This window comes from Leptodactylus fuscus, chromosome 1 (genome assembly GCF_031893055.1).
Source record: "Leptodactylus fuscus isolate aLepFus1 chromosome 1, aLepFus1.hap2, whole genome shotgun sequence".
Taxonomy (NCBI): domain Eukaryota; kingdom Metazoa; phylum Chordata; class Amphibia; order Anura; family Leptodactylidae; genus Leptodactylus; species Leptodactylus fuscus.
The window spans coordinates 216,232,839-216,365,666 of record NC_134265.1 but is presented as its reverse complement, the minus strand read 5'-3'; the positions used below and the strand labels follow the sequence as shown (position 1 = coordinate 216,365,666).

The following is a 132,828-nucleotide window of genomic DNA, read 5'->3' as shown; positions in this document are numbered from 1 at the left end:
TAGAACTTGAAGAGTGTTTGCTGGATGCCCCACTCCTAAGTATTCTTCGCCCTAAGGATCTTGGCCCTTCTACGGTGCAGCCACCCTTACTTAGTATTAAAGGGGTTGTCCCATCACAAGGATCCTATCTATACTGCTTGTTAATGTGGATTTAAGACTTTTCCTAAATACACTGCATCAACAAAGCTGCTTTGTTTGTCCACTATATTACTTTATTCAATTCATTGTTGACACAGCCCTTGACTTATCTGCTCAAAAGTCAAGTGATGTATCTGCCTGCTCTCAGGGGGGAGGGAGGAGGGGCTAAGTGCACAGGAGCCAGCCTGTGTATTTAGCTATTCCTGTGTCTACACCACGTGACCTATCTCCCTGTTAGCAGATAGAGGAGAGGAGCTGCTTTCATTTCTTCTGTTCTCCCAGTTATCAGGCTAGCTAATTCAATTGAGTTCATTATGGCAGAGACAGGCAGTGTCTGTATGTAAGGGGGCATTCACATGCCCCCTAGTGTCCGCTCAAAATCTGGCACGGACATTAGGAGCGGACACTACATGTCGGGTTTTTCTGTCCGCTTGAGAAGTCGGACATCTTCACTTGCGGACAGGGAAGGACAGGCACGAAGTGCAAAAGAATGCACCCGATGCCCATTTAAGTGAATGACAGGTGTCACGGACACAGCTAGTGTCCGCTCCTAATGTCCGTGCCAGATTTTGAGCGGACACTACCTGTTGGACACCGACGGTAGTGTGAACGCCCCCTAACACAGAATGGAGTTGCTGCTGCCTGTACTTCATAGTCCAATATGGGTGAGCGGAGCTACATGCGAATTTGGGGGCGGAGCTAAACGGCAGGTTGCATGTGAAACACCGCCCACCAAATGATGCAAGAAACCAGGAAGAAAGATTTTACAGCAGTAAAGACTGATGAGTATGTGATGTGGGAATACGCCTTTAAGGCCTCTACGGTGGCGTGGCGTTACTTCCTGGCTTATACCTCTAGGGAGGATCTAGCCCCTTTGAGTAAGTTACCACTCCTCTATGCGACCGCCTTCCTCCCCCAGCTGAGACTTCAAAGTTGGTCATCTAAGGGCATCCGTAAAATCGGCCACTTGTATTCTGAATTGGGTAGTAAGTCTTTTTCCATGTTGCAGGAGGAATTTAGCCTTCCTAAAAAATATTTCTTTAAATATTTGCAATTGCAGCACCTTTTGCAAACCCGGGAACCCTCTACTCTTATCTTTCGTAGAGTAGCCCTGAGATTGTGGAATCGGACTTCCCCTATTAAAGGTGGAATCTCAGTTTTCTACAACTTCCTCTCTGCCCCTGTTGGACAGGTCAAGCCTTTTCATCTACTTCGCTGGGAGGCTGATCTCTCTAGGTCCATCTCCTTGATGGAATGGCATGAAGCTCACAGGTTTGTCAAACTTGTCTCCAGGGGAGCGCTGCATTGGGAAACGGCCCTAAAGATAACACTGCACTGGTACAAGACTCCTAGTCAACTGGCACATGTAGATCCCTCTTTCTCTAGGCTCTGCTGGAGAGGGTGCGGTTGTGTGGGCTCGTTCAGGCACTTGTGGTGGGACTGCTCTCCGGTCTTAGCGTTCTGGGTGGCGGTGTTTAATTTTATGTCCTCTTTAGTTGGCCTTGTGATACATCCCATGCCCTTTGCTTTCTAGATACTGTTCTTTTTCCTTCGGGCGCACAGGTAGTATTGGGACAAGTAGTGCTAGCAGCCCGGTCTATGATTGCCCGTCAGTGGAAGACCGCACCGTGCTTGACTATTAACGAATTGATCCATCATGTTGATCTGGCCTTCACTCTAGAGCGCATGCTGGCTAGCAAAAATCATACCATTCTCAATTACCACTCCAAGTGGTCCCTCTAGCCCTCTCATATGGAGGCCAGGAGGATTTTTCCTCCCGCTCTGTCCCAGACCCCTCCTACCTTAGCTCCTTGACTGTCTGATAGTATTGGCTGATACCTCTTATTTGCCTATTTGGCGGTGGCCCTGACACATTTAGTTACAGTTTTTCTTTTTTGTTTTGTGCTTTTGAACTCTTTCCAAGTTTGGTGTTTCGGTTGTGTTCTCTTGTTTTTGTTTATATATTTATTTGTCCTATCCCTGTTTTTTTTTTTTTCCCTTCTTACCCCCCCCCCCCCCGTTCTTTACTTTCGTCTTTCTTTTTCTCAACTCTGTCTTCTATGCTCGTGTCAATATGCAAATTGTTTATCTTATATGGGTTTTATTGCTGACCATGCGTCGTGATGTGGGGAGCTGTTTCTCTGGCTCCCTTATCTTTGCTTAATGTGTTATTGGTACCCTTTACCTTTCTGAACATATTGTAAAATCTTTTTTTTTTTCGCAATAAAAATCAAATTTAAAATAAATATATCTCTTCAGTCTCCAAAGGCCCTTTATGACAGCCTTGAGAGGATGAGCCCTCGGGACAGTCGATTCCATTGCAATATCCTGGCAGAGGGGGTGTTCCTCCAAGACTGTCCAAAAAGGCCTTTTCAGCTCATAGTTTCTTTCTGAGATATGTGAATGGGACTGATAGCTGATCATTGTGGGCACAGAAGGGGAAATACAACAGTGCAACCAAATTCAGCACACTCTTGGTTTTCATTCAGGTATAATATACTGTGCCCCTAGTGAAGAGCTATCGCTCACATTTTGACCTATATTATCTTCAAGTGTTTTCACACATCTTTTGCTCTTTTCTGTGCCACCATCATTTCAAATGATGGGCATGGGTAGCTTCCAGCAGTTTATCAAACTCCCATGATCCCCCTATTATCTCACAAGCCATACCTGTTTACATAGCTACACCGTGGCCTACTTGCACTATAGTTTGTCATAGCAGTCCAAAGTGTAGCTTTGAAAACAGAGGGTGTAGAGAGAACATGGGGATCATGCAATTTTGACACTGATGTAAGCTAACTAGCAACAATAGATTATTTTTAAATAAAACACTGACATAAACATTTGAAATAAAGTTCATTTTACTATTTTTTAAAGCCCCATTGAAAAAGGGACAAAGAAGAATTGAAACTTCAAGCTAAAAATAATTTACAACAAAAAAAAAGCCATTGTTGAGAACACCACGATGAGGAAGGTCTTCAGTCCTGGACCGGCTGCTCATCCCTGAGGCGAGAAAACTGCCAAGGCACGGCAACTTTGGGACTCATGAAGTAGTCCGTGAAGGCATCTCTCACCTGCACAGCTGAGTTGGCTGACCGACCCCAGCTACCACTGGGGCCTATTGGGTCACCAAAGTCTGCCTGTGGCTCCACTTCACTGTTGGGGCTGTCACTGTCCCGAACAAAGTTGTGAAGCACACAGGCAGCTTTGATGACCAGGTCTACCTTTTCGGGAGCCAACTGCAGTGCACAGGTGAAGACCCTCCACTTACTAGCCATGATCCCAAAGGTGCACTCCACGAAGCGTCGAGCTCGCTCAGCCTCATGTTGAAGACCCTCTTCCGGGCATCTAGTCTTCTCCGTGGGTATGGGCGCAGCAGGTTTTCTTGCAGTGGAAATGCCTCATCCCCTACCATGATGAAGGGGAATGGATGCGTAGAACCCGGAAGTGGACTTGGTGGAGGTACAGTCACCTGATCTAGCAGTACTCGCCGCCCCAAAAATCGATGTCAGTAGCGCCCGGGAGTCCCCAGTACTACCATAGGCACCGACGTCGATAGCAAGAAATCGGTACGTGGCATCAGCCACCGCCATCAGGAGCACTGAAAAGTACTTCTTGTAGTTGAAGTACAGTGATCCTGAGTGCGGTGGCTTCCGCACACGTACATGCTTACAGTCAACAGCACCTATGCAGTTGGGGAAATTGGTCACAGACTGAAAGCCTGCTGCTGCCTGCAACCAAATCTCCTAGGTCAGACTGGGCATCGCTATGGGTTGCAAGTGCTGCCAGATCACATGGCATGTGCTTCTCACAATTCTGGATATGGTGGATTTGCCAACCTGGAATTGTTGCCAGAAGCTTAGGGAAAAAAAATGAATACACTATATAATCTGTAGTGACACATCCCAGCTATATAATCTGTACTGACACATTCTCATCATGTGTTTAACACATTGAGCATTTGACAAATTTTGAAAACAATTCATAAAAAAAGGCACTGTCATAAACTTTCAACATAGAAAAAAATTACCGCAAACTGATGAGCAGGGAGTAGGACTGATGGCCTTCCTCATGATGGTGTCCTGACGGCGAAGATGTTTGCCCAAAATCAGCAGGAGCTTGTCAAAGGTTTGCATTGACATCCGCACAAATGAAATAAACTTCCCAGGAAACACTCACGCGTTTTCTGGTCCGGATTTGACAAACTTACCCTTAGAGTTATCCTAATATAGAAGAAACACGCTTTAGAATAATGAGCAACACCCGCTCTCATGAACATAAATGAGTGACAGACACACGTCTGGGTTATCCATGGGGTTATCCATGTGAGATCTATGGTGGGTCTGCCTGCTATCTCTTCTCTGTCATCCTGGACAAGATGTCGTGACCATCCCAGAGCCCATTAACCAAATGATCAAGCTGGAACTCTACAGTCATGGCCAAAAGTTTTGAGAATGACACAGCATTGTCAGAACACACATGAAGGTGTTTAAACAGTGATCGATGCGTACGGAAATGTTGCATACAGTTTTCACATCTGTTAAGGATTAAAGAGGAAATAAGGTTAATTGAAAATTTATACAAGTTTTTACACTTATTAAAGTTTGTGTCACCAAAGCGCAAACAAGATCTAAAATGGTGTTTGGGGATTTTTACACAAAGTTTTCTGCAGGCGGAATCCACAACAAAAACTTGTCTGACTTCCATTCATTTCAATGGAAGTCAGCAACAGTTTTTTTTCCTCTAGCTGAACCCCCCCCCCCCAAAAAAAAAAAACAAAACAAAAAAAACAAAACACGACATGACCCATTTTCAGGCAGATTTCACCTTGAAAAACAGATTGAAGTCAAAAGGTAGGAGGAAAACAACATGACGGTTTTTGATGTGTTTTTCTTTTTTTTGCAAAAACTGCGACTGAGTTTTTTGAAGCAGATTTTCTAGACCCATCCCCAAAGGGGTTTAAACTTCCTCCAGGAGCCATGTTCTAGAAAAATACGGTCCAGCTTTTTTCAGGAACCATTGCAGCACCTGCTTCCAGCATCTCTCGGCATATAAGTAATGCATCTACAGTCATGGCCAAAAGTTTTGAGAATGACACAAATATTATATTTTCACATGATCTGCTGCCCTCTGGTTTTTATGTGCGTTTGTCAGATGTTTTTATCACATACAGAAATATAATTGCAATCATATTATGAGTAACAAAAGCTTATATTGACAGTTAGTTGAATATTGACTAAACATTAACTCATTCTAAGTCAATATTTGAAGTGTTAACCCTTCTTCTTCAGGACCTCTGCAATTCTCCCTGGCATGCTCTCAATCAACTTCTGGACCAAATCCTGACTGATAGCAGTCCATTCTTGCACAATCAATGCTTGCATTTTGTCAGAATTTGTAGGTTTTTGTTTTTCCACCCGTTTCTTGATGATTGACCACAAGTTCTCAATAGGATTAAGATCTGGGGAGTTTTCAGGCCATGGACCCAAAATCTCTATGTTTTGTTCCCTGAGCCATTTAGTTATCACCTTTGCTTTATGGCAAGGTGCTCCATCATGCTGGAAAAGGCATTGTTGATCGCCAAACTGCTCTTAGACGGTTGGGAGAAGTTGATCTTGGAGGACATTCTAGTACCATTCTTCATTCATAGCTGTGTTTTTAGGCAAGACTGTGAGAGAGCCGATGCCTTTGGCTGAGAAGCAACCCCACACATGAATGGTTTCAGGATGCTTTATAGTTGGCATGAGACAAGACTGGTGGTAGCGCTCACCTCGTCTTCTCCGAATAAGCTGTTTTCCAGATGTCCCAAACAATCGAAAAGGGGATTCATCAGAGAAAATGATTTTACCCCAGTCCTCAGCAGTCCACTCCCTGTACCTTTTGCAGAATATCAGTCTGTCCCTGATGTTTTTTTCTGGAGAGAAGTGGCTTTTTTGCTGCCCTCCTTGAGACCAGGCCTTGCTCCAAGAGTCTCCGCCTCACAGTGCGTGCAGACAGTCCTTTAAACAGCGATTAGCTCTGAATCTGTCACACCTGCCTGCTGCCATTCCTGAGCAAGTTCTGCACTGCTGGTAGCCCGATCCCGCAGCTGAAACACTTTTAAGAGACGGTCCTGGCGCTTGCTGGTCTTTCTTGGGCGCCCTGGAGCCTTTTTACCAACAATGGAACCTCTCTCCTTGAACTTCTTGATGATGCGATAGATTGTTGATTGAGGTGCAATCTTTCTAGCTGCGATACTCTTCCCTGTTAGGCCATGTTTGTGCAGTGCAATGATGACTGCACGTGTTTCTTTAGAGATAACCATGGTTAACAGAAGAGAAACAATGATGCCAAGCACCAGCCTCCTTTTAAAGTGTCCAGTGGTGTCATTCTTACTTAATCATGACAGATTGATCTCCAGCCCTGTCCTCATCAACACTCACACCTGTGTTAATGGAGCAATCACTGAAATGGTGTTAGCTGGTCCTTTTAAGGCAGGGCTGCAATGATGTTGAAATGTGTTTTGGGGGATAAAGTTCATTTTCTAGGCAAATATTGACTTTGCAAGTAATTGATCACTCTTTATAACATTCTGGAGTATATGCAAATTGCCATTAGAAAAACTGAAGCAGTAGACTTTGTAAAAATTAATATTTGTATCATTCTCAAAATTTTTGGCCATGACTGTACAGGATATCCAGATGAAGAAACCTAAGTATGAGCTTCTCTGATGATGTAAGCTAATGAGACATTGACTGATATTTCTGTGATTCTGAAAGTTTTCCCTGAATCCATTTTTCCTTGAAGATTTTAATAAATCTCCATGTTTTTTATATAAAAAGCTGAGTCCTCTCTCTTAAAGCCTTTCAACATTAGACATTTGAAAGACAAAGCATTTCATCATTAGATACATCCTCAGCTAGAAAAGTGCCACCTTGTGAAAACTTATAGATACGTGGACATCAGGGAAAGGGTTAACAGAGTAAACTATTTGAAATTCTGTTAAAATTTGGTTCCGTTTTGCTGGTTTAGCTGGAGGACATGTGACCACATCAGTGACGTTTCGTTTAAGGCCTCCAAGTTCGTGGGGAGCATGTGACCTTTTCTAAACAACCCTTGCTTCTCTTCTCCTCCTCCCCTCAGCTAGAGACAGAGCGGAGAGAGGAAGTAATATACCTACTGCCCATAGCATCTCCCCACTTGTTGCGGCCAAGCACTTATACCTCATACAGGCAGTATGTGTATATACACTGCCTCATACGCCTCCCTCTTCTGTCAAGAGGGAATCCCCGTGTTGTCGGTGAAGAGGTGAACAGTGGTTCAATGGAGCAGTGGTACCACATACCATTGGGGTCATGGACCTTACGTGAGCTTCACTAGCATAACAGTAAAAAGCTATTTTATGCAGAAACGGCTGCATGCATAAGAAAAACAAACGTACAATGCTATGTTAGGGTACTGCCAGGGGGGTATTCCTCACAGCCCAATGATGAAGCTAGGTTGTAAGGCCCGCTCTTCTGAAGGGGAAGATATCAGTGACAAAATTAACCACATCGATATCTCCACCACCAGGGCACATAATGAGAAAACCCAACAGTGTGTTAAATTCAGCGCACTGTCAGCTTTCTATTGGTATGTAAAACTGCACCTGTAAATATAAACTTATATGTGTGGTATTTATGAATTCCTCACATCTTGCAGTTTTTTTTGGAAAGTACATTTTCTTTGCAGAAAAGGATAGCTTGAGACTGCACTTTAGTGGCAAATTTAAATTTCTGTGCAAATTTCTCCGCAAAGATGCATGAAATATTGTTATTTTTTGATATACCGATATACAAAATATTGCTTGAATTCTGTATCAGTGTTTGTGAGAGTATGAGTTCTTGTTGTAGCTGATGGTTGTGATATAAAATAATATATCAAGGTGTACACATTTTATATATATATATATATATATATATATATATTATATATATATATATATGTGGTTTGGGTGTGAACATACAATTGAATATGAACTTTAGGTGCAAATACATGTTTTAGTGCATTCTTTCAAAAAATTGTGTCACAAAGTTACATGAAGGTGGACATGGTAATTGATAACCCATTGAGACACGTAATCTTCAGGTTGTCTACTTTCAAGAAATACATAGGGTTTAGGGGTTCACTAGCTTTTCACAATGTGTAATTAGAGATGAGCAAAAGCCATTCGATCGAATAGGTATTCGATCGAATATCATGGCGTTCGATGTATTCGTTCACAATCGAATACAAGGCCGCATATGCAGTAAAAATTGGCAAAAATACGACAACGGAGGCAGTGAAAAAAATTTAAAAAACTCATTGGCTGCCGAAAACATACCTTCCATTCATAAGAATGGCCGCTGCCATATTCGTGTCATTTCAGTTTTGGAGTGATAGGGAGAGCTTGTTCTGAGGGCGATAAAGTGCATTTAGATACAGTGCTTTCTAGCTTTGGTTAGGCAGGAAATAACAGCTCTTTTTAGAGCTTAATACATCATGCAGTGTAGCAGCAGGGGACGTGGGCGAGGACATTCCGCTGGGTATCCAGTCCACAATCCAGGTACTGGAGAGGGACTGCCAACATTGCCTCTCGTCAGTAACAGCAGGGGACGTGCGCGAGGACTTGGACGTGCATACCCAGCTGTATATCCACTCCACAGTCCAGCTACTGGAGAGGGGCTGCCAGCAGTGCCCTTCGTCAGTAGCAGCAGGGGATGTGGGCGAGGACGTGCATACCCAGCTGTATATCCACTCCACAGTCCAGCTACTGGAGAGGGGCTGCCAGCAGTGCCCTTCGTCAGTAGCAGCAGGGGATGTGGGCGAGGACCTGGATATTCCGCTGGGTATCCAGTCCACAGTCCAGGTACTGGAGAGGTGCTGCCAGCATTGCCTCTCGTCAGTAGCAGCAGGGTATGTGCACGAGGACGTGGACGTGCATACCCAGCTGTATATCCACTCCACAGTCCAAGTACTGGAGAGGGGCTGCCAGCAGTGTCCCTCGTCAGTAGCAGCAGGGGACATGGGCGAGGACGTGGATATCCAGCTGGGTGTCTAGTCCACAGTCCAGAAACAGGAGGAACTGGAGAGGGGCTGCCAGCAGTGTCCTTCATCATTATGAGCAGGGTATGTGGGCTAGGATGTGGATACCCAGCTGTATATCCACTCCACAGTCCAGGGCCTGAAAATTAATGTTTTAGGGCTCACCCCAAGGGCCTGAAAATTAATGTTTTAGGGCTCACCCCAAGGGCCCAAAAAATAAAACACTGCTGCTGCATGGCTCTAGTCACCCCAAAGGCTAAAAAATAAAACACTACTGCTACATGGCTCTAGTCACCAAAAGGGCATAAAACACTGCTGCTGCAAGGCTGTACTCACTCCTAGGGCCAAAAGCACTATATTTTAAAGGCTCTACTCACTCCAAGGGCCAAAAACACTGCTGGTGCAAGGCTCTACTCACTCCAAGGCCCAAAAACACTGCTGGTGCAAGGCTCTACTCACTCCAAGGGCCAAAAGCACTGTATTTTAAAGGCTCTACTCATGCCAAGGGCCAAAAGCACTGTTGGTGCGAGGCTCTACTCGCTCCAAGGGCCCAAAACACTGCTTTTTAAAGTATCTACTCACTCCTAGGGCCAAAAGCACTGTATTTTAAAGGCTGTACTCACGCCAAGGGCCAAAAACTAAATCTCTGCTGTTTAAAGGCTCTACTCACCCAAAGAATCAACAAATCTCTGCTGTCGAAAGGCTGAACTAAGTTAAAGGGCCTAAAACTCTGCAGGTAAAAGGCTGAAGTCACCTAAAGGGCCTCAATCTCTGCTGGTAGCTCAGCTTAAGGGCCTGTAACTTAATTTGGAAGGGTTCCTGTTAAGGGCTAGAAAAGTGAATTTTGGAAGGTCTTACCACATCACACACACACACACACAAAATGACAGTTAAGGGCTCATTCACACTACGTATGCGGCAGCTTATTCTGAACGTAAAACACGTTCAGAATAAGCGGCGTATAAAGCAGTTCCATTCATTTCTACGGGAGCCGGCATACGAGCGCTCCCCATAGAAATGAATGGGCTGCTTTTTTCACTACGAGCAGTCCCATTGAAGTGAATGGGAAGTGCCCGCATGTACGGCTCGCTCTACTCATGCATACCGAAGAAAACCCGGATTTCTACCGAACGGCAACACGGAGAAGACAGCTAGACGTTGGCTATTCCTACATGTTAATGAAAAAAAGTTGCATTTTAATGATAGAATCCCTTTAATGTATATAGGAAGCTCTTAGGGCTATTTCACACAGAGTTTTTTGGCAGCAGATTTTAACGCAGAATCCGCCTCAAAATCCACTGTCAAAAACGGCTCCCATTGACTTCAATGGCCGCCGCTTGCTTCTTTTTTTTCCGCTAGCTAGTAGTGTCCGCGGCATGAGACTCCCTACCAATTAGGCCCATTCATTCGGGCCTAATCCGGAGCGGCATGCTGATGCTCTGCATCAGTATTCCTTCCCAGCTAGCCGTGTGGTATGTTCACATGCGGAATCCATTTTCCACTGTGTGAACATACCCTTAGGGTCCATTCACACGGAGTAAACGCACGCTCATTTTGGCAAAATACACGTGTTAAAAATAAGACTCCCATTGACTTCAATTACATTTTTTAAAAATACACGTCAAAATACACATGTAAAATGTCATTGAAATCAATGGGAGTCTTTTACATGTGTATTTTGCCAAAATGAGCGCGCGCTTACTTCATGTGAATGGACCCTTATACTTCGACCTTCTTCTAAATCCACTCCTAGCTTTGGCTAAAAAAAAAAACAAAAAAACATCAAAATCTGCAATGTGGGGATTTAGCTTATGATATGATGCACATAGCTTCATTTTGTTTTTTTAATTTTTAGAGGGAAGGTTGCTGCCTGCTAACATGGAGGCTTTGTTACATGTGCAGTCAGAACTAATTACCTCACGGAAGCATGTGGCGGCCATAGACATCACTGCGCGGCGAGGCTGTGTATTGTAGAAGGCTCCTGTGGAGAATATGTTCATTTATTCAGCTAGGAAACCACAGTTGCCTATACCATCTGTGGCACATAAATGCCATTTATTGGAAATATTTCTTTTGGTTAACCCGGGGTTTTTAGATTATTTTAGATTTAAATTGTATAAAACAATTTATATTGTTCGCAGTAATGTCTATGGCCGCCACATGCTTCCGTGAGGTAATTAGTTCTGACTGCACACGTAACAAAGCCTCCATCCCCCGCCTTAGCAGGCAGCAACCTTCCTTCATTCGCATAATCTCGCGTTATCAGAACACCCAAAATGGCTACAATGTAAAACGGCTGTGAGAAGCGTCCACCCACCCAGATAACCAACCTGCATGGCGTCACCCGCTCAAGCAATGGTAGGTGACAACTAGAGATCACCTGTATGCTAAGGCTTCCCGCGTTATACTTGCAGTCAATTGGTGATACCTTTACATTTCTATACCCCCGTGTATATGGCGGCTTTCTGCACGTAGCTCTAAGTCACTGTATACAGCGCGGTGAGGAAGGGGTTAAGTATCGCGTCAGCGCCTATGAGCCGGCTGGCCTGTGTCTTGGCGTTGTGAAGTGGGTGTGGCTCCGGCGCTTGCAGCCATTACTAGCTATGTGAAGGAGGCTTGAGTTTAGAAATGATATGGCAGTCAGGAGATTATTAGCTGTGGTTTATTTCCTCAGTCCCTGTTCCTTAGCTCATCGCTTAGTACAAAGCCGTGACTTAGTTCAGGATGCTGCTCTCTTTCCCCGGGTACAGTACAGCTTTGTCATCTAGATTGGTTGTTGTGTATAAACACGTCAGTCACAGGCTTACTTACCAGGAAGTCAGTGTATTGCAATAGGATTTCCTGAAGGGCGAAGACAAAATGATTATAAAGTTCAGACTACTTAAATGACACTACCCAAACCGAGTCTAAGTAGTGTATCAGACACCCAAACAAACATGGTGAGGTGATTTCTTTAACCCTTTCACTGCCAAGGGTCTCTGGAAATTTTGCACCTCCAGTAGCCAGAGCAAGTTTCACAGTTTTGAGATGGACAAATCAAACCTAAATTGCAACATTAACCCCTTCCCGCTGATGGCATTTTTTGATTTTCGTTTTTGACTCCCCTCCTTCTAAACCCCATAACTTTTTTATTTCTCCGCTCCCAGAGCCATATGAGGTCTTAATTTTTGCGGGACAAATTTTTCTTCATGATGCTACCATTAATTATTCTATATAATGTACTGGGAAGCAAGAAAAAAAATCAGAATGGGGTGGATTTGAAGAAAAAATGCATTTCTGCGACATTCTTACGGGCTTTGGTTTTACGGCGTTCACTGTGCAGCCAAAATGACATGTCCCCTGTATTCTGTGTTTCGGTACGGTTCCAGGGATACCAAATTTATATGGTTTTATTTACATTTTGACCCCTAAAAAAAATTCCAAAACTGTGTTAAAAATTTTTTTTTCTAAAAGTCGCCATATTCCGACGGCCGTAACTTTTTTTATACGTAAGTGTACGGGGATGCATAGGGCGTCTTTTTTTTTGCGGGGCCGGGTGTACTTTTTAGTTCTGCGATTTTCGGGAAATGTTATTGCTTTGATCACTTTTTATTCAAATTTTTATCAGAATCAAAACAGTGAAAAAACAGCGGTTTGGCACTTTCGACTATTTTTCCCGCTACGGCGTTTACCGAACAGGAAAAATATTTTTATAGATTTGTAGAGCGGGTGATTTCGTACGCGGGGATACCTAACATGTATATGTTTCACAGTTTTTAACTACTTTTATATGTGTTCTAGGGAAACACATATAAATGGCGGCGCCCATGCGCCACCGGGAAAATGGCGCCTCCGGCGCCTTTGACCGCAGCGCCAGAGGGGTTAATGCCTCCGATCGGTCCGGGGACCGATCGGAGGCATGAGAGCCGGTTGTCTACTGCTTAAAGCAGTAGACACCCGGCGGCTATGGCGGCCGCCCGGCTCCCGGGCGGTCGCCATAGTTACAGACCCGACATGCGCCGTACTATTACGGCGCGTGTCGGGAAGGGGTTAAAAAAAGCATCCAACCCAATATGTTCTTAAAGTAGACACCTGCAGCATTGTCAGAACGTCACTTGGTACTGTATATGAACAGGCATCTTCATGCAATTTTGATTTAAAGTGAATGTTTTATGAAAAAATGCAAATAAATGTATATTAGTTGCTAAAAGTGGAAACCAAACAAAAAAATTAAATGCACCAAACCTCAAAAAAAATAAGAGTTCAGCATGTCCAGAGTTCATTCATATCACTATGGCCTACACCCGCATGCACGTGTCTTCAGAAAATCACCAGAACCGGAAGGAACAAAAATCTGCTTTGAAGCTGGAAATGTTAAAAAAAAGTATCATCCTATACAATGTAGGGATTACACACCATGAAAAGTAAGTGAACCACTAAACCCTATATATATATATATTTTTTTTATTTTTTTTTAAAGTAGACAACCTGAAGATTACAAATGTCTTAATCGATCATCAATAGCCACATCCACCTTCATGCAACTTTGTGACAAACGCAAATAATTTTTTGAAAAAATGCGCTAAAACACATATTTGCACCTAAAACTGATGTTCAATCTCACTTTCATGTACAAAATACATTTAAAATAATAGCTTAAGGTGTAGACATAGTAAGTGTATGTGTGTGTGTATATATATATATATATATATATATATATATATATGTATGTATGTATATATACTATATGTACTGCAAACATCAACTACAACAAGAGTTCAGACTCCCAAAAACACTAATACAGAAGATAGGCAGGATTTTGCTGTTATTCACTAATATGTTATAAAGCTATACTGCACCTACCAAACTGTGACTGTGATACCAAAATCTATCTTTTTCCAGTTTACACAGCGTACCGTATATAAAACACAATTTAATAGTTCATATATACAACCAGCTTCATGCAACATTGCGGCAAACAGAGATTGCAAGCAAAAATTGCACAAAAATTCAAATTTGCCACTAAAGTGCAGCTCAAGCAATCCCTTTCTGCAAACAAAATGTACTGTCCAAAAAACTGCAAGATATGAGGAGTTCATACATACCACACATGTATATATTTACAGGGGCGGGTGGTAAACGCCAAAATCGCAGAAATGCGCCATCCCATTTTGTGCATGCAAATTAAATAAGACTTTACATAAAAATGTTATTTTCTATCCCCCTATAAAAATTTTAGCAATCTATACATTCAACTCTAGTGATAATCGTTATTACTAGAGATGAGCGAGTACTGTTCGGATCAGCCGATCTGAACAGCACGCTCCATAGAAATGAATGGATGCACCTGGTACTTCCGGTTTGACGGCGGCTGGCCGCTTAACCCACCGCGTGCCGGCTACGTCCATTCATTTCTATGCTGTTCGGATCGGCTGATCCGAACAGTACTCGCTCATCTCTAGTTATTACTATTATTTTGGCATGTAACACATCACTAGAGACTTATTTTACTGTAGAAAGCTCAGGTATGGACTGGACAGGGATTGGGTGAAATGTAAACTTTATTCATGACTTTGTGTATATGTTGTGTAAGTGTTTGGTGTGACTTTATTTTGGCGCTGCGACCTGGACAATGGTAAACGTCTGGGTCACAGCGCCAAGAAACTTCCTGGTTATGTATAGAGGATGTTACAGAAGAATACCCCACTAGTAAAGCTCAGGGGGAATTATATTACACCTGTATGTGACAATCAGAGGGCAAAAGTAGAGTATGCGCTCTGATTGGCAGGAGAAGGGTTAATAAGGACAGAAGAGTCCCTGCCTCCCCCCTCCTGGTGTCACATACAAGTTATGCAGTGTCAGATTGTTTCTCTGTCTCTGTTCATGCTGCTGGGCTGCTGATGCCCCCCTCCCTTTCCTGTTACAGTTCGCAAATTGCTTGCTTAGACAGGAGGGGGGGACACTTTAGAGCTCTATATCTTTGGACTGCATCAACATATCTTGAATCTCATCTTTAAAATGATACCAAGAACTTGATGATACAACTTATAGTTTTGGAGCTGTATAATCTGCAGTTAGATCTCAATGCCTAATAGCGTTTTCGACAGTGAATCACTCCAAAACTAAGTTGTATCATCAAGTTCTTGGTATCATTTTAAAGATGAGATTCTCCTCTTTATGCAAGATATGTTGATGCAGACCAGAGATATCGGCATTAGTAGGGAGGACATAGTAGCTACGTCCTATGCTACTGATGTGACACCTTAGGCGGACATAGAGCTACGTGCTTGGCAGTGAAAGGGTTAAGGGATTTTCAAAAGGTCTCCAAAAGGATTAAAAAATAAACAAAGCACTTTCCCTGATGCATGCTGAGTCCCTGCTTGTCTCTATGTTATTGACCCATCTCAAAACACAGGAAGTACCCTCTTACTCCATTGAAGACTTGAGGACAAACACTTCTTTTGTGTTAAAGAGGACCTTTCATGTCCTCGAGCACCCATGATTTTATATATCGCTAGAAAGCCGACAGTGTGCTGAATTCAGAAGAGAAGAGATATTGGTGTAGTTACCGATATCTGTTCACTATCAGAAGGGCATTTCTGGCAGTCTAGGTGGGCTGTGAGGAATGCTCCCCCTCACAGTACTGTACGCAGCTCTGTACTGTCAGAGGGCGCTTTCCTTACCGCCCTTTGTTGATGGTAAACGGTGAGGAACGGGGGGGGGGGGGGGGGCGTTTCTCACCGCTCATCGTCATGGCTGGGCGGTAAGGAAGCCCCCTTTTATCAGCAAACTGCAATTAGCTGAACTGATTGTCCTGCCGACACCGAATAAGTGACTTCATTTGTCCTGTCTCACAGGTCTGTGGTTATAGCAACGCTGTGTAAACAATAGGAGGAATAAGGTCAGATAGCAGCCAAATAAAGCAGCATTTCTAATTCAATATATTTAGGAAAATTTACATAAGCTAACAGTATAGATAGGATCCTTGAGATGGGACAACCTCTTTAACAGCACTGATATCCCCAGAATCGGGGCACGAGTTGGGAAAATCCAACAGTGCTCTGAATTAAGCACACTGTCACCTTTCCAGTGGCATATAATACCGAGAGGTCCTTTTTAAAAGAATAGCCATGACTCCCTATTTAAACTTCTGCTGCTCCAGTCCCCACCAGTCTCATTTTAGATTTAGACAGCTGATCACACAATTTTAATGCTCTCAGTTAACACAGATGTTTTAGTTATTTCATTTTCTTTCCTTGTTTTTATTTTTTAAGATCTAATAAAATGGTCCTACATATTTATGTATTCTTTTAGGAAAAACAAGAGGAGTCTTCTTCAGAAGCCCAAAGTGCGGATACAGTTCCTTCTACCCCCCAGTCTGTAAGAGGAGTCAAAGTTGAAGCCAAGAGACCAAGAGAAGGAGGCAGAAAAAGGAACCTTTTGCCTTCAAGTATGTATAGTGAAATGTAGAAAAGACTGATAATTTAAACAGAGCATGCAAGATTTACAAAAATTCCAATGCATTTGGAATTTTTTTTTCTCTATCCTCATCATTCCTGGGCAATTATTTTTGATAATTGGTGATATTCTGATATTTTTGGTGTCTAATATGCTATATAGGCTCTAGACTGTCTGAAGGGCTGTGTCGGACAGCAAAGAGTACATGAATGAGTGTTCCTGCCTAACAGTTAGGGTGAGTTCACACAGAGTAAAGTGCCGCCGCAAATTCACAGCCGCAAAAACGCGGCACGTTACTGCATGTGAACTTACCCTTAGGTTCACACCACCGTACGGCATTACAGCACCATACTATTACAGTGCTGAGCTTTAACTGTACACTCAGTGCGATGTAATAGTACAGCACTGAGCCTTAACGACATCTACTGACAAGTGATGTACTGTAATACACCTTTGAAGGGAAACTGGGACTAAAATTATCCATATGACTAGCACACAACGGTATTTGAGATAGAGATATATATATATATATATATATATATATATATATATATATATATATATATATAATTTCTTTCTTTTTTTTTTTTTCTTTTCCTGCAAGCCATAATACATAATTTGTCAAAAACAGGTTTGGTCTGATAAGTGACTTAATTTTGGATGTGAGCCTGCTAGGTGGGCATTACTGATATAGTCTGTATAAAAAGTTTAGGAAGGCTCTGTACATATTTACATCTGAGGCTCTGTTTAACCCCTTAAGGACCAGGCCATTTTTTGGTTTCGCATTTTCGTTTTTCCCTCCTCACATTTCAAGAGCCATAACTTTTTCATTTTTCAGTTCACAGAGTCACATTATAGCTTATTGTTTGCAGGACAAATTGTACTTTGTAATGGCACCATTCAATATGCTGTGCAATGTACTGGGAAGCTGGAAAAAAATTCAGAATGAGGCGCAATTGGAGAAAAAATGCATTTGCGCCATTTTCTTATGGGTTTAATTTTTACAGCATTCACTGTTTGGTACAAATGACATGTTACCTGTGTTCTACGTGTCAGTACAAATGCGGTGATACCAAATTTATATAGTATTTGAAATTTTTTGATACTTTTAAAAAAATGATAAACTTTGCAAAATAGAAAAAAAAATTTGTGTCATCATGTTCTAACACCTGTAACTTTTTCATATTTCCATGTATGGAGCTGGTTGTGGTGTCTTTTTATGCGGAACAAGATGACGTTTCTATTGATACCATTTGGGGAAAGATCCGATGGTTTGATCACTTTTTATTCAATTTTTTATAGGAGGCAAAGTGTTGAAAAAAACGCTTTTTGGCTGTTTTTATTTTTTTTGCCGCTACGCCGTTCGCAGTACGGGATAAATGTTTTAATATTCTAATAGTTCAGGCATTTTGGAGCGCAGGGATACCTAATATGTTTATGTTTAATGTTCTTTAATTACTTTTATAGCTGATCTAGGGAAAGGGGGGTGATTTGAACTTTTATATTTTTTTTATTTTTTTAATACTTTTAAAAACTTTTTTTTTTCTTCTGTTACATTTATGATCAGACCCCTTAGGTACCTTGAAACCTAGGGAGTCTGATCGCTCATACTATTCACTGCAATACTACAGTATTGCAGTGAATAGGAAAATCGCAGCACTTCTATTAGACGATGCCTCTGGCATCGTCTAATAGATCTAGTGCAGAGACAAGCCTGGAAGCCTTCAATAGGCTTCCGGCTGTCATAGCAACCGATCACCGCCCTCATGTGACGTTCAGGAGGGCGGCGATCGGCAAAACATGGCGGCGCCCATGCCGCCGGCGCCGTTTACACACTGCGGTCACGTTTGACCGCAGTGTGTAAAGGGTTAACAGCAGCGATCGGCTGAGTTCAGCGCACTGTCTGCTTTCCCGATCTGTGCCCGGTGTGAAGAGCTTACGGTCTGGTATCGTAGCTCTTCTATGGTCAGAAGGGCGTTTCTGACAGTTAGCCAGAGACGTCCTTCTTCACAGCACAGCCAATCGCGCTGTGCTGTGAGAGCCGGGAGGAACGCCCCCTCCCTCTGCTCGCAGTACTCGTCCATAGATGAGCATTATCAGGGAGGGAGGGGGGAGTTCCTCCCGGCTCTCACAGCACAGCGCGATTGGCTGTGCTGTGAAGAAGGACGTCTCTGGCTGTCAGAAACGCCCTTCTGACCATAGAAGAGCTACGGTACCGGACTGTAAGCTCTTCACACCGGGCACAGATCGGGAAAGCCGACAGTGTGCTGAACTCAGCGCACTGTCAGCTTTCCGGCAGTATATAGAACTGCCTGTGTGCAAAATGGTGAAAGGTCCTCTTTTTAATGTTTAATCCGTTCCTCTGTTCCTACAATGGAACAGAAAAATGGACTAAATAATTCAGATGTGGAAACACCCTTCCTGCAGCACCTGCATCCTACCAGGATCAAAGTAGGGCCTTCCCTGTACTTCCTTTAGGTATCAAAACTGAGCCATTACTTTTTGACCTAATGGTGACAGGAGGACCACATTTTGTATCGTCCACAACAGAAAGCAGCTGAAGTCATCTGCTTTTCGCCTTTTGTTTACAAAGGTTGAAAATTGAGGCAAACCCACTGCAAGAAATTGATCTGTTGCAGGTTGGAAACCTGCAGTCCAAGAATCTGTGCTGTGGGCTTTTTCAAATTGTTTAAATCGCATTCATTACACTGGTGCTGTACATCGCATCAGGTTAGCTTTCTGCGGTTTCTGCTGACAGCTAACTGCTATAACTCTCACATGTGACCACAGTCTAAATATGACTTTAGCTGTATATGATTTTGGTTTTTTTTGTTTTTTTTAATTAACTCTTGATTTATTATCTTGCACAGGAAAGGGTCACAGATGTTCTACGTATGGCTGTAACCGTACATTCCTCAGCATGCAGGATCTTATCCATCATGTGTCTATCCATTATAAACCTACTCAGTCCTTGCAAGGTAAGATGTAACTTTTGCTCTAACCACAAGGAAAGGTGGAGTCACACTTGGAGTGACTGATTCACAAAGTCCTTAGTATACTCCCTGACCTTAAATCTCATTGTTAGTGTGTCCAAAAATTGTAATCATTGCAGGGCATTTGGTCATGCTACGTTATACAAGCCTATAAGGATATAAAGATCTCAGTTATTCCCAAGGACTGTTTTTGTGCCAGCACTAATGCACTTCATTCTGCAATATGTTTGTAGGAAATATCATTTTCTGAAGCTGTTAAGGCTTGCAATAAAATGCACCAAGTAATCCCATCTAAAATCGGTACACAGCAATTTCCATTCTGGTCCGATTTTAGACTTCGCCTCCTCTGGCAGAACTAGTGTTGATTGGCCAAATGCTGTACACTGGCCAATCAACGCTGGTCAATGCATTCCTATGGGAAAAAGTCAGCTCGCGCATATCACAAGCTGACAGGGATCCCGACCAGATAGAGCCCCAAAGAGCTGGGTGAGTAACATTCCCCCCCTAAATAAAGGTAATCCCTAGCTAACCCTGCCTGTAGATCTGTCCCTGTCTCACGGTCACATAGTTCACAGTCCCAAATTAATCGAATTTTAAATCCACCGTTCGTCTAAATTGGAGGTCACCTGATTTCGGCAGCCAATGGGTTTTTTAAAAATTTTTTAACTGCCTCTGTTGTCGTAGTTCCTGTCCCACCTCCCCTGCGCAGTTATTGGTGCAAAAAACGCACCAGGGAAGGTGGGAGGGGATACGAATTTTTACTGCGTTTGCCTCGTGGTATTCGATTGTAATCGAATACCTCGAACGGCCTGATATTCGATCGAACGGTGTTCGCTCATCTCTAGTAACTATAAATAGCCAGTTGTTTATAGATACGGTACCTATGGGTACCTATAAATAGTTTAAAGGTACGGACGGTACCTAAAAATAGCCAGTTGTTCATAGGTATGACCTAAAAATAGCCAGTAGTTCATAGGTACGGTACCTATAAATAGCCAGTTGTTTATAGGTACGGTACCTATAAATAGTCACATCCTTTTATTAATTCCATTAAAAATGCAAATATAATGAATAAATACAAAGACAAAAAGTAGATGAAGGGGAAAACAAAACTAATCCTCACCCAATGGCCAGGGGTATATGGTAATGTCAATCTACATAAACAGTCCCAAAATCTGCTACAAATATAGGCAAACCAGTAGGTAAGTATGATTTACAAGCATGTGGTAAACTAACAGCGCAATGCTAAGATGACCATAGTAAAGTACATCAACCCACTACATAGCCAGAATGAGGAATGCAAGAAAGGACCTTACAAAAGCAGGAAATATACCCATACCAAGACCATAGGGAGCCGGAACGCCCGAGTTTTGCCCGCTGACGGGCTTTGTTTTATCATTACTGGAGCTGGATATGTTCTTCTAGTTTTTTGTGGTAAAATTAGGGGCCTCTGCTTATATTCAGGTCGGCTTATACTCGAGTATGTACGGTACTTATTTCTCTGTATAAATTTATTTACATTTTGCACAATGTGATTTTCTGGATTTTATTTTATTTTTTAAATGTAGATTGTGATCCCCAGTTAGGGATCACAATGTACTTTTTTTTTTTTTCATTTAAGTATGTCTTTGTAGAATGGGAGGAAATCCACGGGGATAACATACAAACTCCTTGCAGATGTTCCTGGCGGGATTCGAACTCAGGACTCCAGCGCTGCAAGGCTGCAGTGCTAACCACTGAGCCACCGTGTTGCCCCCAATTTTATTTTTGATACCCTATTTCTCACTGTAAAAATTAGCCTACCCTTAAAATTATAGACAGTTAATGTCAGTGGGCAAACTTACAAAATCAGCAAGGGATCAAATAATTGTAGCAGGAATCTGAGGCATGTAAAATAATGCAGGGGATACCAGCAGCTCCCAGAGATGCCCAGAAATCACTCAAAACACGGCTAAAGGTATATGTGTGCATTTATTAACCCATTAATAACTGGAACAGACTTTTTTTTAAAAAAAAAAAAAGCAAAACATTTTTTTGCCGGAAAACCCCTTTAAGCCATAGTTCACATGAGGATTCAGTGTGTGCACTTTCTGTCGTGGCTTTCTGCTCCAGATTAGGCCCAAATGAATGGGCCTAGTCCGGAGGGTGCTGTCGCGAGGTGGCCACCGTGGCTGGATCAGCCACGGAATCCGCCTGAAGAAAGGGCAGCTCGCTTCTTTTTTCTGTTAGTGGGAACAAACCACTAGCGGAAAAAAACCCACTAACGGTATGCATAGACCTCTATTGTGAGGGATCGGCGGATTTTGAGGAGGATTCAGCGCCAAAATCTGCTCCCTCTTGCCCTATGTGAACTAGCCCTAACTCTGCATTCCTCATATTCCAAACATTATCCATCATTTGTCTATCCACTGTAAACCTATTGAGTCCGTATGTATTAGTAATATATATCCTATAGCAAAACAAGCTTGACTATTTTAACTTTTGTCTCCCTAAGTTATCTCTATCAGTTGTCAGAAAAGCGTGCTGTTCCTCTCCTCCACAACTGTATCTTGACTATTATGTTAATAGAATAATATTTTGACACTTTTTTTGTTTGTTTGTTTTTGTTTTTGGGGTCCTCCTCACAGATAAAAAGTTCATATGCTCTATTAGTGGATGTGGTGAAATGCTAGAGAGCATGCAAGACCTCATGAACCATCTGAAAGTCCATTACAAGCCTAACCGCTACTTTAAGTAAGTTCAGTGATACTTTTTTTTTTTTTTTTTATTTTCCCCTATCCAGAATAGCTACGCAAGCAAAACATTTTAGATATGTCTTTTGTGATTATTAATAATCTGTTACCTTGTGTAAAGCATGCACATTATTTAAAGGGATCCTATCATTGGATACCCTTTTTTTTCTCACTAATACGTAGGAATAACCTTAAAGAAGGCTATTGTTCTCCTACCTTTAGATGTCTTCTACGCACCGCCGTTCGGTAACATTGTAAGCTGTGTAAGCGGCCATTTTCTTGTGGCCCGGGTATGCGCAGACGGCTCTGCCCGAGGCCTAGAACAAGACGCACTGAGAGGCGGGTTCCTGAAGGCACCGCTAAAGTTATATTAAACTACCCCCCAATGAAACCCTAAAACAGAATATGATCAACTTACCTATCGTGCACGGTGGGCGGGCATTCAGGATCCGCCGTCTTCTTCAGCCACGCCTCTTCTTCCAGCGATGTCCTCGGGTCCCGTCTAACTAGCTAACTGACATTGTTAAAAAATAAAAAGATCCATAAATAATAAAAAATAAAGATCCATAGTAACATTACCTATACCAACATTCAGACTTGTATCCTGACCCAACGCGCGTTTCGCCCGACCAGGGCTTTGTCAAAAATCATATAATGTTTGGTGGAAGCCTGGTCTTTAGCTCCTTTCCCAACATCCACCATAAAAATATGGAAGGTTGCGGGTCTTTAACCGGTTAAGGACCAGGCCCAAACGTATGTTAAAGACCAGGCCTTTTTTTTCAAAACTGACGTGTCACTTTAAATGGCAATAACTTTGAGACGGTTTAACTTACACAAATGATTTTGAGATTGTTTTTTTCGTAACACATTATACTTCATGTTAGTGGTAAATATTAATCAATATTTTTGTATTTATTTATAAAAAAACTAGGAAATTTGATGGAAATTTGGAAAAAATTGCAATTTTCAAAATGTGAAATTCTCTGCTTTTCAGGCAGATAGTCATACCACCCAAATACATGAATAAATATTATCTCCCATATCTCTGCTTTATATCGGCATCATCTTTTGATTGTCTTTTAATTTATTTTGGACGTTACAAGGCTTACAAGTGTAACAGCGATTTTCTAGATTTGCAAGAAAATTCTCCAAACCAATTTTTTAGGGACCGCTTCAGTTCTGTAAGGAATTATAAAGGCCTATATAATATAAACCCCCATAAATCACCCCATTTTCAAAACTACACCCCTCAAATTATTCAAAACAGCATTTGGGATGTTTGTTAACCCTTTAAGTTTTTCATAAGAATAAACATAATATGGAAGTGAAATTTAGACATTTCATTTTTTTTCATTAATACATTCATTTAGACCTAAAATTAACACATTCACAAAGGGTTAAAGGAGAAAATGCATCTCACATTTTGTTATGCAATTTCTCCCGTACACAGAAATACCCCACATGTGGGCGTAAACTGATTTTTGGGTACACAGCAGTGCATGGAAGGGAAGGAGCGACACTGGGTGTGTGAACAGCAGATTTTGCTGGAATAATTTTCAGGCACCATGCCTCATTTGCAGAGCCCCTAGAGTACCAAAACAATGGAAACCCTCCAAAAGTGACCCCATTTTAGAATCTACACCCCTCACAGAATTCATCAAGGGGTATAGTCAGCATTTTGACCCTACAGTTGTTCCACAGATTTTACTAACATTGGGATGTGTAAATGAAAAATTACTAAAATGTCACTTTATCCCCAAAGTTTTAATTTTCACAAGGGGATAAAGGAGTAAAAGCCCCCCACAGTTTGTTAAACAATTTCTCCTGAACACGGCAATACCCCATGTGTGGCCATATTCTGCTGTATGGGAACATGGCGGGGCTCAGAATGCAAGGAGCGCTATTTGGCTTTTGGATGGCAGATTTTGCTGGAATAATTTTAGGTGCCATGTCGCATTAGCAGAGCCCCTAGAGTACCAATACAGTGGAAACCCCCTAAAAGTGACCCCATTTTGGAAACTACACCCCCCACAGAACATATGAAAGGGTATAGTGAGCATTTTGACCCTACAGCTGTTTCACAGATTTTATTAACATTGGGGCATGAAAATGAAAAATTACTTTTTTTCCAATAAACTGTCAATTTAGCCCCAAATTTTTCATTTTCACAAGAGGATAAAGGGGAAAAAGCTCCATAAAGTTCGTTAAACAATTTCTCCTGAACACGGAAATGCCCCATATGTGGTAATAATCTGCTGTATGGGAACATGGCGGGGCTCAGAATGGAAAGAGCGCTATTTGGCTTTTGAAGGACAGATTTTGCTGGAATATTTTTCAAGTCCCATGTCGCATTTGCAGAGCCCCTAAAATATCAATATAGTGGAAACCCCCTAAAAGTGACCCCATTTTGGAAACTAAACCCCTCATAGAATTTATCTAGGGGTTTGGTGAGCATTTTGGCCTCACAGCTGTTTCACAGATTTTATTAACATTGGGACGTAAAAATGAAAAATTACTTTTTTTTCACAATGTATCGTCCATTTAGCGCCATATTTTTAATTTTGCAAGTAGTTAAAGAATTAAAAGCCCCCCACAGTTTGTTACAAATTTTCTCCTGAACACGGCAATACCCCATATGTGGCCATAATCTGCTGTATGGGTACATGGTGAGGCTCAGACTGGAAAGAGAGGTATTTGGATTTTGGAGGGCAGATGTGGCTGGAATAGTTTTGAGGGGCCATGTCGCATTTGCTGAGCCCCTAAAGTACCAATACAATGGAAACCCCTCAAAAGTGACCCCATTTTATAAACTACACCTGTCATGGAATGAATCAAGGGGTATTATCATTTTGTGCCTAAAATGCTTCCAAAAAATGAATGTCCAAAATGAAAATTGAAATTTTGAAAGAAATATGCCATTTCGGTGCCCAATACGTTGCACCCACTTTGTGTTGTCAGAGACCTGCACTCCTAAAACTATTAAGGGGCCATCCCGAGGGGCAAAAAAATATATATGTGGGTGTAAACTGCTGCTTGGGTACACAGCAGGGCTCAGAAGGGAAGGAGCACTGCGCTTTTTAGCTTTTGGGGTACAGATTTAGAGGGACTTTCTGGGGGCCATGTTCCTTTTGGAGAGACCTGGAGGTAACTGTAAACCCCATTTTGTAGGGGCAAGTTTAGCGTCTCTGCAAAAGTGTCATGGCATCCAAAAACCAAACCATCTGTGCTCCAAAAACCCAATAACCCTTCTGTGTCCGTCTGTGCCCTAATATCAGTTTATAACCACTTATGACATTACGTACGTTATCCCGGGTACACCAGTGTCATACATGTGCCCTAATATCAGTTTATACCCACATATGACATTACGTCCGTTATCCCGGGTACACCAGTGTCATACATGTGTCATAAACTGTAGTTTGGGCACACAGCAGGGCGCAGAAGGGAAGGAGCGCTATTTTGGTTTCTGGAGCACAGTTTGGTTTTTGGACGTCACTTTTGCAAAGCCCCTGAATTGTCAATAAAGTGGAATCCGCAGACATGTCACCCCATTTTGGACACTAGCCCACTGATGGGATTTATCAAATGGAGTAGCGAGAATTTTTAAACCTTGAGTGTTGCATTTATTTAGTTTCCAGAAATGAAATCGCAACTGATAATGAGAAGTTAAAAATGAAAAATTTCCAGAGATTCGCCATTTCAGTACCCGATATGTTGTGCCCAACTTATGTCAGCAGAGATACACACTCCAAAAACTGTTAAGTGGGTATCCCGGGCATAACAGCTTTCAGAGCGTTCATCTCTGATACAAGTCGGACACAACATATTACGCACTGAAATGACGGGTTCCTGGAAAAATGGTCATTTTCACCTCTCACAATCAGCTTCGTATTCATTTATGGATAATAAGTTATAGCAAAACTTGGGGGTTAAAAATGCTGTCTGTACCCCTGGATAAATCCTTCAGGGGTGTAGTTTCCAAAATAGGGTCTCATATCAGGGGATTCCACTTTACTGGCGTTTCAGCTGTGCAAAAGTGTCATGGCATCCAAAAACCAAACCGTCTGCGCTCCAAAAACCCAATAACCCTTCTGTGTCTGGCTGTGCCCTAATATCAGTTTATTACCACATATGACATTACGTCCGTTATCCGGGGTACACCAGTGTCATACATGTGGCATACATGTGGCATAAACTGCAGTTTGGGCGCACAGCAGGGCGCAGAAGGGAAGGAGCGCGATGAGGCTTTTGGAGTACAGATTCAGATGTTTGGTATCTGGACGCCATGTCATGTTTGTAGAGCCTGTAAGGTACCAGAAAAGTGGATTCCCCAAAGGAGTGACCCCATTTTGAAAACTGCACCCCTCAAAGAATTTCTCAGGGGGTGTAGTGAGTATTAGTATCCGGACGTGACTGCACGGCGGATGGCGAAGAGGGAATATATAAGCGGTGCGGAAAACATTGCAGACACCAAATTCCCTACTATGTCCCAGTAGCTCCTATGATTGGGGGAGTCACTCTGGGGGTCACTTCTGGTGTCTGTTCCCTCATAAGCTGTAAATCTGGGGTGTCCCCTGATATACAATCGCACTGCTTATACATTCCCTTCCTGACGCCGCCAGTTGTATTCTAATAATTTGGCGATTTTGGGGTTTTTTGTCTTCACATTGGTAGATGCTATATTTTCTTTATTCTTTTGGTGACGTGGCCATATAAGGGCTTGTTGTTTGCGGGATGTGATGTATTTTGTAATGACACCATTTTTGGGTGCCTACAACATACTGAATACATTTTATTAACTCTTTCTTGCTGGATTTAAAAAAAAAAATCAATCCTGGCATTGAGTTGTACCCTTTAAATTTTGCGCCATGCAGCGTACAGTATAAGTAACATGTAGCCTTTATTCTGCGGGTCAGTACGGTTACGGCGATACCTCATTTATAGTATTTTTTTATGCGATACTAATTCTGCAGAACAAAAACACATTTGGGGACATAAATCAGTGATTTTTGCATCGCCATCTTCTGAGAGGCGTAACATTTTTATTTTTCGGTTGACAGTGTTGGTTGAGGGCTTATTTTTTGCGGGACAACCTGCGCTTTTTATTGGTACTGTTGTGGGGTGCATATGATTTTTTGATCACTTTTTATAGCATATTTTGTAAGGTGATATGGTGAAAAATCATTACTTCCGGCGGGTTTTTTCCGTTTTTTTTTTTCAGATGTACACCGTATACATTAAATATTATTTCAGTTTTATTGTACAGGTTGTTACGGACGCGGCGATACCAAATATGCATTGTTTTTATTAATTTTTAGTACCTTTTTTTTATATAATTCATTTTGTATAGAGAAAAAGGGATTTTTGGGCTTTATAACTATTACTTTTTTCATACACTTTATTTTTTTTTTTTTTTTTTTTTTTTTTTAACTTTTTCATGTGTCCATTTAGGACACTTGAATCAGTTGATGCTTTGATGAAAGCACCAACTGATTCTGTATAGTAGCTTGCAAGACACGAGCAGGACATGAGCCTGCTCGTGTCCTGCAAGCAGCAGAGGAAGTGAGACACATCGCTCACTTCCTCCATCGGTCGGCAGGATCAACCAGGTATGTGGGGGCTCCGGTAGTCTGGGGTCACTGGCCAGACCCCAGACTACCTTCTACTGACATCGGCACCCCCCGATCTCGCCGCGGGGGGTGCCGATCAGCTTCAATCTGCGGCGGATCCCTTTCGATCGCGCCGTGATGTTTCACGGCAGGATCGAAAGGGTTAAAGCGTTCAGTCGGAACTGAGTCCGACTGAACGTTGTTGAGGGGGTGGTTAGGTGTCAGTAACACCTAACTCCTGCCCTCCCCCCGCCCCACCCCCTGCCTAGTGAGTCTCTGAAGACCGGCCGTAAATTTACTATCGGCTGGTCTGAGACCAGGACTGCTGGCCGTAAATTTACGGCCAGCGGTCCTTAACCGGTTAAACATGGCGCCGGCTAAATTTTGCCACCCAGGAATATAAAAAAAATTTTTGTATTTGGTGTTAAAATATATAATTTGGTATCCCAAAGTTGTACTGACCCATAGAATAGGTGGCATTTTAAGCAAATTGCTGCCCGTCTAAATGTTTTATTGCTCAGGTATGACCGCTGGTACCCTTACCAGTCAAACTTTTGAAGGAGTAACAGAAGGCTCAGGTCCTCTATTCTAGTGATAAAACATTTATCACATTCATTGTCACACAACCATTTTAAGCTTAAAAGGGATCTCTTTCTATCGCCAACAACTCCAGGTCTTTGCATCCTGTAGTAAGTACCATTCTACTGATTCTGGCACAGTTGGAATTTTTTTCTGTAGTCCATATCATTCCTGAGCAGATCATGCTGTAAGTTTCAAGTCACATTAGGTTAACGGCAGGTTCACACCTGCGCCTGGTCTCCAATTTAGCCAAGCCAGCGCTTAAGCCAATCCTGAGAAACTGGACAGGGGACGGAAACCCGGCGGTTAGTTTTTAGGCTCGTTCACCCGGGTAGCAGAAGGGCGGAATTTGGCACCGAGAGTGACGCGGGGAGCCGCGCCATAATCTGCCCCCTCTGTGCCCGTGTGAACTAACCCTTAAACCCATTCTGGGCTGTTTTTTTTTTTTTTTTTTTTTGTAACCAGAGACAAAGTCAGACATGCGGGACTTTGTGTCCGGATAAAAAAAAAAAAAAAAGCCGGGTTTCCGTCCCCTGTCCAGTCTCTCGGGGCAGAAGACGGAAACCCGCCAGTTTGGCTAAAGTGGAGACTGGGCGCAGGTGTGAACCCGCCCTAACTAGGTTTGTATTGTTAAGTGAGCAGTCCTGGGATAGAGCAGACTGCAAAGGACTGCCCATATAGGATGCAGAAATGCACAGCACTGATTTCTGAGGAATGGTAGGGGCTACAGAAACAATTCCAGCTTTGTTGGGGGTCAGTAGAACGATGCAAAGAGTTTGGAATTAGGTGTGGTGATGAAAGGTCCTCTTTAAATGGGATATCGTGGATACTGTCTGGTTAATAGAGGTATGTTCACATGGAGTATTTTGCAGGCAGAAAAAAAAATCTTCATGAATTCGGAATTGGTTTTTGACATGACGTGAGTTTTTTTTTTTTTTTTTTTGGGGGGGGGGGTGTTTCCCTGCATTTTTTGGCACTTTTTTTTTTCTACAGCCCATGAGGTGTACCCAGCCCAGTGGGTATGGCCTTTGCAATTTTTTTTTCTGGACGCCATTAACCTCATAGAACAGCTCTACTGAGATTATACTTTTTTAAAAATGGACCAAAGTGAGCGTTCTTCCTTCTCAACAGCCCCAGCGAACAATGAAGAGGGCAGAATAATGGTGTGCAAACAGGAGATGATGTCAGCATCGTTCGCCGACGTAGATTGCAGCTGGAGGTAAGCATTGAAATACATTTATAACGAAACAACTTTTAAATATATCAAACAGCAGTGTGACTTCAAATTATTCTATATTCTTTTGTTTTCACAGGAGCAAGATAGACACTATTGGATTCATCCCATTAAATCAAATTTATGGTAAGCTTAGACAGGAAGTGTGCCCATACCCATTACAGACAACCTCCCCCCCCTAAAAACTGCTGCAAGGCAGTCATGTGGGTTATGTTTTAGCCTCATTATGTTTCATGACGCCGACATGACCACTGAGGACCAATCACAAGCTTCGCTAGTCTCTGATGTCATTTACAATGTCTCTAAGATCACACTTTTTGATATGTTTAATCAGTGCCCCCTGCTCCTTATACACTGAGGTTTGAAGAGAAATCATAATATAATAATGGCTCATTAGTGGTAAACCCCAAAAACTTTGGGTTGAACTGATTGCAAAATAAATAAATAAAAATCATAAAAACCGTGTGGAGAAGCCACTGTGGGATATTATTTTTGTGGAGGGGCCTCTGTGGCACATTATACTGTTTGAAGTGGCTACTATGGGACATTATAGGACATTATTTTTAAAGGGACTGTCCAGGAACTGGACAAACTCCATAGGGGCCAAGGCAGGTGTAACATGACCGGTCATGTCACTCACCCTCTCCCGTGACTGCTGAGACCACTAATTGCCTCAGAGCTTCTGGGGACCTAGGCACTCAATCAAGTGGGCAGCAACATTAGCCACTGGAGTGCTGGGGGCAGGTGATAATTTTTATATTCTAAAGGGGCTCTATCATTGAGAAAAGTTATTTTTAACTAAGCACATACTTGCATAGCCTTTATAAAGGCTATGCCACACGTACCTTTTGTATGTAAAGCGTCTCAGTGATTTTTGAATGAGCCCATTTTTATTAAAATTTTCCAGTAGCTGCTGCATTTCTCCCCCCCCCCTTGGCTTATACTCGAGGCAATAAGTTTTCCCAGTTTTTGTGGTAAAATTAGGGGCCTCGGCTTATGTTCGGGTCGGCTCGTACTCGAGTATATACAGGGGTTTTTTTTGGGTGGGGGTTATAGCCTTTTTGATCATCTTTACTAATTTACTAGTATTTTTTTTTTTCATAATTGGTGGTTATGTTCAATAACAGGAGATTTGGTTGCAGGCACAGCAGGCTTTCAGTCTGTGGCCAATTTCCAACTGCATAGGTGTCACTGACTGTAAGTATGTATGTGTGCAGCAGCCACCACATTTAGGATCACAGTGCTTCAACTACAAGAAGTACTTTTTGGTGGTCCTGATGGCAGTGGCTGATGCCATGTATAGATTTATTGCTATTGACGTCAGTGCCTATGTTAATACTGTGGACTCCTGGGAGTTACTGACATCGGTGGTGGAGTGGCGATTACTGGTAGATCAGGTGACTTTCCTTTCATCAAGACGCTTCCAGATGCCAGGCATCCTTCACCATGGTATGAGATGAGGCATTTCCACTGAAGACAAACGTGCATCATCCATACCCATGGAGGGGACTAGAAGTCCATAAGAGGGTCTTTAACATGAGATTGAAACAGCAACAACGATGCTTCATTGAGTTCACCTTTGGAAATCATGGTTAGTAAGTGGTGGATCTTCGCCTGTGTACTACAGTTGGAACCTGATAGATGTCGTCATCGAAGCTGCCTGTGTGCTTAACAACTATGTTCAGGACTATGACAGCCCTGATATGGGAGTGGAGCCAGTGGCAGCTTTTGGTGAGCTATCAGTCAGCTGAGCCTATGGTCAGGTATCCAACTCAGCTGTACAAGTGAAAGATAGCTTTGTGGAGTCTTTCATGAATCCTGAAGTTGCTGTGCTTTACTAGCCTCTGTGGTGAGCAGCCTAACCAGGACGGATGGGATTCAGAAAATCCGGCATGCTTCCTTTTCAGATGTTGGTTCCTTGATAGACTAAGCTTTATGGACACGTTATTATCTTCAAATAAATTCATTTGAATTTTCTTATTAAATTGAAATTTCTATAGTAAAATAATCTGTGTGTGTCTTGTATTTTTTTTTTTTTTTTTTTAAAAGTTCATGCAAAACGCAGAGCCCCACAAAAAAATATGGAGGGCCAGTATGGGATGTTATACTGCGTGGGGAGTCGTCAGGTTGGTGAGAAGAGGGAGGAATGGCAGACTATAAATATATGATTGATAGGAGGCTGACACCTGGCCCCGATCGTCTGTACAGAGCTGCTTCTGGCGCCCATCCATTACACAATAAGCAGAAGGCTCTGTCCGTTGTCCATCAACCCTATCCCTTCACTGCAGCTCTGGTCCCACTGAATTTAGTCAGACAAAAGACAAGCTGAAGTGAAGGTGCTGGGCTTTCTAATTCTGGCCCTGTATTATTTACACAGCGGGCACCAAACGTGGCTCTGTACAGCTGTCAGTCCCCAATTAACCATGTATCCGTTCAGGATACCCAATCGATATTAGTTCTATGGGAGTCTGACATCTGGAACCCCACAGATCTCCCACTAAGGCGGCGCAACTCTTGCTGTGATGTTTATTGCCTGTACATACTGAAGGTAGTTCAGCACTGTCCCATAAACTTCAATAGAACAGTGCTGCGGTACCTACACTAAGCAATACAGTTTATAAAGTTGATCCCTGCCTGATTGCTCACTGGTCACATGTAGGGCAGAACTTCCAACAAGGCTATTAAACGATTGAACAGACCCTATGGGGTCCTGCTATTTTTTTTTTGCATTAAAAACAAAATAAATAAAATTGAAATGCTATATATAATACTTACATTATTTGATCATTTTCCAATTAATGCTGTAACTAGGCAGGTATACCAGAAACTTAAATATATGCACTTTTATTTCATGTACTATACTCACATAATAGAATGCTGGTAGCAGATGCAGAACACTTTTGCAAATTTGTGAGATTGTGTATTTCTGTTAAAAAAGAAAAAAAACATTTTAAACATAAAATATGTATAAAAAATTTGACCATTACAGTCATGGCCAAAAGGTTTGAGAATGATACAAATATTAATTTTTACAAAGTCTACTGCTTCAGTTTTTGTAATGGCAATTTGCATATACTCCAGAATGTTATAAAGAGTGATCAGCTTAACAGCAATTACTTGCAAAGTCAATATTTGCCTAGAAAATGAACTTTATCCCCCAAAACACATTTCAACATCATTGCAGCCCTGCCTTAAAAGGACCAGCTAACACCATTTCAGTGATTGCTCCATTAACACAGGTGTGGGTGTTGATGAGGACAGGGCTGGAGATCAATCTGTCATGATTAAGTAAGAATGACACCACTGGACACTTTAAAAGGAGGCTGGTGCTTGGCATCATTGTTTCTCTTCTGTTAACCATGGTTATCTCTAAAGAAACATGTGCAGTCATCATTGCACTGCACAAAAATGGCCTAACAGGGGAGAGTATCGCAGCTAGAAAGATTGCACCTCAGTCAACAATCTATCGCATCATCAAGAACTTCAAGGAGAGAGGTTCCATTGTTGGCAAAAAGGCTCCAGGGCGCCCAAGAAAGACCAGCAAGCGCCAGGACCGTCTCTTAAAAGTGTTTCAGCTGCGGGATCGGGCTACCAGCAGTGCAGAGCTTGCTCAGGAATGGCAGCAGGCAGGTGTGAGTGCATCTGCACGCACTGTGAGGCAGAGACTCTTGGAGCAAGGCCTGGTCTCAAGGAGAGCAGCAAAGAAGCCACTTCTCTCCAGAAAAAACATCAGGGACAGACTGATATTCTGCTAAAGGTACAGGGAGTGGACTGCTGAGGACTGGGCTAAAGTCATTTTCTCTGATGAATCCCCTTTTCGATTGTTTGGGACATCTGGAAAACAGCTTATTCGGAGAAGACGAGGTGAGCGCTACCACCAGTCTTGTCTCATGCCAACTGTAAAGCATCCTGAAACCATTCATGTGTGGGGTTGCTTCTCAGCCAAGGGAATCGGCTCTCTCACAGTCTTGCCTAAAAACACAGCCATGAATAAAGAATGGTACCAGAATGTCCTCCAAGATCAACTTCTCCCAACTGTCCAAGAGCAGTTTGGCGATCAACAATGCCTTTTCCAGCATGATGGAGCACCTTGCCATAAAGCAAAGGTGATAACTAAACGGCTCAGGCAACAAAACATAGAGATTTTGAGTCCATGGCCTGGAAACTCCCCAGATCTTAATCCCATTGAGAACTTGTGGTCAATCCTCAAGAGACGGGTGGACAAACAAAAACCTACAAATTCTGACAAAATGCAAGCATTGATTGTGCAATAATGGACTGCTATCAGTCAGGATTTGGTCCAGAAGTTGATTGAGAGCATGCCAGGGAGAATTGCAGAGGTCCTGAAGAAGAAGGGTCAACACTGCAAATATTGATTTGCTGCATTAACTCATTCTAACTGTCAATATAAGCTTTTGTTACTCATAATATGATTGCAATTATATTTCTGTATGTGATAAAAACATCTGACAAACACACATAAAAACCAGAGGGCAGCAGATCATGTGAAAATATAATATTTGTGTCATTCTCAAAACTTTTGGCCATGACTGTAGATGCATTACTTATATGCCGAGAGATGCTGGAAGCAGGTGCTGCAATGGTTCCTGAAAAAAGCTGGACCGTATTTTTCTAGAACATGGCTCCTGGAGGAAGTTTAAACCCCTTTGAGGATGGGTCTAGAAAATCTGCTTCAAAAAACTCAGTCGCAGTTTTTGCAAAAAAAAGAAAAACACATCAAAAACCGTCATGTTGTTTTCCTCCTACCTTTTGACTTCAATCTGTTTTTCAAGGTGAAATCTGCCTGAAAATGGGTCATGTCGTGTTTTGTTTTTTTTTGTTTTTTTTTTGGGGGGGGGGGTTCAGCTAGAGGAAAAAAAACTGTTGCTGACTTCCATTGAAATGAATGGAAGTCAGACAAGTTTTTGTTGTAGATTCCGCCTGCAGAAAACTTTGTGTAAAAATCCCCAAACACCATTTTAGATCTTGTTTTCGCTTTGGTGACACAAACTTTAATAAGTGTAAAAACTTGTATAAATTTTCAATTAACCTTATTTCCTCTTTAATCCTTAACAGATGTGAAAACTGTATGCAACATTTCCGTACGCATCGATCACTGTTTAAACACCTTCATGTGTGTTCTGACAATGCTGCGCACACAGGATCTCAAAATACCACATCTATGCCTGCTTTTTCTGATTCAGCAGTGCCATCAGGACCAATGAGTCGCCAAACAAGTGTCATACAGTGTATCAAAAAGGACACTTCTCTCTCACCGGCTAATGATATTCCTACAACATCTATGGCAGCAGTGGCTTCAACTTCAACTCTTCCTGGGGGGCACCAACCCTCAATGAGCAACTTGGTGTCTCAGACATCTAACTCATTTCCTGCTTTTGGCCCCAACTTATTTCCAGGAAGGGTGCCAGGCCCATCTCAAACCAGTGCGTCTAGTTCCTGTCTTCCCTACATGAATCCATCAACTTACAACTTGCCGCAGGCCTCCATTTCTCAAAGACTTAAGCCATTCTTGGGCAGCCAAAGCCTACCTGCTTCTAATGCCATGTGGAAAAAGAACCAAGGTCAGGCAGAAAGTTTATGATGGTTGTTATGTATTGAAAACTAAATATGTGGGGGTTTTGTTATGTTCTCCTTAAAGGAAATGTGATGGTAGAAGTTGTGTAGTAGCAAGGTTACACTGATTGACTTCTACATTTACTCGTGTTGCCATTAAAGATTGTCTAGTGGGCAAACGAGAAATATTCAAAGTGAGGTGTCATTTCCTTTGTGGATATTAGCTAAAAAGTAATGGAAACACCTATGAGACAAATGCATAAAATATATCATATTTTACAGTGTTGGCCAACTCTACTGTGTTTTAGAGGGTATATTTTTTTTAGTTTTTAATTGTGATGTTAATGTTAGTTCTGAAGGCAAATGTGGACAGTCTGTGGGAGAATTAGTTAAAAAAAAAAAAATCTAAGCTTTACTGTGTTGCTGTGAACGTTACTGTGAACCAGATACTTTTGCCTGCAGAGTCATGTTTTCTAGGGTTTATATGTTTTTATTATGTCTGACGATGAAAAAAAAAAAAAACATTATTTCAAAGGAGCAATGGATTGCAACATCTGGTTTATATTTTGTGCATTAATCAGAATATAAGTTGTATGTTTTTCTCACTACATTACAGGCAGCTCTCCTGCCTGACCCAGCTATGGCCCCTGAATTCTAGGCCAAACCTCCAGAACAGTATGCTTTTACATGTGTAGAAAAAAAATAGTAATGTAAGAAATGATTTTAGTGGAAGTACCCAAATGGTTGGTGAGTTCATTCATGCAGTTTGATAACATTAAATCACAGTTTGCAAGAAGTGCCTCAGCACTAGAATACGCTTCAAATTCTAATCTTGTATCCGTACAGCTGAGCACATCAGCGCCCTCCACACTTTTTGACCACTTTAAAGTATAATCCCACCAGTATCAGGCATATAGTATTCAAAAAATTGCCACAACATTGGATCAGTATCAGGCGCTTTGGTCATACAATGGTTACAGTCTAGTTGCTGAGAAAGGTCACATTGTGTGGAGGAAATTGTTAGGAGTATTTAGGTTCTTTAATTTCTATTTTTCTTACCTGGGGAGTTTTTGGCTGCGCAGTGTCTGGGGTGGCATCCTGGTGCTGCGGGGTTGTCCTGTCGTGAGTATTGGTGCACACCTTCTGACTTGCACGTGCGCACTGATGGTAGGCAGCTTTATCTCCTGGTTGATTAGTCTGTCCTCCCATTTGCACCTGGGAGGAGTGGTCTCTACTCTGTATTTAAACCCATGCCTCCCATGGTTCTGTGCTGAGTGTCGCTTTTACAGAGCTAGGCATTAGCAGGAGGAGTAGGTGGTGTTCTGGGATAGAGGAAGTTCCGTGGTTGATTTTTGGGAGGTTTGGGTGAACGAGTTGGTTTGTGTGTTTTCCCTTCTGTGTTCACCAATCCTACCTCTGTGTATAATTGACTGTGTGAGTGAATTGCCTTATCCTTTGATTTCTACTCAGTTTCCCTGTGTTTGTTTCCTAGTGTATGGTTCCTTCCCATATTGGTTTGGGGGAATCCTTTCCCACATTTTTCCTGTGTGCTGCTTGTGTTGTTAGTCAGCGCACACCCTTGTCAGTCCCTGTCAGTAGCAGCTTCACTTGTTCGTTAGGGGTGACCCCCTTTAGTCTCCAGTCCCTAGAGGTCTTATAGGGCATTCCTTCTCCCACTTCCCTCTAGGCCTACGGTATCAGTGAGAGAGGAGCTGTCGGGGTCAGGCTTAGCCTGAGTACAGCCGACCCACACCCGTGAGGCAGGGACCGGGATAGCTAGTGGGAGTAGTGCAGGGCGAGATTCCCTACTGCTATCCCTTAGCCCCGTTGCAGCTACCTGGACTGACATAACAGAAATAGAACAAACTTGCCACAAATGTAATAATTGTATTTGTCTCCTTACTGAATAAACAGTCTCTAACTTGAAAAGGCAATTAAAAACTTATTAAATCCCATATTAAAATATAATTTTATTCAAGCCCTAACCAGGTTAATCGGGCATCTAGTACCAGCTAATACTGATATTTTCAGAATATCACTTCACCTATACATAAACTATTTAATTTTTCCCCACGTATATGTACTGTGCAATTATTCTAAATAAAAGGGTCATCAGGGGCTATATATTATGTCCAGGCTCTAGTTTGGCCCATTAAACAAACTACTGCCATTGTGGTTTGTGGTGGCAAGCTCGCCATAATCTCCACTGCTGCTACAAGTCCAGGTACATATCCCAGTTGCCCCTCCCATTACAGATTGGTCATAAGAAAGTGGCCAATGATACAAATGAAGGTATTTAATGACTACATTTAACAGCCCCCAATCTCTTTGTGGCCAGTAGGAGAGTGGCGATCCAAGACACCGCTCAACACAGGTACCCATCTGCTGGCAACAATCGAGGCAGTGGCAATCTTGAATAGAGCTCAGGATTATTACGTTATAGTAAAATGTATACAGTCAGCCTCCCGATTGTGCAAGTAGGTATCAGTATAGTAAAGATCTTACCGCCATCCTAAAAGTTTGTTTAAACCCTAAGGGACAGCCTAAAAGTACCTTAAAGGGGTTTTCCTGGCAAAAAAATGAAAGGTCTGTTAGTATTATTAATAGGCTAATAAGTGCAGCCAAACACCTATAGCAGTGTTTTCAGTGATTTTCGGGGGTTCTGTGTGAGCGCCTGGCATCTTCTGTATTTGTTTACATGGATATCTTCGTATTCTGTTTTCCTACAATTACCATGATTTATTATGTTTTACTCAGAGCTGGCTCACACCACTTCCCTCTGACACACTCCTCCTCCCTGTTTCCCTAGCTAGCCTGCCCACTGCACCTTCAGCAGCCATCTTCAGACTCCTAGTTCTCACTGACTCAAAAACCTTCTCCTTTGGCTGTAATATTATAGTCACCCCTGTATGACAATCACACAGAGAAAGCTTCAGAACAAAAATACCAAATGCCAAAAAAACATTAAGAAAACAACCTCATGGTTAGTGGTTGGGTGCAGCCATTTTTTGTCATACTTATGTACTTTTTCTTTTTAAATCAGGGTTCACATACCCTGGTGATTTTGACCTGAACACGACCAGAAGTTGACACCGTTGTCCACAGATTTACGGGAAAAGGTAGTTGAACTGTATAAAACAGGAATTGATACAAAAAGATATCCAAGGAATTGATAATGCCAGTTACACTAGGTTCACACTAGCGTTCGGCAGTCCGTTCTGTGGTTTCCATCTCCTTCATGCAGAAGACGGAAACCTGTTATGCTGAGTCCGGCCGTGAGCGCCGGTGAGCGTTTTATGCTCTCCGCCGTGAAACCGTTTTTTAAAAATCGGACACAGAGTACTGCATGTCCGACCCTGTGTCCGATTTAAAAAAAAAAAAACGCTCCCGCCGCTCACGGCCGGACATCTTTCAAACCCATTCAAATGAATGGGTTTGAAAGAGTCCTGCAGGTTTCCATCTCCTGCCTCTGTTTTGTGCAGGAAACGGAAACCTGTATGAACGGAGACCGGGCGCAGATGTGAACGTGCCCTTAGTAGTGTTCAAGCTGTGATCAACAAATGTAAACTCAGGGACTCAACCAAACCACGGTCAGGTAGACCAACCAAAATTTGGGCCACAACTGCCCGGAATGCAAAGAAAAACCCACACATAACATCAGCTGAAATACAGGACTTTTTGAAAACTATCAGTGTGGCTGTTTCAAGATGCACAATAAGAAGACACTTGAAGAAAAATGGGCTGCATGGTTGAGTTGCCAAAACAAAGCCATTACTGCACATATGCCACAAATAATGTCGCCTTCAATACAAGACAAGCCTCAAAACTTCTGGAACAAGGTAATTTGGAGTGATGACTCAAAAATCAAACTTCTTGGCCACAACCATAAATGTTACATTAAGAGAGGTGTCAACAAGGCCTATGATGAAAGGAACACTATTCCTGCTGTAAAGCACGGAGGTGGATCACTGATGATGTGGGGATGTGTGAGCTTCAAAGTAACAGTAAATTTGGTCAAAGTTAAAGGAAAGATGGATGCAGCACGTTATCAGCAAATACTGGATGCAAATTTGTACTCATCAGGCAGGAAGTTGGACGTTCCAACATGAAAATGATCCAAAACACAAGGCCAAGTCGACCTGTCATTGGCTACAGCAGAAGAAAGTGAAGGTTCTGGAGTGGCCATCTCAGTCTCCGGACCTCAATATCATTGAGCCACTCTGGGGAGATCTCAAGTGCGCAGTACATGCAAGACAACCCAGGAATCTACAGGAACTGGAGACTTTTGGGTGCAGTAGATGCTGAGGAAGGGGAGGGGGTGTTTTGGTTGTCTGTCTGCCCCTTCCCTGAGCTTGAGGACTGGGTTCTTTTCCCCCACTTGGAATTCAACCTTGCTGAATATAGCGTATCTGCAGTGCTCCTATTAACCCCTTCCCGACTGAATATGAGCAGTGCAGATACCCTATACTTAGCCTGGATGTAGTCAGGCTGAATTCCAAGTGGGGAGGGGGGGAACTCAGTCTCGGAGAAGGGGCAGTTAGACAACTTTTTTTTCCCGCTACGGCATTTACTGTACAGGAAAAATATATTTATAGATTTATAGAGCGGGCGTTTTTGGACACAGGGATAACTAACGTGTATGTGCTTCACAGTATTAGTTTTATACAGTCCTATGAAAAAGTTTGGGCACCCCTATTAATCTTCATTTTTTGTTCTAAATATTTTGGTGTTTGCAACAGCCATTTCAGTTTGATATATCTAATAACTGATGGACACAGTAATATTTCAGGATTGAAATGAGGTTTATTGTACTAACAGAAAATGTGCAATATGCATTAAACCAAAATTTGACCGGTAGCAAAAGTATGGGCACCCTTATCATTTTATTGATTTGAATTCCCCTAACTACTTTTTACTGACTTACTGAAGCACAAAATTGGTTTTGTAACCTCAGTGAGCTTTGAACTTCATAGCCAGATGTATCCAATCATAAGAAAAGGTATTTAAGGTGGCCAATTGCAAGTTGATCTCCTATTTGAATCTCCTCTGAAGAGTGGCATCATGGGCTACTCAAAACAACTATCAAATGATCTGAAAACAAAGATTGTTCAACATAGTTGTTCAGGGGAAGGATACAAAAAGTTGTCTCAGAGATTTAACCTGTCAGTTTCCACTGTGAGGAACATAGTAAGGAAATGGAAGACCACAGGGACAGTTCTTGTTAAGCCCAGAAGTGGCAGGCCAAGAAAAATATCAGAGAGGCAGAGAAGAAGAATGGTGAGAACAGTCAAGGACAATCCACAGACCACCTCCAAAGAGCTGCAGCATCATCTTGCTGCAGATGGTGTCACTGTGCATCGGTCAACTATACAGCGCACTTTGCACAAATAGAAGCTGTATGGGAGAGTGATGAGAAAGAAGCCGTTTCTGCACGTACGCCACAAATAGAGTTGCCTGAGGTATGAAAAAGCACATTTGGACAAGGCAGCTTCATTTTGGAAACAAAAATTGAGTTGTTTGGTTATAAAAAAAAAAAAAAAAAGGCGTTATGCATGGCGTCCAAAAAGAAACAGCATTCCAAGAAAAACACATGCTACCCACTGTAAAATTTGGTGGAGGTTCCATCATGCTTTGGGGCTGTGTGGCCAATGCCGGCATCGGGAATCTTGTTAAAGTTGAGGGTCGCATGGATTCCACTCAGTATCAGCAGATTCCTGAGAATAATGTTCAAGAATCAGTGACGAAGTTGAAGTTACGCCGGGGATGGATATTTCAGCAAGACAATGATCCAAAACACCGCTCCAAATCCTCAGGCATTCATGCAGAGGAACAATTATAATGTTCTGGAATGGCCATCCCAGTCCCCAGACCTGAATATCATTGAACATCTGTGGGATGATTTGAAGCGGGCTGTCCATGCTCGGCGACCATCTAACTTAACTGAACTTGAATTGTTTGTCCAAAATACCTTTATCCAGGATCCAGGAACTGATTAAAAGCTACAGGAAGCGACTAGAGGCTGTTATCTTTGCAAAAGGAGGATCTACTAAATATTAATGTCACTTTTCTGTTGAGGTGCCCATACTTTTGCACCGGTCAAATTTTGGTTTAATGCATATTGCACATTTTCTGTTAGTACAATAAACCTCATTTCAATCCTGAAATATTACTGTGTCCATCAGTTATTAGATATATCAAACTGAAATGGCTGTTATAAACACCAAAATATTTAGAACTAAAAATGATTAAGATTAATAGGGGTGCCCAAACTTTTTCATAGGACTGTATGTGTTCTAGGGATGCTAATGCCCGCTCCCTCCTCCCTCCAGCAGCATGGCGGCACCTGCTCGGACCCCTCGTACTGGGACATCGTAGAGCATCTCCGCTGTAACACTTACAGCGGAGATGTCCTAGCTCCCCATGCCTGCGATCTCTGATTGCAGGCATGATTGCAGGGAGCTCTGACATTACCACTGTAAACAGTTACAGCGGAGGTGCCGGTTGGTATGGTGACCGCTCTGAAACAGAGCGGCGCCATTATAGCTAAAGACCCGGCATCCAGACCCAGCATCCAGACACTGTGGCGGGTGCCGGGCCGCAGCATCACCACACTAATAGCAGGAACGTAGCGATGCTGTTAGTTTCAAACTGCAGAAGTACTTACGGTACTTACGGAACGCAGATACACGCCAGGTGCGGGCCTGAGCTTACATGGCCACATCACCCGGCATGTGATGGAGAGGGGGTGGGCGGGGTCTGTATTCTGGGCCTGTTAGCAGAAGTACCGTAAGTACTTCTGCAGTTTGAAATGAGCAGCATCGCTACCCTCCTGCTATGAGCGTGGCGATGCTGCAGCCCGGGCACCCGTCCCGGTGTCTGTATGCCAGGTCCGGATGCCGGGTCTGTAACTATGATATTGCTGAATTACCGTAATGACCCGAGTATAAGCCGAGGCGGACTTTTTCATCACAAAAACTGTGCTGAAAAACTCAGCTTATACTATACGGTATATATAATCAACTGATTCTAACTAAAAAACCTTTGTCAAAAAATTAAGGCACAGATATGATCCATAACATATATATCTAAAACCCCCTATGTACTTGAGAAGATTGGCTGCTGTCATGGAGCGCAGTAATCCTCTCAAGATCCCACTGTCACATGGAGACCCCTTAACGCCAGGACGCACTATTATGTCCATTTGCATTAAGTACCATGCAGCCAGGATGTAATAGTACATCTGTGGTCACTAAGGGGTTAAGAACGCAGAGTAGTTGTACATTAATGCTTGCTGAATTTTTTCACATTTTCCTTCCTCTGCCTTACAAAATTTGTAATTTTCTTTTTGTTTTTGTTTTTTTTTTTTCTCCGTCAACATGGGAAGGAGAAAGCCAAAAGGAGGTGGAGGAGGAAACACTACTAAATAGTACTACTAACAGTAAAAATGTGGATGATACTATCTGAGAATAAAAACTTTTTTGAAAGCAGTGAACCACAAATATTCAGTAACGATTCAGCGTGCTCCTCCTCAACATGTAATTTACCATGCTGTCTTTCTTTACTGTCAATCATGTTTTCTCCTTTATAGTCACTGACACAGACCCCATGTGGCTTCTGCTAAGTGCGAAATTTCTCATAGCCCAATATTTCCTCTTCTTCCTCCTCCTCCTCCTCTACTTTATGTGTTAGATGAGAACTACAGCTTTTTTTTTTTTTCTTTTTTTTTTTGCTGTAGAGGTGGAAGGCATGAGTGGTGAAAGTAGTTGCAGGGGATATGCTACTAGTGGTAGTGCTGGTAGGGGCAATTGGTAAAAATCTGTTACGAATGGAGAGGACATACGAGAATTTCATTGGTGGTACGGAACTAGATGATGATTCTATTACAGATGAGACCTGGCAACTGGTTCAGGGTGACACAGGTAGAGGGTGCTAGCACTTGCAATAGTTTCACCCGATGTGCAGCACTGATATCCAAAAGACCTGCCTGGGGTAGATCTAATGCAAGCTCAGGTGGTAGTGGCACTGGCAGACACGTCACTGGTTTTCGCAGCAGCAGCTACATGCAGTCATCTCCTGTATGGGAGGGGGTTTTGTAGATTACCAAATGACAAACTGATGGCAAGATCTGTAAACAGGTTATAGTTATAGTCGTGAATATGAAAAGATGTCACAAGCATATTAGGCAGCTGAAGTCAAATTAGCAGGGGCAAGACCATTCAATACCTTCTCTCCATGATCATCTTTTGTTCACAGACCACTTCTAGAACGTCACATTATCCTCCACCTTCTGCTTCTCCTTTTCCACACAATGTGCACCCAGCTAGCCTGCCAGTTTAACTCCCACATGGCCAAGTTACTGGCAGTGTAGTGTAGCGTTGTCATGCCATTTAGTGGAATCCACTTCACTTTACCAGCTGATGGCAGTGCACAGTCTCCATGGAGAATACCTAGTCGCCATTATTTCTCAAGGAAAGTTGTCCTTGCTTGATGGCCACATGGTTTTCTTCTTGTAAATGTTCATGTGTGAAAAGTTGCATGATATACTCAATACGGGATCATAAATTATAGGCAGAGGACAACACATTAGCTGTCATGGCCCACTGGATCAATGTTTTGAGCATCAAAAGCCACAGTGTAGAAATGCAGCAATGCCCGGTGCTTTCTAGTACTGACATCACATCACATGTACAGGGCAGGCACAGTTTTAACACTAGGCAGGAACCATCAACCTCCTCTAGTTCCTACACTCTAGACCAGACCTGGACAATGTGCGGCCCGCGGGCCACATCCGGCCCTCTGACTGCTTTTATCCGGCCCGCATAGCTAGTTGAAGTTTTTTCAAGGACCTGTGATGATGAGGCAGATGGAGGGTGACATTAAACTGGGGCAGCTGGAGGAGGATATTAAACCATGGGGGGGTAGCTGGAGGGGGACATGTCTGCCTCTAGTTGCCCCCAGTTTAATGTCCCCCTCTAGCTGCCCCATTTTAATGTCCCCTCTAGTTTCTGCTAGTTTATACTGGGGCACCAGGAGAGGGACTTAATACTGTGGGACATTTGCAGGGAAACGTTATAATTAGAGATGAGCGAACACTGTACGGAACAGCCGTTCCGAACAGCACGCTCCCATAGAAATGAATGGACGTAGCCGGCACGCGGGGGGTTAGGCAACCAGCCGCCGGCAAAGTGTATGTGCCAGCTGCTTCCATTCATTTCTATGGGAGCGTGCTGTTCGGAACGGCTGATCCGAACAGTGTTCGCTCATCTCTAGTTATAATGTGGGGGGGGTATAATGTTAGGGTGACTGTAGGAGGATTTTACTTTGTGGGGCATATGGAAAAATGATTGAGAATGGGCGGAGTCAGCGGAGAAGTGGGTGGAGCTAAATTTGCCGCAACATGCATGGCCCTCTAGAACCGTTACAATTTCTCATGTGGCCCCATGGGAAAATTAGTTGCCCACCCCTGCTCTAGACCATTTCCACCTCAACTTCACCAGGGCAAGCCATTAGTTCCATTCCACATCCCTCGTTTCATGGTTGTACGGTGAAGTGCACATTGAGTGACACTTTTGCATTTTATTAGTGTGCCCCAAATTTTTCTTGTCACTGAGTCACACTACACTCATTGATGCTGCACAGGTACCCATAGTATCAGCAAACCACAGACACAATGATAATTTTTGGAGGATAGTCTAGCTATTTCAGCTGGCAGCCAGGCAAGCACAGCCCAAGTTTTTCTAGAAATTTTGCCAACACGATATTTATGTGGCATTTTCTCCTGTACAAGGATAGTCGCCAGAATAATCAATGTTATTTTCTGCCTGCCAAGTATTGTTCTCAGGGTCATAGAATATTTTCCATTTCAGAAAATAATTTAGTTTTTTCAGCTGCCAGAAAAAGGCACATCTCCCTTTATCATCATCTTCCATTTACGGTACTGCTGCTGATGCTAGCTGCTACTCCTAAATAGCAACCACCATTGAAACCACTCAGACGATATGTCCTGCAACCTGATCCATCTTATTATCCCCTGCTGCACTGCCACACATGTTGCCATAGATTACTATTCATTGTTCCATAAACGTACATGTAATGTTCACTTTGACATAACTAAAGCTGTGCTTGCCTTAAAGAGCTAGAAATTGGATGGATGGATAGACAGACAGACAGACAGACAGACAGACAGATAGATAGATAGATAGATAGATAGATAGATAGATAGATAGATAGATAGATAGATATCTAATAGACCCTGATATATCCATTTTAGTCTCAGGCCATACTATAACTCCTAGGCAGCAGGCCCGCTGCCTCGGGGTCATGTTTGACGCAGACCTTTCCTTCACCCCTCATATCCTCTGTCCCCGCTCCCACATTTCCCCACATGATATGATGCCATTTCAGGCCAACTTTTTAGGTCCAAGCTCCATCCACATGTTAAAGGACATGTCTGGTGACGGCTCATAAAGTTTTATGTTTGTGTAATGACAGTAACCTCTATTACAAAAGTGTCTGACCTCTGCATAAGCAATGCCGCCCCTGCTACCTCTTGTGTCACCCCCTCTCTACCTCATAGATTGTAAGCTCTTGCGAGCAGGGCCCTCAGTCCCATTGTGTGAAATGACTTTCTTTGTAATGTATCTTTCTGTCTGTATTTGAAACCTACAAATTATACAGCGCTGTGGAATATGTTGGCGCTATATAAATAAAATTTATTATTATTTATTATAGATAGATAGAAAGTGTGCTTAGTACCGAACTTGTTTGACTCGAGGACCTGAGCCACCCGAAAAGAAACTAGTCTTGAGGTGGTCGCCCATCTCTATTAAAAGTGTGACTAACCTTTCAAACTACTTTTCCGGCCCCCATTTATTTCATTAATAATTTTTTAAACGTATTTTAACAACGGATTTTAGTTTCTTTCTGTGAAATCCTGCATTGATTTATTCTTTCCTTAGCTTCTTTATTGAGAGCTGTACCTGTCTTCTCACTGTGCATGGTGCACAGGCTCCTGTGTGCAAAGGAGAGAAAATAAGGGTGGGGGTTAATTCAGTTATATCTTGGGCATTATGAAACATTTGTTATCTGAAGTATGTGTTATTTTTAGATAGTATGTTTGTCATCTATTGTCTTTACATCATTACGGGGGCTGCCATCTTTGCCTGACAGCTATCTACTGCCCGTACTGTTCAGAGCATGTCTACAAAACTTTCCCATAGACCTCAATAAGTCAGCTCCTGGCTATGGTTATGACTATTCTGTGGGGTATATCACTAAATACTGTTAACAGAAATCTCTTCTGTTAACAGCATTTAGTGATATACCCCACAGAATAGTCATAACCATAGCCAGGAGCTGACTTATTGAGGTCTATGGGAAAGTTTTGTAGACATGCTCTGAACAGTACGGGCAGTAGATAGCTGTGACATCATCTGTTGTCAATAGTGGAAGTAATAATGGGGATAATCTGTAGAGGTGTGAACGTCTATTGTGATCCTGTCTTGTCTGTTATATGTATGATATGATTGCTGCAATGAAAATCTTTAAAGAATTGGCAAGTGTCCAGGGGTCACACTATATTTTTTTCTAGAGGAGTAAAAAATACTCCTCTTTACATTTTTAGCTTAGAAGTATGACCTTATCAGTAATGCAAATAAATAATATGTAAGCATAGATAATGTAAATATTATGCTATTTATGCAGGAAATCATTAGGACTAGTTCACCTGGAGTCTTTTGCAGGCGGATTTTGGTGTGGAATCCGCATTCATTTCAATAGGAGCCACTTTTAAAAAGAAGCGACATGCCCTATCTTCCCACAGATGCCACAGCTGACTCAGCTGCAGTATCCGCGGTGCGAGATTCACTCCTGATTAGGCCCATACACTCGGGCCTAATCAGGAGCGGGATGCCGCAACGGGAAGCCGATGCATCAGCATTCCGTTGCGGCTAGCTGCACAGGGAAATCACAAGGTGGAAAAGGTTTCTGCCATGTGAACTTGCCCTTCCTCTGCTTCTTTTACATGCATACACAGTACATATCAAAGTAATGAAGGGATTTTGAGTACTTCATTATTTATGGGTTAAAACGATCATCATAAAAATCTATTATTTTGCCTGTGGAATTGTTGCTGATTAGATTAATTTAATGAGGCTAATCAGTGTTGGTTCAAGCAGCGACTCATTCACACTAAAACCATGGCAAGATGAGGGAGGTAATTTGGTGCATGTGTGCTGCAAGTGCACAAATGATTATATTTGACCATTTCCCAGCATCCGCCGTAATAGACCTGGTGCTAATGCCCAAAATCAGAGTTCACTCTGATCCCAGGGATTGAAGGCAATCCCCCACCCCACCAAAGTTTAAAAAATAGCCTCCGAGGCCAGACGCCATCGGACCCGTACCTTTAACATTGCAGGCCAGCTGCCACATGGCAAGATTGCAGAAGCCGACCTGTTCAGCTGACAGCCGGGAGCCTTCTGAAGGCAATATAACTGTTGTGGCTGGTATATGACCTGCCTCAATAGTAACACTGCAAATCTCCCATAGGCTGCAATACAGTTGTATTTCAGTCTATGGGACTTGCAATCAAATGATTGCAGGTTCAAGCCCCCTATTGGTGGGGGTCAGGGCTAATAAAATAGTAAAAAAATAAATAAAATATTTTTCCCACATGGTGAATTTGAAAAAAATTCAAAAGTGCTAAACCGACGTTTTTTCACTGTTTCACCTCTGATAAAAATTTGAATGAAAAGTGATCAAAGCAATAGACATTTCCTAAAATGATATAACTAAAAAGTACACCTAGCCCTGCAAAAAAGATGTCCTATGCTTCATCATACACGGAAATGTCAAAAAGTTACAGGTGTCTGAATATGGCGATTTTTGTAAAAAAAAAAAAAAAAAAAAAAATGTATTAACCACTTCCGGACCGCCCATAGACTATAAACGTCTGGGAAGTGGTTGCCTTGTTCTGACAGGACGTACTGGTACATCCAGTCAGAACACAGCAACTGCACGGAGATCGTGCAGCTACTGAAGCTGGGAGCCGGCTGTAACTTCAGCCGGAGCTCCCAGAGAGATGGCAGGGAAGGTTTATTCCCTTCCCTGCCATCTCGATCGCTGGGTATACAGCGCTCAATGAGCGCTGTATACACGGCTATGGACATCGCCATGATGTAAAAAATGTAAATATAATAATAAAAAAAATAATAATACTCTAATAAAACGCCGTTATTAAAGGTTATAGCCCCACCCCCGACGACACCATACAAAATAAAAATTACCATAACGGAGAGGAAAAACTATATTATAAAGTTTTTCAGTGGCACTTTGTGTTATTAAATAAAAAAAAAGTTTAAATTGAAAACCAGACACATTTCCCTCCTATTATGTTTATATTTTCCCGGATATAAAAAAAATTTAAACACATTCGAAAATAAAAACAACATAAAAATAAAACCCTATGTGTCCCCGAAACAAGACGCAAAAGTTGACTGAGACATACGGGAAAAATGTTACAGCCCTCAAAACCGCACATACAAAATAAACCTAAAATGTGTCTGGTCCTGGACCAAAAATTGGCCCGGTACTGAAGTGGTTAAGCAGAGTTTTAGATTTTTGTTAAAATGTAAATAAAAACATATAAAGTTGGTATCCATGGAATCGTACCGAAATGTTGAACACAGGTGACAAGTCATTTAAGCTGCAGAGTAAAAGACATAAAATGAAATATAAGAAATATAAGAGAGTTGCAAAATGCACTTTTTCTTCAAATCCATCCCATTCTGAATTTCTTTCCAGCTTCACAGTACATTATACATAATAGTAAATGGTAGCATCATGAATAACAATTTATCTGCAAACATTAAGCTCTCACATGACTCTGAGAATGGGAAAAAAAAATTATAAGGTTTGGACAGTGGGGAGTCAAAAACAAAAATCAAAAGATGTCACCAGTAGGAAGGGGTCAAAGACTGATGATTACCCCAGTAATCAAGAGCACTGGGAACTGAAAAGTAAAATAAAAAAAAGGGACTATATGTTTTCTGGTTTCACTTGATTGATGTCCTTTATGGATAGGCTATCATTGTCAGATTGGTGTTAGTCCAACTCTTGATACCCCTGTTTGAAGGATCTACAGTGCTTATGTGAGAGCTGCGTCCTGTTTATTATGTACAATGTATGTCGTCTACAAAGTAGTGGCAGTGCAAGGCATTTCAGCTTTGCCCTACTCATGGGATACTTTATTAAGCATTAGATTTTTGTGCAATATCGCTGGCATTAAACGGATTTTTAAGAGATCAGTAGTTCATCTACTTACAAACACTATAATATGATCTACTGTCACATATATGCAGTATATTCTAACTTAGACTAACATGAACTTTGAAATTTAAAGTACAAGAGTTAGTTGGCACGATCTGTGCCAAATTTATTAAACAGCACATACCTCTTTATAAATTTGGTGTGTTTTGAACTAAGTGAGAAAATCGGAAATAGCTCACACCAGGACAAGTGTAGAATGGCAACAATTTGTGCACCATGTTTAGGATTCTTAATGATATTGACTAAAACTATGGCCACTTTTCGCATTACATTTAAGATTTGAAAAAATATATAAATCCCTTAGAAAATGTGGGCCAATGACTTCGATCTGTCTTCAGCTCTGCTTTTGTTTTCGTTCCTATATATGCCATTGCCAATGAAAATCAGTGGAAAAATAACCCAGCAATTGGATTTGCTATGGTTTGACAGTACCAGAAATTTTGCCACTGACGCTAGGTTCACACCGGCGTTCTGGTTTTCATTCTGTGCTTTCCGTCTTCTGCATGCAAGAAGATGGAAAGCACAGACCGGGTCCGGCCATGAGCGGCGGTGAGCGTTTTATGCTCTCCACCGCGAAACCGCTTTTTGTAATCCGGACACAGAGTACTGCATGTCCGGATTAAAAAACCCGGTTTTGCGGCGGAGAGCATAAAACGCTCACCACCGCTCACGGCCAGACAGCTTTCTCACCCATTCAAATGAATGGGTGAGAAAGACTCCTGCAAGTTTCCGTCTCCTGCTCTGTTTTATGCAGGAAATGGAAACCTGCATAACGGAATTCCAGGCACAGATGTGAACGAGCCCTGAGCCAAGTAGCACAATAACAATATGTATTGTGATATCCAGCATGATATTAAAGGCAGCATGAAACAAAAACAATAGTAAAGAGTTGCAAATTGTATGTATTAGCAGACACCTATTAAGATTTATACAAACAATGTCTGTGTAATGTACAAGTCTAGTCCAAGTCTTATCTTTTCCATTAATGTCTATTGTTTCAGCTATAGTGCCTTGCGAAAGTATTCAGCCCTCTTGAACTTTTCAACCTTTTGCCACAATTCAGGCTTCAAACATAAAGATATAAAATTTTAATTTTGGAGGGAAGAATCAACAACAAGTGGGACACAATTGTGAAGTGGAACGAAATTTATTCGATATTTTAAACTTTTTTAACAAAGAAAAAACTGAAAAGTGGGGTGTGCAGAAAAATCACTTTGTGCAGCAAACTCACTCCATTCAGTTCAGTGAGGATCTCTGAATGATCCAATGTTGTCCTAAATGACTGGTGATGATAAATAGAATCCACCTGTGTGTAATCAAGTCTCTGTATAAATGCACCTGCTCTGTGATAGTCTCAGGGTTCTGTTTAAAGCGCAGAGAGTATCATGAAGACCAAGGGATACACCAGGCAGGTCTGAGATACTGTCGTGGAGAAGTTTAAAGCCGGATTTGGATACAGAAAGATTTCCCAAGTTTTAAACATCCCAAGGAGCACTGAGCAAGCAATATATTGAAATGGAAGGAGTATCAGACAACTGCAAATCTACCAAGACCCGACCGTCACTCTAAACTTTCATCTCAAACAAGGAGAAGACTGATCAAAGATGAAGCCAAGAGGCCCATGATCACTCTGGATGAACTGCAGAGATCTACAGCTGAGGTGGGAGAGTCTGTCCATAGGACAACAATCAGTCGTACACTGCACAAATCTGGCCTTTATGGAAGAGTGGCAAGAAGAAAGCCATTTCTCAAAGATATCCATAAAAAGTCTTGTTTAAAGTTTGCCACAAGCCACCTGGGAGACAGCAAACATGTGGAAGAAGGTGCTCTGGTCAAATGAAACCAAAATCCAACTTTTTTGCCACAATGCAAAACGATATGTTTGGTGTAAAGGCAACACCAAACATCACCCTGAACACACCATCACCACTGTCAAACATGGTGGTGGCAGCATCATGGTTTGGTCCTGCGTTTCTTCAGCAGGGACAGGGAAGATGGTTAAAATTGATGGGAAGATGGATGGAGCCCAATACAGGACCATTCTGGAAGAAAACCTGTGGGAGTCTGCAGACCTGAGACTTGGACGTAGATTTATCTTCCAACAAGACAATGATCCAAAATATAAAGCAAAATCTACAATGGAATAGTTCACAAATAAAGGTATCCAGATGTTAGAATGGCCAAGTCAAAGTCCAGACCTGAATCCAATCGAGAATCTGTGGAAAGAGCTAAAAAACTGCTGTTCACAAACGCTCTCCATCCAACCTCACTGAGCTCCAGCTGTTTTGCAAGGAAGAATGCGCAAGAATTTCAGTCTCTCAAAGTGCAAAACTGATAAAGACATACCCCAAGAGACTTGCAGCTGTAATCGCAGCAAAAGGTGGCACTACAAAGTTTTAACGCAAGGGGGCCAAATAATTTTTCACGCTCAATTTTTTCTTTGTTAAAAATGGTTAAAATATCCAATAAATTTCATTCCACTTCACAATTGTGTACCACTTGTTGATTCTTCCCCCAAAAATTAAAATTTGATACCTTTATGTTTGAAGCCTGAAATGTGGCAAAAGGTTGAAAATTTCAAGGGGGCCAAATACTTTCACAAGGCACTGTATCATTTCTAAAGAATTTCTATTTTACTTTAAGATTTATTTATTTTTTAATTTGGATTTGTTAGATTTCTAGAGATTATTTCCAGAGCTGGTGAATGATCAGCAATTGTGTATAAAGTGCACAAATATTTTTATGATAGCAAGTCTACTATTGAGCAAGAAACATTCTAAGGCCTCATACACGTGACCATGTGCAATATATGGTAAAAACGGCCCAGATTACACATGGATTGGTATCCATGTATCATCTATGATTTTTCACTGACCCATACATTAAAATGAATGGATTGAGCTGTGAATACAGACAGAAATAGGATCTGCTATATATTTTGTGGCTCTTCACTACAGCCCAGACATACAGCCGAAAAAAACTATGTCTATAGACCTATAGAAATGAATGGGTCCATACTTTAATCTGCAACATACACAGTGGATAATGAGTGTAAAAGGAAAATGGGCAATATATTGTATTGTACATTAAACAACGTGATTTACATATTTTTTTGTTTACTTCTAGGTCATACAACCAACAGTCGTATCATTTGGGAGCATACACGAGACAACTACAGATGTATGCAGTGTAACTTTTCAACTGCAACTAGAGACCAAATGGATAAACACATTGAATTATTACATAAGAATCCTCCATCAGCCAGACTGGCTGAAATAGGTTTGTAGCTGCTCTGAATATTTTCCTGTTTCCACTGTTTATTATTAGTACAGAAGACACTGCAGATAGATATACAAAGAATAGAGATGAGCGAACAGTAAAATATTTGATATTCGTTATTCGTTTTGAATAACCGCTCAATATTCGACTATTCGATCGACTATCAAACCCTATTATAGTCTATGGGGAAAAATGCTTCGTTTCAGGGGAACCCACCATTCGACTCAGGAGGGTCACCAAGTCCACTATGACACCCCAGGAAATGATGCCAACACCTCTGCAATGCAACTGGGACAGCAGGGGAAGCATGCCTGGGGGGCATCTAACAAGCCCAAGTCACAGTTTTACCCCCACCATCACAGCCCATCAACTACACACTTTCTACACTCAAAAAACCTCTATCAAAGTGGGAAAATACCTGGAAACCTTCTTTCTTCCCCAATTGGATGGAAAGAAACCCAAATTCAAGCTAAAGAAACATTAACTAGCACCCCTTTAAATCACATTGCCCATGACAACCACAGATGGAATAGGCAATGGGAAATCCAACAGTACCCACCCTTCACTGTCATTGTGGATGTGTGTATGTGATGTGATGTGGTAAGACCTTCCAAAATTAACTTTTCTGGCCCTTAACGTGAGCCCTTCCAAATTAAGGTAGAGGCCCTTAAGGTGAGCTACCAGCAGAGATTGAGGCCATTTAGGTGACTTCAGCCTCTTACCAGCAGAGTTTTAGGTCCTTAGATTGAGTAGAGCCTTGCACCATCAGAGTTTTGGGCCCTTGGAGTGAGTAGAGCCTTTAAAAAGCAGTGTTTTTGGCACTTGCAATGAGTAGAGCCTTGCACCGGCAGTGTTTTTGGCCCTTGGAGTGAGTTGAGCCTCTAACCAGCAGAGTTGGGGGGAATCAGGGTGGATTGAGCCTCTAACCAGCAGAGTTTGGGGGAATCAGGGTGGATTGAGACTCTAACCAGCAGAGTTGGGGGGAATCAGGGTGGATTGAGACTCTAACCAGCAGAGTTGGGGGGGATTAGGGTGGATTGAGCCTAGTAGGAGCAGAATTGTGCAACGCTGATGGTGCAGGAGAAATTGTAGAGGTTGAGCACACACATGAAACTTCACACTTGCTTGACACTGGTGGGCATGAAAATGATGGGTCTATCCAGTGGCTGTTCATTTTGATCAGCGTCAGACACACAGACACAAACCAGAGTAATCACAAAGAGACCATTAACAAACCATTGTATGGATATAAAAATAGTCAGTAGAGATGAGCGAATGCCGTTCGATCGAATAGGTATTCAATCGAATATCAGGCTGTTCGAGTTATTCGATTCCAATCGAATACTATGCTGCAAACACAGTAAAAATTCGTATCCCCTCTTACCTTCCCTGGTAACTGTGCAGGGGAGGTGGGACAGGAACTACGACAACGGAGGGATTGAAAAAAATTTAAAAGACCCATTGTCTGCCGAAAACATGTGACCTCCGATTTATAAGAGTAGTCAGCACCATCTTCGTCACATTTGCAGTGAGAGATAGGGAGAGAAAGAGATCTGCTGAGGGCTAGATAGGTATTAGGTCTGTATTTGAACCCTACAAATTGTACAGCGCTGCGGAATATGTTGGCGCTATATAAATAAAAAATTTTATTATTATTATAGATTCTAGTAGGCAGGGAAAAATGGAAGAAAAACATATATACTATATATATATACTGCAGGGAGAGGAGTTGAGCTTTCCACAGGGTGTCCCCCTAAAACAGGGATACAGAGCAATTAGGTTCGGCTATATACCCTCAACCCAGCTTTCCAGGCAGTGTCCCCCCAAACACCTAACAGGGATACAGAGCATTAAAGAGGACCTTTCATCAGATTGGGCACCGGCAGTTTTATATACTGCTGGAAAGCTGTGCCGATCTGTGCCCGGTGTAAAGCGCTATCGGTCCCGATACCGTAGCGCTGTAGTGTCAGAAGGGCGTTTCTGACAGTTAGCCAGGGACGCCCTTCTGCCCAGCAGCGCCTATCGCGCTGTACCGTGGAGCGGGGAGGAACGCCCCCTCCCTCTGCTCACACAGCTTGTCCATAGACGAGTGTTATCAGGAGGGAAGGGGTTGTTCCTCCCCAGTCTTAGAGCACAGCACGATAGGTGCTGCTGGGCAGAAGGGCGTCCCTGGCTAACTGTCAGAAACGCCCTTCTGACTGTAAAGCGCTACTTTACCGGGACCGATAGCGCTTTACACAGGGCACAGATCGGGAAAGCTGACAGTTTGCTGAATTCAGCGCACTGTCAGCTTTCCAGCAGTATATAGAACTGCATGTGCCCGATCTGATGAAAGGTCCTCTTTAAGTCCGGCTATATACGCTCAACCCAGCTTTGCAGACGGTGTCCCCCCAAAACAGGGATACACAGCAATTAGGTCCGGCTATATATGCTCAACCCAGCTTTACAGGCGGTGTCCCCCCATATACCTAACAGGGATACAGAGCATTAAGTCCGGCTACATACGCTCAACCCAGCTTTGCAGGCAGTGTCCTCCCCAAAAGAGGGATACAGAGCAATTAGGTCCAGCTATATACGCTCAACCCAGCTTTGCAGGCGGTGTCCCCCCAAAACAGGAATACACAGCAATTAGGTCCGGCTATATACGCTCAACCCAGCTTTACAGGCAGTGTCCCCCATATACCTAACAGGGATACAGAGCATTAAGTCCAGCTACATACGTTTTAGCTTTCCACTGTGTGTCCCCCCAAAACAGGGATACACAGCAATTAGGTCTGGCTATATACGCTCAACCCAGCCTTGTAGACGGTGTCCCCCAAAACAGGGATACAGAACAATTGGGTCAGGCTATATATGCTCAACCGAGCTTTGTAGGCGGTGTCCCCCCAAAATAGGGATACACAGCAATTGGGTCCGGCTATATACGCTCAACCCAGCTTTACAGGGGGTGTCCCCCCATATACCTAACATGGATACAGAGCATTAAGTCCAGCTACATACGCTTAACCCAGCTTTCCATTGTGTGTCCCCCAAAACACTTAACAGGGATACAGAGCAATTCAGTCCGGCTATATACAATCAACCCAACTTTACAGGCAGTGTCCCCCCATATACCTAACAGGGATATAGAGCATTAAGTCCGGCTATATATGCTCAACCCATCTTTGCAGGCGGTGTCCCCCCAAAACAGGGATACAGAGCAATTAGGTCCAGCTACAGTACGCTCAACCCAGCTTTACAGGTGGTGTCCCCCCATATACCTAACAGGGCAGTGACATAACTAGGAATGGCGGGGCCCCGTAGCGAACTTTTGACATGGGGCCCTTTCCCAACGACCGACACCGAAGACCTCGACCGAACCCCTCCTACACATTCCTGCGCGCTCTATTATGCCCCATAGTGGCCCCTGCACACAGTATTATACCCCATAGTGGCCCCTCCACACAGTATTATCCCCCATAGTGGCCCCTGCACACGGTATTGTACCCCATAGTGGCCCCTGCACACAGTATTATAATAATAAGAAGAAGAATAAATTTTATTTCTATAGCGCCAACATATTCCGCAGCGCTGTACAATTTGTAGGGTTCAAATACAGACAGAACGATACATTACAAAGAAAATCATTTCACACAATGGGACTGAGGGCCCTGCTCGCAAGAGCTTACAATCTATGAGGTAGAGGGGATGACACGAGGTAGCAGGGGCGGTATTGCTTATACAGAGGTCAGACACTTTTGTAATAGAGGTGACTGTCATTGCATAAACGTAAGACTTTATGAGCCGTCGACAGTCGTGTCCTTTAACATGTGGATGGAGCTTGGACCTATGCAGTTAGCATGAGATGACATCATATCATGTGGGGAAATGTGGGAGCGGAGACAGAGGAGGGTTAAGGATTTACGTTAGACATTGTGATAGGCCTGTCTGAACAGATGCGTCTTTAGTTTGCGTTTGAAACTGTAGAAATTGGGAGTTAATCTGATTGTCCGGGGGAGAGCATTCCAGAGAAGTGGTGCAACTCGGGAGAAGTCTTGTATACGAGCGTGGGAGGTTCTGATAATAGAGGATAAAAGTGTTAGGTCATTGAGTGAGCGGAGAGCACGGGTTGGGCGATAGACAGAGATGAGGGAGGAAATATAGGGAGGTGCGGCATTATGGAGAGCCTTGTGGATGAGAGTGATAACTTTATATTTTATTCTATAATGAATAGGCAGCCAGTGTAGTGACCGGCACAGACCAGAGGCATCGCTATAGCGTCTAGACTGATAGATGAGCCTGGCCGCTGCATTCAGAATAGATTGTAGAGGGGACAGTTTAGTGAGGGGAAGACCGATTAGTAAGGAGTTACAGTAGTCAAGGCGAGAATGAATCAGAGAGACAATAAGTGTCTTTAGTGTATCTCTGGTAAGGAAAGGGCGTATTCTGGAGATGTGTTTGAGGTGGAGGTGACATGAACGTGCGAGTGATTCAATATGAGGGGTGAAGGAAAGGTCTGCATCAAACGTGACCCCGAGGCAGCGGGCCTGCTGCCTAGGAGTTATAGTAAGGCCTGAGACTGCAATGGATATATCAGGGACAGATCTATTAGATCAGACCTGGGCAAAGTCCGGCCCGCGGGCCATATCCGGCCCTCTGACTGATTCAGTCCGGCCCGCACAGCTCTGACTAGGGAGGCGTGTCTAGGGGGCGTGTCTTAGTGCCGGCCGAAGATGGAGATGTGGAGCGTGTCATAAAGTACTGAGAGATGTAAGGTGAGCTGCAGGGTGGAGAAAGAGAGAGAGTGAGTGTGTGTGTGTCTATATGTGTGTGTATCTATATGTGTGTGTGTATATGTGTGTCTATATGTGTGTGTATCTATATGTGTGTGTGTGTGTATCTATATGTGTGTCTGTCTATATGTGTGTCTGTCTATGTGTGTCTATATGTGTATCTGTCTGTGTGTGTCTATATGTGTGTGTGTCTATATGTGTGTGTGTCTGTCTATATGTGTGTCTGTCTATATGTGTGTCTGTCTATATGTGTCTATATGTGTGTGTGTCTATATGTGTGTGTGTCTATATGTGTGTCTGTCTATATGTGTGTCTGTCTATATGTGTATGTGTGTGTGTCTATATGTGTGTCTGTCTGTGTGTGTCTATATGTGTGTGTGTCTATATGTGTGTCTGTCTATATGTGTCTGTATGTGTGTCTGTCTATGTGTGTCTATATGTGTGTCTATATGTGTGTATGTCTATTTGTGTGTGTGTCTGTCTATATGTGTCTGTATGTGTGTCTGTCTATATGTGTGCCTGTCTATATGTGTGCCTGTCTATATGTGTGTCTGTCTATATGTGTGTCTGTCTGTCTGTCTATATATGTGTGTGTGTGTGTGTCTCAGTAACCTAGGGGCAGAGATGGAAGGGGAATGTTATACTAGGGCAGAGATGGCAGATGGAGGGGGGGACATGAAATGGGGAAAATAAAGGGGGATATGAAACTGAGGGAGAAATGGAGGGGGGGACATGAAACTGGGGGTAGATGAAGAGGGCACTTAGACTGGGGGGACATTAAACCGTGGAGGAAGCTGTAGGGGGACCTGTCTGCCTCTAGTTGCCCCCAGTTTAATGTCACCCTCCAGCTACCCCTACAGTTTAATGTCTGCTTCCAGCTTCCTGATTTTAATGTACCCCTCTAGTTGCCCCCAGTTTCATGTCCCGCTCCAGCTGTCAATTTATTGCCGCCCTCCAACTACCCCCACTGTTTAATGTCCCCTCTAGTTTCCACAGTTTATACTGGGGCACCAGGTGAGGGACTTAATACTGTGGGGCAGTTGGAAGGGAACATTATAATGTGGGGGCATATAATGTACGGGTGACTGTAGGAGGATTATACTGTGTGGGGGCACATGGAAAGATTATTGGGAATGGGCGGAGTCAACGTAGAAGTGGGTGGAGCTAAATTTGTAGTGGCGTGGCCCTCTAGCATAGTTTCAATTTCTTATACGGCCCCATGGGAAAATTAATTGCCCACCCCTGTATTAGATGGTGGAAACAGTAGTAGTTCAGTCTTGGAGAGATTTAGTTTCAGATAGAGCGAGGACATGATATTTGAGACAGCAGAGAGACAGTCACTGGTGTTCTGTATGAGTGCAGGGGTGATGTCACGGGAAGATGTGTATAATTGGGTGTCATCAGCATAAAGATGGTACCTGAAGCCAAATCTGGTGATGGTTTGTCCAATGAGGGCTGTGTAGAGAGAAAAGAGCAAGGGGCCTAGGACTGAGCCCTGAGGAACCCCAACAGCAAGGCAAAGCGGGGAGGAAATAGAGCCCGCAAATGATACACTGAAAGTGCAGTCTGAGAGATAAGAGGAGAACCAGGAGAGCGCAGTGTCCTTGAGGCCGACTGAGCGGAGCATAGTGAGGAGGAGTTGATGGTCAACAGTGTCAAAAGCTGCAGAGAGGTCTAGAAGAATAAGGAGAGAGAAGTCACCATTGGATTTAGCCATTAGGAGATCATTGGAGACTTTTGTGAGAGCCGTTTCAGTAGAGTGCAGAGCGCGGAAACCAGATTGTAAGGGGTCAAGCAGAGAGTTAGCAGAGAGATAGCGGATTAAACGAGAATAGACCAGGCGTTCCAAGAGTTTAGAGATGAAGGGGAGGTTAGAGGCGGGTCGATAGTTAGCAGCATAGGATGAGTCCAGGGAGGGTTTTTTCAATAGCGGAGTTATAACAGCATGCTTGAAGGAGGATGGGAAGATTCCAGAAGAGAGAGAGAGGTTAAATATTTTAGTAAGGTAAGTTGTGACAGCAGGGGACAGAGATTGGAGAAGGTGTGAGGGGAAGGGGTCACTACTGCAGGTTGTAGGGCGAGATGAAGAAAGTAGTTGGGAGACTTCCTCTTCTGTAACAGGTTCAAAAGATGAGAATGGACAGGCTGAAGTGCGGTTGGTGAGGAGATCAATGCCACCTGGGGCTTGGGCAGTAATTTCCTGACGTATCTTATCAATTTTATCATGGAAATACGTGGCCAGGTCATCGGCACTAAGGTCCGTGAATGGCGTTTGCACCTTTGGTGTGAGTAAGGAGTGAAAAGTTTCAAAAAGCCTTTTAGGGTTGCTGGAGAGAGAAGAGATGAGGGCAGTGAAATAGTCTTGTTTGGCAAGGTAAAGAGCAGAACTATATGTTTTAAGCATAAATTTGAAGTGGAGGAAATCTGCAGGTGAACGTGATTTTCTCCAGAGACATTCGGCAGACCTAGAGCACCGCTGAAGAAATCGTGTCTGTGGCGTGTGCCAGGGCTGCTGCCTCCTATGTGGGACTTTACGAGTGGAGGGGGGAGCCACCTCATCCAATGCATTTTTAAGGGTTTCATTATAGTGACTGGTGGCCAGATTGGGACAGGAGATTGAAGAGATGGGGGACAGAGAGGACTGTAGAGTATCTGAGAGGTGCTGGGTGTCGATAGCACGTAAGTTCCTATATGTGTGTTGGGTAGGTGTATCTTGTGAAGGGGAGAGGGCACTGATGGTGAGAGACAGAAGATTATGATCAGAGAGTGGCAGAGCAGAGTTAGTAAATTTAGAAACTGTGAGGAGTCGATGGAAGACAAGATCAATCGTGTTTCCACCTACATGTGTGGCAGAAGAAGAACATTGTGAAAGACCAAGAGAAGTGGTTAATGAGAGAAACTGTGAGGCAGCTGGGGAGTGAGGGGTGTCAATAGGGATGTTAAAGTCACCCATGATGAGGGTAGGAATGTCACTGGATAAAAAGTGGGGAAGCCAAGAAGCAAAGTGATCCAAAAATTGGTAGGGTGAGCCAGGTGGACGGTAGATCACAGCTAACCGTAAGGAGAGTGGGTGAAAAAGTCTGATAGCATGGACTTCAAATGAGAATGTGAGTGAGGGGACCGGTGGAATGGCCTGAAAAATGCACTGTGGTGACAGAAGTAAGCCTACCCCACCACCCTGCCTGTTGTCAGGCCTAGAGGTATGTGAGAATTGTAGGCCACCATGAGACAGAGCAGCAGCGGAGGCTGTGTCTGCCTGCTGGATCCAAGTTTCAGTAAGGGCGAGCAGGCCGAGGGATTTACTAAGGAATAAGTCATTAATATATTCTAGTTTGTTGCACAGTATTATGTCCCACTGTGGACACCCATAAACAATTATTATACTCTGGGATCTTTTCAGACCAAATTAAGTTAGAGACCCTTAAGCTGAGCTACCAGCAGAGATTCAGGCCCTTTAAAAAAGTACCCCGAAGGGTCAGCAACCCCTGGCACGCGTGCCGCTCTTGGCACGTGAGGCATATCTGGCTGGCACGGCAGCAGCTGCAGCAGAGGAGCGTCCCTTCAGTGCTTTCAGGACGCTCCTCTTTCTCTGGCTGCTCTCTGCCCACCAATGAGAAGAGAGAAGTGAGCTCAAGGGGCGGAGCTTATCCCTATAGAGATCCAGGTCCCTCCTGCAGTGAGGGCTCCTGCCGTCTCCATACTGCACACAAGAGACGGAGAAGAGCAGAGGGAAAGAGAAGCTCCCAGCAAAGTGAAAGTGAAAAAAGAAAACACCAGGTACAGGCTGTACTCTGCCTATTAATGTCAGGCATTTAGAGTTATTAATTTGTTTCAAGGAAAATGTTTGTTTTGGTACCGTGTTAGCCAGTGGTTATAAAATATAAAAAACAAAAAAAACTTTGCAAGTCTTCAGTAGGTGATACCTTTTTTAATGGCTAACTCATAATGATGACAGGATATAACGTTTCGAAGCTTCCTCTGAGCTTCTTCTTCAGAGGAAGCTTCGAAACGTTATATCCTGTCATCATTATGAGTTAGCCATTAAAAAAGGTATCACCTACTGAAGACTTGCAAAGTTTTTTTTGTTTTTTATAATTTGTTTCAGTAACTCCATGTGCCTGACATTAATAGCAGTTAACCCCATCATGTCCTCCCTCACATTAACCCCTGTCGACATTTTTTTTCCAATATAAGACATACCCCAAAAGTAAGACATAGTGGGACTTTTGGGGGTAAAAAGAATGTAGGACACTGTCTTACTTTCGGGGAAACACGGTATAACTACTTTTTTATTCTTTTACTGTAAAAGTAAGTATGGGTATAGTATAGTAATGCAATGTCAAAGACCTTCTCAATGTTGGCCCCATACCAATAGCATGCTGGTAGCAGAATTAGTCACAGCATATTTTATGTAACTTACGGTATTATGTTTATGTCATATAGCATATTTTTTCAATAGATGTTACTAATATAATCTTGTATTCTTTTTCCAGATTATGATGTGGATCTTCTTCCTTTCCACTCCAAGCTCCCTGCAGAAATGGAATCTGATCTTTTACCTTAGATCTGCTATTCTGATACAGTTACAAACAACGTCAACTTCACACAGTGCTCTAGGATTTAACTTTTTTTTTCGATAATACTCTTAAGAGGGACTCAGACATTAATCATTACAATATGAAGAATTATGACACCCAGCAGCTGTATTTTCAGATTTGGACAAACAAATCAAACTGTATACCTACAAATTAAATATTTTACTGAAATGTGCTACTCTTGGAACATTAAGGAGGATTCATCAAGACCAGCTTATTGGGCAGGGTTTGCTTAAGCCGTAACTAAACTTTCTGACAACTTGATCTTCTGGCAGTAATTGTGTCATTGATAGAGATGAGCGAACAGTGAAATGTTCGAAGTTCGAAATTCGATTCGAGTAGCCGCTCAATACTCGACTGTTCGATCGAATATCGAACCCCATTATAGTCTATGGGGAAAAACTTGTTAAGGGGAAAACCACTATTCGACTCAGGAGGGTCACCAAGTCCACTATGACACCCCAGGAAATGATGCCAACACCCTGGAATGCAACTGGGACAGCAGGGGAAGCATGCCTGGGGGCATCTAACATGCCCAAGTCACTGTATTAAGTCGGGATCCCTGTCAGCTTGCGATATGCACAAGCTGACTTTTTCCCATAGGAATGCATTGACCAGCGTTGATTGGCCAAATGCCATGCAGAGTACAGCATTCGGCCAATCAACGCTGGTTCTGCTGGAGGCTCGTCTGTGAGGAGGCGGAGTCTAAGATCGGACCAGAATGGAGACTGGTGTGGACCGATCTTAGACTCCGTCTCCTCTGGCAGAACCAGCGTTGATTGGCCGAATGCTGTACTCTAACACGCATTCCTATGGGAGCAAGGTATTCGTATCGACTATTCGCTCAACACTAGTAACAAACAGTTATATCTCAGATATTCTAAAACTTACTTTTTCTTACTTGATACTTTTGGTGTCATTATAAAGCTTGCTTTTAGCGTCATATGAAAGAGGAGATTCTCTTGTTGTGCTATCTATATTATTTCCATAGATATCACTGGTTGAAAACACAGATGGGGTTAAAGGGGATTCCCATGTACATGACCATATCTATATTTGTAGATAATTAAAAATTAATCAGTTTTGCAAATATAAGTAATTAAAAATTCTGTAGCGTTTTAAAGATTTCCTCTAACCATCTTAGTGGTGACAGTCTGCTGTGTTGATTGGTTGCCAATGGTTACAAACACCAATGCAGAAACTTTCTATGGTCCGGGACTTGTCAAAAACCCAGCCACGATTTTTTTTACTGTAGCAGGGTTATCAGACAGGGACACTACATATATCAGAAGATATCCCGGCCACAATAAAGAAATCATAGCTGATTTTCTGACCTTAGATTCTGCCTTCATGGTCGTATCCAATGGCAACCGATCAAGACTACAAGACTGTGACCACAAGATATTTAGAGAAAATCTTTAAAACTCTGCAAAATATTGAATTATTTATATTTGCAAAAATGTTTAACTTTTACTTATCTACAAATTTAAAAATAATTATGTACATGGGAATACCCCTGTAAGCTATTTATATGCAGCTGCACAATATACATGATATTTAAATATCCTAATCCCTACTGTGTTTTCAACCAGTAATATCTCTAGATATTACCTCCTCTTTTTTGTGGCACCAAAAGCAAGTTTATACATTTTGTAATGTCTGAGATATAACTGTTTGAAGTGACCCTCCCCTACTCTCGTTTTCTCTACATTTTACACAGCCCCGTCCTCCAAACCCCTACTCCATACACAGGGAAAAATTAAAGAGATGCAGGATTTCATAAGAAGGAAACAAAATTTGTTAATACAGTATATTACAAAATTAATTGACACAAATACTGCCAGAAAATAAAAAGTTATCCAAAAATTTAGTTTTGCTTTAATTATGCGCATCCTCCTGGCACCATTGTTGCCTAGGTGCAAATCTGTACCCCAGATTTGTGTCTATTTTTTGCAATCTGTAATGAATTCCCCCAATATGATGTGACTTTTACATTTTTTTGCATGTTTATTGGGAAGCCATATTGTCCAAACTAGAGTACTTAAAAAAATAATATTAAGATCACTAGTGGAGTGTATGTCGGCTTTTAATTGTGTTGTATGCAACCAAGGCCGTGTTGTCAAGAGTCATGATCAATTGTCGGTGGAGTCAGAGATGGCGTTCATAGAAAAGTAAACGTAATTCACATTACCATTTCATTGTTTCAGTCATTGTCCATTGTTCTGATCCATCATAGAATGAGAGAAGCCAATAGAGTGCAGGACTTTTTCTTCTGTTAGAAAAGTAAGCAAATATGATTTTTAAATTAGAGTAAATGCAGATGATGGGTACTCTGTCTACATCAGTCATTCTGTCTTCTTTTAAGCTCATTGCTCTCATCCTATACCCACTCCAACTGCAGCGTCAAAAGAAAATGATTAAATATTCTGTTATATATTAACATATATTATTAATGTATAATAATTAAAATGCATAGCTCATTGTTCTGTTTCTTCCTGCACAGCTGTAATTTTGTGTCATTCTTCATAATGAAAAGATTTCCACCTGTTCTGTGATTTTAATCTGTTTATGGTTTTGGCTTACAAACTCTGATACAAAACACTTACACTTACTCCCTGCTACTGTCTAAACCTATTTGCTCTTAAAGGGGTTTTCCCTTCTCCGTGTTTCAGCAGCTTTGCCTGCTGTCACTTCCTGTATTCTTCCACAAGCTGGTGGGAGGTAGCTGGCTGTTGGCTGTTTGATGAACAGAACAGTATTAAGTATCACAATATAGACTTTACCATTAGAGATTATTTATTATGATTACTATAAATCTAATATAAATTCAAATAAAATAATATGCACAGTAAATTTATATTCTATTACACAAGATTGAACATTTACCATGCTTCTAGAGAATGGACTCAGTGTTATCTTTGTGTTTACTTAGAAAGATAACAGCTCCTGGAGCCTTTATCAACAAACGGCAATTAGCTGAGCCTCCTCAGAGAGCATTGACTCACATCATCTGCCCTGCTTATCATATAGGATGTGCTCCATGGAAACTATATGTAAACAATGGGAGGAATAAGTTTACATAGCAGGCAAACTGATTTGCAAACGCAATGTATTTAGGAAAACTCTTGAATAAGCTAACTAGTATAGATAGGATCCTTGAGATGGCAATAGCCATTTAATATTCTCCCCCTCCCCTCCTACCTCCATGAAATACACTGGAATCTCTTTCTTGAGCTTGAGGTATCTCTTTAATATGTCATCAGTTGTGGGCTCCTCCTTATTTTGACTCTTACAACCACAATTCTGCTTTATTAGCATCAGAAAAGTCTTCTGTAATGAATGTTGCCATCTCTATCTAGAATTTACTTTTTTGACCTCTTCAAGAACCAGATTGCTGAGGGGAATTTATTAAGTCTGGCGTTTTCTATACCAGTCTTAATTAACGCTTCTTCTGGCACAAGGTGCTTCTGAATTATTATGAAGCTCTGGCTTCTTAATAAATAAGGTGCAAAATGAAAATCTATGTCAGTCACGTTTTCTGACATAATAAAAAATGTCAGGCCATGTTCCTGGCCCAACCCTGCTTATTTTTGAAGAAATGGGGATGTGATGCATTTTTGGCACAAGAAAGGGCCTTTTACCAAAGAAGTAGCACATTATCAGCCAGAAAATTCGTGTAGATGGGATAATAATTTCCCCCCAGTGGACATTTTCAATAATTTTCTGAATAGTTGCTTGCTAAACTCAACTAGCGATTTTTTTCCTTTTATCACCACTTTAGTTAGAATTGATCAGTGGGAAACTAAAACATTTCTTATCCTAAGGCATTTTGCTTTAGACAAAAAAATGATATGAAGTCATAGCTGGACATTTGGATTTTGAGTCATGTGAGAAGTTTTCACGCATGGTGACTCTACAGGACTGTATGCAACAATTGCTTTTAGGTATATGAATTGTTGTTTATTGATTATGCTTACTTGTATAGCGCCATCATATTTGTTCAGGCGTAAATGTATATAATACAATATTATCTCTATAATTTACCGTATATACTCGAGTATAAGTCGACCCGAATATCTTCATTTATTTTGTTTGCAATGAAAAAACACAAAAGAGAATGAAAAAAAGTCAAATCATTGATCATTTTACACAAAACTCCAAAAATGGGCCGGACAAAAATATTGGCACCCTCAGCCTAATACTTGGTAGCACAACCTTTAGACAAAATAACTGCGAACAACCGCTTCCGGTAACCATCAATGAGTTTCTTACAATGCTCTGCTGGAATTTTAGACCATTCTTCTTTGGCAAACTGCTCCAGGTCCCTGAGATTTGAAGGGGGCCTTCTCCAAACTGCCATTTTGAGATCTCTCCACAGGTGTTCTATGGGATTCAGGTCTGGACTCATTGCTGGCCACTTTAGAAGTTTCCAGTGCTTTCTCTCAAACCATTTTCTAGTGCTTTTTGAAGTGTGTTTTGGGTCATTGTCCTGCTGGAAAACCCATGACCTCTGAGAGAGACCCAGCTTTCTCACACTGGGCCCTACATTATGCTGCAAAATTTGTTGGTAGTCTTCAGACTTCATAATGCCATGCACACGGTCAAGCAGTCCAGTGCCAGAGGCAGCAAAGCAACCCCAAAACATCAGGGAACCTCCTCCATGTTTGACTGTAGGGACCGTGTTCTTTTCTTTGAAGGCCTCTTTTTTTCCCCCTGTAAACTCTATGTTGATGCCTTTTCCCAAAAAGCTCTACTTTTGTCTCATCTGACCAGAGAACATTCTTCCAAAACGTTTTGGCTTTCTCAGGTAAGTTTTGGCAAACTCCAGCCTGCCTTTTTTATGTCTCTGGGTAAGAAGTGGGGTCTTCCTGGGTATCCTACCATACAGTCCCTTTTCATTCAGACGCTGACGGATAGTACGGTTGACACTGTTGTACCCTCGGACTGCAGGGCAGCTTGAACTTGTTTGGATGTTAGTCGAGGTTCTTTATCCACCATCTGCACACTCTTGCCTTGGCAGTGTTGGCCAAAAGTATTGGCACCCCTGCAATTCTGTCAGATAATACTCATTTTCTTCCAGAAAATGATTGCAAGCACAAATTCTTTGGTATTATTATCTTCATTTAATTTTTCTTCAATGGAAAACCACAAAAAGAATTGTCAAAAAGCCAAATTGGATATAATTCCACAGCAAACATAAAAAAGGGGGTGGACAAAAGTATTGGCACTGTTTGAAAAAGTATGTGATGCTTCTCTAATTTGTGTAATTAACAGCACCTGTTACTTACCTGAGGCACCTAACAGGTGGTGGCAATAACTAAATCACACTTGCAGCCAGTTGAAATGGATTAAAGTTGACTCAACCTCTGTCCTGTGTCCTTGTGTGTACCACATTGAGCATGGAGAAAAGAAAGAAGACCAAAGAACTGTCTGAGGACTTGAGAAGCAAAATTGTGAGGAAGCATGAGCAATCTTATGGCTACAAGTCCATCTCCAAAGACCTGAATGTTCCTGTGTCTACCGTGCGCAGTGTCATCAAGAAGTTTAACCCCTTCCCGACATCCGCCGTAATAGTACGGCGCTGCCGGCACCGCGTCCGTAATAACCTGAACAATAAAATTAAAACATTATTTAACCCGAACGGTGAACGTCATTAAAAAAAAACTTAGAAAACCTCACAAAATAGTGATTATACACCACCTTTCCCTTACAAAATGTTCAATAAAAAGTAATTAAATGGTCTTATGAAAACCAAAATGGTGCCAATAAAAAGCAGAGATCATCCCGCAAAAAATAAGCCCTCAACCAGCTCTGGCTACCGAAAAATAAAAATGTTATGCCTTTCAGAAGATGGCGATGCAAAAATAATTGATTTTTTTTTCCCTAAATTGAATTTTATTCTGCAGAAATAGCAACGCATTAAAAAATAATATAAATGAGGTATCGCTGTAACCGTACTGACCCACAGAATAAAGGTAACATGATACTTATGCTATACTCTGCACGGGGAAAAAAATAAATGCTAAAAAGCAATGCCAGAATTGATGTTTCCTTTTGCATCCCACCCAGAAAGAGTTAATAAAATGTAGTCAATAAGTTACAGGCACCCTAAAATGGTGACATTGAAAAGTACATCTAATACCGCAAACACCAAGTCCTCATATGGCCACATTGCCAGAAAATAAAAATCTAGCTTATACAATGTGAAGACAAAAACCCCAAAAGTCGCCAAATCATTAGGACATAAGTGGCTGTGACTAGAAGGAAATGTATAATCTGTGCGAGCGTTTTCAGGGGACACCCCATATTTAGAGCTTATGAGAGATAATACACCAGCGCTGATCCCCCAGAATGCCCCTCTTCCCCGTCCATGACATAGGAGCTAGTGGGAAAATAGAATGGGATTTGGTGTACCCAATTTACTCCGCACAGCTTACACATTCACTTCGGGGTTACTAATGCTCACAACATCACTTGATAAATTCTTTGAGGGGTGCGGTTTTCAAAATGGGGTCACTTTCTAGAGGTTTCCACTGTTTTGACTCCTCAAGCCAGATCTGCCCTCTAAAAGCTCCTTGGCGCGCCTTCCCTTCTGCATCTCGTGGTGCGTCCATATATTAGTTTACACCCACAAGTGGGGTACTATGGTAGTCGGGAGAACTTGCCTAACAAATTGTGGGATACGTTTTCTCGTTTAACCCCTTGTGAATGTGCAAATTCTAGGGCTAAACGAAAATATTAGTAAAATAAAATCAAATTTGAAAATTTCACCTCCATTTTGTATTAATTCCTGTTAAGCACTTATAGGGTTAAAATACTAGGTATATGTTGTTTTGGCTTATTTAAGGGGTGCAGTTTTGAAAATGGGGTGATTTATGGGGGGGGTTAATACAAGGGTCTTTCAAAACCCCTTCATAACTGGATTAGTCGGGGGGCGTGGCCTGGCCATGGAGGAGTGAGGACGTGTGACCGCTCTGCTCCGTCCCTGGCCTCCGACAGAACACCGAATTTCTGCCGACCGACTCTCCTGTCACTCACCTGAAGATGGGGAAGAACCGCAAGTCTTCCCAGCGCTCCTCTTCTACCCCTCCGGGGGCCTCCGGGATCACTTCTCTGGCCCGCTTCTCCAGGACGCCGCAGAGTGACGGCTCTGCTGCCGGATCCAAGATGGCGCCCGCGGCTGAAGCTGCCCCACGCAGCCTGGCGGCCGTCTCCCCTTCACAGCTCCTGGCGGCTTCCGACGCTGTGTGCAGCCGTGCCCCGTCCTCCTGCACCGCTCTGACTGAGGGGAACCTGCGGCTGCCTTCATCCTCATCCGGCGAGCCGGACCACATCCCGCCGGAGACCTGCAGCCACCGCCACGTGTTTCCTGCAGCCCAGTTCCCCTGCACGCTTCACAGGACTCGCCTGAGCAGGTAGGCCGCAACTCCCTCGTGCCTGCTGACGGCACTTGGCCATCCCTGCCACCTTCTCCTGCGGCCCCCCTATTGTCCCCCTCCCTGGGGCCTATGTCTGTCTCTCCTGTCGGTCTGACCTGGGGGGAGGGCAGGCCCTCGTGGTTTCCTGCTGGGTCCTCTCCTCCCTGGTTGGCCCCGTCCTCCTCCCCGTGACCTGGTGAGGGGGCCCAGGCTCCAGGTTCTGTTTCCCCTGGTCCATCTGTGACTGACTGTGGCCCTCCTGGCACCCGTGGACTGTCGCCCCCCCTTGGTGCTCCTGGGGGAGCTGACTCCCCTCCTGCTACCTCCTCACCACCCCTCCTGGCCAGTTCTTTTGATGCAGCTACTCTGTCGGACTCTACTGGATTGCGAACTGTTTCTGATTCTGCTGGGGTTTGCGGGCCCGCTGCTTCTGCCTCTGATACTCTTGCCGAACTTCGTCGCCTCAGTGCCCACTTGGCGGCGGTTCCCACTAAGTCTGACATGGAGACATACGTGGCTCGGTTGGAGCAGTCCTACAAATCGGAACTTTCTGCTGTCCGCTCAACTGTTCAACATTTGGAGACCAGAGTGGATTCCTTGGAGACGGCCTCCTCCTCGCATAACTCCCAGCTTTCTGTCCATGAGGCGACCATTGCTTCTCATACTCAACAGCTGCGGTTCTTGTCTGATGCACTAGATGATCTGGAGAATCGCAATCGACGTAATAACATTAGAGTGCGAGGGCTTCCTGAATCTGTCGGTCCGCAGCAACTGGACTCTACCCTGCGTTCTATCTTTAATTCTGTTTTGGGGGTCCCCCTGGATTCGCCTATTGAACTTGACCGGGCGCATCGCTCCTTGGGCGTCCGCCCGCCTGACGACGCTAGACCCCGGGATGTTATCTGTAGGGTCCACAGGTACCAGCTGAAGGAGGCGATTATGCGCAAAGTTCGTGAGGCTCCAAAGGTTGTGTTTCAGGACTCTGAGCTCCAGCTGCTCCCGGATTTGTCCCGCCTCACCCTCGCTAAGCGGAGGGCGCTGAAGCCTCTGTTGGATGTCCTCACCCAGCATCAAGTGCCCTATACATGGGGTTTTCCTTTCTGCCTTCAGGTCCGTCATGCCGGTCTTGTCTCCATGTCCCATCCGGATGAACTCTTCCATTTTGCCTCTTCCTTGGGCCTCCCATCCGTCCCGGCCCTCTCGTGGCCCCCGTTTCCTGGTGATCTCCTGTCGGCTCCTCTTATCCGCCCCCAGCGGCGTCCTAGGAGGCGTCGTAAGACCCGTTCTTCTGAGGAGGCAGATCCATCCCAGGATGCTCCTAGTGCTTCTACATGAGTACTTTGTTTCTAGCTAGTGGGCCTGTTTCTGCTGTTTGGGCATTTTTTGGGACGTTGGGACTCGCGGGAGGGACTGGGGTATACTGTGCTTATTTTTCTGTGCAGCATTCTCGTGTTCTCCCTGAGTTGGTTCCGTTGTCTTTCCCATACTCTCCAGTTGATTTGTTTTTCTTGTTCTGCTTTGTTGGTCGGCATTTTATTTTATTCTGTGTCAGATGTTTTATTTTCTATTTCGGTGTTTTTGCCTGGGGGCCCGGGATGGGATGGGGTGTCTGCTTCCCCTTTTTTTTTGGAAAAGCCCGCTTCCCACCGGGGTCTCCACGCTTTATTAGCGTGGTTTTTGGCAACTTTCTTTCTTTGCCTTCTCCCCACCCTCTCTGTGTGGAGTTCTTTACTCCACCCCACTTAGTTGGTTTCTGTTTTGTTGGTTTTCTTTTTCTTTGTGTTTTCTTCGTTACTATTTCTCCATTTTCTCCCCTCTCTTCTTTGTGCCTCTGTTGGTCGTTATTTGTTTGTCCTTTCTGTGAGTCCGTCCCTCCACCCCACTTAGCTGGTCTTGTTTTTCTTGTTTTCCTTTCTTTTGTGTCTCTCTTCAGTTTGTTTTTCTTCTCCTTTTTCTTCTCTTGTTTGTCCTCCTTGACTGTTCTCTGTTTGTCTCCCGGTTGTCTCGTCCCTTTCTTCTCTCTTTTCTTTTCCTTTGGCCATGTCCTCTGTTTTTGCACCCTCAATGTTAGGGGCCTGAATGTCCCTCAAAAGCGTAACCAGATTTTGTATCAGTTGCATAAACAGCGCTCGCATGTCCTTATTTTACAGGAAACCCATTTTAAGAAGGACCACGTCCCGGATATCCGCAGCCGTCACTTCCCTAAGTGGTTCCACAGCGTCAACCCAATTGCTAAGTCCAAGGGAGTCTCGATTGCTATCCACCGTTCCTTGCAGCATGAGGTTCTGGACACCTGTATCGACCCCGAGGGTAGGTTCTTCTTCTTGAAATTGCGCACGGGAGGTACGGTTCTCAACGTGGCCGGTTGCTACCTCCCGAACCAGGGTCAGTTGGCATACTGTAGGTCCCTTATCCGCAGATTGGCAGACTTCAGTGAGGGGGTTGTGGTTTTGGGTGGTGATTTTAACTTCGTTCTGGACCCTCATGTTGACTCCTCCCCCCCGCGTCCCTTCCACGCTCCCTCGCAATTGCGCCGCTTGTTGTTGGCCCTTCATAATTCACAATTGGTTGATGTCTGGCGTATTCTACACCCTCAGGGTCGGGATTTTACTTATTTCTCCCCGGCTCATAACTCGCATAGTCGCATTGACTTTTTCTTGACCAGCCACCATGCCCTGTCTTGGTCCCCGGTAGTCCGTATTGACTCGGCTCTTTGGTCGGACCATGCCCCTGTCAATTTGTCCTTGGACATTCCTGGTTTGTCGCGTCGCCCTTTTAACTGGCGCTTGAACGAGGGCCTATTGAAGGACTTCTCCTGTAAGGAGGCTGTCGGGGAGACAATCCGGAATTTTTGGCTTGATCATACTCTTGATCCTACTTCCCTCCCTATGCAATGGGAGGCTCTGAAATGCGTGGTGAGGGGGGTTCTTATCCAGCATGGCGCTCGTCTTAAGAGGGAGCGTGCCATTGGGGTTACTGCCCTTTTGGACTGGATCCACGACCTGGAGCTGTCCCATAAACAGACTGGCTCCCGCTCAACCTTCACGGAGCTTATTAATGCTAGGGAGGAACTTCGCGCCCTCTTGGATGGGAAATATCTGTGCTTCAGGGACCGCGTTAAAAAACATTATTATGAGTTTGCTGATAAATGTGGCCGTTCGTTGGCTCGTCGTCTCCATCCGCGAGACTCCCCTGCGTACGTTCCGCGTCTGCGTACAGGGTCGGGTGTTCTTGTTCATAATCCCACTGACATTGCCGCGGAGTTCCACTCGTTTTATTCAAACTTGTACTTTATTCAAACTTATTCGCGGTCATTACGCGGATTTGGATCCGTCTGTGCTCAGAGACAAGATCCGTCAGTATGTCTCGGACACTGCTCTTCCCTCCCTTTCTTGTTCTGATGCGGAAGCCCTTGAGACGCCATTCTCGTTAGAGGAAGTCGCCGCGGTAATTCAGTCTACACCTGCGGGTAAAGCGCCGGGACCAGACGGGTTCTCCGCTCGTTTTTATAAGTGTTTCAGCTCTCTCCTTTCCCCGGATCTGGCGCGGGTGTTTAATAGTGTGGGGGATTCGTCTCCGTTCGCTGCGCAATCTTTGTCTGCTCTGATCACTGTGATTCCTAAGCCTGGTAAGGATCCTGTGTGTCCGGGGAGTTATCGGCCTATTTCCTTAATTAATATTGATGTGAAATTGTATGCGAAATTGTTGGCGAATCGCCTTTCTCCCTTCATGCCCGCTTTGGTTCATAGTGATCAGGTCGGCTTTATCCCAGGTCGGGAAGCGCGTGATAATGTTTGCAAAACTGTTCTAGCCATCTCTGTAGCCCGCTCCACTAAGGTTCCTCTTTGTTTGCTTTCGATTGATGCCGAAAAGGCGTTCGATCGCATCCATTGGGGATTTCTTCGGGAGACCCTTGCACAGATCGGTGTTGGCTCAGGATTTTTGGGCAAGATCTTGGCTCTCTATGGGACTGCGTCGGCGCGTGTTCGGGCGAACGGAGTGATTTCGGATTCCTTTCCGGTCCGTAACGGAACCCGCCAAGGTTGCCCCCTCTCGCCGTTGCTCTTTGCTTTGGTGATGGAGCATCTGGCGGTGGCGCTGCGCCGTTGCCCTGATGTCCACGGTATACAATTAGGATCCCGTATGGTTAAAGCAGCGCTATATGCGGACGACCTGCTGCTGTATGTCTCCGAACCGCGGGTATCGTTTCCGGCTGTCTTACGCGAATTTTCCCGTTTTGGTGCCCTTAGTAATTTTAAGGTCAATTTGTCTAAGAGTGAGGCCCTTAATGTCTCGCTTCCCCCTTCCGAGGCTGATTTCTTGGCGCAGTCTTTCCCTTTTAGGTGGCAACCTTCCTCCTTCAAATACTTGGGGATCCGCATTTCCCCTGATCCTGCCTCCCTGTTCCAACTTAATTATCTTCCACTTTTGGATACCATTGCTACTGATCTACGTTCTTATGGCGTTCGTCTCCCCTCTTGGTTTAGCCGAATTCATGCCCTTAAGATGGATGTCCTCCCCCGGTTCCTGTATTTATTCCAGGCCCTTCCCATCCCTCTTCCACGCGCTTTTTTAGCTCGGGTACAGTCCTTGTTTGGGAGGTTTGTGTGGGGCTCCTCTCGGAGCAGACTTGGGTTCAGTACTCTTGTCCGGCGTAAGTACAGGGGAGGCGTTGGCCTTCCGGATGTGCGCCTTTACTATCGCGCCTCGGTTCTGCTTCGTCTGTTTGATTGGCAATTCCGTCGCCATGATAAGCAGTGGGTTTCCATCGAATTCGATCTGATATCGTCCTCACTATCCTCTTGGCCATGGATTCCACCGCACTTCCGCCCCAAATCCCCTGGCCTTTACGTTCTCCCTTCGCATTTCCTGAAAGTGTGGGATCTGGTTTGTTCTTCTGGCCGCTTGGCCCGTGTCCCGGGCCCTTTGACTCCCCTCTTCGACAACCCTATGTTCCCCCCTGGCTATTCTGTTGATCGGTTCCTCTGTTGGGACAGAGCGGATTGTACTCGTCTTCAGGAGGTGGCGGGTGATTCTCCGCTTCTTCCTTTTGCCCAGCTCTGTAGCTCTCACCCTGACCTGCGCCTCTCGTGGTTGGAGTACGCCCAACTTCAGTCCTTTCTGAAGCAGTTCTCGCTCACCTCTCGCCTCTCTTCTCCATCCTTAGCGTTAGAATCCTATTTTGGGCGACGGACTCCCCCTCCTCGTGCTTTTTCGCTACTGTACGATGTTCTCCTTTCAGATGTCACTGCGGAACTCCCCCCCCTACGTCGCCGCCTGGAATGCCGACCTTCCTGTGAGTCTGTCATCTGCGGATTGGGACAGGTCCTTCTTGCTTTCTCACAAGATGGCCCTCCCGTGTAGCGCTCAGGAGAGAAATTATAAGATTCTGTCCCGGTGGTATAGATGTCCAGTGCTTCTTCATAGGATTTTTCCTGCTGTTTCGGACTTATGTTGGCGCTGTGGCTCCGCTAGGGGTACTATGTTGCACATTTGGTGGGATTGTGACGTTCTGTGCCCCTTCTGGGACGCGGTGTTTTCTTTGTATTCCAGGGTCAGTGGGCGCTCGGTGGCTGTTTCTCCTCAGCTGGCACTCCTGTCGGTCATCCCTGGCAAGCTGTCGGAGATTAAGAAGGACCTCCTGGGGCACTTTCTCACGGCCACCAGGGCTGTTATTCCAAGACGCTGGCGCAGCTCTACCCCTCCCTCCCTGCTTGAGTTCCTCCAGGAGTTCCTTCTTATTCAGCGGATGGAGACCTTGGTGGCGGAAGACTCTCCCGCTTATTCCAAGTTTGAACTTCGATGGCGTCCCTGGGTTATGTTCCAGGAATCGTCTGCCTTCTCTACTGCCTTCGCATGAGTGTAACATGGCCATCTGTTGTTTTCGTCTCCCTTTTTTCCTTGTTTCTTGCGTCTTCTTTGTGGTTTCTTCGTCCTTGTCTTGTGTTTGTTTGATGGTTTCGTGTCCACTTCTTATTCCCTTTTCTTCTTCCTGTTGGGCTGTATTTGGTTTATGCGGAGGGGGGTCTTTTTGGCTTCCCAGCCCGCTGACTTATATGCTCCTTCATTGTTGCTCGACTTATTTCTTTTTGCTCGTTTTGTATTTTATTGAAAAATCTTTAATAAAACCCGTTTAAGCATAACTGGATTAGTCCCTTAAAAAATGGGTTTGGGAAATTTCTTGAAAAGTTTGAATATTGTTATTCCACTTGTAAACCTTCTAATGTTCGTAAAAAATAAAAGGGTGACTAAAGTTTGATGCCGACATAAAGCAGAGATCTGGGACATGAGATTTATTATATAATTTTGGCGGTTTGACTATCTGTATGCAATGCACATCATTTCAAACTTTATAAAATGCATATTTTTCAAAGTTTCCACCAAATTTCCTATTTTTTCATAATTAAACACAAAACATATCAACCAAAATTTACTACTAACATGAAGTATAATGTGTTACGAAACAAATAATCGCAAAATCACTTTGGTAAGTTAAAGCATTCCAAAGTTATTGCCACATAAAGTGACACGTCAGTTTTGAAAAATTGAGCTTGGTCAGGAAGTCAAAAAGTGCCATCGGCGGGAAGGGGTTAAAACCCATGGCACTGTGGCTAACCTCCCTAGATGTGGATGGAAAAGAAAAATTGATGAGAGATTTCAACACAAGATTGTGCAGATGGTGGATAAAGAACCTCGACTAACATCCAAACAAGTTCAAGCTGCCCTGCAGTCCGAGGGTACAACAGTGTCAACCCGTACTATCCGTCGGCGTCTGAATGAAAAGGGACTGTATGGTAGGATACCCAGGAAGACCCCACTTCTTACCCAGAGACATAAAAAAGGCAGGCTGGAGTGCCAAAACTTACCTGAGAAAGCCAAAACGTTTTGGAAGAATGTTCTCTGGTCAGATGAGACAAAAGTAGAGCTTTTTGGGAAAAGGCAACAAGATAGAGTTTACAGGGGGAAAAAAAGAGGCCTTCAAAGAAAAGAACACGGTCCCTACAGTCAAACATGGAGGAGGTTCAGGGTTGCTTTGCTGCCTCTGGCACTGGACTGCTTGACCGTGTGCATGGCATTATGAATAGAGATGAGCGAACAGTGTTCTATCGAACACATGTTCGATCGGATATCAGGGTGTTCGCCATGTTCGAATCGAATCGAACACCACGTGGTAAAGTGCGCCAAAATTCGATTCCCCTCCCACCTTCCCTGGCGCCTTTTTTGCACCAATAACAGCGCAGGGGAGGTGGGACAGGAACTACGACACTGGGGGCATTGAAAAAAATTGGAAAAAGTCATTGGCTGCCGAAATCAGGTGACCTCCATTTTAGACGAATAGTGGATTTCAAATCCGGGTCATATGAGAATGTGAACTTTGTGACTATGAGACAGGGATAGCTGTACAGGCAGGGATAGCTAGGGATAACCTTTATTTAGGGGGGAATGTTATTAAAAATAACTTTTTGGGGCTCTATCGGGTGTGTAATTGTGATTTTTGTGAGATAAACTTTTTCCCATAGGGATGCATTGGCCAGCGCTGATTGGCCGAATTCCGTACTCTGGCCAATCAGCGCTGGCCAATGCATTCTATTAGCTTGATGAAGCAGAGTGTGCACAAGGGTTCAAGCGCACCCTCGGCTCTGATGTAGCAGAGCCGAGGCTGCACAAGGGTTCAAGCGCACCCTCGGCTCTGATGTAGGAGAGCCGAGGGTGCACTTGAACCCTTGTGCACCCTCAGCTCTGCTACATCAGAGCCGAGGGTGCGCTTGAACCCTTGTGCACACTCTGCTTCATCAAGCTAATAGAATGCATTGGCCAGCGCTGATTGGCCAATGTATTCTATTAGCCTGATGAAGTAGAGCTGAATGTGTGTGCTAAGCACACACATTCAGCTCTACTTCATCGGGCTAATAGAATGCATTGGCCAGCGCTGATTGGCCAGAGTACGGAACTCGACCAATCAGCGCTGGCTCTGCTGGAGGAGGCGGAGTCTAAGATCGCTCCACACCAGTCTCCATTCAGGTCCGACCTTAGACTCCGCCTCCTCCGGCAGAGCCAGCGCTGATTGGCCGAAGGCTGGCCAATGCATTCCTATGCGAATGCAGAGACTTAGCAGTGCTGAGTCAGTTTTGCTCAACTACACATCTGATGCACACTCGGCACTGCTACATCAGATGTAGCAATCTGATGTAGCAGAGCCGAGGGTGCACTAGAACCCCTGTGCAAACTCAGTTCACACTAATAGAATGCATTGGCCAGCGCTGATTGGCCAATGCATTCTATTAGCCCGATGAAGTAGAGCTGAATGTGTGTGCTAAGCACACACATTCAGCACTGCTTCATCAAGCCAATACAATGCATTAGCCAGTGCTGATTGGCCAGAGTACGGAATTCGGCCAATCAGCGCTGGCTCTGCTGGAGGAGGCGGAGTCTAAGGTCGGACCTGAATGGAGACTGGTGTGGAGCGATCTTAGACTCCGCCTCCTCCAGCAGAGCCAGCGCTGATTGGTCGAGTTCCGTACTCTGGCCAATCAGCGCTGGCCAATGCATTCTATTAGCCCGATGAAGTAGAGCTGAATGTGTGTGCTTAGCACACACATTCAGCTCTACTTCATCAGGCTAATAGAATACATTGGCCAATCAGCGCTGGCCAATGCATTCTATTAGCTTGATGAAGCAGAGTGTGCACAAGGGTTCAAGCGCACCCTCGGCTCTGATGTAGCAGAGCCGAGGCTGCACAAGGGTTCAAGTGCACCCTCGGCTCTCCTACATCAGAGCCGAGGGTGCGCTTGAACCCTTGTGCAGCCTCGGCTCTGCTACATCAGAGCCGAGGGTGCGCTTGAACCCTTGTGCACACTCTGCTTCATCAAGCTAATAGAATGCATTGGCCAGCACTGATTGGCCAGAGTACGGAATTCGGCCAATCAGCGCTGGCCAATGCATTCTATTAGCCCGATGAAGTAGAGCTGAATGTGTGTGCTAAGCACACACATTCAGCACTGCTTCATCACGCCAATACAATGCATTAGCCAGTGCTGATTGGCCAGAGTACGGAATTCGGCCAATCAGCGCTGGCTCTGCTGGAGGAGGCGGAGTCTAAGATCGCTCCACACCAGTCTCCATTCAGGTCCGACCTTAGACTCCGCCTCCTCCAGCAGAGCCAGCGCTGATTGGCCGAATTCCGTACTCTGGCCAATCAGCACTGGCTAATGCATTGTATTGGCTTGATGAAGCAGTGCTGAATGTGTGTGCTTAGCACACACATTCAGCTCTACTTCATCGGGCTAATAGAATGCATTGGCCAATCAGCGCTGGCCAATGCATTCTATTAGCGTGAACTGAGTTTGCACAGGGGTTCTAGTGCACCCTCGGCTCTGCTACATCAGATTGCTACATCTGATGTAGCAGTGCCGAGTGTGCATCAGATGTGTAGTTGAGCAAAACTGACTCAGCACTGCTAAGTCTGCATTCGCATAGGAATGCATTGGCCAGCCTTCGGCCAATCAGCGCTGGCTCTGCCGGAGGAGGCGGAGTCTAAGGTCGGACCTGAATGGAGACTGGTGTGGAGCTATCTTAGACTCCGCCTCCTCCAGCAGAGCCAGCGCTGATTGGTCGAGTTCCGTACTCTGGCCAATCAGCACTGGCCAATGCATTTCTATGGGGAAAAGTTAGCTTGCGAAAATCGCAAACTGACAGGGATTTCCATGAAATAAAGTGACTTTTATGCCCCCAGACATGCTTCCCCTGCTGTCCCAGTGTCATTCCAGGGTGTTGGTATCATTTCCTGGGGTGTCATAGTGGACTTGGTGACCCTCCAGACACGAATTTGGGTTTCCCCCTTAACGAGTTTATGTTCCCCATAGACTATAATGGGGTTCGAAACCCATTCGAACACTCGAACAGTGAGCGGCTGTTCGAATCGAATTTCGAACCTCGAACATTTTAGTGTTCGCTCATCTCTAATTATGAAGTCTGAAGACTACCAACAAATTTTGCAGCATAATGTAGGGCCCAGTGTGAGAAAGCTGGGTCTCCCTCAGAGGTCATGGGTCTTCCAGCAGGACAATGACCCAAAACACACTTCAAAAAGCACTAGAAAATGGTTTGAGAGAAAGCACTGAAGATTCCTAAAGTGGCCAGCAATGAGTCCAGACCTGAATCCCATAGAACACCTGTGGAGAGATCTCAAAATGGCAGTTTGGAGAAGGCACCCTTCAAATCTCAGGGACCTGGTACAGTTTGCCAAAGAAGAATGGTCTAAAATTCCAGCAGAGCATTGTAAAGAAACTCATTGATGGTTACCAGAAGCGGTTGTTCGCAGTTATTTTGTCTAAAGGTTGTGCTACCAAGTATTAGGCTGAGGGTGCCAATACTTTTGTCCGGCCCATTTTTGGAGTTTTGCGTAAAATGATCAATGATTTGACTTTTTTTTTCATTCTCTTTTGTGTTTTTTCATTGCAAGCAAAATAAATGAAGATATTAATACCAAAGAGTTTGTGCTTGCAATCATTTTCTGGAAGAAAACGAGTATTATCTGACAGAATTGCAATACTTTTGGCCAACACTGTAGACAACAAGATCGTCCAGGGACAGTGGAGGAATCTGGAGGAGGGAACTTCCAACTTGAAAGAGCTGAAAGCAGTCTATCTGGCACTTATGTACTTCGCCCCCTTTCTCAAAGGGAAGGCAGTCAAGGTACGGTCAGACAACATGACTACGGTAATATATCTGAACAAGCAAGGAGGCACCAGAGCACCAGCCCTTCTGAGAGAGGCGAACCTAATCTTTTCGTGGGCAGAAAAGAACCTGTCCCACTTATCCGCTGTTCACATCAAGGGCTCCCTGAACATAGTAGCGGATCAGTTGAATCGGGGTATCACTGTATCAGGAGAATGGTCTCTCAATCCAACCGTATTTCAGCAAATCGTCCAGAGATGGGGTCTCCCGGATGTTGACCTTATGGCAACCTGACTCAACGCCAAGGTGGAGACCTTCTGCTCTCTTCAAGTCTCGAGAATCGCCATAATCCCGTTCTGGCCAAAATGGACTTGGTTTGCCCAGCTCATGTGGATGAGTCAAGGCAGATACTGTAGGCTTCCCCCCCTCCCACATCTAGTAACACAAGGAGAGCTGAGATGCCACGATCTGAGGAGATTCAACCTGACAGCCTGGAGGTTGACCAGTCCCTATTAAGGAATAGAGTACTGTCTCAAAGCGTCCTGAGAACTCTTGCTAGCACCAGAGCGGAATCCACAAATCGAAATTACCGTAGTATAGGTAACATCTTCAGCGCTTGGTGCACAGATCATGAAGTGGACTCCTCCGATCCCCCAGTGAGGGTGATCCTGGACTTTCTTCAGGACGGCCTAGACAAAGGGCTTGCTGCGTCTACTTTGAAGGTACATGTAGCCTACCTGGGAAGGCGGTTGACTCAGGATCCTTTGATCACCTATATTAAAGGGGCAACTAGGCTCAGACCTAACGGCACTTTGTATTGCTCCTTTCGAGCCTCTGGATGAGGTAGATTTAAAATGGCTGACGTATAAGGTGACATTTCTCCTCGCAATTACATCAGCGAAGAGAGTGGGAGAGCTCCAAGCACTCTCCTCAGAGCCCCCATATATTTCCTTTTTCGAAGACCATGTACAACTTAGATTTCTGCCAGGATTTAGGCCCCAAACACCGTCCAGTACAAATATAGGTCAACTAATTTGTTTTCCAGCTTTCTACCCTTCACCCTCTTCCCCAGAGGAGGAGAGGTGGCATACCCTGGACTTGGTAAGAAATCTTCGTATTTGCTTAAAGTGCACTTGGTCTTTCAGGAGGTCAGAAAATCTCCTAGTGAATTATGTGGGCAGCCAGAAAGGCCGCAAGGCTTCCAAAGCATCAATCTCACGCTGGGTGAAGGAGTCGATAAAAGCAGGGTTTTTGTCTCAAGGGTTACCTCCAACCACTATCCTGAAGGCTCACTCAACACGTGCGGTTTCGACCTCTTGGGCGGAAAATAAGGCTCTAGCCTTGGACCAAATATGTGCTGCTGCATCCTGGTCCTCAGAATCGACCTTTATAAATAATTACCGACTGAGTCAGCATTCCTCAGAGGCTACGGCCTTTGGGTGAACAGTGCTAAGTTCGGCATGTACCAAGGACCCTCCCTAAGGGGGATTACTCGGTATCTCACCACATTGTGCCGCTGGTACGGATGACAGGGAACAAAGGATTATGAAGATAATCTTGTTTCCCTTAGTCCTAACAGCGGCACAAGATTTCGCCCCCTAAATGCAGCCGGGCTATTATGGGTATTGTGAGTGTGTGAACCTAGAGGGCGCTATAGAGAGACCCAAAACAGGGTTGAAAAGGACCTGGACCACACCCATAATTGAGAGAAAGGGGCTCAGCATGCCAGCATGCGCAGTCGGCTCTACTAGAGTCTCACTGGCAGAGCCAACTGTGCAGGCGTCAGAGGTGACACCGCCGAAGAAAGATGAGGAAAGTAGTGGAGGATCCAGCAGAATATAGAGGCATCGCAGGATCCTGTTTTCGAGCAGCAGTGGGGATGCCCTCATCGCATTTTCAGCGCTGGGGCCTGCCCCCATTGCTGCGAGAGAACTAATTTACATACCGGTAAAAACCGGTATTTCTAAGGAACGGCGCAGTGGAGATCACATCTAAAGATAAGAGACAAATAGCCTTTCTAAAGACTATTCCAACGTCTTATCCACAGAAAAAAAGGTTTTTAATGGTAGAATCCCTTTAAACTGAAGGTGCAGTTGGATAAACAGGAGGAAGACCTGCAATTTGCACTAGTAAGAATTGAGATGGAGTCTGCTCAGAAAAATGTGGCAATGAATAAAGTTCTTGAGCTGGAATCAGAGATTAGTGCGCTACACCAAGCGTTGGAATCAGAGAAAGCTGCCAGCATGGAAGCAGAAAAAGAAAGGTTGAGTTACCAGATGATGTATGTAACAAATGATGTTGCAGAATGTGATCTGTATTGTGAAAGCTTGCAGAAAAGCCCTGTTACAGAAGTGGATATGGAAATGCACAAGTTGACTGATTCAACAATAATGGTGTGTAATCCGTGTTCATCTCCTTGTCTCTGTTTTGATGTTACAGGAGAGCCAAAAAGTCAGACAGACATGAGTGACCTGTCCAGTGATGGTGATACCAATGATTGGATTATAATGAAGCAGTGTGAATGTTTGAAGCTTCAGATGAACGGTGTAGTTCCCCAGGAAGATGGTGCTACAGTTGATGATACAACTTGCAGTATTATAAGTAGTGCAACTGTTGATGAACAGCCAATGGGTTTGGGAGAACTCCAACCTCCTCAGATTCCAGGTGTAGGAGGACATCCTGCAAAATATAAGATGGCCAAAGAAGGTCCAACAGAAGAGACTGCAATTAATCACTCACTGCCTGTGACAAAGCTGGTCCAGTGTTACAAGAGCTGTAAAATAGTAAGTAAAGTGAAGGGTCTTCAAAAGTGTGGAACAAGAGTCCGTAAGAAGACTGACCATGGTGGTAATCTTGCAAATAAAGTGTTTGAAGACATTGTGGATAAAGGTGTTTCTGTACCTGTCTCTAGTCAAATATTTTGTGGACAAATAGTGAGTAATGTCTCTGTGTCATCTGTGAAGTGGGAACCAGGGAGTAATAGAGTCAAGTCAAAAAGAGAAGGGGTAAAAATTGTGTTTCAGCCTGATGCCAATAGCAAGAAGAAGAGGCTGAGATACAATGTTGATATGTCACTGACAGACGGAAATAACTGTGATGGAGATTCTAATGCCAAGATTGAGCTGCATTCATTGGCATACATACGCAAGAGATGGTTTGATGTCATTGTTGACGTTAAGCTAATTTATAAAAAGATAAAGGGCTGAGAAACCGGAAATGTCAAGTGACCAGAACTTGGAAAATGAGACCGCCAGATTGGGACATCTGGAGAGACACTGGGAAAGATAACCTGATTGAAGAGGGACATCGTCATTGTATGTCTTGTACCATTGTCGCTCACCCCAGAAGAGGTGAGCTGAGGGGGAGGATATGTGAGGGTGTAAACCTAGTGGGCGCTGTAGAGCGACCCAAAACAGTGTTGAAAAGGACCTGGACCACACCCATACTTGAGAGAAAAGGGCACTACTCCAGAGCGAGTGCACACAGCAGGAGAGTGCTGCAGGTAGACTGGACCGGTTGGAGACAGACAGGAGGTCTGTCCCAAGAAGACTGGAATCCAAAAGGAGCCCAACTCCAGAGAGGGAGTACTGATTGTGACATGCAGGAGCAGGTGGACAAGTTAGAGACAGACAAGCAGTCTGTCCCAAGAGAACTGGTATCCAGAAAGGACTTTGTTAAGCTCAGTGTGAGCCAGAATGGTGAGAAGAAACCTCATAGTATCTTGCCCCAATAGGTTAGTTAGGGTTCAAGAAGTGAGGTATTGCCCTGTGTGAAGGCTGGTCTGTTTGTTGTTTTGTTCCTGCGTAAGCTGAATAAAGCCACTTATTTTGGATTATACCATCTGATCTGCTGTTTATTTGGCACCCAGCGCCACTAATACCTCTGTAAATCCAGGAATACCGCTTACCTTTGATGCTAAATTACCCCCAATTGTCACAGTATATTTATACTCTTGTATTAACACGCAGGGGGAGGTATCTGTGCCCTCTTCAAGGTCCAAGCCATGTGAAATTAATACTGGCTAATTAAAATTCCGCCTGTCTTACCAGCACACAGCGGCAGAAAATGCTCCCACATTGTGCCGTTGTTAGGACTATATATATATATACTGTATATATATACCACCACTCTTTCCCTAGAATACATATAAAAGTAAAATATTACTTGAGATTTCAGGATCTTTTTAAAAGCTCTGTGAGAACACCACCATCAGTGCTGAACAATCATTCTGATAAGACACTAGCTGCTGGAATATGACCCCAGGACATAATGGCCAAGTTCAGGCCACATTTCCAGCTTTGACACCCAGTAGTCCAGCAGGAAAGACTCTTGTGGTAAGATGTCTATGTGCGTTTTCATATAGTCTTGGACCTGCAACAAAAAATGCTGTCTCTGATATCTCTACATTTTCATGTTGGTGTAGTAGGCCTCCACAAAGACAGCCAAGCCCTAGCCATTATGCCCACACTTCCCTTGCAACGGGCTGTGCTTCTGTCTGTGGGAAAACCATGGCGTTGTGAAAGTTGTGCAGGAGTTGGAGATGATCTTGACTCACTGCTTTCTGTAGGAAATGCATCCATTAAGTTGTCCAACAGTTTTTGATGGTACATATCAATATCCCTATAAGCCTGTGGTGTGATGGAAATGAAGCCCGGAACTTTATCCCTGAAGCAAGGATCAAGTAGGGTTGCCACCCAGTATTCAGGACCTGCAAGCATGTTTTTGACACATTTATCTTCCAGAACACAATTTAGCATGAAATGACATGTGTGCCAATGTACCTGGTGGCAATTCATGACTGTCCAACTCATCAAAGCTGACTATAGTCTCTTCTGCATCCTCCCATCCACGCACAATGCCTGTTGACTGGGACTGCTGGAATGACTACTCCACAGTGACATCAATCTCCTGATCCAAATCGTCTTCATCCTCCTCCTCCTCCTCTGAATAAGTACCCACAGAGGCTATTCAAGTCAGTGACCCAGTCTCCAACCATTGCCTGATCCGTCCAGCCCTGGAGTCATAGTGGCCATGGTGGTCTTCCAAGTCCTGGCTGTTTTCAAAGTAAATCTCCTCTTCCTCCTCTGTTGCATATGCCTGATCCCTCTAAGTTATGAGGCTGTCCTTAAAGTGGCACAAAAGTGACACAGTCATGCTGACGCTGGTGTTGTTTGCACTGACCACTTATGTGCAGTATTCCAGACACTGAAGAACCAAACAGATGTCATGTAGCTGTACCCACTCCACAGCCATAAGATAGAGGTTTACCGGGGGAACATTTGTAAGTTGGGCACCTCTCATCATCAAAAGATTGATTATTGCTGGCTTCTGTTCGACAAACCTCTGCAACATATGCAATGTCGAATTCCACCTTGTGGGGACATCACATATGAGCATGTGAATGGACAAGCGGTGTTTGCACTGAAACTGAGCCATGAGACATGAAGCTACCTTGGACCATCGTATATGGGCACTCAATGTTCGTACTTTGTCAATTATGGGTGCAAGATCGGGATAGTGTTTCAAAAATGCTTGCACCACAAAATTGAATACATGAGCAAGGTAAGGTATATACTATTCTCCAGAATGTTATAAAGAGTGATCAGCTTAACAGCAGTTGCTTGCAAAGTCAATACTTGCCTAGAAAATGAACTTTAGCCCCCAAAACACATTTCAACATCATTGCAGCCCTGCCTTAAAAGGACCAGCTAACATAGTTTCAGTGATTGCTCCATTAACACAGGTGTGGGTGTTGATGAGGACAGGGCTGGAGATCAATCTGTCATGATTAAGTAAGAATGACACCACTGGACACTTTAAAAGGAGGTTGGTGCTTGGCATCATTGTTTCTCTTCTGTTAACCATGGTTATCTCTAAAGAAACACGTGCAGTCATCATTGCACTGCACAAAAATGGCCTAACAGGGAAGAGTATCGCAACTAGAAAGACTGCACATCAGTCAACAATCTATCGCATCATCAAGAACTTCAAGGAGAGAGGTTCCATTGTTGGAAAAAAGGCTCCAGGGTGCCCAAGAAAGACCAGCAAGCGCCAGGACCGTCTCTTAAAAGTGTTTCAGCTGCGGGATCGGGCTACCAGCAGTGCAGAGCTTGCTCAGGAATGGCAGCAGACAGGTGTGAGTACATCTGCATGCACTGTGAGGCGGAGACTCTTGGAGCAAGGCCTGGTCTCAAGGATGGCAGCAAAGAAGCCACTTCTCTCCAGAAAAAAAAACATCAGGGACAGACTGATATTCTGCAAAAGGTACAGGGAGTGGACTGCTGAGGACTGGGGTAAAGTCATTTTCTCTGATGAATCCCCTTTTCGATTGTTTGGGACATCTGGAAAACAGCTTATTTGGAGAAGACGAGGTGAGCGCTACTACCAGTCTTGTCTCATGCCAACTGTAAAGCATCCTGAAACCATTCATGTGTGGGGTTGCTTCTCAGCCAAGGGAATCGGCTCTCTCACAGTCTTGCCTAAAAACACAGCCATGAATAAAGAATGGTACCAGAATGTCCTCCAAGATCAACTTCTCCCAACAGTCCAAAAGCAGTTTGGCGATCAACAATGCCTTTTCCAGCATGATGGAGCACCTTGCCATAAAGCAAAGGTGATAACTAAATGACTCAGGGAACAAAACATAGAGATTTTGGGTCCATGGCCTGGAAACTCCCCAGATCTTAATCCCATTGAGAACTTGTGGTCAATCATCAAGAGACGGGTGGACAAACAAAAACCTACAAATTCTGACAAAATGCAAGCATTGATTGTGCAAGAATGGACTGTTATCAGTCAGTATTTGGTCCAGAAGTTGATTGAGAGCATGCCAGGGAGAATTGCAGAGGTCCTGAAGAAGAAGGGTCAACACTGCAAATATTGACTTGCTGCATTAACTCATTCTAACTGTCAATATAAGCTTTTGTTACTCATAATATGATTGCAATTATATTTCTGTATGTGATAAAAACATCTGACAAACACACATAAAAACTAGAGGGCAGCAGATCATGTGAAAATATAAGATTTGTGTCATTCTCAAAACGTTTGGCCATGACTGTACATCAATCGCAGACCACATTGCCTATTTTGAGGTCTAGCGTACCAAACCATAACTCATTTTCACAAATTATAGCATCTTTCATGTTTTCTGCAGTGTGACTCAGTTCCTCTAAACCAGTGGTTCTTAACCAGGGTTCAATTGAACCCTAGGCCCTATGCACGGTTCATTTTATGTACCAGTAAAAAAAACCATATACCTATGTCTTGAATTTGGAAAAAAATCATATTTGATTTATCACTAAAGACGGGTTCAGTGAATGTGCATATGAAACTGGTGGGTTCGGTAACTAAAACAAGGTTAAGAATAGAGATGAGCAAACACTGTTCCGAACAGCACGCTCACAGCACGCTCCCATAGAAATTAATGGAAGCGGCCGGCACATGGGGGGTTAAGCGGCTGGCCGCCGGCAAAGTCTGCGTGCCAGGTGCTTCCATTCATTTCTATGGGAGCGTGCTGTTCGGATCGGCTGATCCGAACAGTGTTCGCTCATCTCTAGTTAATAACCACTGCTCTAAACTAATTAATTTCAGTACTGCTTACTACCTTCACCCGCTAGCACGCCGATACAAATGAGGTGCATTTCCACCCCCATGATTTGGTGGAGGTTCTGCTGTGAAACTCATTCCGTCCCCGGAACTCTCAGGAAGTGAAGTTTACGAATTTGGTTAAGGGGAAGTTGAGACCCCCAATGACTTATGAATGACCCTCCTTGTTGGAAGAACAGACGACAAACTGCTGTCAACATTTTGACAAGGGTCAAAAATGTTGACCCAATGTGCGGTCAGAGATAGGTAATGACCCTGCCCATGCTGGCTAGACCATGTGTCTGTTGTCAAATGCACACATCCACTAACAGATTGCTTTAGGGCATGCTTGATCAGTTGCTTGACATGCTCCTGCAAGTCAGGGACCGCCTTTCATGAAAAGTAATGGCAGCTGGGTACAACATATTGGGGCACAGCATGGGCCATCAGGGAGTGAAAAGCCTTTGATTCCACAAAGCGGAAAGGGACCATTTCCAAGGCCAGTAGTTTTTAAATGGAGTTTTGGTGGCACTGGCAAAGGAACATAAACCTCATCCTCAGAAGAAGTTCCCTAATCCTCTTCATGTGAAGACCAAGTTTTGTCAACATAGTCATCATCCACTGGCTCTTCAGAACAATCTTCCACACTATCGCTTGGACTGGCCTGGATGCTGATGAAGGCAGCTGCATCTAGAATTTGTGTTTAATCATCGTCAGATGACAGCTGTACGTCTGGGAACTTGGACATTGAATGAACAAATAATGCAGCAGATCCCTCAGATTCTTCCAAATTTGTGTGACAGGGTAATTTGGAAGGGTGTCATCTGGATCCCCATTGAACATTTTGCACAGTAGATGACCCAAAGCTTCGTTCAGTGGAATATGAGGAGGAAGTCCTTCCAGAAGAAGATGCTTCAATATATGAAGTAAAAGTTCTCTGTGGACTGGCTTATCAGCATTCAGAATACCGGATTCGCCACACACACGCAATGCTGACGTCTGTTTTTTCCCTTTGCCGACAGGTGGTTGAGTACTGGTCAGAGCACCTCTGTTGTGTCCCTTTCCTTTTAAAATTTTTTGGGGCATGTTTTTTAATAAAATAGTAACTTTCAAGTGAAAAAGCAGATCTTATTTAGTTGAGTGACTGGAGAGTTCCCCTTTTTGATAGGAACAGCCTCTCTGTTTTTTCTCAAAAAAACAGTTATAGGTTTTTCTCACATAGTCTGAGGACAGAGCTCCCTTTTTTATAGGAATAGTCGCTCTGTTTTTCAGAAAAAAAACGTAGATTGGTTGATTATGTAGATAATCTGTTTTCCCTTAGTCCCAACAGCAGCACAATATGGGGTATTTTCTGCCCCTGTGTGCTGGTAGGACAGGTGGAATTTTTAATCAGCCAAATTAAGCCATATTCAGCCATACCTGGCTTCAACCCTATAAGAGGGCACAGGGACCTCCCCCTACTGTGTAAATACAAGAGTAATAACAATCTCCATTAAATAACAATATAAATTATAGAGAGGGTAGCCTTGTGAAGCTGTCGGGACTAATGGAAAACAGATTATCTATATAATCAACCATTCCCTGTCATCCCACCAGCGGCACAATACGGGGAGATAGCAAGCAATCCCCTAGGGAGGGACACTAACATCACAGAGGCAAGCACGGTAAGACCAAAGGCCTCTGTGGTATGGAGCAGACACAGTAGTGTTTGATAAATATGGGCTCTGAAGACCACGAGGCAGCGGCACAGATCTGGTCCAGCGGTAAGGCTTTCTTCTCCACCCAGGAGGTAGCGACTGATCTTTTTTTTCTTTTCTTTTTCTTTTTGGTAGAGTTGGAAGGGACCTCAAGGGCCATCGGGTCCAACCCCCTGCGAGTGCAGGTTTTCCTAAATCATCCCAGCTATATGTTTATCCAGATTCCGCTTGAAGATTTCCATTGGCAGCCTATTCCACTCTCTCACTACCCTCACTGTCAGAAAGTTTTTCCTAATGTCTAATCTGTATCTCTTTCCCTTTAGTTTCATCCCATTGCTTCTTGTACTTCCTTGTGCTAATGAGAATAGGGTAGATCCCTCTGCACTGTGACTACCTTTCAGATATTTGTAGACTGCTATTAAATCTCCCCTCAGCCTTCTCTTCTGCAAACTAAACAATCCCATTTATTTTAGCCGCTCCTCATAGGACATGGTTTGCAGACGTTCCACCATTTTGGTTGCTCTTCTCTGGACTTGCTCCAATATAGCGATGTCTTTCTTGAATTGAGGCGCCCAGAACTGTACACAGTTAAACTACTTTTTTTTCTAATTACCACGTTGGAATAGCCTTAAGAAAGGCTATTCGTCTCCTACCTTTAGACGTGGTCTCCGCCGCGCCGTTCCGTAGAAATACCGGTTTTAACCAGTATGCAAATGAGCTCTCCGCAGCAATGAGGGCGGGCCCCAGCGCTGAAAGGCCGATGAGCGCATCCCCATTGCTGCCTGAGAGCTCTTTCCTGCGCCGCCTCCTTCTTCTGCAGCAACTCCACCTCTTCTGGCTTCTCTTGCTCTTGTAGTTCTATACAGGAGCATAGAGAGGCCACCCCAAAATGGCCGCCGACCAGCTCCTGTATTGAACTGCAAGAGCGGCTACCCAAAAATGGCCGGCGGCCATTTTTGGGTAGCCGCTCTTGCAGTTCAATACAGGAGCCGGCCGGCGGCCATTTTGGGGTAGCCGCTCTTGCAGTTCAATACAGGAGCTGGCCGGCAGCCATTTTGGGGTGACCTCTCTATGCTCCTGTATAGAACTACAAGAGCAAGAGAAGCCAGAAGAGGCGGAGTTGCTACAGAAGAAGGAGGCAGCGCAGGAAAGAGCTCTGGGCAGCAATGGGGACGCGCTCATCGGTGTTTCAGCGCTGGGGTCCACCCTCATTGCTGCGGAGAGCTCATTTGCATACCGGCTAAAACCGGTATTTCTACGGAACGGCGCGGCGGAGACCACGTCTAAAGGTAGGAGACGAATAGCCTTTCTTAAGGCTATTCCGACGTGTTCATTAGAAAAAAAAGGTAGTTTAATGGTAGAATCCCTTTAAGGCCTTTATGTTGACCAAAACAGTTAATTAGAAGATCTTCTAATCTCACTTGTACGCCTCAAGTAAATCTTGAGGCATCTGGATAAATCTAAAGTTTGTAACTTAGCTTTCTCCGGAGAGGCAGGAGAAGGATTAAAAATGGGTAATGAAATTAGCTGTCCAATCTTAGAAAGGGATGGCACTTTAGGCCAGAAACCAAGTAAGAAGTGAAGCTGGACTCTGTCCTCTAAGAATATAATGTACGGAGGAGAGAGCTTGCAACTCACCTACTCTTTTAGCGGATGTGATAGCTAAAAGAAATACAATTTTACAAGTGAGGAAATTCAAATTTGTTTCTTCTAGAGGCTCAAATGGAGAAGAACTGAGTGCCGAGAGGACTGTGCTGAGGTCCCACTGGTGGACAGGAGCAGCAACAGCTGGTCTCAACCTAGTTGCCCATTTTAAAATGGTGCTCACTAATGGTTCCAGAGACAGACGCCTCCCCAGATAGGCGGACAAAGCGGCTACATGTACTTTGAGAGTGGAAACGGAAAGCCCCTTGTCGAGAACGTCCTGCAGGAACTCCAAGATTGCTGATATTGGTGGATCAGAGTGGTCCACCTCATGATCCCAACACCAGGAGTTGAAAATGTTGCTAATCTTCCGGTAATTTTTATTGGTGGATTTTGGACAGGAACAAGAAAGAGTTCTCAGGACGGCTCTAGACAGTCCTCTATTCCTTAATAGGGACTGCTCAACCTCCAGGCTGTCAAGTTGAGTCTCTTCAGATCCTGTCGGCTCAGCTTTCCTTGGGTTACCAGGTCTGGGAGGTGGGGAAGCCTCCAGTATATGCCTTGACTCATACTCATGAGTTCAACAAACCAAGTCCTTTTTGTCCAGAACGGGATTATGGCGATACCCGAGACTTGGTCCTGCCTTATCTTCATCAATACCCTGTGTATGATGGGAATTGGAGGGAAGATGTATATCAGCCTGAACCTCCAGGGGATGGACAGGGCATCTACTGCCAAGGGATTGTCCTCCTGGTACAATGAGCAGAAGGTTGCCACCTTGGCGTTGAGTCAGGTTGCCATAAGATCGACCTCCGGGAGCCTCCATTTTTGGATGATCTGTTGAAATATGTCTGGATGGAGAGACCATTCTCCTGATACGGTAATACCCCGACTTAACTGATCGATACTATGTTCAGGGAGCCCTTGATTTGAACAGTGGATAAGTGGGACAGATTCTTCTCTGCCCATGTAAAGATCAGGTTCGCCACTTTCAGTAGAGCTGGAGACCTGGTACCTCCCTGCTTGTTGATGTAGATCACCACGGTCATGTTGTCTGACTGGATCTTGACCGCCTTCCCTCTGAGGAGAGGAGAAAAGCGACACAACGCAAGGTAAACTGCTCTGAGCTCCTTCAGGTTGGAGGCTCCCTCTTCTGGATTGTTCCAACATCCCTGAACAGTCTTGTCTTCCAGATGGACTCCCCATCCCCAGTGGGATGCATCTGTAGTCAACAGGGTCCAAACCGGAGGGACCAAGGACCTTCTGCCTTTCAGGTGTATCCACCATCTGAGAGAAAGGCAGATTCTCTTGTGTAGTCCCTGTGGAGACCTGTTCCAGGCGTTCAATACTTCCGTCTGGAGGGGACACAAATGCCATAAAGCCCAAGGGACCACCCTGGCCGAGGATGACATCAGGTGGAGGACTCTCATAGCGGTTCGGATAGTAACTCGCTTGGTCTTGAAAAGATAACGGGCGGCAGCCTCTATCCTTAGTTTCCTTAGGCTGGTTAGAGAGATCTGCATGTTTACTGAATCTATAATAAAGCCCAGAAAGGTTCTTTGGGTGGATGGCACTACTTGTGATTTCTCCCAATTGATAAGCCACCCTAGCTCTTGTAGGAAGGAAGTGTCTATCTGAAGATGAGGTTGGAGAACCAGAGTAGACTGGGCCTTTATCAACCAGTCGTCAACAAAGGGAACAATAAACAGGCCCTGTAACGCGGCGATGGGAGCGACCACCTTGGAGAAGGCATAGAGGGCTGAAGAGATGCTGAATGGTCGTTTGGCAAACTGAAATTGCTCTCTGTGGCCGGACATCTGGATAGCAATCCTGAGATATCTTCTGTGAGGCCCATAGATTGGGACGTGGTAGGCATCCTTGAGATCCAGGGTTATCATCACATCGTTCTGTTGTAGGAAAGACATTGCAGAATCTACCGATTCCATCCGGAATGGTCTTCTTCTTATGAACCGGTTGAGGAATCTGAGATCTATTATCATCTTCCAGTCTCTAGAAGGCTTGGGGACGAGGAAGACCCTAGTTCTGAAGAGGGAACCCTTTCCAGAGCCCCCTTTGCGATGTATTCCGTGACTGATCTTTCCAAGATGGTCTGTTGAACGATGGGTAAGGTACGGGTAAGCAAAAAACGGTTGCGGGGAGGGTGGATGAACTCTAGGGGATACCCGTGTTTTATCACCCGCAATACCCAGGGATCTTCTATTAACTGATGCCATTTGATGGAGAAATGGGAAAGGCTCTTCTTTGGCTCTTCTCTGGAGAGCCCACGTCCTGCTCCCCTGGAGCGATACCTAGGATGCCTCTGAAGTTGGGATCTAGTTTGTACGGAGGAACCTCTACCCCTAGGAGGGGGAGCACATCTACCCCGGGAAGCATGAGGCAGGGATTTTCCTCTTCCCTCAGCCAATCCTTCCATGAGGATGTCTAGCCTCTGGCCAAAAACCTTCCCAGGTTCGAAGGGAAGTGCACATAAGGCGTACTAGGAAGCGACATCAGCCCTCCCCGGTCTGAGCCAGAAGGGTCTTCTGGCAGCTGTGGATTGTGCCATGGCCTTAGAGGCCAGTCGCAGCTGTTGTCTGGAGGATTCTCCCAAGAAGTCGGCCGCCAACGGAATGGGTTCCAAGGACGCCAAAATATCGTTTCGAGGTACTCCAAACTCAAGTTGGGAAAAACGGCTTTGAAAATCATCTGGCACTTCAGCAGACATGATGGCAACTGAGGCCTGGGCCGAGGAAGAATAGATCTTCTTCAGGGTGGAATCCGTTCTTCGGTCCAGGTGGTCTGCGAGATTAGAACTGTCATCCATGGGGACCACCGTTTTGCGGGACATCTTCGCTATGGCGAGGTCCACCTTTGGGGGAGGTCCCCACCAATCCAATTGAGATGGAATTATTGGAAAGAGATTCTTGAAAACTCTGGTGGCCAAATGAGCCCATTCGGACTGTTTCCACTCCTGCTCTTTGACCGCAGTCAGAGCGGCGTCTGCGTAAAAGGCCCTTCGCCTCCCAGAGGCAGACGGGGAGGCCTCCCCTTCAACATCCAGGTCCCCTCTTGACCAGATGGACTACAGCAGCCTAGGTGTTTTTTCCCAGTGAAAAATAGGTATGCTGGAAACTATGGATTCAATATCTTCAGAAACCATAGGGTCGTCCACATGGAGTCTTTCCATGGAGGGCAGAGAGAGAGAGAGCGCCTTTCTGAGTGCTGCTTCTTTGAAAGCTGAGCTAAGGAGCTACGGATATCATTTAATAAGTCCTCCTAAAATTTAACAAGAGGATGCTTACCAGAGGGGAGGAAGACCTACTTCCACTTACCCACTGGATCCGTACTCAACATGAACTCCTTAAACTAAGCCACTACATCAGGGGGAGGCCCACGGCAGGAATGACACAGTGTCGAGTTGTACTCCGGGAAACACAAGGTTTCCCATCAGGAAAAACACTGTGCTAAAAGGCCTCCCACCAAAACCTAAACAAGGCACAGGTGTAAGGAGATAAGTACTTTTCTCTTCTTTTTTTTTTTTTTTTTTTTTTTTATTTAGGATAAAAAGAAAAGATCTTACCAGGTTGATGCAGTCACAGAGGAGCAGCAGGGTGCAACAAGGCAGCCGGAGATTGAAGACTATAAGCAGTATAGTATATGCAGCAAAAATCCAAAGGAATGCAGCAGAGATACAAAAAAAACCTAGCCCACCAGACTGAACTAGTAAGCAAAGCAGTCAGGCAGAGGGCCGCCTAAATATCAAAATCCCGGAAGGGGCGGGGCCTACGGGGAACACTCACCGAGCTGCGACCCCCTAAGAAAGCTGCTCCTCCATTAAATATTCCCCCTACCACCACCGAACACAAGCTCTCCCCCTATCCCCCCGCCATCGCCGAATGTCTAAAGAATTTCCCTCAAATAGGGGAGAAATAGTAGCCAGCCGCAACCGCGGACCGGAAGTAGCCGGAGTGATGGAGAAAGCTTCCCCCCCGCAACCCGGAGCCTGAACTTAGGTTCCGGACGCAAGTAGGCCGGGGAGGCAGTCACGGCTCCTCCCCCTGACCGCGGGGCAGCGCGGCTGACGGAATGCGGCACTGGAGATCCCAGAGGCGGCAAGCCAACAGAAGCCTGACCTAATGGCGCCCGAACCTAGGAAGCCGAGGTAGGAATACAAATGAGGCAGGGGAGGGAGAAGAAAAAAAGGGGGTTGTATAGAGTTTGATAAGCAAGTTCTGTTTACTTCTCCAGGGTGCATCCAGTAAAGGGAAAAGCCCTGGACTTGAAGATGGAAGATGGATGAAAAGAGGGGGACCCAGGCATGAGATAAGTCCCTGGTTCGAGCCCTCAAGAGGACACAAGGTCCTCCCCACCTGTCCTTGGTCACACAAGACAGAAAAAAACACACTAGGGGGAGGTCCCTGTGCCCTCTTATAGGGCTTAAGCCAGGTCTGTTAATTTGGCTTATTAAACATTCTGCCTGTCCTATAAGCACACAGGGGCAGAAAATATCCCGTATTGTGCCGCTAGTGAGACGACAGGATAATATGTTTATCTTAAAGGTATATAGTCTGAGAACCAGAGCTCCCTTTTTTGATGGGAACAGCCGCTCTGTTTTTAGAAATAAACATATATATATATTGTCAGGGTCTGGGGTTGCTAGTTGGGGTGGCATAGACACACAAGTCCAGTTTCTTTAGTCCAAAATAATAGTACAGTTTTATTTTCACTCAAAAAAGGTAGTGCAGCAACAAAAGGAAACAATACAAAAAATAAATACCTGCCTGGCTAGGCTCTAACTGAACATAGACTAGGTTACCTCACCTAGAATAACAGAAATCAAAAGCCAGTAGAATCATTCAGGACACAGCTCCAAAAAAACGACCTCTCTTTTTGACACTCCAGCCAAGCTCTGTCAAAGTCTGCTGCTGGAGCTGGCTTCATAAGCCTCCTTGACGAGGAGTCTCTCAACAGCTGAGTCTCTGACGGAACATCCCCAAAGTGTGGACTGGAGGGGGGTGAAATGACAGGTCCCACTACCAATCCTACCTGTCATTCCTAAAAATCCAGCCCAATACTGAGCATTTACCAAAATGCTCAGCAGATGAAAGTTGTCTGCTGCGAACAAACATTGCTTCTGGAGTTTTCTCATCTCACCCACCTGAGTAGTCTGGATGACATGTACACCCCCTCCATTACCTGACCAGCCATCGGCTTACAATACGTTTTTCTCACAAGTATACTGTATAGTCTGAGAACAGAGCTTCCTTTTTGATGTGAACATTCACTCTGGTTTTCAGAAAAAAACCTAGATATATGTTTTTCTCACAAGTATATAGTCTGAGAACAGAGCCTCCTTTTTTGATGGGAACACTCGCTCTGTTTTCCAGAAATAAACGTAAATATACGTTTTTCTTCCTTGTTGACAGAAGAAGCTTCTTAGTTTTATATTGAAAATGAGAGTTTTTACAAATGCTAACCTACCTATGATACCTCCTAACACCCTCACTAGCACAGCTAAGTACCTGTCTACACTGACCCTAGCTACTACTGAGCTCCTCTCCCTAGCTAGTATGTCAGGAAAATGGTGTCATCAGCATCATCACAGCCCTTATATAGAGGGCTGTGATGATGCTGCCAACAACCAATCATATTATTGCCCATAGCTAACATGGTGCCTGAGATTCAGGCATCATATTAGCTTTTCCCACAATGATTGGGCAGTAGCCAAGCATTTTGGGAACTAACTTCAGACCTCGATGCCGCCTAAAAAGATCGGTATCGGAGTTCCAATCGTGATCGTGAAATTTGCTCAATCACCAATCGGGACCCTATTTTTCCCGATCGCTCAACCCTATTTGTTTGTTTTTGTGGAACAGTAAGGAAGAGGCCAGAAGAAACAAAAAGATCCACATTGCAGGCCTGCCAGGGGCTAATCTAGTCACCAGATTCTTGAGAATGCGAGGGAGAAGAGACAATATGTACAGCAGGAAGAAGCCTAACAATGGAGTCACAAGAGTGTCAGTGGTGATGGCCCGAGAGCTCAGGCTATGTAGCAGTGGGGCTTGTGGTTTGAGCAGGAAGCGAAGAGGTTGACATCCGGCATGCCTCACCAAGAGCACAACTGAAGAAAGATCTGCTAATGAAGACACTACTAGCCCAGGTGGAGGTTTTATTTGCTTAGGCTTCTGCCCTAATTGAATCAATACCTGGAATGTGTACCGCTGTCAGGGTTGGAACATGACCCTTTGTACAAAGAAGAGAGCAGGAGACTTCTTGCATGGCCACATAAGAACCTGGTGCGTCCCTGATATCTCAAGTAGGTCACTGCAGTATAATTGTTGGTCTGGACTCTGACCGGAAGCCCTTGGAGGAGAGAAGTCAATGAGACACCCAAGACGACGACCATCAGTTCCAGGTTGATCTGGAGGGAGGTTTCGGCTTTGGACCACAGGCCCTGAATAGTCAAGACACCAAAGACAGCTCCTCAGCCGGAAAGATTAGGGTCTGTGAAAAGTACCTGCCAAAGGAGGAAAAGAAAAGACTTCCCCTTGGAGATTCCTGAAGAAGATGAAGGGGTTAGGATTTTGGACTCTGGGAGGAAAACCTTGTCCTACTGCATATCGAGAATCATGCCAGGAATTCCATGCACTGAGAAGGCATGAGATAGCACTTTTCCTTGTTAATGAGCCAGCTGATGCGGTGAAGGAGGCCAAAGGCAATTCCTGAGCTGGAGATTGTCCATCTTGGAGAGGGCTTTCACCAGGAGGTCATCCAAGTACAGATTCACAGAAATTCCATTGCAGCGGAGTGAAGCCATGAAAGGCACCAACACCTTGGTAAATACCCAGGGAGTGGAGGACAGCCCAAATGGGAGATTGACATACTGAAAATGACACAAACACACGTGAAGACAAACAAAACGCAGATGGCACAGCACAAAGGGAATGTGGAGTTAGGTGTGTGAATGTCGACGGATAACAAGAATTCGGTCTCCAGAGATGCCACCAATGGCTGCAGGAACTCCGTGCGAAACCTTGCAGACACTGACAAATTTGTGGAGCCCCTTCAGGTCCAGGATGGGGCAAAGGGAACTGTCATGCTTGGGGACGGTGAACAGGTTCAAATAAAGGCCCTGGAAATGCTCTGAATCTTTGAACAGTGGAGACAGCCTGTAGGAAGGCAGCTGCTCAAGAGGTAGGATGGAGGTAGGAAGAAAAATAAATAAATAAATAAATAAAATTTATATAATATATACACTGTCTACCAATAAGTATTTGGACACGTGGTAGAATACAAAACAACATTTATTCATATTCTATGGTTGGCAGAGCCTCCATGAGCGGCAATTACAGCCTCAACCCTCTGGGGCATGCTTTCCATAAGTCCTTGTATGATGGCTAGTGGTATTTTATTCCATTAGGCTTGGAGAAGACAGGTAAGTTCTTTCACCGATTTTGGACGACTACAGTTTTGGGGGGTTACCGACTCGGGGCACTTTCCGAAATCACCGTTCACCTTTCACTTTGTAATCACATAGGCCACTTATGGGTTATTCAGTTTGCTTGCTATATTCCTTAAGGATCAACCATTTCTGTGGTACTTCACAATTACCCATTTCTCGAAATCGGACTCTGCACTTCATGGCATCTTGCATGCAACTAATGCCAATGCCGTTTCCTACACGATATTTAACGGCGGAAGACATGACATGCATCACGACAGCAGATATCTTTATTTGCATGGGTATCCAAATACTTATTAGTAGTGTGTGTATGAGTGTGTGTGTGTGTGTGTATCTAGTTTGCCCACAAGGAAGGAAGAAAGTTGAGTAGCTGGTCAACAACACCTCTTGGGTCCAAGCATGGTCTACGCTGGCAAGCCAGATCTCCCAATACAGTGGATTGCTACTACGTTGGCAGAATAGCAACTTATTTCCAGAGAAGCATTGCACATGGAAACATCGGTACTTAGAAGGGTTGAGAATTTGGCAAACCCAGAATTTGGTGAGCAGCTTGTAATGGAGGGGAACTCCATTGTAGAGGCCTTTCTACAGTCATGGCCAAAAGTTTTGAGAATTACACAAATCTTATATTTTCACATGATCTGCTGCCCTCTGGTTTTTATGTGTGTTTGTCAGATATTTTTATCACATACAGAAATATAATTGCAACCATATTATGAGTAACAAAAGCTTATATTGACAGTTAGAATGAGTTAATGCAGCAAGTCAATATTTGCAGTGTTGACCCTTCTTCTTCAGGACCTCTGCAATTCTCCCTGGCATGCTCTCAATCAACTTCTGGACCAAATCCTGACTGATCGCAGCCATTTATTTATCACCTTTGCTTTATGGCAAGGTGCTCCATCATGCTGGAAAAGGCATTGTTGATCGCCAAACTGCTCTTGGACAGTTGGGAGAAGTTGATCTTGGAGGACATTCTGGTACCATTCTTTATTCATGGCTGTGTTTTTAGGCAAGACTGTGAGGGAGCCAATTCCCTTGGCTGAGAAGCAACCCCACACATGAATGGTTTCAGGATGCTTTACAGCTGGCATGAGACAAGACTGGTGGTAGCGCTCACCTCGTCTTCTCCGAATAAGCTGTTTTCCAGATGTGCTAAACAATCGAAAAGGGGATTCATCAGAGAAAATGACTTTACCCCAGTCCTCAGCAGTCCACTCCCTGTACCTTTTGCAGAATATCAGTCTATCCCTGATGTTTTTTCTGGAGAGAAGTGGCTTCTTTGCTGCCCTCCTTGAGACCAGGCCTTGCTCCAAAAGTCTCCACCTCACAGTGCGTGCAGATGCAATCACACCTGTCTGCTGCCATTCCTGAGCAAGCTCTGCACTGCTGGTAGCCCGATCCCGCAGCTGAAACACTTTTAAGAGACGGTCCTGGCGCTTGCTGGTCTTTCTTGGGCGCCCTGGAGCCTTTTTGCAAACAATGGAACCTCTCTCCTTGAAGTTCTTGATGATGCAATAGATTGTTGACTGAGGTGCAATCTTTCTAGCTGCAATACTCTTCCCTGTTAGGCCATTTTTGTGCAGTGCAATGATGACTGCATGTGTATCTTTAGAGATAACCATGGTTAACAGAAGAGAAACAATGATGCCAAGCACCAGCCTGCTTTTAAAGTGTCCAGTGGTGTCATTCTTACTTAATCATGACAGATTGATCTCCAGCCCTGTCCTCATCAACACCCACACCTGTGTTAATGGAGTAATCACTGAAACGATGTTAGCTGGTCCTTTTAAGGCAGGGCTGCAATGATGTTGAAATGTGTTTTGGGGGATAAAGTTAGTTTTCTAGGCAAATATTGACTTTGCAAGTAATTGCTGTTAAGCTGATCACTCTTTATAACATTCTGGAGTATATGCAAATTGCCATTAGAAAAACTGAAGCAGTAGACTTTGTAAAAATTAATATTTGTATCATTCTCAAAACTTTTGGCCATGACTGTAGAGCTGTTGCTGACCCAAGATCTAGCATAGGAAGGACACAGCAAGGAGACAGCCGCTACGAAGGCCACCTTGGAGAGAGAGTCCACCTTCTTGTCTGTGGAGGAAAGAGGGGTAGGGGGGAAAACAAAAAAACCCCACTGAGAGCCAGAGTCAGTCAGAACTGTAGCCTAGCTATTACAGGATACACCACCATAGGATGCTTTGACCACTTGAAGACATACTGGTCTGGATAAGGAAAGATGGCGTCTCACTTCCCATTCTTCCTTTAAGATGTGGTCAAAACACAGTTGGCTAGAACAGTTTCTGTGGAGGGTATAGCCCAGAGGCAAAGCGCACATCTTGTTTCACCTAGTGTCAGCCTTTTAGTGGCAAGGTCTATACCCATAGTGCTGGTGATGAAATAAGCAAGAAATGGCAGCAACCAAGTGCCACCAGTAAAATAGCCACTCTGTCAGCTTCAACAAGGTGCCAGGGGCATAAATACCCATAGTCTCAGTACAGGCATTAGCACCAAGTCTTAGCAGCCTAATATCTGTTGTATTATACAGATAAGGCAAGAGTGAGCAGCTGACATATTTAAATACCTGATATCCACTGCAATAGTATGGCGGTTGTTGGGAAGGTGTTAGTAGATATTCCCATCAGAACCCTGTCTCTAAGGGCTCAAATGCAGGTTGTTAAAGCATTCAAAACACGGTTCAAGTCCTGGGGGGAGGAGGGGTATAAGAGACCCTTTCTAGGCTTTTGAGGAATTTTATATCAGCAGAATTCTAATACTATCTGGACATAAATGGGCAAAAGTGTTGGAAGTTTTCTTACTCTTGAGAAGTAAGAAAACTAAATCCTTAGAGGCTAGTTAACTGTATGTGCAGATGGCTGCAACTTGGATGAAGGAGCAAGTCCTGGAATCTCTAAGGCTCAAACAATCCAATATCAATCAGATTCTCAAAGAACCATATCCTTCTCAGCCAGAAGGGGGTAATCAGAATGACTTTTTCCCAATTTCCCCTCATACAAAGAACTGCCTCAGACTGAAGCACCATTTGTGGAAGAGGGATTTCAGAAGGAATTGGGGGTGGGATAGATATAGAAGAGGTAAAAAAAAATTATATATAAATTTATATATACAGTATATTTGATTTGATCACTGTTGGAGCAACTAAAAATTAACTTTTATGAAATACTATTAAAATTGATCTGTACATTTAACAAGTCTTTTAATAAAACCTCAAGAGATCTGACTAATCGTTTCAGAAATAGAGGATATCCACCTTGACTCCACCTCCTGGCGAAGGCATTGCACCGAAACTCGTGTCGGGGTCTGGGTGGTGAGTGCCTGTCCCTGATGGTCTGCTCTGTATCCCTATTATGGGTAAGCTCTTATCTGTGAAACATCTACATGGGCATGACTGTTATGAATGAATGCACTAGTCTTTGACTTCAGTGATACGCTGTGACATCATATATGTGGTTAATGGATACTTATCTATGGGATTGTATGTAACATATGACAAGTAATTATATTATTCTTGGCACGTTCCTTAGCCCTTATTGGATATGGTACCATACATGTGGACTTTTTCACACACTCATAGAGCCTTATTAACATCATAATGTGAGATTATATCTATATTATAAAAATGAATTTCTGTCTGTCTGTCTGTCTGTCTGTCTGTTCTCTAATGCGAACCAAACGACTGGACCGATCTTCACCAAATTTGGTACAGAGATACTTCAGATATCCGGGAAGGTTTAAGACGAGACTCCAACTCTCTTGGATGTACCGTTGCTGAGATACAGCATTCCAAACACAGTGCCCACCCCCCCTTAGCCAATACAAACCTGCAAGACTTTCACTCATATTCCAACTGCAATACACACGGTCACTCCACATACATAATACAACACTGATATCCAAACTGAGATACACGCATCAGAGGATTAGATACACAGATCAGCACACAGTCCCACACACCATAGAATTAAATATGTACTTCTGCACACAGTTCCACACACTGAAAGATTTGATACGTACGTCTGCACACGGTTCCACATACCGAAGGATTAGATACAGGCGTCTACACACAGTTCCACACTCCAGAGGATTAGATACACGCGTCTGCACACATTTGTACACGCCATAGGATTAGATACACACATCTGCACAGAGTACCACATGCCTTAGGATTAGATACACGTGTCTACACACAGTTCCACACTCCAGAGGATTAGATACGCGCGTCTGCACACAGTTGTACACGCCATAGGATTAGATACACGTGTATTAACACAGTACCAGACAGGGGAGGATTAGATACGTGTGTGTGCACACAGTACCACACTTTGGAGGATTAGATACATGCCTCAGCACACAGTACCACATGGGGAGGATTAGATACGCGCGTCTACACACAGTACCACATGCCATAGGATTATATACGCGCGTCTGCACACAGTACCACATGCCGGGGGATTGGATATATGCATCTACACACAGTTCCACACACTGTAGGATTAGATACGCACCTCTTCACACAATACCACACAGGGGAGGATTAGATACACGTGTCTTCACACAGTTGTACACGCCATAGGATTAGATACACGCATCGTCACACAGTACCACATGCAGTAGGATTAGATACACGCGTCTACACACAGTTCCACACGCCGAAGGATTAGATACGCGCCTCTTCACAAAATACCACACAGGGGAGGATTAGATACGTGTGTGTGCACACAGTACCACACTTTGGAGGATTAGATACACGTGTCTTCACACAGTTGTACACGCCATAGGATTAGATACACACGTCTGCACACAGTACCACATGCCATAGGATTAGATACGCGCGTCTGCACACAGTACCACATGCTGTAGAATTAGATACGCGCGTCTACACACAGTTCCACACTCCAGAGGATTAGATACGCGCGTCTGCACACAGTTGTACACGCCATAGGATTAGATACACACGTCTGCACAGAGTACCACATGCCGTAGGATTAGATACACACGTCTACACACAGTTCCACACTCCAGAGGATTAGATACGCGCGTCTGCACACAGTTGTACACGCCATAGAATTAGATACACGCGTCTGCACACAGTACCACATGCAGTAGGATTAGATATGCACCTCTTCACACAATACCACACAGGGGAGGATTAGATACGTGTGTGTGCACACAGTATCACACTTTGGAGGATTAGATACATGCCTCTGCACACAGTACCACAAGCCAGAGAATTAGATATGCGTCTCAGCACACAGTATCACACGGGGGAGGATTAGATACGCGCGTCTGCACACAGTACCACACGGGGGAGGATTAGATACGCGCGTCTACACACAGTACCACATGCCGGGGGATTGGACACGCGCGTCTACACACAGTTCCGCCGTAGGATTAGATACGCACCTCTTCACACAATACCACACAGGGGAGGATTAGATACACGTGTCTTCACACAGTTGTACACGCCATAGGATTAGATACACGCATCTTCACACAGTACCACATGCAATAGGATTAGATACGTGCGTCTACACACAGTTCCACACGCCAAAGGATTAGATACGCGCCTCTTCACACAATACCACACAGGGGAGGATTAGATACGTGTGTGTGCACACAGTATCACACTTTGGAGGATTAGATACATGCCTCTGCACACAGTACCACAAGCCAGAGAATTAGATATGCGTCTCAGCACACAGTATCACACGGGGGAGGATTAGATACGCGCGTCTACACACAGTACCACATGCCGGGGGATTGGACACGCGCGTCTACACACAGTTCCACACGCCGTAGGATTAGATACGCACCTCTTCACACAATACCACACAGGGGAGGGGATTAGATACACGTGTCTTCACACAGTTGTACACGCCATAGGATTAGATACACGCGTCTTCACACAGTACCACATGCAATAGGATTAGATGCGCGCGTCTACACACAGTTCCACACGCCAAAGGATTAGATACGCGCCTCTTCACACAATACCACACAGGGGAGGATTAGATACGTGTGTGTGCACACAGTACCACACTTTGGAGGATTAGATACATGCCTCTGCACACAGTACCACAAGCCAGAGAATTAGATACGCGTCTCAGCACACAGTACCACATGGGGGAGGATTAGATACGTGCGTCTACACACAGTACCACATGCCATAGGATTATATACGCGCGTCTGCACACAGTACCACATGCCGGGGGATTGGATACATGCTTCTACACACAGTTCCACACACTGTAGGATTAGATATGCACCTCTTCACACAATACCACACAGGGGAGGATTAGATACACGTGTCTTCACACAGTTGTACACGCCATAGGATTAGATACACACGTATGCACACAGTACCACATGCCATAGGATTAGATACACGCGTCTACACACAGTACCACATGCCGTAGGATTAGATACGCGCGTCTGCACACAGTACCACATGCTGTAGAATTAGATACGCGTGTCTACACACAGTTCCACTCTCCAGAGGATTAGATACGCGCGTCTGCACACAGTTGTACACGCCATAGGATTAGATACACACGTCTGCACAGAGTACCACATGCCGTAGGATTAGATACACACGTCTACACACAGTTCCACACTCCAGAGGATTAGATACGCGCGTCTGCACACAGTTGTACACGCCATAGAATTAGATACACGCGTCTGCACACAGTACCACATGCAGTAGGATTAGATATGCGCCTCTTCACACAATACCACACAGGGGAGGATTAGATACGTGTGTGTGCACACAGTATCACACTTTGGAGGATTAGATACATGCCTCTGCACACAGTACCACAAGCCAGAGAATTAGATATGCGTCTCAGCACACAGTATCACACGGGGGAGGATTAGATACGCGCGTCTGCACACAGTACCACACGGGGGAGGATTAGATACGCGCGTCTACACACAGTACCACATGCCGGGGGATTGGACACGCGCGTCTACACACAGTTCCGCCGTAGGATTAGATACGCACCTCTTCACACAATACCACACAGGGGAGGATTAGATACACGTGTCTTCACACAGTTGTACACGCCATAGGATTAGATACACGCATCTTCACACAGTACCACATGCAATAGGATTAGATACGTGCGTCTACACACAGTTCCACACGCCAAAGGATTAGATACGCGCCTCTTCACACAATACCACACAGGGGAGGATTAGATACGTGTGTGTGCACACAGTATCACACTTTGGAGGATTAGATACATGCCTCTGCACACAGTACCACAAGCCAGAGAATTAGATATGCGTCTCAGCACACAGTATCACACGGGGGAGGATTAGATACGCGCGTCTACACACAGTACCACATGCCGGGGGATTGGACACGCGCGTCTACACACAGTTCCACACGCCGTAGGATTAGATACGCACCTCTTCACACAATACCACACAGGGGAGGGGATTAGATACACGTGTCTTCACACAGTTGTACACGCCATAGGATTAGATACACGCGTCTTCACACAGTACCACATGCAATAGGATTAGATGCGCGCGTCTACACACAGTTCCACACGCCAAAGGATTAGATACGCGCCTCTTCACACAATACCACACAGGGGAGGATTAGATACGTGTGTGTGCACACAGTACCACACTTTGGAGGATTAGATACATGCCTCTGCACACAGTACCACAAGCCAGAGAATTAGATACGCGTCTCAGCACACAGTACCACATGGGGGAGGATTAGATACGTGCGTCTACACACAGTACCACATGCCATAGGATTATATACGCGCGTCTGCACACAGTACCACATGCCGGGGGATTGGATACATGCTTCTACACACAGTTCCACACACTGTAGGATTAGATATGCACCTCTTCACACAATACCACACAGGGGAGGATTAGATACACGTGTCTTCACACAGTTGTACACGCCATAGGATTAGATACACGCGTATGCACACAGTACCACATGCCATAGGATTAGATACACGCGTCTACACACAGTACCACATGCCGTAGGATTAGATACGCGCGTCTGCACACAGTACCACATGCTGTAGAATTAGATACGCGTGTCTACACACAGTTCCACTCTCCAGAGGATTAGATACGCGCGTCTGCACACAGTTGTACACGCCATAGGATTAGATACACACGTCTGCACAGAGTACCACATGCCGTAGGATTAGATACACACGTCTACACACAGTTCCACACTTCAGAGGATTAGATACGCGCGTCTGCACACAGTTGTACACGCCATAGAATTAGATACACGCGTCTGCACACAGTACCACATGCAGTAGGATTAGATATGCGCCTCTTCACACAATACCACACAGGGGAGGATTAGATACGTGTGTGTGCACACAGTATCACACTTTGGAGGATTAGATACATGCCTCTGCACACAGTACCACAAGCCAGAGAATTAGATACGCGTCTCAGCACACAGTATCACACGGGGGAGGATTAGATACGCGCGTCTACACACAGTACCACATGCCGGGGGATTGGACACGCGCGTCTACACACAGTTCCACACGCCGTAGGATTAGATACGCGCCTCTTCGCACAATACCACACAGGGGAGGATTAGATACGTGCATCTGAACACAGTACCACACAGGGGAGGATTAGATACAGGCCTCTGCATACAGTACCACATGCCAGAGAATTAGATACGCGTCTCAGCACACAGTTCCACATGGGGGAGGATTAGATATGCGCATCTGCACACAGTACCACACGCCAGAGTCATTAGATACGCGCGTCTGCACACAGTTTCACTTACTGGAGGATTAGATATGCGCCTCTTCACACAATATCACATGGGGAGGATTAGTTATGTGCTTCTGCACAAAGTACCACACCAACAAGGATTAGACACTGACATCTAAACACAGTACTACACGGGGAAGGATTAGATACAGCTTTACTCCAGGTATCCATAACAACTGATCACAGGTTTTTCACTGACATCCAAAATGAGATACACATAATCACATGACGCTTATGGACATACACACAAACAACATACAAAATATACCAGTGCAAAATTGGACAATTCTTATGGGGCCACTACACAAACATAAATTGTAATATACCCGTGCGAAGCCGGGTCCTCCCTCTAGTTATAGCTATATGTGCTTTTGCATTGCAGCAACTTAGCAGTACCCTCAGGGACCGTATTTCAGCTGGCATCTCACCGTACCCAGCTTTTTTGTATCTGTATACTTTTGTCCTTTACATTGTCCAATTCCTTTTTGTATTTTGTATATTGCGATTTAATAACATTTGTGAATTTTTATCATTATACTATGTGTATTGGTGTCATAGTATACGCATACCAGAAGTCATACTTACCTCTTTTGTTGTTTGCTGCCATTGGTTGTTTGGTAAGGACATATTTTTGTAGGGCCTATAACAAATATAGGGGATATACGTATCTGTTCTCATATGCATGGTCTCCTTTTTTGCTTTGTGTTTTGCTTGCTCCAAGAGTCTCCGCCTCACAGTGCGTGCAGATGCACTCACACCTGCCTGCTGCCATTCCTCAGCAAGCTCTGTACTGCTGGTAGCCCGATCCCGCAGCTGAAACACTTTTAAGAGACGGTCCTGGCGCTTGCTGGTCTTTCTTGGGCACCCTGGAGCCTTTTTTCCAACAATGAAACTTGAAGTTCTTGATGATGCGATAGATTGTTGACTGATGTGCAGTCTTTCTAGTTGCGATACTCTTCCCTGTTAGGCCATTTTTGTGCATTTTGATGACTGCATGTGTTTCTTTAGAGATAACCATGGTTAACAGAAGAGAAACAATGATGCCAAGCACCAACCTCCTTTTAAAGTGTCCAGTGGTGTCATTCTTACTTAATCATGACAGATTGATCTCCAGCCCTGTCCTCATCAACACCCACACCTGTGTTAATGGAGCAATCACTGAAACGATGTTAGCTGGTCCTTTTAAGGCAGGGCTACAATGATGTTGAAATGTGTTTTGGGGGATAAAGTTCATTTTCTAGGCAAATATTGACTTTGCAAGTAATTGCTGTTAAGCTGATCACTCTTTATAACATTCTGGAGTATATGCAAATTGCCATTAGAAAAACTGAAGCAATAGACTTTGTAAAAATTAATATTTGTATCATTCTCAAAACTTTTGGCCATGACTGTAGTTGCCAATTACGTAGGCGGGTGCTAGACCATATTGGTAATGTGAGACGCAAAGAGGACAGGCCACTAAACCGACATGTTTGAGAGTGCCATGAGGGGGATATACATTCGATTTCTTTCCAGGGTATAGAAGTGGTCAGACCAAATCATAGGGGCGGTGATCTTAATCGCAAAATACTCCAGAAGGAAGCAGCATGGATATATAGGTTACAATCCATTAGTCCTAAGGGACTTAATGAGAACATTGGATATGCATGCTTTATCTGACGGTTATCCGCATTAAAGCGGTTGGCTACTTTCAGACCAATATTGACAAACACTTGTACAATAAAAAGATATAGAATTTTCCAATATACTTTCTGTATCAATTCCTCACGGTTTTCTACATCTCCGCTTGCTGTCATTCATTCTGTTACTTCTAGAGGATAAAACTCTGACCATGGTCATGTGACTTACGGTCCATGGTCATGTGATGACCACATAGGTGTACGGCTGATTACCAGTCAGATGCCTGAATATTGTGCTGTGACTGTAACGAGCAGCACCTGTGTGCTCATCACATGACCATGGTCAGAATTTTATCATCTAGAAATAACAGAATGAATGACAGCAAGCTGAAATCTAGAAAACCGTGAGGAATTGATACAGAAAGTGTATTGGAAAATTGTATATCTTTTTATTGTACATTTGTTTGTCAATATTGGTCTGAAAGTGGCCAACCCCTTTAAGTATGATATATTTACAATATATGTTTACCTGTCCCACACACATGTACATCTCCTCTTTGACAAGTAGTTATCTATCCGTTTCCCAATACGTCCATTTCTTTAGGTATGGAGGATAAGCGATGAGGAAATGGTCTGTTGACATCTTTATTATCTTTTAGCAGACAAATAAAGGGAGAAAGTCATCAACTTCAAAGATACTGTTATTTATTGGATATTTACCTTTTATTACTGCATTTGGATACATAGGAGTAATGAAGGCAAGGGCATAATTTTTTTGACGTTATTCCCTGAATTAATGCAGATATGACATGCTTTATTGTAGTTAAAATGGGAAACATTGTATATTATGTTAATGGTACTGTTCGAGTATCATATATCTCTCTTATATTCCATTCTCCCTAATAGGGGTATCCATAGGAGATTCATGTAATACATGGAATTGATGAGATACCATATTGCAATATCCTCATTATCTTAGTATTTTCCTATGTGGATAACCCACTATACCGTGTATTTTGAGCGTCTTCTCTCATTAATATTGACGGGTGGACAAATCGGAAATTGGTACAAAGAGGTATGATTTGTCTATTATATGAGCCGTCTGCACTGAGTAATGAACATTCCTGTTGCGCTTTTACACTTCAGTATAGGACATATGTAAGGTGCCACCTATTTGCATACATCTTTATATGACAGATATGCTATATTCACCTGTACTTTACACTTCAGGCGATTGGTACCTATGTATATTGAGCACCTATTTCAGAATCTTTTGGATAACTTGGTTAATTTAGAAGCGAGGTCAAGTAGGCATTTAATGTAGCCGGTAGATCATCACGTTGTATTTGGGACATGTCTTATACCCTAGTTGCTGACTGTGGCTGAATAATAACATCTGCTGATGGCATTAGACGATGTCCACGTGCTGCGTTTGTAATAGGAGTACGCAACAGAACTATGCAGAGCAGTGTCTTTAGGGGCTCAGTGTTAACGGCGAGAGTTTAGAAGAACTGTTTTCACTATCGTTGATACACGTACAGTGGGGCAAAAAAGTATTTAGTCAGTCACGAATAGTGCAAGTTCCACCACTTAAAAAGATGAGAGGCGTCTGTAATTTACATCATAGGTAGACCTCAACTATGAGAGACAAAATGAGAAAACAAATCCAGAAAATCACATTGTCTGATTTTGTAAGAATTTATTTGCAAATGATGGTGGAAAATAAGTATTTGGTCACCTACAAACAATCAAGATTTCTGGCTCTCACAGACCTGTAACTTCTTCTTTAACCCCTTCCCGCCAATTTTTGATTTTCGTTTTTGACTCCCCTCCTTCTAAACCCCATAACTTTTTTATTTCTCCTCTCCCAGAGCCATATGAGGTCTTAATTTTTGCGGGACAAATTTTTCTTGATGATGCTACCATTAATTATTGTATATAATGTACTGGGAAGCAGGAAAAAAATTCAGAATGGGGTGGATTTGAAGAAAAAATGCATTTCTGCGACTTTCTTACAGGCTTTGGTTTTACGGCGTTCACTGTGCAGCCAAAATGACATGTCCCCTATATTCTGTGTTTCGGTACGGTTCCAGGGATACCAAATTTATATGGTTTTATTTACATTTTGACCCCTAAAAAAAATTCCAAAACGGTGTTAAAAAAATTTTTTTCTAAAAGTCGCCATATTCCGACGGCCGTAACTTTTTTATACATAGGTGTACGGGGATGCATAGGGCGTCTTTTTTTGCGGGGCCGGGTGTACTTTTTAGTTCTACCATTTTCGGGAAATGTTATTGCTTTGATCACTTTTTATTCAAATTTTTATCAGAATCAAAACAGTGAAAAAACAGCGGTTTGGCACTTTCGACTATTTTTCCCGCTACGGCGTTTACCGAACAGGAAAAATATTTTTATAGATTTGTAGAGCGGGCGATTTCGGACGCGGGGATACCTAACATGTATATGTTTCACAGTTTTTAACTACTTTTATATTTGTTCTAGGGAAAGGGGGGTGATTTGAACTTTTAATACTTTTTAAAAAAATTTATATTTTTTTTTTTTATTTTTTTTTTGCATTTATTAGACCCCCTAGGGGTGTTGAACCCCAGGGGGTCTGATCACTAATGCAATGCATTACAATGCTAATGCATTGCAAAAAATCATCATCTCTTTTGCAGGCTGCATACACCAGCCTGCAAAAGAGAGAATTTGCAGATCGGCTGGGAGCCTTTAACAAGGCTCCCGGCTGTCATGGCAACATGACGTCGGCCCTGGAGCATGCTCCAGGAGCCGGCGATCCCTGCCAAAATGGCGGCGCCCATGCGCCGCCGGGAAAATGGCGCCTCCGGCGCCTTTGACAGCAGCGCCGGAGGGGTTAATGCCTCCGATCGGTCCGGGGACCGATCGGAGGCATTAGAGCCGGTTGTCTACTGCTTAAAGCAGTAGACACCCGGGCGGCTATGACGGCCGCCCGGCTCCCGGGCAGTCACCATAGTTACAGACCCGACACGCGCCGTACTATTACGGCGCATGTCGGGAAGGGGTTAAGAGTCTCCTCTTTCCTCCACTCATTACCTGTAGTAATGGCACCTGTTTAAACCTGTTATCAGTATAAAAAGACACCTGTGCACACCCTCAAACAGTCAGACTCCAAACTCCACTATGGTGAAGACCAAAGAGCTGTCAAAGACACCAGAAACAAAATTGTAGCCCTGCTCCAGGCTCGGAAGACTGAATCTGCAATAGGCAACCAGCTTGGATTGAAGAAATCAACTGTGGGAGCAATAATTAGAAAATGGAAGACATACAAGACCACTAATAATCTCCCTCGATCTGGGGCTCCACGCAAAATCTCACCCCGTGGGGTCAAAATGATCACAAGAACGGTGAGCAAAAATCCCAGAACCACGCGGGAGGACCTAGTGAATGAACTGCAGAGAGCTGGGACCAATGTAACAAAGCCTACCATCAGTAACACACTACGCCGCCAGGGACTCAGATCCTGCAGTGCCACACGTGTCCCACTGCTTAAGCCAGTACATGTCCGGGCCCATCTGAAGTTTGCTAGAGAGCATTTGGATGATCCAGAAGAGTATTGGAAGAATGTCCTATGGTCTGATGAAACCAAACTGGAACTGTTTGGTAGAAACACAACTTTTCGTGTTTGGAGGAAAAAGAATACCGAGTTGCATCCATCAAACACCATACCTACTGTAAAGCATGGGGGTGGAAACATCATGCTTTGGGGCTGTTTCTCTGCAAAGGGGCCAGGACGACTGATCCGGGTACATGAAAGAATGAATGGGGCCATGCATCGTGAGATTTTGAGTGCAAACCTCCTTCCATCAGCAAGGGCATTGAAGATGAAACGTGGCTGGGTCTTTCAACATGACAATGATCCAAAGCACACCACCAGGGCAACGAAAGAGTGGCTTTGTAAGAAGCATTTCAAGGTCCTGGAGTGGCCTAGCCAGTCTCCAGATCTCAACCCTATAGAAAACCTTTGGAGGGAGTTGAAAGTCTGTGTTGCCAAGCGACAGCCCCAAAACATCACTGCTCTAGAGGAGATCTGCATGGAGGAATGGGCCAACATACCAACAACAGTGTGTGCCAACCTTGTGAAGACTTACAGAAAACGAAGGATTGCCAACAAAGGATATATAACAAAGTATTGAGATGAAATTTTGTTACTGACCAAATACTTATTTTCCACCATAATTTGCAAATAAATTCTTACAAAATCAGACAATGTGATTTTCTGGATTTGTTTTCTCATTTTGTCTCTCATAGTTGAGGTCTACCTATCATGTAAATTACAGACGCCTCTTATCTTTTTAAGTGGTGGAACTTGCACTATTGGTGACTGACTAAATACTTTTTTGCCCCACTGTATATCACTCAATCTATTTTGTAGTACTTCAGCTGGGTTGAATCCGGGTCTTCTTACTCTCTTCTCTTCATTTGGCCAGCCCGTGACATCATGGTAAAGGCACAACCAATCAGGGAGCATCCACGCCACAAAGGAGATGGCCCAGGGGCATGACTATTGATTTAAAGTCCACAGAGATGCCACAGCTAGCGGCATATATCATAGTACCCTGTCCTACCATCAAGGACAGGGGAACTGCTGTTTTTACCACAAACATAGCAATCATATAAGGCTTTTTAACTCCTCCTGATGAAGTAGATGTAGAAACATCAGGGAAATGCGTTGAGAAGATTAATTTTGTATGGGTGCACTACACAGTACCGTTCTAGGGTAGCATTGGAACTAACAGGAGCTTTGATTCATGCTCGATCCAGTAGCAGATAGCACTTGTGTCTCAGTGCCTACAAATATCATAGCAACACTAAGTGTGCATGAAGTGCGCTATTTGACTGCTCTGGAACGGATTTCTAGAACACAAGAGCTATTATCTATGCCCAGTCCTTTTTATTTATAGCACCCCATGTTCAGTATCTCTATATCCATAGAGACACTGTTCATTTTATTTATTAGTGAGTGATAGGTAGTCTCACTTAGTGTAGGGTGGAGGTGGTTTAGACGGTGCTGCATATTAGAGTGGGTTTATATATAACACAGGCATTAGATCCTATGTCTACTCACCTCACACACTTTAATAAAGGACTTGTTATCTATACAAATCAGTTTTTAAGAGTATTTAATAAAAGTTAATTACCGGTACTAGTTGCTCCAGCAGCGATCAGTGTGACTAAGATTAACAACCCATCCGTGAAATATTATTTATATTATATATTTGGCATCACATGAAATGGAGATTCTCTTTTACACCATACAATGCTAAAATTTCCAGAGATCTCACTGATTGTAAACAGGATTAAAATTTAAAGGAATTCTACCATTAAAACTTTTTTTTCTCGTTGACACATAGGAATAGCCTTAAGAAAAACTATTCTCCTATACCTTTAGAGGTCTTCTCTGACTTCCACCGTTCCATAGAAATCCCGGTATTGATCGGTATGCAAATGACTTCTCTTGCAGCACTGGAGGTGGGCCCCAGCTCTCAAACAGCACTGGAGTTGTCGCCAATACAGCAAGAGACCTCTCCAGCACCACCTCCATCTTCTTTAGGAACATCCTCTTCATGCAACTTCTGGTACAGGCAGTCAAATTTGTAGGCCTCGGGCAGAGCAGACTGCGCATGCCCAGACCACTTACCGCTGGAGAATTCTCTCGCAGCACTGGAGACGCCTCAGTGCTGTTTGAGAACTGGGGACCACCCCCAGTACTGCAAGAGAAGTCATTTACATACCGACAAAAACCGGGATTTCTACGGAACGGAAGCGTGGAGAAGACATCTAAAGGTAGGAGAAGAATAGCCTTTCTTAAAGAGGACCTTTCATCAGATTGGGCACAGGCAGTTCTATATACTGCTGGAAAGCCTACAGTGCGTTGAATTCAGCGCATTATCCGCTTTCCCGATCTCTGCCTCGGGTAAAGCGCTATCGGTCCCAGTACCGTCGCGCTTTACAGTCAGAAGGGCATTTCTGACAGTTAGCCAGGGACGCCCTCCTGCCCAGCAGCGCCTATTGCGCTGTACAGTGTGAGCGGGGAGAAACACCCCCTCCCTCTGCTCACAGTGCTCGTCCATAGATGAGTATTATCAGGAGGGGAGGGGGCATTCCTCCCCGCTCCACAGTACAGTGCGATAGGCGCTGCTGGGCAGAAGGGCATCCCTGGCTAACTGTCAGAAACTCCCTTCTGACTAAAGCGCTACGGTACCGGGACCGATAGCGCTTTACCCGGGGCACAGATCGGGAAAGCCGACAGTGCACTGAATTCAGCGCACTGTCGGCTTTCCAGCAGTATATAGAACTGCCTGTGCCCAATCTGATGAAAGGTCCTCTTTAAGGCTATTCCTACATGTCAAGAAGGAGAGTAGGAGAGAACAAAACAAAACGCAAACAGAACACACCTGTAACTGAGTCCGTGTGGTTTCCACACGAATCATGCAGAGAGAAAAGTGCTGCTTGCATTACTTTCCTCTCCATGATTTGTGCAGACACCAAGAGGAAACCACACAGACCTCATTATAGTGAATGGGGTACATGTGGTTTGTTAGCTAACCGTTTAATGACTCCCGGAATATAGAACGCAGATGTAAACCAGGCTTTACATCTTTTTAGCAACAGAAACCTTACTGTTTGTTTAGTGATGGGCACCATATGGAATATAATTACTAAACTCTGTGAATGACAGGGCCCCCCGTTTAGGTTAAGATGGGGAGGGGGGGGGGGGGACCCGACTTGTTTCCTTTAACACAATCACATCCCTACAAAAACCTCAACATAACCAAGTAACACACATATTAAAAACCCCAACATTTTATTAAAAAGGCTTTCTGAAACTAAATACAAAAACATGGGTGTTCAATAGGTCAGAGATTCTTTATAAATTTGTAGTTTAAAGTGTTCTCCTCAATCCCAATTGGCCAAAAACCCTATGAGAAAGTGGGAAGATTCTCAAATGTCACTTTATGAAAACTTGCCCGTATCTTCAAAGTCCCTCATACTACAACACTAACAATAGCGGGAGCGAGTTGCAGAAGATCCCGACAAACTGAAAGGCTGCAGCTACCATAATAAGAAAACATTGGGGGTAAAATAAATTGAGCCAATTGTTGGCTACAAAGCTTATGACAATTGGCATCACCACCACAAGTTCAGGAGGTAGGGAATGTGTAGTAGGACTGGTAATTACAACATTAAATTCCAAATAAGGAATCAAAGTAGATGACGTTGATAACACTAAGACTGGGACTAACAGCTGTAATATAATCCAGTTAGCAACCATAGTGCTTGTTTAACTAAAAAGCATTGTAAATATAGACAATACACATGTGCTCTGGGACATATATTAAATTAATCAGCAACTTGAGGTGGTCAGGAAACCAAGTTGAAAACTTCTACAAGGTCATCTTTAAGTCTTATTGCCAAAAATACGCAAACTTTAGTTAATCATACATGAATTGGAAGATAAAGCAGGACACAGTAAGGCATGATTGAACACAAGAATGTAGGATATAGAGGGAGACTGTTTTAGGAATCCTCTTTTTTTTTTTTCTTATAAACACCCGTGCACCATTCAGAGGAACCACAGAACTTTCACAGAAAATTCCAGGGGGGGGGGGGATGGGGAAAGGTGGGAGATAAAAAGTTAGGAATTAGGGGACATTCTACAATCTGACTCTAAATAGGTCAGGCGGCCATCTGTTTAAATAAAGCGGCAAACAATTTCATTCAGACCATAAGTCATCTCTCAGCCCTAAATAGGGAAACAAAACAAAACACTTGAATAGGGTAGCCAACAGATGTATACAGTGGCTCAGCAGACACTGCCACATGAACTGGTGGCCAGCCCAGACAGTTCATAAAAAAGATCCAGTAGCCTTTTCAGTCTTATTCATCATCTTCCTCATCAAAATCTTCATCACCTTCATCTTCCAAATCCCTTTTCCGCTTCTCTCCCTGAGGAGTATCTGAATGTATAAGAAAACATAAGAGTTAGGCAAGCTATTTACTGTTCATAGCATATACAAGTCAAGGGAACATGTTACCTAGTCCCTTTTAACTCACAATTCGGAATTTTTAACTGAAAATTTGAATCTTTTCAGTGATAGATGAAGACCGTGCACAACACATGTTAAGGGAAGATGTGTACTGTGCTCTGTTTCAACAATACAGTTGACTCATTCCTAGCAAATTAAAGTAATTATACCCAGGGACAATTTCAACAGTTTGACCAAATCTGGTGATTTATACAGACCTGCTTCTGACACCCTTACTTAGCACAACATGGGCCAAAAGTAGTTGGCTCTGTGACTCATGTAGAGGCTGGGCACTGGTACTGCATATCAGCTTAGGGCTTGTTCACATCTGCACCCGGGGGTGTCAGCTTTCAGGTTTCTGTTTCCTGCCTGAAACTGGGCAGGAGACTGAAACCTGCAGGCATTTTTCAAACCCATTCAAATGAAAAGTATCTGGCTGAGTGCCAGTGAGAGTTTGCGCTCTCCACTGCGAACCCATTTATTTATTTTTTAACTGGACAAAGTCGGACATGCAGGACTCTGTATTAAAAAAATAAAAAATTTGATTACGCCGCGGAGAGCCCAAAACGCTCACGGTCTGACAGGTTTCCGTCTTCTGCATGCAGAAGATGGAAACCTCAGAATGGAGACCAGACGCTGGTATAAACCCAGAGTAAGCTCCATCTGACTTCAATGGGAGCTGAAGTACTGGTGATTGCTACTTTCATGGACCATAGCTAACTGCTTTCTATCCCTCTGTTGTGTGTAGCACAGATGTCAGAAGTGGTCCTATACAGCTTGTTTGGGCACTTGGCAGCACGCAGAATGAAAGGAGAGAGAGTTTGAAGAACAGATTTTGCTGGAGCTGGAATAGATTTCAGGTGCCATGTCTCATTTGCAGAGCCCCTACAATACCAAAACAATCCCTCCAGAAGAGACACCGTTTTGGAAACGACACCCCTCAAGGAATTTATTACAGTGTACAGTGAGCATTTTAATGCCTTCCCTCCACAGGCATTTTTTTTTTTTTGACTCCCCACTTCCCCAAAACTTATAACTTATTTTTCTGCTCTCAGAGCCATATGAGATCTTAATGTTTGCAGGGCCAATTTTTCTTCATGATGCTACCATTATTCTATATAGTGTACTGGAAAGGAGGGGAAAAGAAAAAGAAAAAAAAACCCCTAAAGTTTCAGAATGGGGTGAAGAGTGCATTTGTGCAACATTTTATGGCATTCACTGTGCAGCCAAAATGACAAGTCATCTGTTTTATGTTTCAGTACAATTCCAGGGATACTATATTGATATGGTTTTAATTACATTTTAACCATTAAAATCCAAAACTGCCAAATTTTTTCTTCTTCTTCTAAAAGTTGCCATATTCTAATACCTGTAATGTACGAGGATGCATAGGGAGTCTTTTTTTGCAGGACTCGTTTGTGCTTTTTAGTTCTACCATTCTGGGGAATTGCTATTGTTTTGATCACCTTCTTCAAATTTTTAACAGGAGGCAAAACAATGAAAGAGCAGCAGTTTGGCACTTTTGATTTTATATCCCCACTATTGTATTTACCGTACGGGAAAAATATTTGTATAGGTTTGAAGACTGGGGGTTTTCGGACACAGGGCTACTTAATTTGTGTTTCACAGTATTTAAGTACTTTTAAATGTGTTCTAGTTAGAGGTGAGGAAAAAAAAATGTGATATTAATTCTTATAGCTAGTTACAGTTTAGCTTTTCCTGGTAGAGGGATAATGTCCTATTGGTGCTGCCACAGTATAATGAACACTTCTGGTTGCACCATCTGCTAACCTCCTCTGTATTAATATAGTCTGCTGTGCACTTCTTCTGACCATTAAACAAGCAGTCAGGAGGAGCAGGTCCAACACTCTGGTGTACGCCTACATGACAAATCATTCACCCATTTGAGATGAGCAAATTCATAAATGTACATAAGCTTCCTGTAATGTGTTCTCTAGTCTCCTGAGTGGAGACTCAAATTAACAGACTCAAACACGAAAAGGGGGGGGGGGGGGGGGATAAAAACACCAACTTACCCTCATCATCCTCTTCCTCCTCTTCTCCCTCTTCCTCCTCCTCCACATCCTCCTATAAACAGAAAAAACAAAACAAAAACAAAAACAAAAAACAAAAAAAAAAAAAAAAACACACCTCATGATGAACAGACAGCAGATATCCCACAACAAGTGTTTGAACCCCACAGTGCAAACAAAACTGTGGGGTACAGGTTTGAACCTCCTATACAGAAAAATTTAGAAGCTGAATACATATCAAGTTACAATATTCTTAGGCCATATTCACACAACTTTCAAATAGATGAAAGGTTACCCATTCCAGGACATAGTGTCAATACACAAAAGGCTGTGTGAACTGAATTCACTGCTTCATATTGACTTTTAAAGCAGCTCGATCCCAAATAGCCAAAGCTTGATGCTCCCCATATCTTTATAGTCAATTTAACAACTTTCATTACATTTGTGCGTTTTTGAATACCGTATTTTACGGACTATAAGGCGCACTGGACTTTAAGGCGCATTGCCCATGAGCGCCTTATAGTCCGTCTCAGTTCATATATAAGGCGCACCGGACTATAAGGCGCAGTCCGGTGCGCATTATATGTTATTGAAAGCGGCGGCACGCAGACTTTGCCAGCGGCCGCTTAACCCCCCGCGTGCCAGTCGCTTCTATTGGAAGCGCTCGGCAGGCGAGGAGTTAAGGGGCTCTATCAGCAAAATCATGCTGATAGAGCCCAACCGTAAAAGTTATATTAAACTACCCCCCCCCCCCCCCGTTTTAACATAAAACCCTGAAACAGAATGTGGGGTGGGCGGGCATTCAGGCCTCCTCTTCCTCCGATGTTCCGTCCTCCTCCTCCGGCGCTCGTGAACTGATAATGGCCTGGGCGCATGCGCCGTAGCCGTAGTAGAAGCATTATGATGTTGCGCATGCGCTCAGGCCATTATCAGCTAGCGAGCGCCGGAGGAAGTGGTCAGGACATCGGAGGAAGAGGAGGCCTGAATGCCCGCCCGCCCACCCTGCACTGGTCGGTAAGTGTCACGTTCTGTTTCAGGGTTTTATTTTAAAACGGGGGGGGGGTAGTTTAATATAACTTAAGGGTGCATTCACACTACGGAACGCCGCCGTGACGGCAGGGCTGCTGGACACTTCCCATTCATTTCTATGGGAGCCGGCATGCGAGCGCTCCCCATAGAAATGAATGGACTGCTTTTTTCCATTCATTTCTATGGGGAGCGCTTGCATGCCGGCTCCCATAAAAATGAATGGGAAGTGTCCGGCAGCCCTGCTGTCACGCCGGCTTGTACGGCTGTGATACACGCCGGCGTTCCGTAGTGTGAATGCACCCTTACGGTGCCTTTTATGTATGTATGGAAGTGGCACGCAGACTTTGCCGCCGCTTCCATCCCTTATATAAGGCGCACCAGACTATAAGGCGCACTTACGATTTCTGAGGAAATCGTAGGTTTTTATGTGCACCTTATAGTCCGGAAAATACGGTAAGTGAACTTTCAAACCTGTATATGCAGATATCGGCGAAATTTGAAGGCAGCTTTTTGGCAATCTAAAAGGTAGCAACTTTTAAACTCTGCACCATAGGTCAATTTTATTGCAGACAAGTTTCTCTTTGACTAATGCGGATTACAAGTTTCCTGAAAGCAGCACCAGGGAGAGTTGCATACAGTGCCAAGACTGAAAAGTCTTAGCACCATTTGCAAATTCTGATTAGCAATAGCAACCACTGGAACCCTGCATTTCTTTGATTACCATCCACTTTGGTACATTGCAGTGAGCAACTGGCCAGCTTGTGATGAGCGTTTATGGGCTTAAAGGGGTTGTTCACTTTCAGACCAATATAGAGAAACAAATGTTATGGTTTGTATAATAAGCTTTACAATGTTCAAATATACTCTGTGACAATTCCTCAGTTTTCTAGATCTTTGCTTGCTGTCATTCATTCTGTTACTTCTAGTGGAAAAAACTGACCGTGGTCATGTGATGAGTACACAGGTGCTGCTCGTTACAGTCACAGCACAGTAATCAATTATCTGCCTGGAAATCAGCTGTGCACCTGTGTGCTCATCACATGACCATGGACCATAAATCACATGACCAGACCTATCCACGTGGTCAGACTTTTATCCATTAGAAGTAACAGAATGAATGACAGCAAGGAGATCAAGAAAACTGAGGAATTGATATAGAAAGCATATTGGAAAATTGTACAACTTATTATACAATCAACATTTGTTTCTCAAAATTGGTCTGAAAGTGGCCAATTACTGTAAAGGGTTAGTACACTTAAGCTGATGGCCTATCAAACTGCATGCTCAAGAATTTCATATCGATGACCTATACCTACAATAGGTCATAGATTGGCTGGGTGTGGGAATGTCAATCAATCAGCTGTTTGAAAAGACCGAAGCACTTGTCAACTTGTGAAGAGGAAGCAGTACTCTGGGCCATGAATATACAACAGTCAAGTGAACAAAACCGCTGCCATATCAAAAAGTCCCTATAGAATATCCTTTGCCTGTGCTTTTGTGCTGAAAAACATTCACAATATCTGCAGTGAGAAAATAAATAATGGAACTACACTGTACTGCCAAGAACAGCAACTCTTGCAGCAGCTGCTCATCAGAATGCCTTCAGACCACCACTTATCTAAAAAAGATAGCCCATCTTAAGACTAGGCCAGATAATTTATACAGGCCAAGACAAATCTACACACTACAGAATTATACAGTTTGTGTAACGAAGTTACTGAGAATTGAGATCAGACTGCATTTCACATCACGGTTACCAAAAACTGACCTCATCTACTCCATCCTCATCATCTTCATCAAGTTCATCTTCATCAAGTTCCTCCTCATCCTCATCCTCTTCTCCTTCTGCAAAAGGTTAACTTAAGTTACTCACAAGGAAGATAGCTTTAGATTCTCAGTTATTTCAAAGTCTATACAAGACAAGAACTTCAGGAAAATTGTTTCTTGCTAAAATGTGAATTTAACCACTTCAGTACCAGGCCAATTTGTGGTCCAGGACCAGACACATTTTAGGTTTAGTTTGTATGTGCGGTTTTGAGGGCTGTGACATTTTTCCCGTATGTCTCAATCAACTAATTTTTGCTTCTTTTTTCGGGGACACATGGCTATTTTTATGTTGTTTTTATTTTCAAATGTGTTTATTTTTTTATATCCAGGAAAATATAAACAAAATAGGAGGCAAATTGTCTGGTTTTCAATTTATCTATTTTTTTATTTTATTTAATAACAAAGTGTCACTGAAAAACTTTATAATAGTTTTTTCCTCTCCGTTACGGTAATTTTTATTTTGCATGGCTATAACCTTTAATTAGCGTATTAATTTTTTAAATTATTTTATTTACATTTAAAAAAAAAATAAAAAAATTTATTTTATTTTTTTTTCAGATTGTGTCCCCGTAAGGTGATGAGACCTTTGGGGACATCTGATCATTTTTAATTTTTTTTTTTACTGGAGGCTGATTTCTCCTATAACTGGGGCTGCTACATCTAACCCCAGATGCAGGAGGAATCCAGGCTCCTGCACACTGTATACACAGCTTACTGAGCTGATTTGGGGTCCTGTAGGACCCAGCAGCTCTTATAAGACTCTGCTCCCAGTGGATCACGTGACCACTGGGTCAGAGGGCAGCTGAATTATGGCAGCGTCCATAGCTGTGTATACAGTCCTCATTGAGCGCTGTCGATGGAGAAGACAGGGGAGGTAATAAATCTTCCCTGCCATCTCTCTGGGAGCTCCGGCTGAAGTTACAGCCGGCTCCCAGCTTCAGTAGCTGCACGATCTCTGTGCAGCTACTGTGTTCTAACTGGACGTACTGGTACGTCCTGTCAGAACTAGGCAACCACTATCCGGACGTATATAGTCTATGGGCAGTCCGGAAGTGGTTAATAGTCCAAAGCGAACAAAACACGTGAACAGTCATGTGTTTAATTCCTTGTCAACATCTAGTAGTACCCAAGATGCTGGAACTTTAACTATAGAAATTTCAGGAGCTATCCAAGTCTGACAGCAAGGGTCGCAATGGCAAGCCTCAAGTAAAATATAATACAAATACATGCATATACACACACATGAGCAAATGCCAGGGCCCCCAACATCCTGAGGGCCCATTGGGTACTGACTGCAGAGGAGGCAGCTGCCCTGGGCCCACCACGGCGCTGCCATTAAATACATCTTTTACTTTTATCTAGAGCAGTGTCTGCAGATCTAGCTGAGCTTTCTACAACTTTATTGTCTTGTCAACCTCAAGCCATGAGGCCTGCGGTGGACAAGACAACGAGAGCACGTCTAAGAAGCAGACGTTGCCTCAGCACAGATGAAGTCATAGTACACAGACATCATGCACAGGCAAGGGCTTGTAGCCATGTTCATCAGGATCACATAGGGTTTAGTTTTTTTTTTTTAAAGCACAGTTGTAGGTATGTTACTAGTATAAGAAATTGTTAGGATAAGCAGTCAGTTGCTAATTCTTGACAATGCAATATTTTACTTACCTTCCCCATTTTCCTCAGCATCCTCACCATCTGGCTCTGGATCTGAATCAGGTGCCTCTTGGTCATCAGCATCAAAACCATCAAGGTAAGTTAACTGGGGCAGCAAGGCAAATACACTCTCCCTGTAGTTGTTCAGCATGGTGACTTCACAGTTGAATAAATCTAAGCTCATGAGGTGATTTAGTTTTTTCTGAGAATGGCAGGGGGTGGAAGAAAAAAAAATGTTTTAGTAATTCAGGCATGTGCATTTGTTCCAGCAGCTAAAAACAAAAAAATCATGAGAATTGGTAAATTAATGGCAAATTCAAGAACAAGTATGGCTGTAATAGAAACTACCAAAAACATGGTAGGGTTGGGCGATTACCTAAATTCAAAAGTCACAGTTTGGAATCAATTAATGGCGATTATTTAGGTCAATTCCTTTTCTATGTTGTCTGAAGAAGCGTATAAGCAGTGGAGACTTGAGGCAAGTGGGGAGAAGGAGAAAAAAGAAAAAAAAAAAAGTTACTTACCTCTCCTGGGCTCTGACATGACACCCTGCTGTCTTCAGCACTTCTGACTGAAGCCAGGGACTACTGAGACCTGTGCCTCAGAAACACATGGTGTGATGCATAGACACAAATGTCATCACTTTACATCTCAGCACTCCCCAACAGTTAGAATCTTGTCTCTGGCGCATATTATATTATATATAATACACACTTCCCAACAAGTCAGCACTTTGTTTTGGTGCCTGATATCCAATTTAGGCTCAGTCAAGCAGGAGCAGACAAGAGATGAGATTTTGAAATCTGATACTGTCCACCTTTGACTGACAGTCCACCTGAGAGCCCAAATATATCACATCAAAATTAACTGCATCTAGAGTTAGTTCACCAATATCTGCAGAGCAACATCATTTAAAGGCCAAGAACTGGAGTTTGTAATAGTACCATGTGAATGCAGCTTAGAGGACCTAACACCTCTAAGAGAACACCTTAGGGCTCGTTCACATCTGCGCCCAGGTGTCCGTACTTGAGGTTTCCGTTTCCTGCCTAAAACAGAGGCAGGAGACAGAAACCTGCAGGAGTCTCTCTCACCCATTCATTTGAATGGGTGAGAGATGTCCGGCCGTGTGCGTTTTGCGCTCTCCGCCGCGAAACCGGGTTTTATAATCCGGACACAGAGTCGGACATGCAGTACTCTGTGTCCGGATAAAAAAAAATCCGGTTTCGCGGCGGAGAGCCTAAAACGCTCACCACCGCGCACGGCCGGACCCGGTCTGTGGTTTCCGTCTTCTGGCATGCAGAAGACGGAAACCATAGAACGGAGACCGTGAACGCAGGTGTGAACCTAGCGTAAGCAGGATTTAATTGTATAAATTAAAGAAAGTTAAAGTTCCTATATACTTACAAGTGGCTCCAGAGTGTTTATGTCCTTAATCTTGTTCCCACTGAGATTCAAGTGTGTTAAATTTGGAGTCTTCTCTGCAAGCACTTCCAGACCACCAGAAATTCGGTTATCGCTAAGTTCCAACTACAGAACACAATACAGATTTTACATAGTTATATATGTGCTAGATCTGATAATACTTAATAGCTAGTTATGGTACCCATGACCCTTTTTAATTAAGCAACCACATCCTGATCAATAAGTCTTTAGCAGTAGTAGAAGTCAACAATTTGCAGGGGGAAAAAGAAAAAAAAATTCTAACGATAGAATCCCTTTAAGCCGAACACGTAGGAATAGCCTAAAAGGCTATTCTTCTCCACACTGCCATTTGGTTTTCTTCTGTATGCAAATGAGTTCTCGCAGAACTGGGTGCATCCCCTGTGCTGCAAGAAACACTCCAGCAACTGCCTTTTCTTCTGGCACACCTCTCCACAATGTCTGCAGTACACTCGTGTAAGCAGCCACAAGAAAATGGCCGCAGACATGTGCAGTCAGCTCTACCCGATGGTAGAGCCAACTACGCATGCATGACATTTAAATTCAAAAGAAACCATCGAAAATGCCATTGTAGAGAAGTGTGCCAGAAGCTGTTGCTGGAGTGTTTTCTCGCAGCACCGGCTGGTGCATGGTTTGGGGTATAACAGTCCGTGGGGTCTCATCTTCCTCTTAGTTGGTGACAGCTGTGGGGGGGTGGGTGATTTGGGGTGTAACAGTCCGTGGGGTCTTTTGGGTGGTGGGTTTAATAGTCCATGGGGGGGGGGGGGGGGGGGGTGAAAACCTCAGGGACACTTTCTGATAATTCAGTGATGTTCCATTTCACCGCTTCTGAAAGTCTCCATTACTCTCCCCAACCCCCTATCCCCATCAATACTTCCCAGCCCTCCTGTGTCTGGGAACAGCTCCTCCCTTCTCAACCTCTGCTAGTAGTAGACATAATACCTTAGCGAGGGACATGGGAGGGGCTAGTATATGGGTATATGTAAGGGGGGTGGACTATGGCGTTTTAAGCGTTACACCTCATCCAAATTGTAGGTCAATTCCTAGACATCCCCTCTAATCTGTGTTTCATGTACAGAAATAAGAGTATTGGTAGCCCAGGACTGAATGTTATGTGGCAGCAGCCTAAAAACTGCATGTTTTTCCTTATTTTTAAATTTTAGTAAAGCCTAGAACATTTAATATGCATTTCAGTTTATCAGTTATGCCATCTGAAGATTGTAATGGTGCATCTTCCCCATTATCTTACACAAAGTTGTCAGTACATGTTATAACTTGAGTATGTTAAAGAAAGAAAGGAAACCCACACATTGTTACTTACCTTTCTTAATTTTTCAAGTTTTGGAAGATTAGCTACAGACAAGTTTATGTTTATCATACTTAAGAACTCTAAGTTCTCAAACTCCGATGTAAGACCAATAATTTTTCCATCATCTGAACGGCAGTTATCCAAAACCATTTCTTTAACCTGTGGCAAAAGATAATAATTTATCACATTGCATATACCTTGTCAGCTTTAAATAAAGAATTCTACACATAGTTCAAAGAGTTACTGTATTTGTGAAGTATCTGGTATACTGGAGCAAAAAACTGTCATTACACCAAGCATATTCAATAATGTAGTCTATCGAGTTTAATGAGATTCCTTTTTTATGGGATGGGCTGAAGTCAGAGCCCATTACCACACAACTAGTTTGTCCCAACTAACCCCAAACCCTAAATAGATGCTCTGGTTAAGAACTCAGCCCCATGTCAGGGTGGTTGCCATATTACACACTAGTCAACCCACACTAAGAATTCTTTACTCTCAAAGACATTTACCTGGGCCACAATTAAGTCTGTATGGGTGTTGTAAGGTAGAAATATAAAATCTTAACGAACAATTAACAAGCCAGCAGATTACCAATAAGGTCAAGTTTGCCTTGTATAAAGTTGGAACTCAGCTATGCAAAAACCATGTTAGGAACAGGTTTACATAGGGTACGCAAAGAAAACTAGTGTCACAATTAGGATATCACAAAAAAACACTTTGGTGCCAATCAGCATGGCAATTTAAGGCACACAGAAATGTGTCCTCTTCAAAAGTGCTCCACTAGTAGGACAAGGGTCACCTGTGAATTGTCAGATCTCAGTGATCAGACATTTATACTACATTGTGTTCACAGAAAGCCCCTTTAAATGTCTTAGCAACTTCACAGCCAAAGCAGTTACCTAGAAAAACAGAAAGCTGCAAAAAGAATATACAAGGGAAAACAAACGCAAGTCATCAAAGTCGCAAGAGAATCCACCAGTTTGAGAAGACCGCACTTGTCTTAAAGCTGTAATAAAATGCCATTGAAGCTAAGAGAAATGTAGAGAGGGGAGCCAGATCACTGTGACCATGCGGCTTGGAGGCAGTACACCCAGAAACAATGGTGACTTGTCCATCCATAACCCTCGTGGAGCCACCAAGTTCCTCATGTTAAGTAACGCACCACATGGGCTTTAAAAAAAAAAAAATATATTGATTAACTTTCTAGCAGCAGACTACATAGTCGCCGCCGTAACAGAACTGGAGCAAGGACTAGAAGATTTAGTTGCGATTAGAGACGCCGGCCGCGTGTAATGGAGGCAGCGCGCTGCCGCCTCGTGCGGAATCCGGCGCACCCTCGCCCACCAGCAGGTAACGAGTTTTATGGAGTCCTGCAACACGCTGCACTATGGAACAACGTTGCCTTAGTCTCTGCAGCTACACATAGCAGAATGCCCCAAAACACAGCACCGCCGCACAGGACTCGGCCTACAGGACGGCTACCACAGAGTTTACGGCCAACCACGTGTTTAGGGAAGTAATAATGGGGACACACTATGCTCCCACAAGCACTAACATCCCGCAGAATAGGCTCGCCATTTAGCAACACCACATGCTCCTCTCAGCGGCTGTTTACATAAGCTAGAAATACACCGTACCGAGGGCATGGAACGCGAAGCCACTTACCTCCGCTGCTTTCCGGTTCCTCAGCTCCAAGGTGAGTCTCTTCTTCATGTCCATTTTGCAAAGAAAAGTTGAAACAAGACCGCAACAACTTCCTAAAACGAAGAAATATTTTTAAAAGACGCTACTGTGCTTCTCTTTATATAGGAACGGCGCCAAAGACACAAAGGAGGGGTTTGGTTATTGGGTGGGAGTATGTGGCGCGATCTTGTGACTGACATCTATGGGTCGGGCTTGGTACTGCACTCCCACCGCAAACAGCCTATGGCTGAAAACAAGGAAAACTTTATTGACAAACGAACTCGAAGTATAGACGTGTGAGACGCCTTACAACGCCATTATGGGCAAAGAAACTCCAAATGGCGATGGAAGGCATGGGGCAAAAATAACTGAATTGGACTGATCCTTGTACGTCGCGATAGGAAGCCAATAACGTTTGTGAACGATACCTCACTGTTGCTGCTGTTTGCACCGTCATAGTTATGAACGCTATGCAGCCCCCTCATACGCGGCTCACTGTGCACGCTCCGGTTGTTTTTCACGTGTTTCCAATTATTAGCCTCTATTTTAGTCAGCGCTGTGACTCCCGCCCATTCCAGCGCGTCACCATTGAACTGAGGATCTGCTAGAGAAGGAACACATGTGCGCCTTCCTTAAGATAATATAATATAATATACAATTGCAATGTACTTTTATTTTTTCTGTTAAAGGAATAGCGGAAAATCGGCCTATCAACATGGCGATAAGGCTAGGCTTCCCATCTCACGTGTCTTCCCTAGAGGGTCTACTAAAGGGATCCTCGCGTGTTATATGAGGCAATTGGACAATAAAAAGTTAGAAACATTGTTGTTAACAGATATATACAATGTTATAAAGCCTCTAGTCTAGGAAGCATAGGTATTTACCTCACAGGCGGTTATATAGTTCCCACTCACTGACGGCAGGTACCATACATGGAGAAAGGGAGGTGCAAAAATATACACTTATTAAAATGTAACCAACCAGTGATCCGGAAGGTCTTATTTGCCATATGAATTGTCATATTAAAGAAAAGTTACATTTTAGTTATATCTAAAGTTTTACCACCACTCTCTATGTATCATGTCATTTTTATTTTTTTAAAGCAGTTTTAACTGCAGCCAACCTCACCATATCAGTATGTCCTTAAGTGCAGTGGTGAACCTAGTCTCTCTGCTGCCTGAGGCGGGACGGACCATCAAAGGACACCCCCCCCCCCCGTGCGCATATCACATCGAAAGCAATAGTTTTTCCCTATTGCTTTCAATGTGATATTCGGGGGGGGGGGGGGGGGTGTCTTTTCATTTCTCATTCATTTCTATGGGGAGTGCACGTATGTCAGATGTTTGATTTGATTTAGAAAGCAATGGGATCTGTTTTAATGCCGCTGATTCGGAACGTGTTACACGTTCAGAATCAGTGCGCGTATACTCCGTGTGAAGGGGCCCTTTCATGGGTTTGGGTAAAGGCAGTTTTATATACTGCTGGAAAGCCGATAGTGCGCTGAATTCAGCACAGTGTCGGCTTTCACAATCTGTGCCCCGGGTAAAGAGCTATCGGTGCCGATACCGTAGCTCTTCACAGGTTTTGGGCCTATATGGTAATATCCCAGACCATGTGATGTCTGGGCATTACCATATAGGCCCGAAGCCAGCTAGGATTAACATCGGATCCCAGAGAGGTAAGTAACAGTGTTTATTATGTTCCCTCACCTCCCCTGGGGCTCCGATTATCTCAAAAGACTCCCCCGAGTATAATAATAGCGGCAGTGGGTTGCGGCCTGGCCCGAGCCTATTCACTGCCGGCCTCCGCGGCCTATAGTACAAGGGGAAGCGGGGGCGGCAGTGAGCAGGTCCGGGGAGTTTGGTAAATAGGCCGCTACTTGCTGGAGATACTCCAGCAGGTAGTGGGCTATTATAAAACAAAAAAAAAAAGTATTATACTTACCAATCTCGCTGCTGCTCCCGCTGCCTCCATGATCCTCTTCTCTCAGCAGTCAGACGTCTACGTATCAGCGTAGGTGGCGTGATGACGCCGCCTACGCTGATACGTAGACATCTGAACCAGCACAAGGAGAGCAGCAGCTCTCCTGCGCTGGTTCAAAGAAAAAAAAAAGTTTAAAAAAAAAAAAAAATCGCCCGGGCCTCCGCCGCCCGAGACGGGCGCCTCACCTCTAATGAGGATTGCTGCTTAGGGGGCATTCACACGGAGGAAGTTGGCACTGATTCTGGCACGATAACTTTATTGAGAGACAGACCATATACGGTTCTATGTATCCTTCACACTATTCCCATTCAAAATTATCCTCATTTTGCTTATAGGTCCAATATGATCCACATTTCGTGGACCAACAGAGCACAAAGCAAGACAGACCTACTATAGCCGCTATGTTAAATCTCAAGGGATAATATATACACAATACGTGGAGAGAGGGAAGGATCATAGGATACACCTGAAACAGAATGTGCCAGCCAAGGTACCTCTAACCCTTTGTTTATTCTGCATAAAAATGAAGGGGAAAATATATGTTGGGGATCTGAATTCACACCTTGTATGAACCTTGTGTAAGCCGATGGCTGGTCAGGTAATGGAGGGGGTGTACATCTCACCCAGACTACTAAGGTGGGTGAGATGAGAAAACTCCAGAAAGAATGTTTGTTCTCAGCAGACAACTTTTGTCTGCTGAGAATTTTGGTAAATGCTCAGTATTGGGCTGGATTTTTAGGAATGGCAGGTAGGTTGGTAGTGGGACCTGTCATTCCACCCCCCTCCAGTTCACATTTTGGGGATGTTCCAGTAGCGACTCAGCTGCAGAGAATCTGCTCATAAAGGGAGCTTAAGAAGCCAGCTCCAGCAGCAGACTTTGGGCAGAGCCAAAGAAAGGTCATATTTTTGGAGCTGTGTCCTGAGTGATTCAACTGGTTTTTGGATTTCTGGTATTCTAGGTGAGGTGACCTATGTTTAGTTAGAGCCTAGCCGGGCAGGTATTTATTTTTGTATTATTTCCTTTTGTTGCTGCACTATATTTTTGAGTGAAAATAAAACTCTACCTTTGTTTTGGACTAAAGAAACTGGACTTTTGTGTCTATGGGGGTCCCCATGCGGGCTACCCCAGACTGAATACCAGCGCAGATGTGAACGAGGCCATAATTGTCTAAGATGCCAGGAGTTCCTGCCTCCCCATGGAACTGTTGTGCCATACTGCAAGGTTGTATGCTTATCTAATAGTATCCCTAGGTGACCACCAGTTATAGTTTTATTATACCGTACAATTGTTCTATCGTTAGTGCCTCTGTGCAGGCAAAACTGGTTGCATGCAGCTACCAGTATTTGTAGTCATGTTTTTAGTGTGTGATTAAAGCATCATACGTCCCTTTTCCACAGTTTATTACTGGATTGCCTAAACTCATCTTCGGCCTCTTTTTTTTTTTTTTATTTAAAGTAGGTTTTATTTTTTTATTTTTTTTCAATGCTAATTAATTGCCAATTAGTTGCTGAAAGTGTAAAGCAAACAAAAATGTACATGCACCTTCCAAAAATAAGAGTTCAGCATGTGCAGAGTTCATCCATATCACAAAGGCCTACACGTGTATGCACATATCTTCATAAAGGCACCAGAACTGGAAGGAACAAATATTTAACCCCTTCCCGCCGATGGCATTTTTTGATTTTCGTTTTTCGTTTTTGACTACCCTCCTTCTAAACCCCATAACTTTTTTATTTCTCCGCTCCCAGAGCCATATGAGGTCTTAATTTTTGCGGGACAAATTTTTCTTCATGATGCCACCATTAACTATTCTATATAATGTACTGGGAAGCAGGAAAAAAATTCAGAATGGGGTGGATTTGAAGAAAAAATGCATTTCTGCAACTTTCTTACGGGCTTTGGTTTTACGGCGTTCACTGTGCAGCCAAAATGACATGTCCCCTATATTCTGTGTTTCGGTACGGTTCCAGGGATACCAAATTTATATGGTTTTATTTACATTTTGACCCCTTAACCACTTCCGGACCGCCCATAGACTATATACGTCCGGGAAGTGGTTGCCTAGTTCTGACAGGACGTACCTGTACGTCCATCAGAACACAGCAGCTGCACGTAGATCGTGTAGCTTCTTTCACTAGGAGCCAGCTGTAACTTCAGCCGGAGCTCCCAGAGAGATAGCAGGGAAGATTTATTACCTCCTCTGCTATCTCGATCGCTGTGTATACAGAGCTCAATGAGCGCTGTATACACGGCTATGGACGCAGCCATAAATCAGCTGCCCTCTGACCCGGCAGACACGTGATCCGCCGGGAGCAGTGTCCTGCCAGAGCTGCTGGGTCCTACAGGACCCAGATCAGCTCTGCATACTGTGTATACAGCGTGCAGGAGGCTGTATTCTTCCTGTAACTGAGGTTAAATGTACCAGCCCCAGTTATAGGAGAAATCAGCCTCAAGTACAAAAAAAAAAAGTGATCAGATGTCCCCAAAGGTCTCTTATCACCTTATGGGGACACAATCTGGAAAAAAAATAAAATAACAATATAATAAAAAAGTTTAAAAAAAAATGTAAATAAAATAATAATAAAA

General features: G+C 43.9%; 2 protein-coding genes across 5 annotated transcripts; one reads left to right on the top strand and one right to left on the bottom strand.

Annotated features, from left to right (window-relative positions):
* Positions 1 to 11,405: 11,405 nt before the first annotated feature.
* On the top strand, positions 11,406 to 65,112 carry ZNF414 (zinc finger protein 414). 2 transcript variants are annotated; one of them, XM_075283647.1, is made up of 7 exons: positions 11,406 to 11,538; positions 16,474 to 16,609; positions 19,488 to 19,595; positions 22,238 to 22,343; positions 34,841 to 35,346; positions 52,793 to 52,945; positions 62,211 to 65,108. In XM_075283647.1, the coding sequence occupies exons 1-7, from the start codon at positions 11,515 to 11,517 to the stop codon at positions 62,279 to 62,281; spliced, it is 1,104 nt and encodes a 367-aa protein (XP_075139748.1). In that variant the 5' UTR covers positions 11,406 to 11,514; the 3' UTR covers positions 62,282 to 65,108. The 2 variants fall into 2 exon arrangements, with proteins under 2 accessions (XP_075139748.1, XP_075139749.1); XM_075283648.1 differs by lacking the exon at positions 16,474 to 16,609 and having other exon boundaries at positions 62,211 to 65,112.
* A 50,452-nt stretch (positions 65,113 to 115,564) lies between these two features.
* Positions 115,565 to 128,430, bottom strand: LOC142213950 (putative acidic leucine-rich nuclear phosphoprotein 32 family member C). Of its 3 annotated transcripts, none has more exons than XM_075282590.1 (7): positions 128,241 to 128,430; positions 126,585 to 126,731; positions 125,228 to 125,350; positions 123,836 to 124,025; positions 122,112 to 122,188; positions 119,310 to 119,369; positions 115,565 to 117,201 (listed from the first exon to the last, which is right to left on the bottom strand). In XM_075282590.1, exons 1-7 carry the CDS (start codon positions 128,292 to 128,294, stop codon positions 117,133 to 117,135), a joined length of 720 nt encoding a protein of 239 aa, XP_075138691.1. In that variant the 5' UTR covers positions 128,295 to 128,430; the 3' UTR covers positions 115,565 to 117,132. The 3 variants fall into 3 exon arrangements, with proteins under 3 accessions (XP_075138691.1, XP_075138682.1, XP_075138699.1); XM_075282581.1 differs by having other exon boundaries at positions 115,565 to 117,212; positions 119,318 to 119,369; XM_075282598.1 differs by having other exon boundaries at positions 122,112 to 122,182.
* Positions 128,431 to 132,828: the final 4,398 nt, after the last annotated feature.

Coding starts and splice junctions, on each gene's coding strand:
- ZNF414 (XM_075283647.1), top strand. CDS start 11,515: ATGGCGTCACCCGCTCAAGCAATG. Junction 16,610..19,487: donor AAGGAACCTTTTGCCTTCAA/GTATGTATAGTG, acceptor TATCTTGCACAG/GAAAGGGTCACAGATGTTCT. Junction 19,596..22,237: donor ACCTACTCAGTCCTTGCAAG/GTAAGATGTAAC, acceptor TCCTCCTCACAG/ATAAAAAGTTCATATGCTCT.
- LOC142213950 (XM_075282581.1), bottom strand. CDS start 128,294: ATGGACATGAAGAAGAGACTCACCTTGGAGCTGAGGAACCGGAAAGCA. Junction 124,026..125,227: donor TAAACACTCTGGAGCCACTT/GTAAGTATATAG, acceptor TGCCATTCTCAG/AAAAAACTAAATCACCTCAT. Junction 117,213..119,317: donor GGAGGAAGAGGATGATGAGG/GTAAGTTGGTGT, acceptor TTATACATTCAG/ATACTCCTCAGGGAGAGAAG.